Source organism: Balearica regulorum, chromosome 9, assembly GCF_011004875.1.
Source record: "Balearica regulorum gibbericeps isolate bBalReg1 chromosome 9, bBalReg1.pri, whole genome shotgun sequence".
In the NCBI taxonomy this organism is placed as follows: Eukaryota; Metazoa; Chordata; class Aves; order Gruiformes; family Gruidae; genus Balearica; species Balearica regulorum.
Window position 1 is genome coordinate 19574982 of NC_046192.1, and position 144179 is coordinate 19719160.

Below are 144179 nucleotides of genomic sequence, written 5' to 3' on the forward strand. Positions count from 1 at the left end.
TCCCTTCATATATTTTCCCTATAGAATCATGTGTTTCTATCTGAAAAATAATTTCTTTGTGACCAAATGCTGACCAAGTCAAAATATTTTAAACTGAAAATGAGATATGCCAAAACCAAGAGCTTCCCACAAGAGGTATCAGTTTTTCATTAATATTTTTGAACTAGGAAAGTGCTTAATTGGAAAATTCCTATACAAATCTCCTTCTGCACACTGCTTAGCAAGGGCTCGATGGAGAAATGATGGGGTTGGCAATGATATTATGGCAGTCTGTGCTAGACTTAGCTGTGATCTGGAACTCACACTTGCAAGGAAACTGGACAAATCTGTTTGAATTTGGCATGCATTTTGAAAAAAACTTTGGAGAAGTCCATTTCCTTTCTTCTCATTTGTGCTACTGACAGGCCAAAAGAAACATCTCATCTGAAGCCCTCAAGTGAGTCTTTCAGAAATACTAATAACCTGCAAGTGTCAAGGGAAGTATATGGGAGCGCTGGGCGTCCAGGATCTCTAGGTACAGGCTGGGCACCTCCAGAAAGCAGGGAGGATTGCATGGGAATGTTCCAACCCAATCCTCTCCCACTGTGAGTCAGCCTTTTTTTTTTTTTTTTTTTTTTTTTTGGTAACCACAGCCCATAAGAAGCTTACAGCCCAGTTCATGTTTAAACATGGCCATGGTTTTCAGACATTGCCTTTAATTCCAACTAGAAACCAAGTGTCTAGCCACATTTAAATATGGGATGTGGCTATGGCTCCGAGCACTCTCATAAAATACAGTTTTGAGGAACATTTCTGTATGATACTGTTCACAATTGTATGGGAAGATCTTCTTTTCCCTGTTATTTGGGCTATTGGGCATTTCCCTCCTTGGTTCTGAAATAAAGAACTAGCTAAATTAAAGTCGAAATTTTATTTTCTGAAGCCCTCTTCCTCATCTGCCCTCATCAGATCCTCCACCCTTCAAACCCTAAGGTGCCCAACCTTGGCTAATGTTAATGAAGCATAGCATCAAGTCTCTGAGATGCAAACCCACCTTTCCACACTATTTCCAACATACTCTGGTCCCTACTACAGCCAAAAGAGTGTCCACATACCCCAACCAAAGCAAGGTCTTCCTCATGCTTCCTGCTGAGCATTGGGCTCTCTCTTCATTTCTAATTGCTCATATTGTAGCTCACGGGTCTTCCAGATATTTGCAGATACCAGGAGATAAATGAGGTTGAGCCCTACTAATCATTGCTGGGAACATTTTGTTCACCAGAAGTAACAACGGAGCAAGAGGCAAGCCTTACTTCAAACCTCTTGTGACAAGAACACAGGAGATAGGAGGGCAAAAGAGGTACAGGGATGCTCTGAGGATTTCTACCCCTGAGCCGGGAGGCTGCAGCAGAACTGAGGTGCGTGTGGACCTCCTGCCGACCACGCTACCGCTGCTGTTTGTGCGATCCGCCACTGGCCCATGTTTCAGACACTGCCTTTTTTGAAATCCACACAGCATAATTGATAATTGTGCAAAAAGCCTTGGGGGTTGGACAAGATAATAGCAGTTTTACAAGAGCCTAGAAGACACTGAAAACTTTTATGGTGTTTTTGATGTAAAATTATTATTTTTCCCTGCTGTTCAACGCACACAGTAGCTGCTGGCACAGTTTCAATGGTTAGGTGGATGACAAGTTATTTTTACATTTTTGAAGTGTTTTTTGGGCCCAGCTCCCACATACATTACAGGGAGAGAAAGAGGAACGGGGGCTGCGTTAAGAACCAGCGAAGCCCCTAATTTGTCTTGCAGTATGGACAGAACAAAATGGATGTAGCCCCATATTGAACTACAGCTCTACTCTCTGCAAGCTTTTGACTGTGTCACTCTTCCAAAATTATTTCTACCGTATGGGAAAATGCCCAGAAGGCATTGAGGTTAAGGGCCTGGGTTTAAGAAGACATGGAGCAAAGCACAGCAGGAGCTTCTCCTACCAATGTTCCTCAGTCTCAAATCAGAACACATCATGGATTTCAGCCCCAGTTGGGGCTCTCCTTACTCATGAGTGCTACAGACAGAAAATATTTCAAACTATGTGACAGCTTTGTGAGGCAAAGCAGGAAAAAAAAAAAAAAAGAAAAAAGGAAGTAGTTCTCCAGAGAGTTGAGTCTAACAAACTCATTGCATTGATGAAACCATCCAGATTTGAGACTGCACCTTCAAAGGCAAAGGACAGGATCTAGTTTGTTTAATTTCGAATATTTGCATATCTTTTTCTCTCGCTGCATTGATATCAGATCTGCAACAATCTATTAAAGCTTTCATTTGAATAGCCATTATATGCCTGAGAATGGAGACTGGGCTCCTTGGGGGCACTTAGGAATAAACAAATCATTTGTGGCACATGTGTTGTTCAAGCTCCAAGCAAGGTAAATGGAAAATACAGATTATGGTGCCTCAAGTCCTCTCCATTTTCCCCTCTTGTCAAACATTCCCAGATTCTTCAAAAGGAGAATCTAGCCATATTATTAGCAATAAAATGGCTTATAGCTGAAATTTTGAAAAGATTTAACAATGTTCTTTGCAGGAATTGTGTTTCTCATTACATAAATCTCCAGGCTCTCAGGCAAACCACCACCACAGCAAGCCATTATGTCCTGCTGTGGCGGTGTCTCACTTTAAAAAGGTAAAGATTCAGGGCTTTTTGACTTTCTTGTTTTCCATCCTTATTCCTTTTAAAGAAGAAAAACCCACCACAAACCCACAACAAACCAAACAATATATGCACAGAAAGGTCCCCGCAGATTTGTCTGCACTGGGGCAGATTCAATCCCCATTTACACCAGTGACCCATGAATGGCCAGAGCTGGAGAGACAACGTCAATGGATGGTGGGAGGGAGATGGGGGCGGATGCAGGCTCCACAAAAACCAATACACTGTCCAACGGCAAAGCCAGGAGCAACCTCCTTGCCCTCCACTGTGCTCCCTGTACAGGCCCTTGAGAGCAACACAAAAGCTGAAATTGCCACTTAGCTTAAGCCAGAGTGTTTTTGTGAATGCTCGTGGCCTTTCCCAGCCTGCCACCTGAGAAGGATGTGTCCCCCAGGCTTTATCCCTGCTACTGATGTCTGCTGCATTTTGACCTGGCGCCTAACTTCTCCACATTTACTGCTGAACCTGAGATGCACCTAGTCAAAGGCAGGGTGGGGATCCTTGGTCATCTGCTAATGTGGCTTGGAAAGCAAATACCAAGCAAATACCAGGAGTAAAATAAAATGAGATAAAGTGAGATCCCAGCAACCAGATGCTGGAGCTGATGCAACTGAATTTTTAAATCTTCTGTTGAAAAATATGCTGTCAATTGCCAGGCAAATTTCTCAGGTTGATATGGCAACTGGAAACACTGGAAATCAAAAAAGCTGAGCAAATGTTCTTAAAGGAGAAAAATAGTCTCGCTCCTGATCAGCAGGGATTTCCACGCTCCGTTCCTCAGCCTGCTGCCTTTAAATTCACAACCTACAGGAACAGCAGTGTCATGAGATGACGCTGATTTTCTTTCCATCATCAGAGGCTGTTTCTTGGAGGCGGCAGCAACACCTTTGGGCTTTTGTGTGATGGATCTCTAAGCACAGCGTAGCTCTTAGCCTCTGTTCAGCATTGGCATCCACCTGCTAGCGTGGCCCAATGCCCCCACCAAAGTAATAATATTACTCTTTCCTTTAACACTGCCAATATGCGGAGGGTAGGGTGGGAAAAGAGGTAGAGGTCCTAGTTATCTGTATTATGACTATGTCACTTATATCACTTCTAGTCTCAGCATAACGCTAGTAACATCCCAAGAGTCCTGATCCCTCCTGAACATGTCCTGTAGCGTGGCTCAGTGGGAACGGGTCAGCAGCCCACACGAAGGGAACGGCTCAAACCGGGCAGGAGAGCCGCCAGCTGGCAGGTTGGCTGGGAACAAAGGAATTAATGACCCGTAGGTGTCCAAAGAGCAGCTACAGGAAGAACATAAACAGTATTTGCTTAGTTTATGCACTGCCTCTCCTCCATGCCCAGCCAATTTAGTACGAAACAGGAGAAGGAAATGGTCATTAAGCACCCAAGGCTGCCACTTGGGAAGAAGAACTAAACAGGACATTCACATTCATATGCTAGCTTCTTACTCCAAAAAGATTGAGAGGAGAATGAGGATGAGAGGAAAGAAGGCATAGGTTGAAGACAACATTTCTGCAGAACTTGAATGCTGAACTTACAGCTCTAACAGCTGGAACAAAAATAAGGGACCCCAAGATAAAAACAGATGAGATGACTAGGGAGTACTTGACTAGTAATTTTTTTCATTTCTAATCTTTTACTTTCAACCTCAATTGCTTAATAAATAATCTTTAATTTACCAATAATGGTAAAACTGACCTCTTCTGGATATTCTAAGAAAAGCGATGGGCACAGCTGCCAGAAATGCGGGGCTAAGGATGATGGTACTTGCCATAAAATGCTACGGTTTGTGATGGGCACTCCTACTGCCTTGCTAAACTTTGGGGAAGGTAGATGGAGGCACCTGCCTTGCAAGGTGTCCTCTACAGCTCTGGACAAAGCCAGAAGACTTTAATGAGTACTCTGATCACCATGGGGTTTGACTGGAGCACACAGTCCCACACAGCCTAGGATGCAGGGACAGGAGGAGACCGGAGGTGCTTGGGGCAGTTTTAAGCTTGGAGTCTCTCTGCCAAACCTCGGAGAGCCCCGTGCTGCTTCCCACCGCAGCCTCCCTGCTGGGTAATTAGTGTCCTAGGACAGGGGGCTGCCCACTGTGACCATGCCAGCCAGGACAGCGGTGGTGCCGAACACCTGGCAGGAGCCTGCTTTCTGGGAGAATGCCTACTCAAGCAGACAAACCCTCCTTCCCCTTTTGCTCTTTCCCTTCACAAATGCTGAAAGCATTTGATAATCATGCTCAAGCCTCTTTGATCCAACTGACCATATCTTCTCAAGCCAGAGTCCCGCAAATCAAACAGAGTCAATTAATATTTATCCCATGAAAGGGGACAAGAGAACATTAAAATAACCCACCTCAGAAAACCAGGGGGGGCAATCAGCTCTTATTTTATATTTATTTTATCTTATCTTTTCTTTAAACAAAGGGTTGCTATTCTTTTCTCTCCCCACAATGTAGTTAATAGATTTATTCATCAAGTTTTCCAAATTTAGACATCAAACTGATGTTTTTCTCCCACTGGTAATTTTATTCTTAGCAGCACTTACATAAAGGCAAGTATTGCAATATGACAAAAATACAAACCTCCTCTGACCTGGAATGTACCAGCAGGTAAAGTACAGGGGAAAGTACAGGCAACTTCTCAACCAGTCTCTCCAAAACAGCAAGTCTTTAAATAGAACTTAGGTTTTTTTAATGCTGTTTTCTCTCAAGATCTACATCTGACCTATCTGCCTTTATAGTCTGGCCCTGGACTACCAGGTTGTACCCTTGCATTAACACAGTGTCTCTGGATGATGCTGTGTTTTGCAGGAAGGCCGGGGTTCCTGGCCTCAGCTCAGCAAGCGTCATCTCATGCCCATGTGGGGTACACGCCTGTTCACAGAGGCTGTGTCCATGCTCTGAGTTTGTTAGGTGTCAGCCTCTTCCTAACTCCTGATTTTCCTCCCAACCTGTTTCCCTGCAAGCACAGTCAGGCTCAGACTTAGGCTGAGCTCCAAAGCACATACCTTAAATTTGTGTTCTTGCATCTGGCCCAGTTTGGATGGAGAAGATCAAAAGAGGATCCAGCCCTGCATACTCCTCCAGCTCCTCCCAAGCCAGCAATGCCCTGGAGGGTGAGTACACAGCTGAGAAGCCATGCCTCTGACAGCTCTTCTTCTTGCAGAATAGGCAACCTGTAAGCAGCACTCACTGCAGGGTCTCTGCTTTTTCCCGCCTTTCCCATTTCCCACACTGATGCTGTTTAATGCGAAAAGGACGCTGCCTGCCTTAGCTGCCCGTGGGCTGTCTGCTGAAGGGCCAAAAATATACCCGTACATATGCCCCAGAGAAGGAACCATAGGGCCAACTTCAGGATCCAGTGTAGAAAGACACTGAGCAAGAGCCAAGACCATACCTAGTTTTAAACCCTGCTTGAGCACACAAGACACTCCCACATGTAATTACCACTAGAAGACAGCAATTTGAGGTGCTGTCATCAGTGATGGTGAACCCTGTCCGCACTGTTCATCTCTACAACAGCACCCGTTACTGTGCACCCCATCTTGTGGCATCCTGCGTCTTTGCCTGGCAAAGCAAAACCCAGCCCCCAGTAAAAGCTGCAGGTTTCCACCGGCTTTTGTGAAGCCTGAGTCCCACACATTCCCATTGGCCTGCTCGTGCCTCATTAGTTTGGCTTAATCAAGTGACGAGCATCGCTCAAGGCCCGGGAACTGCTGTAGTCAATGGGGTCTATTCTCCGCTGGATAGACACATGTCACACCCATTAGCATCAATGGGAGTTACAAATGCACAGCGGAGAAAGGCCCCAATGTGTCTAACACACATTAGGAAGGAACAGAGGGGCCAGTTCAGCCCTGGGGTAAGAGCCTGTGGCTCCGTCATGCCTTGCAGCAGAGCTGAAATTCAACTCAGCTTCAATCCAGCCCAATGGGATAATCACCAAGACAAAACAAAAAAAACCAAAACAAAAACCCAGTATCACCTGGTAGGTGGCTGAGTCCTATGTGAAACCCCCAAACAAGCAGACTGAGGCCACAGCATGTGCAGCAGACAGGTGTCCACGCACCAGCACGCTCCTGCCGCGGGCACCCACGCTGAATGGCGTCCACTGGGGCTGTAGCCTTTTGGCAAGGCAGCCTCAGGAAAATTTCCACTTCTGTGTTACTTCTGTGGCAGATAAAAAGCCCTCAGCCTTTAAGGTTGTCAAAGTGGTATTTCTCAACAGACCTAAAACTAAATAAATAAATGAAGGGGGACAGGATGGAGGCCCTGAGGACAGCCTCAGGGATGGCAAAAATGAGCAGGCTGTGTGACAACAGCAAGTGTGAGAGCGGGGCCACCACGTCCTCTGCACGTGTGTTCAGGCCCCATCCTTAGCTGACAAAAGAGGGATTCTTCATCACAATCAGCTTTCCCCTGCCAAGGATCTGGCCTTGTATGAATTACGTCTGAGCCGAAACAGTCGACTGGGTCTTTGAGTTTCCCTGTTTTGGGAAGGCTTTTTACTTTCCTTTTTCTTCTTTCTTTTTCCATTCAAGATGCTACTCATTATCCTTGAGATTTAAAAGAAAATTTTAACAGATATTTTGAAAAGGCATTTCTTTCAATGCCATCCCAACTTGGGAGTTCTCATCTATGTTTCCACTGTAAGGGGTGAGCCTGGAGAGTGTCATGGCACATATTTCAGTGGTGTGAATCTCAGAAATTTCAGGTAGTTACATCAAATGGGTTTTACACGTTTGTTTTTCAGCTTGTGCTTAAATGAACACAACCCCATAAATATTATCGTTGGACACTTGAGTCCTACTTATCTCTTATGACATTGTTTCACGTGTTGGTGTATTAACTAGGCATGGGGCACGGTCCTCCATGCATCTGCACCCTTCCCATGAAAATTTCCTCTAGAACTTTGGTGATGTTGGGCTTGATTCACATTTTGTGAAACAAAAATCTAGTCCAAAATATGTAGGTCTGTATCAGACCATAGGTATTGCACTGGTACTCCTAGAGTTAATAGCCATAACATATATCCCAACAAATTGTCTTTAGCTTTCTCCATATGTTAATTCCCTCTAATCCCGTTATCAGTACAGGTAGTTGGACAAACAGTATGATAATAAAGCACTATTTATAATACATGTCCTTGAGTCCTAGATTAACCACAAGATTTCCCAAGCACCTAGGGATTTGATTTACCTACTGTGTGCAAATCGTCAGTAAAAAGAAAGTATACAGGAAAAGATATTTGCTCCTGCACTGTATTGTTTACCATCTGCTTCCCCCTTGATCTGCACGTGTATCTGATCTACACAATTTATTTATTCTAGCCCTTGATGATAGTTTAATGCAGGGTCTAAAGATCTGGGACATTATCAACACGCTGAAGGAGTTTTCTATGAGCATCAGACGTGCTCCTTCATGTCTCCCAAATGCTTCCCCTTTCACCACAATCAAGAATTTTAAAAGCCAAAAAAAGAAAAAATGAAGAAGCTCTTTTCGCCATGACTGCTACAGGTGCTTATTTAGTTCTGAATAAATACAGCCAGCCCCCTTTCCCCCCAACCCACCACCATTTTTTTTTAATTCCTCTCAACATGTAGTAGCTTTATATGAGGCTAATGGAGCAAGGCAATGCTCAAACGTCAAATTAAACTGCACAGCTCTGTAATCACTCAGACTGACATGGCATAAAAGGATAATTAGTAGTTCATTACATGGAACATTGTTTGTTCAGCTAAATTGATTTCTCTCAGCTGCCCATGTTTTCTGTTTACTTAGTGAGTGCTCCACTGCACATTCTTATTTGTGAACTAGGAAATCCCTTCCCCTGAACTTTTTTTTTTTCCTCTAATCAGCACTGAGTTTTTAAATATAGTTTGCTGGAGGTAGATGAACCTCCAAAAATTACAGACAGGTGCATGGCAACAATGGCCTGCGTGAAGCGATACACAGTGCAAAACAAGCTGTGGTTAAGGAGACCTGCCCAAGTATCCCAAAAAGGGCCATGTGCACCCATCTGCTTTGTACATAGAAATTCCTAGCCTGGTTGTTTGCTTTTCAACTTACAGTGAACTTGCCTTTCTCTCATAGTGGAAAGACAAAAAAAAAAAAAAAAAAAAAAAAAGAGAGAAAAAGTGGGGCTATAATCCTTCGGTGCCAGGAGTGGAAATTCTGCAACAAAGTCTTCTTCAAAGCCTCCTTTTTGCACACTGAGACCTAGAGAAAAAGAGGAGATTGTTGTCTTAAACACCCTTTTCCTTCTACTTGCAATTAGGGCCGAGGCACAACTACCCAACTTCAAATGTTTCTAAACTAGCTGCCTCATGAAACCTCTCGACTCAACTGAATTTCAAAATCCTGACAGTAGTTACAAGTAAATGTGTTGGAGTTACTAACTCCCACACTTCCAGTGTCAGTCTCAATACATTTCTATTTTGCTTAAAGCTCTATCTTCTGGAGTCATTTTGATTACATTTTAAAAAGCATTCTTGTTTAGGTAGAAAATGTGATCCCTAATGAGTCAGAACATGGGAGAAAAACAGACAAATTACTTATTTTTTGAAGCCTATTTGAAAACTTTTGCTTTGGTGCTGCCTACAGCACCCCAGCTACCACCGAAAGACACCCACCGCACCCCTTTCCCACGGGCCCTGCAGACACTGCATTTTCAGTGCTGGCACACTTGAGTTGGAAGCCACAATTGTTTTAACCTGATTTCTGAAACAAGTTTACACTGTTTCTTGCGGTGACCCTGTAAGAAAAGAGGTGCTCACTTTCTCTAAATTTCAGTGACATTTAAGGGCAGGCTCCTACCTTTGATGGCAATATCAAACTAAAATATTCCCACACCCTGCTGCTCGTTCCGGCCTCCACCCCCCATGCCCCCCCCTTGGATGTGTTGCCACAACAGTGTGAAGTGGATCGCAGAGCTGATGCAGCCAGAAAAAAAAATTTCCATTCATGCCAGGTTATTTTCCAGGAAGATGAGATGCCTCAGCCAGCTCACAACATGGCCCCACAGACGAGCGGCTGTTTTGCCACTTGGGAAGGGGACATGGGGACAAGAGGGAGCAGCCAGAATGAGCCGGTGGGTGGGAACTGTTTGGGCTCACAGCATCGTGAGAAAACAAACTCAGAGCTGTGGGTAGATCAACCCCTCGTAACACTTCCACCCCAGCTTTACTCATCGCCTCCGTGGAGCTTCAGGCGGTGCCATGATCTGCAGCACATCCTAGCCAGTCATGTGAAAAAGCAGTTTCAGTGCCATTTAAATCTCTCCAGATTTTTCCCCCTTTCCTGTCTCGTCTCAGTCACATGGCAGGGATCCGTTCCACTATGTCCTCAAGAACAAACTGTTTTCTTTTTCCTTTAATCACTATCTTTTTCTACCCATTGATAGCTACCCTCAGCACCCTTTGATTTATCCCCATCACCTAAACACAGATCATCTTTAAACTTACAGTTTTCCCACTGTGACCAGTTCCAAGCACCTGTTATGAAGATATCAGGGCCTCCCCCTTCGGCAATCCCTTATCGGCTCCGGAGGCCATTTCAGTGACAGCACACCCATTCCTTCAGCAGCAAAACTACCATGTCTAACAACTCAGAGTGGTAGGAAACCCCCATCTCCTTTGGACAGATATATTCCCCTGAGCAACTATTTCTTTGCTCACTTGGTTAGGGCAGGTTTGCAATTAGTCTCCCAACGAACCAGTCTGCACAGGGCCACACCACTGGCACGCACGTGCTCGGGCCTGCCTGGCCCCACGGGAGGGGAGCACCACGCTTGCTCCAGCCCCCCGGCAACATCCCTCTCCATGTATGCAAGTCTGGAGAGCCATGGGATGGAGACATGTTTTCTCCTGGCTAGGGCTGGGCAAGCATTAACCACTTTGGCTGCTGAACCAAAACCTGCTTAGAAAAGGGCAGAACAAAACCAGCATATCCCTTCTTTCTTGACAAAATGGGGAAAAAAAAGGAAAAAAAAAAGGGAAAAAGACACTTGCACTTTATGTAGAGAGATATGATCAATTTAGCTCCTTCTGCCCTGAAATGAAATAAAAATAAAATTCTGTTTGAGTAGTTGTAAGAAAAACAAAGGATGAAGGATAAGCCTTGACATACCTTGTCAATGGTCTCTTCCTTCAATTACTGGCTCAGTGACAGAGCCTGTACCAAAGGCATCAGCGTCTTCACTCCAATTCCTTCCTCTGCTGAAACTATTTGAAAAAATGACTTGAAAAATTTGATTTCCACCTGCGATTACCTTCAGTGTGATAGAAACCTCATTTTTGGAATGAGAAAACTATTTACTAAAAGAAAATAGGTCTGGAGCGCATCCTGACCACAAATACAAGTATCATCAACAACACTCCTGTGAGTGACACTGCTCAGGGACCACGTCCAGCAGCACCTCCTCAGCAGTGGTCTAATTCCTGTAAAGGAAATGGAGGCTTTTCTGCAGTCAGGCATCACCCTTTCAAGACATTGTATAATATTTGTGCCTTCTCCAGTAGCACTGAGAAGCATTTTACTATAGGGCTGATTTCTCTGATGTTATTTTTGTTTTGGGTCCTGCTCTGCCCCTGCTCCAGGCTGCCCAGAGCAGATCCAGCAGCTGCTTACTCACACTATCACAGCTTGAACTAATTCACTTTGCTCTCCACCATGGCTTCCTACTTTCTGCCACACTAATGAAGTTTCTCGCCTGGATCTGGCTGGCGCACAGCGTGGGTGAATCACTGCTGCAGCCACGCTGCAGGCTTCCCCAGATGATTTTGCCACTTTACAGTGATAGGTACAGCTCTGCAGCAGATCCTTCTGATGGAAACCCTGGCAATTCACCATCTCTTCCACCTTTACTGGTATTTCCTGGATTCTCTGGTTCACTCATGCTACTGCAGGGCTCCTCTCTGCTACTGGCTGCTTGTCAGAAACGTGGATTGGGAAAATGGACAGGTCCTGTTTCTGCTGCAGACCAACATGAGCTTGCACAGCTAAAAACCCCAGCAAAGCACTCAATCTTTAAGCAGGTTTCAGTCATTCTTTCCCCCCCCCCCCCCCCCCCCCCTTCTCTGAAAAACTCCTGCAGCATGGAGCTGGTATTACACTATCTGTCCCTGGACAGTTTGTTCACAGCAAATTAATTGCCTGCAAATCATTTGTTTGATCCAAGACACATCTTTAAAGGGAGTTTCCACAGACTGTTCCTGGCATTCAAAGAAAGTTACCACTCATAATGAAATCCAAACCAATCATTAGGTCATCTGCTATCTCAGCTATCCAGACTGTTTTTTTGCTCCAAGGGTCCAAATTTCCAAGTATTTGGACAATTGCACCTTCCTCCATAACTGTCTCCATTTGAGGGCAATTAGGTCATTTGGGTTTGGACACCTCATTGCATAGACTTCTGAGTGCGTCTGGTCTGGTAACAGCTCTGCTGGAGCCGGCATCCACCGTCCCCACGCATTTCCCAGATCCTACTGCCCTTTCAGCAACCAAACTTCTCCTGCGGTTCTTTAACCTCCCAAAATGGAACAAGCAGTTCTGCAAGCTAACGAAGGCTGGTTTCCTACACATTTACCTCTCATCATTGCCTTTGGTGTCTGAGGATGAAGTTCCAGTAGAAGTATTTGACATAATTAGTCATTTATATGTGGGGGTTTTTTCTCTCCTATATTGATTTTCTACAGTTTGGGCCCCTGCCTCAGGACTAATTGGAAACCTCTTGAAACCTGTAGGAACTTATTGATCTATGAGACCTTTATGTTCTTGTCAAGTTCAGATGAAATCAGCAAATAAGTTCAGAAGTTATTAGCAGGGGACAAACAGATGGATGCAGACAGCACACCTTTGTAAGCTTTTGGTCCCGCAGGAAAACACACGAGCAGAGACTGTGGTGCTGAGCACTGCAGCTCACCCTGGCAGAAACCGTCTGCCAGACTGGGAGAGGGACGGTCGTAGACACTGGTGACAGTCCTCCCTGACCCACCTCTAACAGTCCTGTACGCGGCATCTTTCACAGTGCTGGTAGGCAAGTGAACTACTCCCACTAGGTATTGCACTATTACAAATTGCTTTCATTTGACTAAATTAACTTACATTTTTCACCATTGTTTTAAAATACCTGAAAGCAGACTAGAATCCCCTTTTCCTTCTCGCATACTGAACATAGATTAACTTGCTGCATTCTTGGTCATCGTCTTCCACAGTGGCTGATTCCTCTAAACTCTTGTACTGGAGATTGAATGATGTTAAAGGCAGTTTATCGGGTTTGCCTTTCTTTTCAGCTACTGGATAATTTTTGCAACCCAAAGATTAACATTACCCTTTCCAAATTATTCCAGACCCTTAAACAGACATCTATTTAAAAAAAACCCCACGCATTCAAAACACATTAGTATGTACTGAGTAGACTGGAGCAAGCTTTTAAGGGTAATTCACTGCTATCACAAAAAACATCGACTGATCCACAACGTTTTGCTTGCAGACAGGTGTTGAAAGGAAAGCAAAAGTTCAAACACTGGCAAGAAACTGCCCTGGCATCAGCAGAGCCAAGGACCAGAAGACTTACAAGATGGAGTAAACCAACTCTAAGCTGTTCCAGTAAACAGTTAATTTTTAACTGGAACTTTTGAAGAACTTTAGCCTTAGCTGAAGAGATTTATAAACCATACGTAAAGTTCACTAGTGTATTAAACACCACCAACCACTAAAAGTCCCCTCTCTACGTGATATCCAGCTCCCTCCTTTCTCTTGGAGTATTCTGCACAGAACAGTAATGCTGCAATGAATAATTTTTCTCATGGTGATGAATACATAAGCAGATAATAAATGTATCTCTGAATCTTTGAGAGTAGAGTTGCCATCCACTCTGTATAATGAAGGCTGGAAAGGAGCTAATTCACCTGTTCACTGACTACATTCTCGCTTACTTAAATTTGTTTAAAAAAACCAAACAAAAGCAGCCAGAAATCCAGCAATCTCTTAGGATGATGCCCATGCCACTTGCTCCAATGAAAGGACTGCCCATCCTTTCCCACTCCTCATCCAACTTACTGTTTACTGACATGAGAGAATATATTTTCTGCCATTGCACCACAACTAATGAAGTGTTAAAGCGACTGCTAGCACTTGTGCATCTGCTGTGGAGGCTGCACAGAGAGAAAACAAGTCCCGCGGCAGACCCAAACCCACGACCGCCAAAAGCCTTCCAGGACTGGGTAGTGGAAACTCAGGTCAGACTCTGAGGCTTGTTAGTTTTCCTGGTTTTAGACCCTGATCATACAAAAACTCTTACAGGCATAAAGTCATGAATACAAATGGTGTCTGTGAAGCCAAGGGAGCTTTTCACATGAATAGATTTTAAAAGAAAATGCAAGGATTTACAGGATTAGGGCCTGAAATTCTTGGCTTTATGTCTTTCAATGGAGTTGTACAGTGCCAGTTACACTCAAGAAATACTATAATTTTAAGAGATCAAATGTTGTCAAATGCCAAGAACTTCACTGGAGATGAGATTTGGGGTCTTCTTACTTGGCGAACCTGATGAAACAGGATTAAGCTCCAAATGTGCCAGATTGCAAATTGAGGCTATAAAGGTCAGCGATCCTTATTTTTTGGCTGATGAAAATAGGGGTTTGCTCCTCTGACTTTAGCTTCTGACCACAGTAATTTTTAACCATTATCGATACTTTGGCCAGACCCAATATCTAAAAAATGTTTACTTCTATATTCAGTTTGTAGTACAAAACTTTCATCCCTGATTTTAGAAATAGCTTTCCAGGAGAGCAGCAGTGGCTAATTGCTCCTGAGTGTACTGTGTTTAGCCAGATACTAATTCAAGGTTACATCTCCGGAAACTTGGATAATGAGATATCAAAAATGCTCCAACAGACACAAAAATCAATAATGGATTGAATAAATACACCTTATTTCCCCTCACCAACAGGCCTACTTTGGAAATAGCCCAAGGAATAACTCTTTGAGCTCCCAACTTGAATTCATAGTGTTACATCTAGATCTTTTCCTCATCAATTACCAACATGCTACCAGTCAATGGATTTTGCATCCAGCCCAGGTATGTGATTCAGTAAACTGCAGTGGGGTCATCTCTAAAGCTTTCTTGTTTCTTGCTACATGAAAGTGATTGCAACCATTTCATCAATAATTAATCTGTTCATTTAGGTTTGGATTAATAAAACTAAAATCCTGTAAAATTTAAGTAGAAAGGAAAGGCCAGTATAAATCAACACACACTTGCAGAATTGCTTATTTTGGTCAGGGATAGAAAGATTAATGTTCTCTCCCTTTCTTACTTTGTAATAGAAGTGGTTTTTTGGGCCTCCAATTTCTGGCGAGCAGATCTGAGGTGGGGGGAGAGAGGGACACGTGAGAGTGTAGAAGGCACACAGGGTGCAGACTCCAGGAGTTAGGAAATGGGAGTTACAGAGCAAGATGGCCTATTTTTTATACTCTTTAATGTGAGGCCTGTTTTTTTTAAACCTCTCAGCAGGAATAGCAAAGTTTTCCAAGTCATCACCTAGCAACAAAACCCAGAAAAACATTTGCAAAGCAGTTTTGCATCACTGCCATCCCTGGAAGAACTAACTTGTTGAAGGCTGAATTTGCTATGGAGAGGGATTGAATGCTCTGTTCTTATTCAGAGTGCTGAGACGTGCAGTCCTCTTTCACTGAGAACAGAAATTCATTAATGCACATACACACACATTAAGTGTTGCTTTGGAGGTGTTCTCAGTTTTTGGACCGCAGAGGTATGGTTTCAACTGAAAACTGTATGAAACCAAATTAAAACAATTTCTTCTTTTACAGTATATCTGTGTTACAGATTATGTTTACACACACTTTCTGCATGGTGGATAACAGGATCAATATTTAATCTCTAAATCTATTCCTAAGGGCATTTAATTTCAAATTAAGAAAATTTTGATGAAAAACCCCCACCTCTTTAGCAGAGCAGATCACGTTTGCTAAATCTGTTTGAAGTCACAGTGAACAGCCCAGATTAATATACCATATATTTTCATGAAACTAAATAATTTTCTTCAGTACACTTACAAAAAAGAAAAAAAAAAGAGAGAGAGAGAGATTTGCTGAAAGATCATCTTTTTCTTGTAAGATTCCTTCTCCCTCCCCGCTGAACCCACAGAATGGTTTGGGTTGGAAAGGACCTTAAAGATCATCTAGTTCCAACCCCTCCACTACAGGCACAAGGCATTTTTGATGACCACTGAGGTCTTTAACTGTCATGACCGATAAGAGCAAGACCCTACAAAATCTGCACAAAGGGTCTGCCCACACAGTGCAAACCTGTGCTTTCTTAGACATCCTCCAGTTTGCTCAGAGCACCATCAACAGCCATTTCCTCTAAGCATGCAGAGACACCAGTTCAGAGCCCAGAAACAATATGAACATGTCAGTGCAGCATTATATTATGTGAATGAGCCCAGGCTCTTGGTAAAGGCTAATCAGTCCAGTGGCATCACTGTGCTGACTTGTGCTTCTGGTTTTCATTAGCACCACCTCTAAAGTTTCTGCACCATGCTGCACTGCACAATGTAAGCAAATAATGAATTTATTTTTCCATATTTAGTGGGCAGAAAGGCTACAGATACTATTGGGCCAGGAAAAAAAATAATCCAGCTAATAGTGAAGTTACTTAGTGATAATATTACTTATATTTACACATTCATCTTCCCTTACTGCTGTAATGGTTGGAATACTAATGGGCCAGCTCCATGGCTAATATGTACATGGAGTGCAGAGCTGAGCAGAATAGTCACATTAAATTCAGTATGGCATTTAACCTCAAAATCTTCCCAGTCCAAGTTTTTTGAGAGGCATTAGTTGTTGTCCATAATCACTTTAAACCAGGGTCTGTAGAAAGACAAAGAATTTACTGGAGAATATGGATTTAATCCCACATTAGTTATATGTAACCACTACACAGCGTTGCGTACAGTCTTCCTGCAGAATTGGTCACATCCCTTATCGCTCTGGGAGTTTTGCACAACTTCCAAGTATTTCCTGGGATATTTTTGGCTATTACGGCTTTGCTGCTTTTCTTAGCTTTCAAATAGCAAAAAACTTTTGGAGCTCCACAGGGCTTGTAGTAAACAAAAATCACTCATGAGCATTCCCATTTGTCATGGTTTAACCCCAGCCAGTAACCAAGCACCATGCAGCCACTCGCTCACCCCTTATCCCTCAGTGGGATGGGCAGGAGAATGCGAAAAAAAACCACCTCAACTCATGGGTTGAGATAAAGACAGTTTAATAGGATAACAAAGGGAAATAATAATAATAATAATAATAATAATTATATCTATTTATATACTAAGAAAAAGATGCATAAACACAATTGCTCACCACATGCGAAAAATCCCAATGCCCAGTCTGTTTCTGAGCAGTGATCCCACCTCCCGGCTAGCTTCCCCAGTTATATCCAGGCCATTATGTTCTGTGGTCAGGAATATCCCTTGAGCCAGCCTGGGTCAGCTGTCCTGGCTGTGCTCTCCCAGCTTCTTGTGCACCTGGCAGGGTGTGAAAAGCTGGAAAGTCCTTGACTTAGTGTAGACACTACAACTACCTAGCAACAACTAAAAACATCAGTGTGCTATCAACATTATTCTCACACTAAATCCAAAACACAGCACTATACCAGCTACTAGAAAGAAAATTAACTCTATCCCAGAGGAAATGAGGACACTATTTTATTGGGAAAAATTTGCAAAGATAGAACCTTTTCCTTTTTTTCTTTGCAGCTAAATAAACAGTTAAATGGTAAGCTCTTAAAATCTTCCCAAAGTGTTCCTTGGCCTTGGGGAGCATTAATGTAATCACAGGTTTGTGACCCACCCAGTAGGGGTTAAGTACTCCTACACAGTTTCTTCAGAGGACTTGCTGCTCCTTTGCTCCCAGCTTTATGCACTGAAGTCACTGGGGGTATCACGCACGCAAAGCCGGTGTAAGAGAGTGAAGAATCAGGCCCTTTATCCCTATGTCGTTCAGCAGATCCTGCTTTGTCAACTGTGGTTCCTTGCACAGCCAACACCTGAACTTGCAAGCATAAGAGGGAGGACTGACCCTTCGAGTCCTCATTTCTCTCATTTGATCTCAGCAAACCTTTCATCCTGTCACTGCCTCCTCTCGTGTTGCATCTCATCTTTTTAACATCTCTGTGTAACCTTGACTTAGTCACCATTCACAAGGCTAGCAAGGGCAAATGCAATCTATGGAGGGGTTGCTTTCCCCTCCCGAATCATCTTCAGCCTTACCCCTTCTCTGCTCCTCTTGCTCCGATTTATTACATTCATTTTTCTTCCAAACTGTCACCAGGTGGACAGCGGTTGTTAGGCTGAGGTGGGAAGATGGGTCTCTCTCAAAAATCGAGATTTCTGTGGAACATGTACTCCTGTCATTCATGGACTACAAATTTGTGGCTGATTGAGTTACACTATTGATAGTCTCTCACCACTACGAGGCTGTAGAAAACACAATGAATATACAACAAACATCGTGCATACATCTAATTTCTGTACTTTCTACCTGATACCAACTTCAGATCACAGGTCAGCATTTATAGTAATGCAGTACACATTATAAGAATGGAATACACTGGCCTTCAGACATAGACATATCTGCAGCGGGATGCTACACTCAAAAGAGCACATTTTGGAGAGGCCAAAGTTGTCTAGCAATTACAATAAGGGCCTGGAAGTCAAGATGCTTGGCTACTACTACTTTGTTTTAATCTCTTCTTGCAAAATGGGGCTAGTATTTTCCTGTGATATTCTTTAGACTACTATGCAGTTTTAGTGACTTTTACAAAAGACACATATCTTCAGGAAGATCATGACAAAGCAGATTTTGATGAGTAGGTGCCATGGTGTAGACAACTGTACATTCCAGACAAAATACGTATACTCAATCTCCATCCAAATCACAATGGAAAACACTTCATGAAACAAGTGTAAGAGTACGTGAGCTGCTACTCTGTGCAAGCTACTGCCCAGGTCAGCTGCAGATCTAGGCCCGTTTGCCTGGTTTAGTCTCTATGTATTGCTTCACATCAAGAACTTCTCATTTTCTTGTATATTAATATATTCAGAATGACAATTGACATAGCTTCCAGCTGCTTCATACTGAAGCAGAAGAACAAGCAACAGCATTTTAGGGCCATATTAACAGTTTATTATAATAAAGATGCTATCTTAGAGCCCTCATTAATACTGCAGCTGTACATACTGCAAGTAGATGAGTAATCAGTGATATAAAGCTTGTATACAATGGATGGAAACAAGATAAGGTAAAAGAAAAGCTATAAGCTAAAATATGTACTGAATTGACTACTTAGTGAAGCCAACAGAATTCCTGAAGTATCTGTGGTCTAAAGAGCTGAATACAAGCCTTTTAAGAAAAGCTTATTAGGAACACACAAACTATAGGTCATGCATACGATCATTACTAGCCTGAGACAGAGAAGTGATAAATAGATACATAGAAAAAGGCAGGAACTGTCTGCAGCCACATCTGTTCTGTGTGTGGAGCACAGGAGGAAGATGCCACCTTCTTAATAGGATGCTGGCATTGGACTAGAAATAATGATAGGACGCAGTACCTACCAAAAATAGAGGTTTTTTTGCAACAAGTTGTACGCAGCACACTGCAGTATACTACAGGAACCAGTTGACAAGTGGTATATTAAACTTAGTCTAACATTAAACAACAGTGTGGACAATGAGACAAGCAACCCACTGAGATATTCTTACATCGGTGCCATGACACTAAACTTACGGAGCCAGCGTTCCCAAGGTCTTCTCTTAGATGAAATCTCTGGGATCCAGTAGGCTTGGCTGAGCAGTGGGCATTACTTTGAGCCTCCTTCTTCCACTCTTTTTGTTGGAACTTGTTTACAAAAGTCGCTAATAATTAGCATCTCTGGAACATTACTCTCGCCAGGAAATTTAGTTCAAATTGGCTAATAGCTTCAATTGTTACTGGAGAGGAATGAGCAATGTCCAGATTGGACTAAATAAAATTTCCTTAGGAAACCAGACTTTAAATTATACACAGCATTCTACAGAGGCTAGCTCAAGAGCAATCCCAGAAAAATAATGGAACAGTTTGTTTGGTATTTTAATAACAGATAATTAGTGCCAAGGACATAACTCATACCAGTGTATGTATTAGTATATTTTTGCCACAGGTTAGGAATTAGTAAACCTGTCTGTGAGATATTTTTGGGGGTGGGAGGGGAGGGTAGAAGGATTACAGGGCAGGCTTACAAATACAGTTTGTTAACATAGGATTCTTGAACTTTTCTACCATAAGTGAAACTTTGTGTTAAAACTTCTGTTACAAGGAATCACACGGTGTATACTTTCTATATTTTGAAACTTTGTGATGGGTGCAATTTTTAAGGGAGAAATACTACTTAGCAGGATATCATTAGAGAGGTGCATGGAAAAAAAATGAGAACGTATTCCCCTATGGTCTGGCAGTATTTAAAGATTTTTACCAAAAACCTGGGTGATGATATACAATTGTTGCTGATAAAGTTTCAGCAGACATCACCAAGATTAGTTACTATTACAGAGTGAGCCAAACCTCCTGGTCAAATGATTGTGATTCAGTTTGGCTGCATTTAATACAGCCAAATGCAAGATGATACATCTGGGAACCCAGAGGGCAGATTACAGCTATAAGATGGAAGATTCTGTCTTGGAAAAAAAGTGACCCTGAGCGAGACTGAAAAAGTCAGTGGAGATAACAGTTTCAACATGAGCTCTCAATGCAAAGATACAGCTAAATGGGCAAGTGTGTCTTCTTATTGTATGAAAAGGGAGGTATCAAGTTAGAACTGGGGAAGTGATCCTGCCTCAGTAGGGAGCTACATTGAGATCATGACAGCAAAACTATGTCTAGTTCCGGGGTCCACTTGTCTATCTGGAAACAGTAGAAAGAGTTCAGACAGGAACCACCCAAATAATAAAAGAGCTGGAGAACTAGACTTATGGGGAAGATCTAAGGAGCTCAGTACATTCAGGTGTTTGAGGAGGAGTTTGGGAGGAGGTCTGGTCATTACAAGTGTTGAATGAAGAAGTTCTCAGAGGCAACAGGCAATTTCTGCTCCCAGAATTCATTTTGGCAATATCTGTTGCCATACGAGCACAGCAGAGCCTTCTGGGTTTCCAGGGAAGACAGTGCTACCAGCACCTCCTGGGAAGGCATTACACTTGATAAAAACAGACACTGGCACATGCTACCAGTTTTACCTTGGCTCCATGTAACAGCAGAATTGTTTTATTTCGCTGCAGAGAAAGATTGTCAAAAGAGACTACCACACTGCCATACCCAAACTTTTATCATCTAGCCTTGTACTGACTGCTAAGGAGGCCAGGTCTGCAAAATACTGAATGCTACCAGTTCTAGAGGAATGAAGGTCTTTTAGTATTATCATTAATTTTATATTTCAGTTTATTTTAGTATTATCATACAGTTTATCCCTACTGTTCCAGTCTGTCCTTACTTATATGTGTATATATAACTACAGGTAAATACAGTAACATATATCAGCTAAAGGGAATTTTGTCTGGGAACTTATTTTAATGGTGCAAATCTCTTTGTAAGAGTCCTAGACCTGCACATATGGTGGTGTGGGGAGATATTCCATTCGTGTTCCACCATGAAAATATGCTGTGAAGACCATGTTGCTATTAGTTTCCTCCCCCTCTCAACTCTCAGTGAACAGAAATCCTAAGCTTTAAATTCAGAAATTACCCTATTTTACAATGAGATACTGAGTTAACTCTATTTTCTAAATTTCTACTTTTATTTCTAGAGAAGTCAGAGTGGTTCAGGGGAAGTTTGGGGTAGTTTGCATGACTGCTTTAAAAAAAGCCACAGAAGCATGTACTGCACATAGCAGTAACTATTTTGAGGTTTTGCTAAGTGATGCTCCCCATTTTGCTGAATGATTTGCAGCTAATCCCCAAATACTTGCACTGGTGTGGATAACCCCACCCACTAATTACCTGGAAAAAAAAATATTTCCCAGGTCAGGTGTTCCTCCTGCAGTAATACCTGGCAGCAAACATAACCCAGACATTGTTTCCTGACAAGCCATACATGACACATCATGTTGCAATGTGAGGGAAGAGACATTTTTCCATGTTTACCACCCACTGTTAAACTTGTGTAAAGAAACACTGTCTCTTGAGTTTCTCAGCAGGGAGAAGCTGTTCAGACCTCTCAGGCTGTCCAAACATTTTTGGAAAGCTGGTGACTTAGAAAAACAGGTCAGAAGCTTTTAAAATAAACCTTCCACCTGAAAATGTTTTCCCCTCAAGTTGTAGGAGTTAAAGGGATCCCTTCCTGCCCACTCTTTAAGGATTATTTTCATAGCCTGCACAAGGTGCAGCACTGATGGCTCAGAGCAAATCCCCTAATGGCAAGTCCTTCCAAGCTCCCCAGCTCACAGGTTTTGCTAGTCTAGACTTGAGGTCCAAGCCCACTCTCACTGCTCTGACAGAATTCAGCAGATCACTCTCTACACTTCCATTTCCAAGATTGTGGCATTTTGGATACCTGAAAATTATGTCAATTGAAGGCAGCGAGCTGTGTTCAGCCCGGTGACTGTGTGCCACGCTGCTGCCTCTGCAAATTGCTGCAATTTTACAGGCTGGCTCATTCAGCAAGGGTTACCCAGCTTTTTGTGAAAACACTGCAAGGGTGTCAGAGAATATGTTCATAAATTGCTGTTGAATTCTCTTCTTCAGATTAAGGAAAGTGAATATTTCACATGCTTGGGTTTGGAAACTGAAATGCTTTTCTATGTTTTAACTCTCAATGGCAAAGGCAGAATGAAGACAGCTTAAATGCTGAAGCTTTGGTGAGCATAGCCTTGATTTTTGTTTAGCTGAAATCAAGAACAAAGGCAGAATAATTTTGACTGCTCAGAGGAGAATTGGTGATTGTATATTTCAAGCACATCTTTGAACAGTATGTTCAAAGTTCTGTTATTATGGCATTAAGAGACAGCTCTGGGGGATACATACATTTATACCTACCTGCTTTCCTGGGAAGAGAAACTGTGGGACAGGGGAGGTAATCAGGGGAAGAAAAGGCCCAACAAGAGATTACATATGAAGAAAAGAGAATGTTATGAAGGAAATGTCTTCAATTTTTTTTTTTCCTTTTTTTTGTTCCCCTCTGTCTGTTGCCAAGGAACCTCGGACCTAGCCTACACAGGAACCTTCCTTGGATCTATTTCTTTTAATAATCCTAATTGCAGCTCAGTTGGTGTGTGCAAAAATCCTTCTCCCCATTTAGCAAAATGAAAGGTTCCATCAGAGCGAGCACATCTGCATGTGCTAAAAATGGAAATGCAAGAGCAATGCAAAATCTATTAAACAAATATTTCTTTTTTGGGGGAGGGGCAGGAACCTAGAAGCACCAGGGCTGAACCACATAAAAATGAAGCAAGATAAAAGCCTGCATCAGAAGTTTTCCTTTCCAAAGAGGTGTGAACAATAGTTGAAAGTACATATTATGCTGCACTGTTGTACTGTAGATCTGGCATTATAAAAAGTCTCCTTTAACTATTTGGTCCAAAAGAAGATGCATGTGGTTCAGGTTTGTGCTAATATGGAAATGTCAAAATACCCACACACATAGACCAAAGGCTAGGGGGCAGGGGAAGAAAAAAAAAAAAAAAAAGAGGACAAAAAAAAAAGAATACTGAAAGCCATGTTTCACTCACTCCATTTCCTATCAGTCACTGGGAGCTGTCAATCACTCTCAGCTGCCCTCTTCCTAAAAGGCCCAATCAATTCCTCCAGCTATATATGACTGAGGTGTGCAATGGGTAGGGCTTTCAGAGAAGTAATTCCAGAAGTCCCCCAAACCATCCAGCCTTCCAAGCATTAAGTAAATTCTGCAAGAGAAAAGCCTGGGTACAAGTGAGGCAGCTTGAGCTGCACCTTGACACCAAGAGCCATCCCTCTCCGAGCTCACAGGCTGCTATTTCATCTTCACATGTTGCCAGATACAGGGGAAATCCTCTTGCTGTCGCATCACTTCCAGTTTTGTTAGTGGTGATATTATCCTCAGAATGAATTAGTAAGATTTCTGCAGTTCCAAACTGATCTGCACTGGAAAAATAATTTATCTTTAAAACGCACAGAAAGTCCTGTTTCTGCAGAGAGAGAAAACCCTTAGAAAACAGAGAAAAAGAGACTGAAAATTTCAAAATTCCAGTACCTTGATTCCTGATGAGTTTAAATACTTAGAAAACAGAGAAATAAACACTCTCATCCCCTTAATCACACTTATAGCAATGCTCATCCTAAAATTCTCAGGGTTTCTCTTATTACTTCTCTTCATGTGCAAACCGCCTGAACCTGCTGAACTCTTTAAGGACCAGTTTGTTATCCTCAAGGCTCTGCTTTGTCTTTCACAGTCCTCACCTGCCTGGCCGTACCAAGTACTCTGTCCCATATCAGCAAGAATCAGACTTGTGCCTGATGTAAGTCAGGTTCTGTAAGAGCTCAAGATACCATTTAGCCTTAAATGTTTTAAGAGCTGAACTGCTACATGCATGTACTTAGTATATCAGAGGCACATCGTGTTGGTTGAACTGTCACGTATTTTGGATACCTTCATTTACTCTGCAGTTCATTCAAAAAGTATGGTTGCCTTAGAAACCACAAAAGTGCAGAATAATTCTAAGATAAACCCAACTGACAGAATCACTCAGCAGTGGCTCAGATATACACAGCATTTCAATAAATCCAAAAATATATATTGCAGTAAGAGCAAGGGAGGAAGATCATTTCCTCATTAAAAAAATGGGAGTAGAGAAAGGTGCCTGATTGCCCCATAGAAGATGACAGATGACTGCTCTGTGTTACATGTTCAGGTAGCCTTAGCCTGGGAAATGCCTGGTTTGGGCACATTAAGCCTGTGGGAAAGGAGGAGGCTGTAGATGATGGGGAGAGCTCAGAGTCAGAGCAGGCAGTGGTCTTCTGGGCCAGAATTTCCCTGCAGCTCTGGAAGGATGAAGAAAAGCAATATGTATGCCTATTTCCAGATGTTCCTTATAGAACAGGCTCCCTTTGCCTGCTTCTGCTGGAGGCATTTCCCCATCCATGTAAAGCACTTTATTTTAGGAAGTATAAATCTGCTGCCCTCCCCTGCCCTATCCCCCTTTTCTCAATGCTGAAATGCTGAAACTTGTCTGTACCAAGGTGATGATTTCCTATCTGAAGAACATAAAGCGAGCTCCCAAATGGAATGTGATCTCCTCCAGCTAGTAAAAGTTTTATAACCAAGGACAAAAAAACCCAATAAAAATAAAAAAAATAAAATCAGTCACATCAGCTGGTGTAAATCAGCACTGCCTAACTCCAGAGGAGCTTGCCTCAGGCAGGGGGGGAAATTTTGAGGTATTTCCAGTACATGGATGGCAGGTTTATTGGAAGTCATTAAAACACAAGTTTTATTCTAAAAAAAAAAAAAAAAAAAAAAGTAAATATTCCAGACTTCTCCCAGGACCATCCCCCATCAAGATCTCTTCAGTGAATCACTGTAAATGCTTAGATAGGGACTGCTGGCACTGTCAGTTTATTTGGGTTCATTAACAAAGTAATTTACACCCACCACGGCTAATCCTTGGTTTAGCATGTATAAAAGTGATCCCCTTTCTGCATTGCTCCTTCCCATTTGTCCTACATGCTTGCTTGTGGCTGCCAGAACATACTGCTTGCAGGTATGATTAAGTACATCATACTTGGGGCAAGAAATGAAAAATTGTCCCTGGGAGGGGGTGAGGGTCCCCAACTTTTCTCAACTTTATAGCTTGGGAACCGCATGGTTTTGATCTGGTGCTCCAAATGCAGCCACACCACCTGAATAGCCAGCAGAGGCACTGCTGCATGCTGAATCATACCCATGGCATCTCCAGTAGTTTCAGCAGGGAACAAAACTGTTGCTAACTTACTGACACACTCAGCTGGCTTGGAAAAAGAATTGGTTTTGTTTAGAGCAATGTCTGCCTCATTCCTGAATTGCAGCAGATTGCTGCATCTGGCATTGAGAGCAAGAGAGCATGGCCTGAAGCAGGAGTGGGGAGAGATTGGGAACAGGGCACTGTAGCCATAAGATATTAAAAATCTGATTAATTTCTTTAACACTTTCTGCATTGGGTCCTGCTTAACCAGCCAGAGAAGAAATCTAATACCATCTATGGTAGCAAAACAGCAGCTCATCCATGGCTTGAAGCCTGTACATCAAGAAGAGATGCCTGTCCTCAGGAATGCGCTAGCTGAGGTAGGTTTGTTGAGTGCAGCAGTCCCACAGTCCAGGTTATGCTGGAAGCCAGAGCAGAGATCCCAATGATGCCTTCTGAATTTAACAGCCAAAGAACCTCTGTAAATGTCCAGCTCTATTTGACTACTAGTAACTTGCTTGGCTATCATGAACATTAAGCCTTGAATAAGTACAGAAAAGTCAAAGCTATATATATAAGCAAAGAACCACTTGTAAAAAAGGTTGAGACAATTCAAATAGTGCTTCATTTAGAATAAACAAAAGAGGTTATCCTTCCCTTTGATCTCACCCACCCTTCCCTCCCCCAGAAAATAGAGAAACAAAATACAAAGACTCAACCATGCCAAGTAAGGGAGGAGAAGGAAAAAAAAAAAAGTCAGATCACCAAGGTAAATAATTGACTATGAGCTATTCACTTCACAGGACAATGATGCTAAGTTTTGTGTATAGATCCTCCCCATTTGTAGACAGCCTCTTCACCAAAGATCCCAAAGCCTCCAGCACTCATTTCACATCCCCTGACCTGCTGCTGATACTGAGGAAAGAGCCATGCAGCTTCACACTCAGTCTGAGGAAAACAACCTTCCTGAAGTATGACCAGAAACAGAAAGGCTGAAATAACAATCATTAGGAAAGGTCTGGAGAGCAAGAAATACTCCCCACAAGGGAGATGGCTTGGTGGCATATAAGATGTCATGGATCCACTTATATATGAGGTCCTTCTGCCAATCAGATAGTGTCTAAAGGTGCAGTTTGCCCCTCTGGGGGAATCTGATTTCAGACACGAGATCACTGGATTTCCTTTTTCCTCAGTGCATACTGTATCTGCAGATCAAAGCCCTGCCGGGAGCTGGTAAATAGTATATTCTCACTTTGACGGATATGTAACTCCTGTGAACACAAACATGGCAAGAGGAAAATACATCCTTTACGTGACACTTCCCGTGTTTTTCTGACCACTCATATTGCTGGCCAGAAGAAACAGAGTTAAAGGGCAGATTTAGTGAAATTTTCCTCTTTGTGCTTTTCCTCTGCTATTACGGTGCTTTATTAAGGGTGATGAGGGATCTATTCCTTTGCTCTCCCCCTCCTTCTACTCCATTCAGTCATCCTCCAGACCAGGTAATATATAACTCCATTCATTGTGATGCTAACGAGTTCTATTTAGCTGTATTTAACTGGATATCATGACTCCACACGATGACCTTTCACTCCTGGGAAGTAGTTTTAAATTTGATCCACAGCAAAGGAAAATCCCTCCAATTCATTGGCTGTGAAAGGTCACAAATGAAATGTGTTCTGATAGTATCTGCTCGTGGTTTAGTTCTCAGTATACCTGAGCATCAAGCGGGTCTGAATCAGCTTTTGTCCTGACAGTCTGAGTACCAAGCACCCTAAGAAAGCACCATGAAAAAGGCAGCCAAGCATCTGGCAGTGCCAACTGGTGTAGGCAGCACTTGGAGAGGAGATGCCCCATTGAGCCCGAAGCACGTGCTACCCACGATGAAGATATTAAAAATGCAACTAAAATTCAGCATTAGGTAGAAACACACAAAGATCTAATGTACACATTGGACAGTGATGCCACAGAAGACACTTGTAAATATGACTTCTAGGACAGAAATGGATAGAGAGAGAAAAAGAAAAGGACTAAAACTGTTTACACTGTGATGTTAAAACTTCACTAGCATTTTTTCTCCCCTTTGATAGAGAGTTAGTGCAATTCACTCAACTTGGGATTTCAAAATAAAACACTGCCAAAAATGTTAGTCTTGTCCTTCCTTCCTCCCTCCTTTGTGGCCATTCTCCATGCAGAAGCATAGGAGCTTGTTTATCTCTTCTCATCAAAAATACTCAGCACTGTGATATGGTGTACCCTATACAGGGTAGAAAGAAGTGTTGTCTCACTCATTTCTCATTACTTAATGTTGGCATTATAGCAAAACCTAGTGATATCAGTCAAAAACCCCAAATAAACAAGAAAGCCACCCCACCAAAGCAGTAGGAAGGGCATTCTTCTAAGTGCTTTCAATTAAATGGGGTGGGGTGAAGTACTGTCAGTCCACCTTTACAGCAAGAAAAAGGGAGACACAGGTGGCTGAAGGCACTTCCTCTATCACACCAGCGCATGGCAAAGCTCAGATCCCAACTGGGACCCCTCCAGCCTGAGTCACCCTTCCAAATCATAACAGGTGTACCAAATGTAACAGAAACCAGAACTTAAAAACAATAAAAACCAACCTTACAATGGGAAAGCTTAGTCACAAGGTTGTGTCAGAAAAGCTACCAGATTTGTGGTTGCTCTGGTCAGAGTTGAACAGCCATGAGCCTACTCCTAAGGTATTAAATGAGGTCTCTGTGTATTTCAAACATTGAGGTGTGCCCTGATGGCAGTCTAAAAAGACTTTCCCTTCCCCAAAACCTTAGTACACTTACAAAACCCTGCTCAGACTAGGATATTTGAAGTCACATTAGCCAACATGAGGGAAAAGAACAGCCTTTTACACCTGCTTAGACATGTCCTGGCTATATAGCTAAAATAAAACATGCTCAGAGAGTGAATATTGTCAGTAACTGAACCCCCTGCTGATTTCTGACTATGAAAGTACAGAAAAAACACCCAAGTGCATGCCAAGCCTGCTAGAGACACTGAGCAGCCTCAGGGTTCAGAATAAGAGGTGTTGCTGCCTCCAGGGTGTTGTAGGTAGCAGATAAGCCTGTAGTCTCAGAATGGTGAGCAACCAACCTCTGTTGCTAACAACATGTGGATGTCTCCTTACTAAGGGAGCAAATGACAGCTACAGGGAAAGGATATGGCACAGCAGGGTAAAGAGTGTTTGAAGTACAGTAGCTTACAGGCAGAAACAATCGTGTGACTAAACAACTCTTATTTCTCTCACCTAGTGCCAAATCCATCCATTCACAGCATGCTCAAGGCTTCCCCAAAATACACTCAATTCCATGAGCTCTCTGAGTTCATTGCAAGGACATAGCGCAGCTGGGAGATACCACAGAAGAGAGCCCTACAACAAGATCCACCAGAGTCCTGTATTCAGCCACATATAAAAGCCAAGCTCAGAGCACAACACAGTGAATTCTTACTTTGCTACTATTATTGACTGATGGCCAGAGGGTGACTTGCACCCAGCACAGAACAGGGACAAGCAAAAATCAGGATGCTATGTGTCTTCTCAGTCCTGCTCTAAGGTAGATCAAATTCAGGATGACTCTAACCTACAGCTTTGGTACAGCCCTGGAACAAGGAAGTACAGCCTAGATTCCTACCTTGGTACCTCTGTGAGAGAAGAGGAAGGAGCAGTGTACAGCAAAACAACTTCAGCTGAGAGCTCTCAAGAATGTCAAGTTCAGCCAAGTTTCAGTTTTTTATGCTGTAAAAAACCCAACAAACAAAACCCCAAAGAAAACAACAGCACAACAAGATCTAGCCCAAATGTGACCCTACCTTTGTACTGCAGTCAGAGTAAAACAACATGAGTAGACCAGAGAAACCCAGTCCTTGACCTAAAATGCAGAAGAAATACACAGGGAGGTGAGTTAATAAAACACACCTGCAGTAACTTCTTTTGGAAACATGCCTCAGCTGAGGTACCTGGCTTCCCTCCCAACACTTACAAACAATCCCCAAATGTCAGGGACTGCTGTTTAACAGACAGCACCCTTTCCAGGGGGTCCTAAGAAAACCTAAACTTGACAGATTTCTTTTTTGAAATGCTATAATAACTTATAAAGCTGTCAAAGTGGGTTTTTATTATTATTATTTAAAACATACTCCTATATAAGTCCTTGTATGACAAATTTTAGCCAGCAGCTAATTTTTAAAGTGATAAACTCCAGAAAGCTGAGAATAGAAGAGAACAGAGAAGCACCAGCACAGCTCTAATTAGAGGGTTGTAACCAGGTACAGGTAAATTACTAAAATGTGTGGGTTAGAGGCTCTTCACTGTTAAACCACCACTAATATCTCTGCTAGGTTGTTGATAAAATGCTTTTCTGCTGCTGAACAATACATCTTTCCTAATACAGAGTTCAAAAGCAAAAACATCCTAATGAGTCCTTATTTGGCTTTCGTGCCTCCATTCCCCTTTGCTCTTAAATAGTAATGTAAGTTAATTAAGCTTGATTAAACTGTAGTTCTTCCTTCCGAGGGGAAAGCCAAAACACAAAATACAGTTGTGACTTTCCTCACAAAACTACTTCTCGACCAGTCCAATGCCAGAATGGTCTGTGGATCCAACTAAACTGCAAGCTGCCTTTGCCATGGGGCCTCACCTTGAGTTTTCCCCTCTGAATAAATAAAATTATGTACTCTGCAATTAGAAGCTGCTGCTGAGGTTCCCGTTTCAAATGTTCCTGTCATTGCTGGTTTTGCACAGCTTTTTAATTCCTCACTGCTCCATCTCAGCTGTTTGTAGAGACCTGCACAAACCTTTCTGATTGATCTCACCTTTCCCCTGGAATAGCTTTTCATTTAATTCTTTCATAGTAAATTCCAAATCTTGCCTTACTTCTCACCTATAACCATCAGAAAGGCCTAATCTGTCTTGGGTTATAGATTAAGAAATAGTCAGATGTAGGTAAAACTAAAGAAAAAAAAAGATGCTTTCCTTGTTTATGGAAGCTTTCATAATCCCTAAAGATGTCTTTTGTTTTCACTTCTGTCAAGTACTTTAATTTCCCCATTTTATTTAAAACCCAAAAGCCTAAATAGAGTAACTGATAGAGGAGTGCTGAATTCTTAGCATATATCTGACCTGTAATGTAGTGTAGAGATATCAGAGCCAGCATTAAATAATCCAGCCTGGGTACCACAAATGATGTAGACACCAGAGCCGCTGGCACCTGAGCTACCTCTAGGATCACACACGCATCGTCTCTGAATTTTCATCTCCATCCTTCACGCCTTCACCTTGTCCAACAATAGACACTGGGATCTGCAGGTTCAAACCAGGACTGTAGTCATCCTGAGCTATGGCCTCATCCCTGCAAGGTGCTGAGCACCACAACACTGAGCAACTTCAAGAGGAATTGAAGGGGCTCAGCACGCTGCTGGGTTGAGCTCAGGCTGAGTGATGTTGTAGGCGGATGCTTCCTGAAGCATGGTTAAATTCATGGAGGCTTGGGTTTTCTGCCAAATAAATGCCAGCTGAGGAAGTTATGGCTGCCCGGGGGCTTTCTTCACTGTACACATTCTACTTTAAAAAAAATCTACTGTAAGTTTTGCATTCATAAACTGATATTCCACTTTGCCTTCCTCTTTTGCCCTCTCTGACTTCTGCCCTCCCTCCTCAGCTGCCAAGAAAGTGCCCCTTTGTGTGTGGAAATGCCCAACAGTTCACAGAAGTTAACTAGAAAAGACACATTCAGCCACTTTCTGTCAAAATGCCTTGACACTCTCCTTTCTGTCCAAAGAATCTTTTGCTTTGGAAAGGCCCCTATTGAACACCTCCCCCCTTGCACATCCCTCTTGAACGTACCCTGCCACAACAACGCAAAATAAATAAGTAAAAAAGGCATCCCTCTCCTCTGCCCTGAGCCTTTGCTGCAGGGTTTTTTTTTTTTGTCATTGTTGCAATCTTCACTATTAATTTTATTCACTATTAATTTTATGCAAGACACTTGCAAAGTCCAGTCCACTTGGTATTATATTCACAGAATATATATATTCTATTCCTCTTTCATGACTTTTCACTTTTGCCTTGATGATGGTTTTTTCTATGGCTTGGTTTCTTTGGCTGTGGGAAGGGATCCTACCGTGCACGAGACCCTCCGGTCTGTGTGCGTTAGAGGGAGGGGACCATGTCACACATGGGTGTGAGAACAGGGTAATGCACGCTGCTCTCCGGCCGTCCTTTGCCCAGCACACCGCGAGCTCCAGGGGCACAGTCAGTGCAGTTCAGAGCAGAAACGCAAGGTTGCTCTTTAGGTTTGAAAACGAATAAGTAGTGCATGAATTATCTCAAAATCAAAACAGACAGCATTGAAAGTACAGACTGTACCATTTTGATCAAGATTTCAAAGACATTTGGATGCCTATCTCTACTCAAAAAGATACTGAACATCTGGTGTGACTCCTGTTAAGCTGTGGTATGTTAAGACAAGCAGTAAGACAACTGTTTAACTAAACCTTAGCTTTTCTGTGGTATAAAACTTTCCGAGACAGGCTGGGGAACCGGTCCTGCTATGGGTAAAACAAACAGATGTTAAATGAAATCCAGTGTTAATGGGCGAATTTATTTCTGGATTCCCTTTTGCCAGAAATTGAGGGGCTCTGCCCCATGTATATAATCTGGCTAGAAATTACTGGAGGTTTTACACAAGGATGGGCTCTTTGGAATTTGTAGCTATGTATTTTTAATACTGTCAATAAACTACTTCCTTGAAACACAGAAGGGCAATAATGGGAGCTGTTAACAAAGTGTGAAAAGAAACGGGCAAGCAAAGGTTAATCACATGGCTGTCCACTAATGACCTCTCCAGCCCTGAGTTTAAACCCTCCGCTACTTGTAAAGACCAATCACGTGAATAATTTCCTGTCTGAGGTAGTCTTTATGGTTAAGAATAAAAGCTGAGCTTATTGTGAAAAGAAAGTACTCAGCAGGGGAGAAGGTTATTATTTTTAAGCTGATCTAAACACCTGGGTTTCTCAGTAGACCCTATTAAACTTCCTCCATTATGTCTAAATATTCCAATCATTCCTACCACAGTAGTAAATTAGTGTATTACTGCTTAAAGCACATAAGCCGTAGCGATGGGGACATCCTAAGCTGATGCTGCTCACCCACCCTGAAGAGAGTCCTATGCAGCCTGTTTCTTCCCCATAACTAAGGCAACAAGGCCTGATGCCATCCCAGAATATCATCTCCTTTTAGTGTGCTGAGGTGTGAGAGGAACATTGACTCCTGCTGCTAACGGGGCCATGGCACAGACCGAGCCTGGGGCATGGGAATGTGCCTGTAAGCAGGATGCTCTTGGAGCAAGGTTGGCCCTGAAGCTGTACGGTGCAGGGAAGCAGATGGAAAAGCTTGCTGCCCTCTCTTCTAGATACCTCTAACGACAGCCAGGCAGAAAGCAGAGAATACAGAGATATGAGATATTCCTGGTTAAAGGTTTAGCTTTTGTAGCAAAAGGAGTTCTGTGTGAGTGAGAAAAATAATGCTGCCCTCACTCCTTCTTCCTTCTCCTCTGACCCCCACGTTATTCATGAAGTTGTTTTTTTTCTCCTCATGGAGTTATGATCCTGGAAAACGCCTGGAGATCAGACTGTGCACAGAGGGAGTATACAGTCTCCCTTCCTCCCACCACAGCTCGCTGCTGCTGAGATCCCCACAGCTCATGAGCACATCACCACCCAGTGCAGCCCAGGCTGGAGTGCTTTCCCTGTCCACCCAACACTCCTAGGGCTCTTTAGTGAGGGCAGCAGAGCCCAACCCCTGGCAAAGCAACCTTCTGAGGCCTCAACACGACGTGTATGCTGTCCTGATTGTGGTTTGTTTATGGGCTCATATATAAAGAGTGCCAGATCCTCAGCCAAGTCCAGTTTATCTCAGGGTAAACTGCACTTATGCCATTTATTTCAGCCCTGATTTACACACATCAAACAAAATACCTGCAGATCTTTTCCCTTCTCAACTTTGCCAAAAGGATCTCGTCTGGCACATTTAAACCAAGACAGCCTGCAAGAGTTGTAAAATGAGTGTGAAATTTTAACTTAGGTCAACACAAAGTGCCCACCTTACAGTCTCCGGAGGGAAAGATATTATACCTTATTAACCTGTTTAAAATGCTGCCTAGAAACTGTTTGATATTGCACGGGTGGTGGCATTGCTTTTTCTACTTAATAAATGGAGTCCTTGAGTTTTCCAAGCGAGCGCGAGAAAGAAACTCTTCTGTTCTGTAAACAACTGTGTGTCCAGTTTCCATGCACGGATACCCAATTTGTGCATGCAACTGTAGTTATTGTGCATTCAAATGGGGCACACCACTAGTCACGGGCCTGGGCTTCTTGCCAGTTTAAAAGTCAGTCCTTCTGTATGTGGAAAGAGAAAGCAGTATCCAATAGAAACAGTACTCTGCATGCACTCACAGCTCTTATTCAAGGCTCTCAGAACAATGTCTAACTGTTAATCTTCCCAACACTGCCGTGAGGCAGAGAATATTTTATCTACATTTTACAGTCAGAGGAAACTGAGGTTAAGTGACTTGCCCAAGGTCAAAAGACGGATTTAATGACAGGCTCAGGATCTAGCCATGAGAATATGCTGCCCTGACACTGGGCTGCTACACCTCGGGGTGGATGAGGAGTAAACGTGTCCTTCCTGTAACATCCGAGCTGTACCGTTTGTTAAAGGTCTAATCCAAGGAAGCTCAAACAAAAATCTGCAGTAGTGCCAAGATTAGGGAAATATCTCCTCTGTGGTTGGGCTCTTTTTGTGTTGTAAATGCAGAGGCTGAAATTTCCAGAGATGTGGATGCCCAATTTCCGCTAACATTAATAAGCTGATGTGTCCAAATCCTGTAGGCAGCTTTGAAAGCCTGTTTGTGCTTTCCCTCTTCCTACTATTCAAGCATAGAGTAAGGTCAGGGCTTTCCCATACCCTCTCCCTTCTCTGCCGGTGGAAAAATTCTGGCCATACCTTCACTTACTCTGCAGTGAATGGATAATGTCACTGGGGATTGATTGATCTAATACCCACAAAAGGCCAGAGGAGAGATTCCCTTGGTTGCCACAGATACTGGATCAGGACCTTATCTTTTTATGGCATCCATATCACTCCCACTATTTTAATATCTGAACATCTCATGGTTTATAATATATTCCACTTCCTAACTCACCCATGAGATACAGGGGTAGCATTAATCACTTAATCCCATTTTACAGATGATGAACTGAGGCACATCAGACTCCATACTCATTTCAGTCTGAGCTACTCGGAGACACTCTTGGCATAGGCAAGAGGACGAGATAAGCACCTGCAGCCAGAGATTTAGATATTGTCTTGGGAGGGGATACTACAGCAAGAACAAACGGCCCTTTGGAAAGTGCCTTTTTTACGCTGACTGCAAAGGGAGCCCGGATGATGAGGTGGTTAAAATCTTTCCTTCGAGACAGCTACTGCTAGGTGAGATGAATCCCCTCCTAAATGATTTGCCCAATGCCATGGAGAAAGGCTGTAGCAAAGGAAGAAATTGAGTCCCAGACACAATAACTAGGCTATTTTCCTTACTGAGCTTTGATTTCAGGTAAAGGATTTTTTTCTTAAGTCAGGAAAAGGACTAATAAGTTTAAAACTACCAGCTTTGCTGGATTAGTCACTGGGAATCTCAGCAGCAGGGCTCTTGAGCTCTGGCCTCTTTGACTTTAGTATGTTTAGATGTTCAGGCCCTAATGAGTTGATCTCGTTGATCTTTAGGTACCTATTCATATGCAAATCCTGGCATTCTACTTTTGCTAAATAGTCTTTGTATTAACACATGAAATAAATTTTTAAAAAAGAAAGTCAGTCTGTGGTAAATCCTCATACTTAGGTTTGTTTGCATTTGGATAAATGATCATGGTCCCTCTTTATATGATCTCCTTGCTGTATCCCTGTTAGGAAAAGGCGGGGGGGGGGGGGGGGGGGGAATCCAACTTTTAATCTCTTCCACATCATTGTAAATGTTTTGTCAAAGCAAAAATTGTCCAAGAACCAAGAGATAAAGATTCAAAAATATGTTAATGCCACAGCTTCCTCTTTGGTCATATTTTTACAATTAACACAGAAGCGTCCTCATTCTAGTGTCACTAGATGGTTAGTCTACCAAAAAGACCAGATCTGTTTTCTAAGGCTCCAAAATCATGGCCTGCTGCAGAGAGTATGCCTTTTCACGGGGAGATTTTGCAGGTTCACAGTGCATGTGCGTGTGTGTGAGAGACGTGTACATCACTGTGCCATGCCAGAGCACACTCGAGAGAATTTGAGTGTGAATCCTGACCCCAGTAGTCAATGAAAAGCACTCAATGACTTCAAAGGGTCCGGGATTTCACCCATCGTTTTTCAGACTCTGAAGCTTGCAATCATTAGTGGTTTGCTCTAAAAGTGGTGGCTGCAATGCAGTAAAATCATATGGGAATTTCATTCAACTATGTAACAAACTTCTACTATCTCTGAACCCTGTGTATGGTACAATTATGTATACAATGGCTACAGTACAGATATATATATATATATATAAAACTAGGTTAGCCACAAAGAGTAATCTGAACCATAGAAACACAGGAAAACTGTTGCGGGTCCTTGAAATGTATCCTGGACACTGCGTATCTGTGTATATATTTATGGATGTGCGTATACACTTAAAGCTTTCAAAAAAAATCTCGGCCTTAATTTGAACAACTTGCTTGAAATTGTAGCTGAGTTTCATTTGCTAAAGAAAAGCTGTTTAGGAGCAAATGCAGGTTGCAACAAAATGTTAAGAACAAACTGTCCAGGATCTTCTTTCACAACAATCCCACGCGCTTACAAATCTCCCTTTAAGAATAAAGTGGTAGTGCAAACACCTAATTAAAAAAACGGCTTGTATTCGGAGTTACTAATTAAAAATCCTCATGTTCCCCCGACTTTTTCCCCCCTCTGTGGAAATCTGCAAGTTATTTAATTGAAGTCCCATTTTGTCGGTGCAGATGCACGAAGTGTCTGAATCATCAAACAGATTTAGGGTGTTTTGATTGTTGTGTGTGCCTCATTGCTATTCCCAGAATGTCGAGCTGAGCTTATGCTGATCGGCAGGACTTAGAAGCATGAAACAGTAAAAGAGTCCTTTCTTCTCATCCCAGCCCCATCCCCCTTGCCCCCCTGGATTTACATTGAAACTTTGCCAATCTCAGATCGCACTCTGTCTGCTGCCTCTGCATTAAAATGGAGCCGGCTTGCCTGTTTCTTTGGCCCCACACTCCATCTTCAGATTACCCTTCGCTGCCATAAGACGCCTCTCATGTTGCTTCAGTCAAACTTCTTTAAGAAGACAATTTCATTTTCTCTCTCTCTCTTTTTTTTTTTTAAATAAAAATCCTTCTCTGTTTTTACATTTGTGCACTGTGTGAAAAGAAACGAGACAGAGGAAGAGAGAGAGAGAAGCCTGTTTTCGTCTAGAGGTGAAAACAGCCTGGTGAGCAGCAGGTGCAAAGCCCCAAAGCAGCTGCTTACTGCTCTCAAGTTGAAGCGCCTTGGTCCCCCACCCTCCACGCCAAGAGCACTTCATATAATCCTCTCATGCAATTCACACTGTAATTGCAGATATCCAGACTGCTAGGGCTCATTTTATTATTATTTTTACTGATAACGAGATCTGCAAACAGGGGACCAGTCATAGTAATTAGTTGTGTGTCTCTAGGCAGCTTCTGCAGAAGCAAGTTGGATTCTTTTCCTTTCTTTTTCATTCTTTTTTGGGCAGGGGGGGCACAACTGCTTTGCCCCCTCCTACCTCTCCTCCTTTTGCCCCTTGAAGGCCACTCAAAGTAGCACATGGGGAACTTTCCTGCTGGCTCTGTAGGTCCTTTTATCATCTCGCCTGCCTCATTCACTCCTCGAGATGAAGCCTGTTGGATGGGTGCTAGGCAATGAAGATTATTGTCTTGAGGACCAGCTTGTTTTCTCGAGGCTCTGCTTGTTACATTGCTAATTATGGGTCTATGGGATCCTTTTCCGATACTTTGCTAAGTGGCATGGATTACTGTGTAATCATTTCCCACTGGGGAGGGGGATCTTTTTTATTATTATTATTATATACCTCTGGACAACTTTTCAGTGGCTTCTATTTAGGTAATTGCTATTCCCTGTAATCCAGGAATTCTTATTTTTTAAATCACATTATGGATTTCACCAAACACTAGTTAAAATGTTAATTACTGGTAAATACACTTCTTTTTCCCTTCTGTTCAGGGTAAATACAGATCCTATGAACGTGTTGTTTGTCATCTGTACCCCTTATGTGTTATCTCTGTCTAATAGGACACTGTTGTTTACAGAATGAAAAGACTGAACATGGACATTTGGCTCCAAACTTTTGTTTTAGATTAAGGCTTAATGAGTTTATGCTTTTTTTCTCAGTTTGATTTTTCAAGCCAAAATATAAAGGAATAAAAGTCAGTTTGATGACATTATTATTTTTAATAATCTAAACAGATTTTGCAGTGCTGAAAGACACTGTGCAAAAGCCTGGAAAATGGGATCCTTTCTTTAGTTGCAGAAAGCCTGATCTAGCTGCCATGAAGTCAAGGCAAATTTCCCACTGAGTCAGAGAAAATCCCATCAGTGTAGACAGAAGACCAAATGAGGTTTTTCCAGAGCATCCTGGTAACACACCTCAGGTTCAAATGGATGAGTGTGGCTCTAGGCAGATGGGAGTGAAGGGGAGATTCCAGTACTGATTCAATCTCTAGAAATGTTTTCCATTTGCCTTAAAAATGGATTATTTTCCTGTTTTATGACAACTCTGTGACTTTTGCAAAAATGTAAGTTACTGAGATCTTTCTTTTATGCTGCAGTCCTAGGTTTTGATAAATAAAACTATTGCTACACTGACCATTGCAAAATAATGATTTGAAAGACTCCACAGCTCCAATAACCTTCCTGTAAGAGTGCTGCTAGAAAAATAGTTTTGGGCTTTAAAGAACGTCAAGCCAGACTGACACAGAACTAGAAAGGTTGAAGAATAGCCTGTTTTGAGGAATGGGTAAGTGAATTATGACTGAGGTGTAAATGAGAGCAATCTAACGCTGATTTAATCTGTCATGCTATCTAGGATGTCAAAGGCTCATTCTGGCAATAAGGATCACCCAAAGTGTTGGGGACACCTGCTTCTCATAGGCCACAGCCTGTATGTCAGAACATTGAGTTTCACACCTTTTTATGGCTTTTTCAATCACTCCAAAATTGATACGGCATAAACTTTCAGCTGAAATTTCCAGGCCAACTGCAGCATTAAGAGTTTTGTCAGAACCCAATGGCACCATGGACAATAATCCATCCAAAACAAACTGTGCTGGTGCAAACCATCCTTATTAATACATTGTCCCATAAACAATTGCCTGAATGAACGTAACAGCTCTGAGCTCTGCAGCCTCTGCTATGCTGCCTAGGAAGTCGCATGGCTTAAGTCCCATTTGTTTTTAAAAATACCTTGGTAGCCTCTTCTCAAGTTTCAGCCCAGAGAGCTGCTGTTCTTAGAACAAAGTAAACACTCTCCAATACCAATCCTTAGGAGTCAGTCAAAAAGTGCTTTTCCCTGGGGGGTGCTAACAGGGATGTCCACAAGCTTTCAAAATAAACATAATTCAAGGTGACACTGGCACACTAGGACTTGCATTAAGGATATGTCAGAAGAAGTAAATTGCAGGCCAGCAGAGTGGGAGAGAGCAGGTCAAATGATATGGTGAAAAAACACACGTTGGTTCCTATAAAACTTTCAAGCAGTTCAATTGGTTCAGTGTAAGTACTGTTAGCTGTACAACTACCATGAATTTAATCTGTAATGTCAAAAGAGTTTGTATTCTTTGCCATTAGAAATGTGAACATCTTAGAGACACTCCTGAAGATGAGATTTATTAGGCTAAAGAGTGACAATGCCTGAATATTTCCTTGAGAAACATATTATTCCATCTCAACTAAAATTAAAACAGGTCAAGTAAACAGCTCTGAAAGCTGGAAAACTCAATTTCTTGCCCATCCAATTATGCCTATCTAGACCAGCCCATACAATTTTTGATTATGGCTGTTATGAACTGTGGGTGGTCCTCCTGACTGTACCATACGAGCTGGAGCACTGGAGCACAATAAGGCATGTTAGGGGCTGTCAGCGCGTTTTAGGATCTCCTAATTCTTGTTCACTGTAATCATACTGCTGTGTACAATATAGCATTTGAGATGACCATTTGAGCAAAAATCCTGCTTTCAGACATTCTCAGAACTTTGGAAAAGTTCCGTTTGAGAGATAAATAATGTTATTTAACTTTTTTTATTAGATACAATCAAAACTTTGGGTTCCAATAGAAGTGCTTTCTTATTGGACCCTGACTGTGGCCTTAGTTGTGCTTTCAGACTCCTCTTGTTCATCCATGTTTATTTACATATGGATTTTGTATTTTTTTTATCCTGACCTGCTTTGTGCCGTGATCACCTATCCTGCATTCTGGTTACTTTGCTGTAATTCATTCGTTTACTGTTTCAGTGCTGCTTGGGTAGAACATCGTAAAACCTTCTAAAGTACCAAAGAACCTCCAGCTCTTATAGAGGAATCTCTTTTTTATTTAAATCAAAGCAATAAAACCTGAACAGCTTTTCTTTCTCTCCCCCCTCCCAATGCACACATACCTTCCAGTAGTTACAGAACTATATAACCACCCTACAGAAAAGAGCTCATATTTTCATCTCACCACTTACCAGCTTTTTAAACAGTGCAGATGGGCTGAGAGAGCAATCCTTCCACAGCAAATCAGGAAGTTACAGCACCGAGTTGGGAAACTAGTGAAACGAAGCAGCAGCACAAGCAGGATTTTCAGAAGGTGAGAAATCCCTCATGACCTACAGGGGTGCGGAAAATATTTCAGAAAGACTGGCAATAAAGGAGGAGTAAATGTCTAGTTTGGCACAGTCCCAGCTTGCTACTGAGGGTCTGCGAGAGGTAGTGTGCTCCACCTGGGAGCAGGGTGGGATGGACTAACTACTGGGAGATGTCTGCAGTGGTGGGGAGGCTGTAGAGGTCCTTGGGCACAGGGGCACGCCCTGTCTCATTTTGGGACACCGCTGCATAGAAGGACAGTGCTTCTAGTGGAGAGCCAAGGTGGCACGAGTTCTGGAAGGCAGGGACAGCATCTATAATCACATTAATTACAGTCATGGCAACATAATTTGGGAATAAGAAAGGCTGTGTATTCCAATGTGTTGCCATCAGCCCTTTCCCTGCAGGTTACCAGGAATATGGTTTGTGTGTCTATGTGGACTATATGAGGGAGGAATTTCTCCCTTCTCCCCTCCTTTAAGTCCTACCCTGGGGAGCCAGGATCAGTCCCCCAAAGAAGTTTCCTCACATGTCAGTTGTGCTTTCAGTGCCTCCTCCATAGCTGGTCCCTTGTCCCCATATCATTCTCTCATGAAGTATCAAATGGCCAACCCAGCTCCAGGTCAAGTCTGAGACTTGTGGTCTAGTTACAATGATTTCAAACAAAAATACCTTGGTGGATATCTGCAAAAACTCTCCTACCAAACAACCCAAAAGAGTGGGCAATAACTAGGTCACCAGTGTGCTGACCCCAACCTCAACCTGCTGCCCACAGGACTGCAAGCAGGAGAGCTCTGGTGTTCCCACATCTGCCTGCATCTCTCTGCTCTCTCCTGCTATTACTGTAGCATGGGGAAAACTGGTGCTTGCACGAGTCCTGCTCTGTGCCTAGTGCTCTTAGATGCTATAATAATGCTACAAGACATAACATAAACTTAAAAAAAGCAGTATGTAGGCAGGCAAACATCACCCAGGGATTTGCATGTGCAAATACAGGTACCACATTTAAAATCTGCTTGTGAAACTAAGACTGTAAGTATTGCTGAGGTTTGAAAGCAGTAAAAAAACACCATTAAAGCAGTCCATTAAAGCACAATTACATACAACAGTAACACACTGACCTGCGGTGGGCCCAATATGGCACAGGCATTCCCGAATTCTTCTGAGAGATTTCAGATTTTGTGCAATTCTGCTATACCATTTTTATCTCTGCTTGTACTAGAGCTGCATCAGAAAACCCCAGGTAAAGCTGGGGCCCTATCCTGGTAGAGAACATAAAAAGCCATAGGAAGAGGTAGTTATCTTCATTTCAACAAATATTTAAATAGACACATTGGGGCAAAAAGTGGGAGAGGGAACAAAAATGGGTGACGGGACTTGCCAGAGGTTATAAATGAGGTCACTGCCAAGGGCTTTAGACCACCAGTCCAGTGACACATTCACTGCACAGCCCTGCCTCACGCTGACCCAAACTTTGAGAGTTTGGTTTCCTCCCCTGTCTACACACACACTTATGACACCTACTAATTTTCTGTTCTCACTAGCAAGGAGGACAAAGGGCAGATGACTGGATTTTGTTCCTCTGCGGCTGCCAGCTTTTCACAGCCCTTCTGCAAGCTTGAATAACACATGTTGCGTCTGGAGTGCTGAGGGCCATGTTTTAAAGTGCTTAGCACCCAGCAGTGCCTACAGGAACGCTGACTGGAAGTAACATACAGCCAGATGTTCAAAATAGCGTAGTACCTACTTGCTGAGATCTTTGGTCATTTATGCTGGGGGCTGAGTGAGAACAGAACAATTTTGAAAGACTATGAAATGGAGCCTGCTGGGTATTTTTAATATAAATAATATAAATGTGTTTCAAGATCTAATACTTGTAAGCCCAATATTTTAAGAAGCATTCATAGCTGAGCTTTGGGGTATCTGGTTATAAAACCTAGCTATCTATTGGGGGAAAAATAACTGGTTTTCTTTCAAGTAGAAGTGCACAAAGTTTGTGCCATAAGGAAAATGCTTTTTAAAAAATTGTAAATAGCAACAATTTTTAGATCCAAGTAAAACACCTATTATTAAGTACCATTACCCCATATTTTTGTGATGGGATCCCGTTCTCTTTACACCCATCTCATCCATGTATCAAACAGAAGGGTGGCCCCCAACGTTAGCAGTGCCCACACACACTTCCCCCCAGCCCAAAGCCAAACTCTTTGGCTTGTAAGGGCTTTTATTCATTTTTATAAGCCAAGAGGGACTTGTTTATCAGAGTTCATCACGGCTCTATTTTCCCCCCCCTCCATTTAATTTTAAACATGGGCCAGCCCCAATATTTGAAACTCCTCCTGCTCTGTTTCTTTTCATTCTCTCTTTCTTCCTTCCTTCCTTCCCCCTCGCCCCCTCCCTCTGTCTCCTGCTCTGTCCCCTTCAGAAGCCCCCAGGATGACACTGCTCATTGATGCTTCTCCTTCATTAGCATTTCAGCAACTTGGCTCGGTAGTTTCAGAGACAATCCGTCATGAGAAAACTGAAGAATGTGCCCCATTTGCATGATTCTGTGCCAGAATGCAACTTTTTCTCAGCTGTTCATTGTGTAATTTTCCCTTGAGCCTTCGACTTTCCCATGAAGTCCCAGAAATCATATTATAGAATTCCAGACCAGCCGAAATGCTCCAAAGATTAGTTTTATGGACGTTTTTAACCAACCTTACAGATCTACAAAGAGAATCACGTACATAAGAAACACGGTTTTGCTTTCTGTTGTTATGAAAGGCAATGTGCCTTAGATGAATAAAGTCCTTTGAAACTACAAGAAGGAATTTATGCCCCATGATGAGAATGATCCAATAACTGTTGTGAATCCTTAGGCATATTTTTAACTTCCACTTGTCCTTCCTTAATTATTTTATTCCTCTTACAATTAAATGTTTGTAATCCATTTTGAGAGTCTTTCCAAAATGAATGGATATGCAAACAACTTGATTGAAATGCTCAGTGCATATGACTAAAAGTTACTGGCTCTCACACATCAGCAGAACAAATCAAGCTTTTGCTTAGTTGGTTTTAGAAATCAAAAAGTGGTTTATAAAAAAAAAGACAGGCAGATAAAACCTGCTTCTAATTACTTTCTTGAGGGCATCTGAGTTTGTAGAAATAAAGAGTTTATTATATTAAAAGTAAGCAAGAAACTGAAAATTGGTGTAAAGCAATCAAACTACTTTGTCAATTAAAATGTATCCCATTAGGAAAATTAGGCACCTGTTCCACAAAAGTTACACAATAGAGCATGGGAGGAGAACACTGCATTTTAACAATCTGGTTGCTAATTAAATTCTTTACTTTTTCCTATGTACGCCAATAACTATCATTTTTCCCATGTCATTTTTAACCTACCAAAACAATTGTTTTTAATTATCCTGCTCCTGAAAAACACCATATTTCTTCTATGCTTTCACAGCCATAGCATAGAAAATACAACTCAGAAAAAAAAATTTTTTAAATACAATGTAGATACTTTTTAATGTAGATTTATTCACCCCCCCATTCCCCCTCCCAGTGGGACTGGCTGTGTAAAAAGCACCCGTGCTATCTCAGGTAAATATATTGAACAAACACATAGACACACTCACACTATGTAAGCATAACTTATATACATACTTGTATTTTTATATATATATATATGTTGCTAAAATCCCATGGAATTAAAGCTTGCCGAGATTAGAACTTCATAAACAGATAAATTAGGGTCCTTCTGATGCAAAAGATAGGGTTTTTGGTGAGAAGCTCACACGGTGATTAGAGTGAGGTTGTGGAAGATTTCATTAATTATAGGTGACTGGTTTTCCTCTCAGAGGACAGCTCAGGTCCCCCAGCTCCCCCTCGGCAGCTCATCTTAAATTGTTGTCTAACCTTTCCCTTAATTCAGCTCATCTTGAGCTGATGGGAACTGCTTTCATTCCACCTCTTGTGGAGGTAATGAAACAATCTTCTTATTCACTTGGTTCCTCTGAGCCGGTGACACACAACAAAAAACCCAGGGCCCTGATTAATGGCCACTAATTAGCAATGTTAATGACCAGGTGTCCAAGAGCATGGCCAGCTCCTCTCAGCATGGAGTGATCCCTCAATGAGGGCCCTGCAAATCCAGCCCCAGTGACCCTTCCCCTCAGCTGCCAGTAATGAAGCTGAGCTCTCTCATTACACCCAGGAGAGGCTCAGGGGGAGGCCCGGGCCTTGAGAGCCAAACCTTTTCCTTCGGGTCTAGTGGGCCTTCCATTAATTAAGGTCAGCATTTTTGCTTTCCCCCCCTTCCCGCCTTTTTACCCTTAAAAAAAACCACAACAAAAACAGCCCTCAAAGGTAAGAGATTTGGACGAAGGGAGGCTTAGCTCTTTCGGTGTTCTCTGCTTCCCAGTGATAAAGATGCTTTTTCCCAGTGTGTTCGGGCTGCCCGCAACCCCTTCCTCCTCCCCCCCAGGTTCCGAGTCATCCCGTTCCAGCTATGCACTGAGGGAAAACCTCCGCGGCTGCAGCGGTCGCTCCTGGCAAACCCTACCTGCCGCCTCCCATGGAAGAAAGAGAGAAACAGAAGAGCATAAAGGTGGGAGTGATGCTTCTACTGGCAAAGCATGAAAAAGTCACATATATCAATTAAAAAGCCAAATGCACATCTCCACAGGTCAGACTGGCCACACAGAAATGTATTTATATATTATTCCTCATCAATACTTTAGTAATATTTATTATTCTTTACTTTAAACTTGTAAAAAGTGACCTTTGGCATAAACACCAAGTATAATATGCCGCTTTGGGCAGTTTATTTGGCTGCAGTTTGTAACTCCTTTCATCCAGCAGCATGAAACAGAGGTGATCTCTGCTTTCTGCCCCCAGGTCTGGGACAGCAGGAAGGGGAGTTCGTCCTGTCCCGCTGTGGCCCCGGCACAGGCAGAGCTGCCCGGGGTGCCAGCTGCTGCCTCAGCCTCTGATCAGTGTGACCCGGGCCCGGCTGTCAGTACAGGCTGTGGGCGACGACAATAGTTTGTAAGTTTTAGAAATCGATCTTGTTTTTTGGCAGGAGGGGGCTTTTTAAGGACAAGGGGATGTTATATCAGCATGCATGCAGCACACGGGTACAAAAATGAGCCAAATGTATAAAGAAACAGGATGGTTTTATTTTTGCTTTGTTAACTTAGCAAATTAGTGACTAGTTTAAATGCTTACAGCTATACAAGAGAGAAAAAACTGTGCAGTGCACCTGCCTGCAACTTGTGTGGTAAGGCTGTGTGTTCCTTAATATCCGAAGTTTCTGGAAACTCTAAGTTGGCTTTCTTAGCTTTAACTTTGGCAACAGAAATGTTTTCTTTCAATTGGGAGAATATTACTACAAGTCCATCATTTTTTCTCAGTTGTGCACTGAAAAACGAAGGCACAAAATTAACATGCGTGTTGAGAGGGAGTAGTTAAAGGAGCTGATGGGGAGATAGGAAGCCTTTTACTCTGGGTCACATCTTGAGCTGGAAGTGACAGAAAGTTAATACTGCAAGAATGCCATTCGGTGGCTGTTCTAAGATAAGGGGGAGCCTGGCTCAAACCTTAATGTGTTAGTGCCTTCACAAATGCATTACCAGTAGTTGGGGAAGTAGCTGGACACCATACTGCACCAATTGTTTTCCTATAAATCCTTAAAGGGGTGATTTCTATCTGACTGTGTAATACTGTCTCGCCCCAAATGACAATTACTCCCTGCTCTCTCGACCATCTGGGCATTACCGCAGTGGCTAACATGGCAAATTATTATCAGAATGATAATGTGTTTGGATTTGCATAGTGAAATTTAATGAGTTATAAAAAGGAAAAGGTGCTGCCTTTTGAGATGACTGGGAGTCCAGGTACAGGAGGTGACATTCCACCACCAAGCCTGCACTCCAGCTACTGGACTTCTCTGCATAAATAAATCACTAAATTTTTCAATTTTGCCTCTTCAAACTATTTTACTGGCACCCAACTTGCCTAGGGAAAAAAAAAAAAAAAAAATCTTGCAAGATGTACTGGTCCATTCCCAGCAGATTAGCCGCTCTCTGTGGGATCATTGGGCTTTCTAAGGGTACGCAGCCTTGAAATTGTGCTGCTTTTACCTTGCACACAGCAGGTTATTCAGTAAGGACCTGCTCTGGCTCTGGCTTGCTTCACCTGAAACTGTAATCCTGCAGTAGGTCAGCTGTCTTTTAAAAGGTGTTTTTGAACCTGACATGGATTTTGGATGAAGGTTTATATCTGTTCCCTATCTAGATGCGTGCATTGACTGTCATTATAGATAAGAAATGTTCTCCTAGTGACCTCAGAGATTTTGGGCCAGTTACTTACAGACAATGAGGATTGCTGATGGAAAGATGACGTAGTGATGGTTAAAGCATCAAAAATAGAAATTAATATAAAAAGCTTATTGAAAATTTGGCCAGGTATAAAAAAAACCACCAACAACCAACCAACAAAAAAACCCCCCACCACCGAAACAAAACCCAAACCAGAATAAAAATAAGCCACCTCTCTGTGCCTCAGCTCCCCATGTATAAAACAAGCAGAACACCATTGCCTTTATCTTCCCCCATCGAGGCAGACTGAAGCAAGGACTGGCCCTTCATGTGCATTTGTACAGTATCAAAATCCTACAGGAAACCAGTGGCAACTGAGGACTTTAGCTACATGACATAAAGAACCACAACTCAGTTTTCAAAATATCATTCACTCTTTGTAACATCATTTCTAGCACTGTGCTGTTCATAAAGCCACGAACAGCAAAGCAATTCCTGCAAACTGCAAGAGCTTTTGTAACTCCATCCTACGCATCTAATTGATCAGCTATGCCAAAAAGAACAAAAGTCTTTCTATAGCTATAGTTATTCTATTACAGGTTATGCAGATAAGGTTACAGCTAGAGCTAGACACATTTTTTCCAGATAAATCTTTTTCACTGAGAAATACACATCACGATCACAAACTTTTCATGAATGGGTATTGAGTTGATTTTTTTTTTTTTTTTAAACTAAGAGCCTGAAAACGTTTTCATTCTAAATTTACTTGCAGTTAATTAGAAATGTCTAGGAAGCTTGAAACTGCTTTTCAATGAAATATGAAATATTTTTTCAGTGTTTTGGTTGACCAAAATTTAGTCCAAAATTTCACTTCAGGCCTTCACCTCTGTTATTGCATACACACCTCTGTTATTCATAGAATAGAATAATAGAATTGTTTTGGTTGGAAAAGACATTTAAGATCATCAAGTCCAAGGTTATTGAACAACCAGTTACCAGAATAGCTTCACTAGCCACCTTTCTGCCTCCTGTAAACGTCTCATTTCAGGCAGTGGCTGTAATGCCTTTTAAATACATCTTCAAAGATATTTTCTCCCCTTCTCTACAGCATTGCTGAACTCATTGCTTAAATAAAACAACTGGTACTCTAGTTGCTTATTACATATTGGTAGTTCATTTATTAAGAGACTAGGGATCAAAAGCAAATCTTTGAATGATTCCGAACCTTCCCAGGCATTTGGACGCAGCCTCTGCTCAGTGCACCACAGGGAAGGAAAAAAGAAGAAACACATGAGGGCAGTGACCACCATGTGGGCCCAATCCCAGTCGCTGATGCCAAGCAAGTTCTCACACTGACTTCTGTAGCAGTAAGAGCTACGAGTTTTGGAAGTAAGAGACCTTCATGGAGTTGTGAAGTCAGTTGACAGTAAAAGATGCTCATCCTCCTTCATCCTATAAGGTCCATGTTACATGCAGTATGCTATTTAGTAAACTCTTCAGCAACAGCAAAAATCAGTTTCCAAAACTTCTGAAATCCTCTTGACACAGGCAACACTTTGCTTTTATGCCGTCTAGGTTTATGTCGATTATAAATTCCCAAAAAAGGACAATGCTGAGGAGTACACAGCAAGTATAGAGTTTGGGTTCAATGTTTTGATTGCTGGGTTCAATTCTTGGCTTATCCAGCAATTTACTTTGCAACTGCAGTTTATCAGGATTTTATGGGTGGTTTTCCAGTTGCTTTTTCTAATCACTTTCCGTTACATCCTCTGCCTCAGTTTTCCCCACTGAAAAATGGACACGTCACTACCTTTTCAACCAGATAAGGTGAAACTTCATTTGTTAATGTTTGCAAAGCAATTTGCAAGGATTGGTTTGTAGCTGTGCTAAGTACAATGCGTTATTAATAAAGTAATTAGACAAAAATAAATAAGGAAGGAATTATGTGGATTCTGATAAAAGGCAACTGGTAACAAGACAAGAATTTTGCCCATTATTTGAGCACATAGCTCCATAGGCAAATTAAAACAAGGGCTCTGTCCTCAGAGTTTTGGGCAATCCAGGCTACATAATTGATTTGAGAAGAGCTACTCCAGGCTACTGTGTAATTACAGAAGTATTCACTCTTCTGGCTCCCACTCTCCTTGTCATGTTCTACCTCATTGCCCTTTATGCTAAAGCCTTTGTTGATGAGGGGACGGAAGCAGTAAGGAGAAATAAAGCAATTAGCAGGTAGGGGGAATGCTACCACTGTTTAAGGATAACACACAGCCTTTATCGGGACGTTTACTAAGTAGAAGTCCAGAGCCTGCAGGTCAGAAGGAAAATACAGGTAATCTAGAAAAACAAACAAATTAAAAAAAAAAGAGACCCTTTCTCAGAGACATGCAGTATTCAAGAAGTCTTGGCAGGAGGAAAACATTTTCAAATAGTCTATATCGAAAATGTGATGATTATACTTTAAATAACTATATTTTTAGTGAGACTAGCTTCCAACTTTCTAATTTTTTATTTTTTTTTAAACCAGAGTCTCATCACTAGAGTGCTCTTGTCTCTTGTTTCAAGTGTGCATTGGCAGTAAGCAAGCACTAATTTTTGAAGGACTAAAATCTCATTTTAAGTTGCTGCAAAGCCAGCCAGGAGAGGGAGCCAAGACCTCGAACAAACCCTTTTTCCTGGCTCTCTGACACCCTGGGAAGGAAGCTGAGCCATTTTGGCCGGGGCTCCACTGTGATCACAGGGCTTGTGTGAATGCATTGCATGAGGAAGGGACAAAAGTGACTGAGAGACAAAATAACACATGGTGTCCGCAAGCATCAAATGTTGGATGACTCATGGTGTAAGGGCGAGGACGCAGAAAGATAAGTGAGGACTAGTAAAAATGAGCAGTACTGTAGATTCTCACTTTTGATGTTTCCGTGGCTCATCAGGAGACTAGTTTAAGAGATTGTTATATTCAGTGGACTCTGGTTCTCTTCATAACTCGCTATCAGTTGAATTTGAGACAGGTATGAAGAAAATCATAGATTTTCTGCAGTGTGGCAGATCCAAGCCTGGATCAGAACTGCAACGCCAGGCCCTGAAATGCATGGAGGTGCTGCTGCTCCTCCGAAGACACCCCAGTGCTTGGGTGGAGTTTGAGTTCTGATCTCCAGAAAAGAAGTCTGAGCTACCCTTTATTTCCATAACAAGCCAAACCAAGGTGTGGTTCACACCAGCCATGGCTGAACATTGAGTTAGAATGTAAAACACTGCAGGATTTTTATAAGTAAATGTTCTTTACCTCATATGTTCAGTCCAAAAACATAGCAGGAATGCTGAGGTTTACCTCACTCCTCCTTGTCAAGAATGTTAAAGTAAACCTTCTGATGTAAAAGTCAACTTTGTTTTCTAACTGCTAAAAGTGAGTGTTGTGGTTAGTAGATATCAAGGATACTTATGTCCATATGGACTGTGACCGTGTATGTTAAATAGCTGAACCACTGTCATTCTTAACTAGAAATTAATATTTTACCAGAGCTTGGTTGTAGAGTAAAAACAAATTACTAAGAAAAGAAAAAGGAAAGAAAACCAAGAACATGAGGGGAAAACCAATCATATTTTAAATGTTTAAGTGGAGAAATGTTAAAAATTAAGAGGACAGTTTCATTCAGGGCCATTGGTCATATTTTTCTAGCTGGAAAATTAGAAGGGAGGAGAATATGTTGATTCCAATTTTACATTCTCAATTTTTTCCATTTCTAAGCTTTCAATGTTTATATAAATCATCTCTCTTCCTTCACCTCTAGTGGGAGGAAAACAAATAAAAGATATTGAGACTAATCTATAATGGAGAGAGCAATCACCAGGAAAATTTTAAAAGTCTTTTTGCTAACTAACACTAGTTGTGTTTTAAACTACACTTAAACAAAAATGGCTTAATTTTGACTCTTTTATCTTGAAATTTTGACTTTTTTATCTTGAAATAAAAAAGGTCAAACTTGAAGTGTATACTTTTAGTTTTTCTAAAAATCTATAGGTCTATAGGAAATTTTTTTCTTCAAACATTTTAACCAATTTTAATTATTGTGATCTGTTACAATCATTTATTTGTAGACTCAGATAACAAATTAGTTAGACTTCATTTTTTCTATATTGTTTTGAATTCTTTTTCCCCATTGTGCATGTAGCAACTTCTGAGAAGTGCATCCAAAACAAACTAACGATGAATAGTGATGAACTGAATTGAAAACAAAAACTACTTTTTCTGAATTCTTATCTTAAAGATCAAAGTATTTGGATTGGAGACAAACACACTACATTTTATTTGCCAATATATTTTCTCTTTGTAGAAGCGTGGCAGTGTTTCTTCAGGTACTTTACCCAAGCTATGAGATGGTGAGTCTCTCCAGCCTCCTCTAACTGGGAGTGAGGGATCAGCTTGGAGATGTTTCAGAACAGCAGCCCCAAAGCTAGAAATCACTGGAGAAGCTTCTCACTGCTCTCTTTTCAGGCAGCTCAAGGGAAGCAACTTAATATAAGTGCCTAAAGTTAGATGCCAGGAGCATCCTTGTGGTCTCTGCAGAGCAAGATCTTCCTCAAACAACACTAATATAAATTTACAGAAGAGAAAACTGAGGCACACGGGGAAGGAACCCTTCACGGAACTGGCTGGCTGGAGATCTGAACCAAATCTCCGAAATCCCTCTCTGGTGCACTCTCATTGAACCACGCTGCTATGGTGTAGGGAAACCTAAATCTTGCCACGGTTGCTTTGTAGGTAAACACCAAAGTTAATTTCCCAGACTTTACAACCTGGCCACGTGCTGCAGAACTCTATCAATTATTGCGTTTCCAACAAGTGGGAATAAGAGGCAGAGCTTGCTAGATGAATGACCACAGAGCGTACCTTGTCAGTGGCTGCATGGCAGCATCAGAAGCATTAGCATCAATCCCCACAGCTATCCTGTAGATCTTGATTAAAGTCAGGGGGAGTTTCACGTCTGTTATTAAATGTTCAATTACACTCTGCAAGCAACAATAGAAGCAAATTGATAAAAATATGGTAGGAGACAATAGGTTTTGAGCAAAGGAGACCACTAAAATACGTTTGTGAAGAAAGCCTGGAATGATTTGAATAATAAACAAATTTGTAAAAATCAAAGTCTGTTTGCAGGTGAATAACAAACAGAGGAAAGGGCAGAACTGGTTGAATGAATTATACATTAGGAATCATTTAACAAGCACTGATATCTATAAAGATAATGATTCTAATGTAAATAACAAGCCTTTAATATTTCCACAGCATTAATAGTCTGGAGAATCTGAAATGATATGTAAAAATTAAAACGTCTCCTTGGTGTCTTTCAGTGGAAAACAGATTTATCACAATGTCACAAAACCAAAGCAGTATCACTTCACACTAGGTTTGATACACCTTTACTCCACCGGGACCCTGTCTGCCCTAACGCTGAGGTCTGGACAGAACGAACACCTCTAATTCACAGTGATGCCATGAAAGTAAGATCAGTGCCTGCTGAACTCCTCAGATATTACAGAGCACTCAAACAGTGACAAAACTGGAGATTACACTTTCCTCTCTGCTTTGAGATAAGGATCTCTGTACCGACTTAGTGCAATCACAGCAGCGAGCAGAGAAAGGAAATGAAAAGCCCCTTCCCCTCCCCTACGTGCATGTAGTATGTGTGGGAAAAAGAGAGAGAGGCTATAGAAAGGCCAGTGCAATCACAGCTGGGCTGTTAATTGCTTTGCCCTGTGCACAGAGTCACACCTTGTTGCTCCTCTGCAATAAGAAACGGCCACCCAGCCCAGCAGTCTCAAGGCAAGGGCAAAAAGATTTTCGTATTCACCTGTGTTATTTTCCTATCACCGAAATGCCCGTGTGTTATCACAGGCACGACACTGTCTAGGCTCCCCTGGATGACAGCAGTACTGAAAGTCAGGGAGTGATCGTGTGACTGAGAAAGGATTTGGTTTCTCAAACCCCTTTTTGTTAAATCGAGGTTATAGCAAGGAAAAAACATTGGTTCACAGGAGCAAATTAAACCGAATGCACTGCCACACACCCAGCTGCTGCTTATGGCAGCAGAAGGCCCAGCCGTTAGGGAAAACCAGACTTTCCCAACAAATCTGTCTCTTTTGTAGCTAGTACTCTGATTCCTAAGGAGTTTTCACATGTACCTTTGGGAGACAAGGTTGCCACGTCCATTTTCCTTCTGTGTGGCCATGGATTTCTGCAAAACCTACTTAGTTGGAGGTCTGATCTGGTACAATTCCCTGGCTCTTAATTCAGACGCAAAACTGGCATGTACTAAGTGTGACACTATATTGAATTGCATAGAGCCTGCAAAATATGTTGGTTTTTTACAAAAAATAATTAACTTGACCTGCAGGATATTAATATAGTGGCAACTACCCCTGCAGGATATAAAACTGGCACCACCTATAAGAGCTTCCATTAGTGCTATAGTTTTCTAGTCCCAGTAACGGTCATTTCATCCGAACATGTGGAAATAAAAACAAACCATAATAGGACTTAAAAAGCATTCAATGCATATTTGTCCATAAACACGTCGTATAAATAAAAGCTCTTTTCAAAAAAATGTGTCAAATGAATCAATGTGTATTCTATTATGGAATAATAATATCCCATACCACATGTGTTGCTGAAGCAAATAACTTTAGCTGGTATAACAGTATTTTCCATTTTGTGGTACAGCTTATATTTTGATCTGTTGATTAAGGATCTGCCCCTGAGGAAGTCAACGACAAGAATTCCCCAGGCTTAAAAGGAGAAGGAAAAATGTGTAAACGATTTGGCCGCAAATAAGGAAACAAATGTATTTTTTTCCCTTTCTCCTAGTGTGAGTAAATGCTGAATACAAAGCCAGTTGAAGACAGCGGAAAGATTTGCTCTTTGCTTCAGCAGCTTTGGATCTGGCCCTAAGTATGTATGTGTGAGATAAATTTTGGCACTACTGGAAACCCCACCTCATACCTCCCACTGCGAATATGTCATCTTTCTATGTGCTCATGCATGCCAAAGCTTTATCTCTTTTGAAATATTGCCCAGAATCAAGCTATGTTTACTTAAGTAATAGGGAGATTCACTTAGATGCAATAATTTCTTCAATGGAGAGGCTGTCTTTCCGCAGTTGTACTTTGGACTTTGTTCCTAGTTTAGCTTCTATTTTTCTAACTTGATGGTTTTATCCAGGTTTGACAACAGGGTTGGATTTTTGTTGGAGTTTTTTTTTGAAGTTACACACCTGGAATTAGCTTTTCCTGCCAAGAATTACAATGCACCTGGAAGTACTAAATCATTTTTATCTGCTTTTTAGTGGTTTTGCACAATGGAATTGCATCTCTTTAAATCTTTCTTGCCTTTTACAAAACTAAAATGTAGCTCTAGACAGAGCATTTTAGGAGTATGTAGATACTGATATCATGAGATAGTTGTGCCCTAGTAGTGTCTGCCTCTACCAATCCTAGAAGTAGTTAGCTGAGAACTACCTCTCGGTTTCTTTCCTCTTCGGTGGCTCTGCTTACCTACATAACATATGGAAATGTGAGCATACACTTACAGCAGATTGTTTGCTATGTTTACACCAGTTCTAACACTAATCCCCATTAATGTTTGATATTGCTCCCAAAGAGTTTAAATAGATGTCAGGCCCCAGATCCATTGCATACGTGTTAGGCATCGTATAAACTTCAAATAGAAAGATACTGGAACACTGTGGGGTGTCTTTTTTTTAACATCACGTTTACTGACTGGATTAACCGCATCAAGTATATGCAAAGCTGTGCTACTTTCATGATTTCTGTCATCACATTTAAGAGTCCTATTTTCAAGGAAAACATAAACCAGTTTCACATCACCTTAGGAGTCCACCTTCTTTCTTGTCCTCTCAGTTCTTCCATTTATCAAACATGGCTGTAAGTGCAAAGTGAAAGAACAGCTATATGCATGCAAACAAACATAAAACTTTCTTCCTATTGAAGGATATCATACACAGGCCAAGAACAATAACTACCAGGGTCATAGCAAAGTTTACTCCAGGCTCTGCAGCCCATCCAGCAGCAGCCTGGGTGCCCCAACTCATTGGAAAACATTTAGCTGCTGTGCAGAGACATGGCTGTTTCTGCACGGGCAAATGAGAACTGCCTGAGGTCCACCAAAATGCCAAGTGCTAGGAACATCCCCAGCTCAAGCCGCTCCCAAGATCAGCTTTCCCCAGTACAAGCTATATGTAGTTACTGGGATTTTATGTTACAGTAGAGAGAAGTCTTGAGACCTTCATTCTTTGCCCACCACATGGAGAAGGAAGCTGGTCAGGCCTCCTCCATGCCAGGTGTTCCCTTTCCCTCTCACCTCCTTTCCCCAATTACTTTGATTATGTTACATGAGGCTGTTTCTCAGGCTGATTATTTTAAAAATTACTGTCTTAGGGGCTCAGGTCTGAGGCTTCAAAGCTTTCCTCTCCACCAAACCACCTCTGTCTGAGGCACTTGGGATGCAACCACTTTGCATTTAGAGGACTGTTTCTTATTATACATTTATATAGTGCCCAGCTCAACAGGACACTGATTTTAGCTGGACCGTTTCTGAAACTCTTGTATTGTCATACAAGCAATAGCAAGAACGTTCAGCTAGAAAAATCACCAGCACAAACGAGCAGCACTGTGTGAGAGCGCTTGGGGACTGCAGACAGTGAAGAGCAGAAAGTGGCGATGGAGACACGCTTGTAATTGAGCAGAGCTGATCTGCTCCTTTAGGCTACAAACAACGAATTCTCACTTCAGCCAACCACAGAAAAAGTAAATAAAAGCTGCAGACACAGCCATATCTATTAAAATATAATGTTGTTTAGTAACAAAAATAATTGGACTTCACAAGTTAATATATTCTGCGGTGGGGGATAATTTATATTAAATGACTAAGCTGTGTCTCAACCTTTGCTAGGCTCATTATATCCTTTAAGTAGTTCAAGTTTCCAGATAACCAGCAGCAGAACCAGGTAAGCAGGCAAAATTAGTATGGCTGGGAAAATTTGTATCTGTCACGCAGGTCTGGTTCCCACACACTCTGGTTACATCATTACTTAGTCTGTTAACTAGGAAACCAATTAGGCCAGAGAGTTACTGTCAGGTGACCAAAACACGAAAATGCACAAGAAACCCTACCCGAAAGATGGGATTTCAGCAGAGGCCCTCAGATAGCTGACTCCTCTTCTGCTGCACTGCAATTTTCGTATTTCGTTTCACCTTTGCTTTCAGGCTAAGCTCTGAGGTCCCACAGATTGATGGTTGAAGCAGCCTTGTTTCTCCCCCCAACAGGTGCACTGAGAAAATTGTTTCCTGCATCAAAAATTACACAAAATTATGTAATAACTTCTCTCATTTACTCTGCAAAATTTCCTTCTCCTTCACACCTTTTAATTTACAGCGCGAGAACAGGGCAACAAGGCAGTAGCTACAGAACTGAATGCTGCACTGTGGGCAACAGTACGTTCATCTTAAAGGAAAAGGGTGTGTAAGACTAGGACACAGCTAAAGGTTTAGGGCACAAGCAGCTTCAATAACTATTATTTGTTTTCTGCAAACGTTGAAGGCATTTCTCTATGCATGGAAGAAGCACAAAGGTAGCTGGGCTCACCCTCAGGAGAAAAGCATGCACGGGCAGAAGAGGCCAGCGTGCGGCACCATGAGGACAGATGAGAGCCAGCTCCCTGTAAAGCATGTGCAAGAAAGGAGTATGAATATATGTATAAAGAAATATATCTAATGTAATCACTATACTACATCATTGCTGTAGCTGTAGTATTATTATACATATGAAAAATATAGCTTACATGGCTACAATATATTGTTATAGGCATATACACATTCTATAGAAATATATATGTATCGCATACTACAAATGTTGTAGATATTTTCTAGCTTGCACGTTTTTCCTGATTCTGGCATCACCTGAAGAGCTCAGTGACTTGCTGAGTCCTTAACTCATATCTGCAGAAACCTCCAATACCTTAGCTCCAGGCCAAGAGCATTAACAAGCCGTGCGCTCTTTCTCTATATTCTCGTTCAGATTTGTTTTCTGTTAGGACAATGAGAAAGGGGGAAAGACTTGATTCAAACCTCACCTCAAAAACCTCAAGAAGAGACTTCAGGTACAAGGTGAGGGCAGGCTGAGGACATGAGGGGTCCTCACCTGTTTGAGGAGCATACTCAGACACCAGCACTACTACTGCTTGACCAGTAATACAATGCCATTGGTTTAAAGATATTTTTTTTTTTCCCCCAGTGTGGCCCCCTTCATTTCTGATGGCCCGTCATCTTCCTTGTTTTTGGAAAATGGTCATCAGAGGAAGTAAACTAATCAGAAATACTTTCCCTTCCGATGATTTTGTTGAGCAGCTGATTTGATCACTGTGTAGAGAAGAGCAAACTAGTCTCTGCCGGACGTCTGCCAACTCGGGGAACCAGGCTCTCACATGTTTTCCAGCACAAGCACCTCATTATTAATTCATGCTCCAGGTCCTCTGTACATGCTGTTACTAATATTAGGTTTCAACAGAGTAATCAGCAACAGCAATAGACTGACTATCTTAATATATTTTAAATAATGTTTGAAATACTAATTTTGAGTTTGGATGTTTAATTAGGGCTGAGCAGGGTATTGACAATCTTCCTACTGTTGTGCAGCCAGCAACCAAATAAAATAGGGATTGTTCTGATCTGAACACTGAAAGCCAGTCTGATTTAGGGGATGGATCTGAAATATAACACCAAACTTTAAAGCATGAGGAAAGTTTGGCTCTGGGTTCTGCAGCCAGACTTTGACCCATCCCCATAAAGGGACTTTTGATATGGGACTACAGGAAAAGTAAATAGTTGTGAGACTAACTCTTGTGGATGTGTTTTGTACCATACTGGCAGTGAGCTCCCCAGGGACAGTTTGACTCTCAAGGATACCGCTGCTGTTAAATAAAGGGGACATGGGTAGCTAAGCATAGAGAAAAGGGGTTGTTGTGGTACAAATCTATACTATAAGGATATATACAGTAGGGGGAAAAAAAAAAAGGCAGGCAAGCTGTGGGTCTGAAAACCCTACAGGGTTTCAAAGTCCTTCCCACTGCTGTGCTTCAGACAGGAGCATAGGTCAGCATCTCTTCCTTGGTTGGATATACATATATTAAAGGACTCATTTAAAATTTGAGCTGGGCAAAGGGCTAGAGCCATTTTTCTGTGAGCATGCTGTGCACATTTCTGAATGCACTCTCTTTGAGAGGCAGTTCGCAATGAAGATTTCCCCGTTCTGGAACTCACTCCTCCCACTTGGTCTGTTGGAGCCTGAATACATTGACCTATGGGGCACATTGCAAAGCCTAACTATTTTCCCAGGATTTTTCTGAATGAATGACTTGAGTAGGTAGAGAGAAGAACGTTTCGTTTGTACAGTACGTGGAGGCTTTTAATTAATAATGTTCCCATTTGAATGCCTATTGTATTTTTAAACGTGCTTTGTACATAGGCCTAGAGCATCGGATAACTGCAGGGTTGTGGGTTTTTTTCCAATTAAAAACCAAAAAAACCCCACAACAATGTGGCATTGCTGCAATGTGGCACCAATCTCCTTTCCATGATAGCTTTACAAAGTGTCTAGCACAGTGGCCCCTGATCTGGACCATGACTTCTAGATACCAGCACCTAGCTAGCACCATCCAAATGATGGCAGGTCTCAAGGAGATGAAGATTCACATTAGTTGGAGCGTTTGGCACTGCTGATCATCACTATAGAGTTTAGCATGTTCTATGTACAGTTAGTAACATTAGAGAAGCGCCTTCTGCCTTTCTGGATTTGGAGCTCTTGAGAGATTGGGTCCTTCCTTGGATATGTTGGGAACTTCCTAATTTTTAGAACAAAAGAATCAGCCTGGTGAGTCTTCTCAAGGCAGAAGGGTTTTGTTTGTTGAAAAGAAAGGTCTTAGTAGGAAGTGAAGTTGGTACTGGTTCCTACAGTTTGAGTAAGCTTTTTTTTTTTAATAAACACAAAACCTTTCTTGCTAAAAAGACAGCGAATTGTGATACCACACAGCTGCGATTTTCTGTCTGCTAAACGCTCTGGAATAGCCTGAAAACAAACCTTTTGATTTTTCATTTTAAAATGTCTCAGAATTTCAAAATTTCCTACAGAGATGTTTATTTAGCTGTTTGGTCCAGCTGCTGGTCTGTGGGTCAAATCTGACTCAGGGAAATGCTTCTATATGGTCCAGTTCTTTTTCCCTGTGGGAGGTGTAGGCAGCTTTACTATAATACATGCTTCTGAAACCGTCAGTACATCCTTTTGTGCTTGGTCACCACACCTGGCCTGGATACGTCAATGCAGAAGACGTCACCTTCTCTTGTGGGTTTGTGTGTGTGGAGCAGGCACAGAGCAGATAGCCACACCCTATCAGCACAACCGTGGGAGACATTTTTCTAATTTCAGTTTGCTGATTATTTCTTTTTTTTTTTTTTTTTAATTTACAACTGGACCAGTGACAAATATTTTGAGAAGACAGATGAGGGCGCTGCCAGCAAACTGGAGTACTACTGCACAACTCATTGTATTTAAGCTGTTTTCTTGATGAAGAGAGTTGTTGTGCAAAGACAAGTATCCAACAGGCTTTTTCCACACACTGTATTTGTCCTTGTTGTTTTAGTTCTCTTTTTGTTTTGCTGCTGTTTCTTTGAATTACAGGAGAAAACCACCACCCTTCCTGAAAGCCTTAAAAAACCCCTCCTGCCACCTCCGCTTTTTCATTCCTTTTCACTGAGTAGGCTGCCAAAATTGATTTTTGATTAGTTACTGCAACATACAGTCCCTTTCTTAATTGCCATGTGGCCTTCCCTCCCATGATCAGGCAAGCAAGGGGCAAAGGACCAGGTGAACTCAAACCTGTCTCCAGAATCTTAATGCAGAGCTCCTTTGAGAAACACCGTGGACAGCCACACTGTTTTTCTTCCTCTCTGAAAACCCTATAAGAATCTTACACTTAAATCAGGTATTGTACAAGCTTCCTTATGTAGCTCTGTCAATGCACCACAACCCTGACCTACAGTACCCTTCTATCTCTATCTCCCTCAGGAAAGACAGCATGGTTTGTACTGAACTGTGAGAAGAGCTCAGATTTGTACAAATTCTGCCCTTACATGAGGATGCACAAAGGTCAGTTACAAGGAGAGGGCTGGATTTAGCTTTAAGCCAAGCTAAAATGCCACTTTCCAGAAGAAAAGTGCTGATGAGATGCATTATTCCACTGAGTAATCTATTGCAGGTACAATAACCAGCATCTTATTCTATTTCTGTATTATTATTTAGATGATGCATGTTCTTCAGAATTAAAGGCCCTTCATTTTCCATTGCTTTTGCAGTCCATGGAATCACAAGAATATTTTGACTGGAAAAAAAACCTACTTTGCAGCATGAATGATGGCAAGTGCAAAAATTATATGAGAGAAATAAACATTTTTAGATCTAAAAGCCCTTTCTATATAAAAATTAAAATGTGTTTAAAAAAATGATTCACAACAAACTGCTCTCAGGCAGTTAAGATTTGTATCCAAAGGAATGAGGTGCAATCACATATTTGAAATATCCAACACTTTGTATAGTTGTTCAGCTATGCTTGCTGCTTCTGGCAATGAGGTGCCACCAAGCAAAAGAATAGTTTATTGCAATTGTCTTTCCCTTAAGGATCCCTCTTTCAAACCACTTATCTAAATACATGTTATGGCGGCGAGTGTTATGACTGAATCTATTTTGCAATTAGAGATTTGTACAGTCTGAGAGATGTGATGGGCCACTCCTGCTCTTCTCTGATTATGTTGAGTGTGAAGAGCTCTGGGAGACAGCCTTACAACACCACTAAGAAAGAACTGAAGGAATTGCTGACTCTAGAGTCTACAGCATGCAGACAACACCATGTAGAGTCCTCTCTGCAAAATTAGCCACACAGCTGGTGATAACCTAGTACAGACAGATACCAAACTCCCAACACTAGAAAAATACAAGTGATAATGGTGGGAAATGTTTACAATAGCTTACCACGGGTGTTTGTCACAATGAACTGCAGATCATTTTTCTCCAGCTAAGTTGGACTGTAGTTTTAGTGTTCTTAGTTCCACAGTACCCATGGCTATTCAGATAGCAGCCGTGGCTTGATGTGTCCATTTCCATCTCATCTGGCTGTGAGGTGGCTAGATCTGTATCATATTGCTATGAGCTGCACAAATGCTGCTTCCAGATTCAGCTGCTGCAAAACATTTTACATGAGTCTGAACAAAGAGATTCCAGCTGGTCCAGGCTGAAGCAACATGTTTGCTTCCTTCTCCCTTTCATCTCTAAGCTCATTCATGCTGAGAGCGGATATAATTGCTCTCCATAAATACATTCAGGTTAGGCACTAAAGCGAGAGAAAAGATACTTAAGCAAATGGACAATGATGACACAAGGACAAATGATTACTAATGAGCAATGAATAAATTCAACCCATAAATTAAAGTTTCTGATTATCAGAAAACCGAAGTACTGAAACACCTTTCCACTAAAAGTAGGAAGAAAAAAAATAGAATTTTCATGTGAAGCTTAATAAATATATAGACTCTGAGATATAGTTGCTTACAACGGCAGAGAAATGGATTTGTAATTTAGGAGATCCACTCCTATGCAAACAGTGAACACAAAATCTAAATCACTGCCTGGACTTTATATTAGTCTTCTGTTTTATTTTTATTCCAGGCCCTTTGGAATCTGACTTTTGTACTTTCAACCAAAGTACACATATCACAGTCATCATTCTATTCCAAACTACCTCCATTTGTCTTCAGTCTTTGCAAAATGGACAACTAGCTACTGCCTCACATGGTAAATACTAGGCATGGTACATAAGAGCACTAAAGCCTATTTTGGGAATTGGTTATGGTATTAACAACCAGTTTTTTTGAACTAGGCTGAACCCTCTCTGATGCAGTCTTCTTCCTACTTGTCACCCATGCTTATGAGTTGGATGTAATTTCTGACCCAAGCCTCTCATTAGGTCCTCATACTTCAGCTCTGTTTAAACTTTACCAGTTCTCTCCCATTCCACAAAGCTAAAGCTCCTGTACTCATTATATGGTGTGCTAAATGCTGAAATGTCCTTTTTTTGCTGTTTTGATGAGTGTGGTTTTAACCTATTGCCATCCATCCATCATGCTGCTGCAGGAAACATCTTCTTAGCCAATTGCCTGACCACATCACTCTTCTTAGGAATCCCTCAACTGCATTTCCCTTTTTTATCAGCCGATACAAGATTTTGCTTTTACTTTCAAACATACTTATAAACTGGTTTTACCCACCTACTGCATCTTATTCAGCCCCTAGACACGACCTCCTCCTTGCATCCACCCATGCAGTGAGCCCCTACACTCACCTACTTGATTTGTAGTTCCGTTTATGTTCTGTTCCAGCCATCATCTCCTGGTAACAACTCTCTGGTAACATCAAGTAATCTCATTATTCTCTTTCAAAATGCTGATGTAAACTCTTCTGTCATGATACCTACAAAAAAATTGGACCACAATTGCTAAGTTGTAGTTCTATGATTATTGTTTATTATGATGAACAATAGGATTCGACTGTTTCTTGTACCTCCTCCTATTTTGTCGCATACATACTTTGTAAGTGGTCCAGGGAAATGACTGGCCTCTTAATCTCTATTTATACAGGAGTTAGTTCAGTGGTATTCTGGCTCTTGACAAAGGCCTATACTGATGCTGAACAATAACAACAGAAAAAAGAACACTGTTACATCAGAAACACCGTTCTTTTGTTCTACCTACTGACATTCCCTCTCCAACAGTGCATCCAGTTCAGAGGCTTCTGGTCTTTATTTTTTATACTGTTAGTGAAACTGGACCTTTGGGAATACCTCTGCTTTGCTGACACTCCTCATAATGTTTTTTTTTCCTCTGGAAGAAGATAACTATCAATATATTGGCTGAAGAACTAGGATATTTTTATTGTGAAGACCATGGTGGTGACATCAGGTCATCCATAGAGCAAACTGAAGGTGTCCTACTGTGTTAGTAGTGAATGTAAAACAGAAAGGGAACCAGTGGAGCCATGGTCTCTCTTGTCCTTCTTTTGGGGCTACTTTGCTGGTGAGGGCAAACCTCTTCACTCTTTTTTGAGTCCATTTCCATTTGTGTTTTGATTGTCTTCCAGACTTCAGCTAAAAGCTTCCTAGGGAACGGGCAGTCTCTAACACTGTGTTTTGAAGTCCCCAGCACAAACACTTTTAAGTGCTACTGAGACCTCTTGCACCACATCTTTGATATAACCCAACTAACATAATTAGACCCAGAAAAGTAACCACTCAAAAACTCCCTCTTGCTAAGGGGGAAACTGTGCCTGCATTTGGGAAAGGCAGATATATCACAGAGCTAGGAGTCAGCAGCTCCCATGGAGATGGTGGGAAAGGGCAGACAGCAGTCAGCAGGGCCTTAGAGGGGACAGAAAGAAGGATCTTCTGGGGCCTGGACAGAATTAACTGCAACTCGAAGTCCCCAAGTCAACTGTAACGGGGCATAGAAGCAAGGACCTGCCTGCAAGGATTTTGTAGGCAGGTATAGAGCTGTATACAACTCATTTTTATTTCAGTTCTAACCTAGCTACTTTGTGTTTCCTCTCTTCAAAAGGTTACACTTCTCATTTGTGCTCTACACAACCTAGCTTTCTGAATTTAAAGCCTCCCAGTCTTCTCCCGGGAGCTTACTCTAAGAGAAGGTCTAGAAGGCAGCTCCACCTCAAAGCTCTGGCCAAACCAGAGTCATGTCACACCTCCACAGTACAAAATCCTTAATCTAACATTTTTCTTGCTTTCCATATGGCATAGTAAGAAGGAAGAAGTGGAAAACATATTAAATATAACAGGGTCTTGGTAATACTGTACGCCACAGACCAAAAGCACTTTAGTGCCGTAATGACTACATTCACAGAGAACAAGTTCAATGAGAAACTGCAGGCACATGCCAACCAATTCACCAGAAGAAGTTTGCCAGTCTGCCAACACGGTTCAGAGACTCCTCCTGAGCTCTTTTCCTTCCCCGCGATAGCCCTTAGGTAAATGTTTGCAGGAAATTCAAATACTTGTGAGCTGGCGGAGTTGCTGCTTCACAAGCCCTAACAAACATAAACACTTCTGTTTCAGCACATCTGCCATTGCAATACCTACAGCTTTTCCAGAACCAAAGGATTAACTTTATTGTGCATTTGCTCAGCAGATCTGGTAACACAATATTGTACTTCTAAGCAGACAGATTACTCACAAGTTTCTGGATGCTACATCTTTAGAAACTCACTCTACTTAAAGATAAGTGTTGAATCTTGTAATCCCAGAAACATCTAACTGATGTAAAAAACAGTTATACCAAGGGCCAGATGGATGCTATTTTTCCTCAGGTTATTTGGATATTCCAAAAGTAATGGTTTTATTATTTTTTGCACTTTAATATTAAACAGATGCAGCTTGTTTGTAAGGACTGCTGTGAGCCATTTTTTCCTTAGTTTATAAAATAAAACAATAAAGGATTTAAGGAGTTAGAAATTTGTTTTGTATTACTTTATCATAAAAGGAAAAGAGAGACATTATATCAATATAGATAATTACATGATTTTTAGATTATAAATGTATTAAAGAGCATTTTATGAACCTGTATAGAGAATGTCATTCAACACTTCCAGAAACCAGGAGTCATGCCATGGACAACAAGTTATTTTATTTTTGGTAAGAGTAGACTCAAATCTAGAAAAAGCATATTTGTGTACGTGTGTCTGTGTGTGCAGCTGAGCGCATCAGACACACTTCATTAAATACTAAGACACTTACAGAAGCATTTTCCTGGAAAGTCAGGTGCCATCTTATTTTCTGGTTTATTTTTCAGGATGGCTATCATCCTCTCCCAGTCTAGAGACTAATCATGACAAGTGCTGAGTTCTCACAATTTCCACCTGACCCCATGGCAGCTGAGAGCTCAGTGCTGCTGTACATTGGCCCTGCTGCCTAGTACTAGCAAGGCCTAAAGAGACTAAAAATAAACATGCATTTATATTGAAGGAAGCAAAATGTGATTGACAACCCTCAGAGCAATTTGCTTGCTAATCATTTAGGAAGCTTCTCCCATAACCCCGGTCTCCACATTCGGTTGACCTCTTCTGTGGAGTGTTTCACCCTTTGACCTAAGGAGAACCTGAGCCTCCAAGTGATTTTATTTAAACAAAATGTGTACCGTATATGAGTGATTTCTTTGCGCTTTATAGACCTGAGACAGTCTAATTGCAAAAGCTTGGAAAGGAACTGTCTCCCCGAAGCAGATGTACAATGAGGATGTCCACTCGGCCAAATGTGTTCCTCTCACCACCACCAGGAGAAATTGGCCAAACTGATGAGCTATTTTAGTGTTTTGTGAATAGGCATCCTTGAAATGTGAAATATTTAATTAAAAGGAGTATTGTTATTGCTGCTGACTATTAATTTCACTCTGCCTCCAGTTACTTTCTTTTATTAGAATGTGAGGATCTCTTCTCAATCAGATTATAAAGCATCTTGCATTATAAAACCTTAGGTTTAGATGGTGATAATTTTTTGAAACATTCATTTTGTCTGGGTTGATAATTGCTATGCTGAGTTCTCATTCAAAAGCAATACTATTATAATTGCTGTGAAAATTCAAACATGAAGATTTCAGACACTATCAAGTGAATGACAAAAGTACAGTTTCCAAACTATAAAAACACATTTTGACCTTAGTTCTTACAAGAACTCTGCAGCCAACATGGAACAGATCCATTCCATTTTAGTGCGGAAATAATCTTAACTGAGGAAGTAGCACTTAGTCTTGCTGTGGAGGAAACTGGTTTTATTTGACTGAGTTCTGAGAGTTTAAAAATCCAACCTCTAAGCCTGTTAGGTACACACTTTAAATGCACTTTAGAGTCAATGTTACCAACGTGCTGAGCATCCTCCCTTCCCAGAGGCTTTAAGAGGATTGAGGCTGCTGAGTACTTCTCAGAAGTTTCCACTGCCTTGCAGAATTGCGCCCACAGAAGCAGTGGACTACAGGTGTGGGTAGACCTTGCTTCGCCATGCCATCACTGACTAGTCCTAACAGTGGTTGGCCTGAACTTCCAAGTCTAGGAATAAAAAGAGGTTCTGTATTCAGGTGTTGCCGTGTGATTTTTAGAACAGTACCATAACACCACCCCTCACTATTTTTTATAGAACAGAGTGTCTCTGTCTCCACGTTCCTCAGACAATTTGAAATTCCTTTATCATTTCTCTCTTCTACCTTTTCAAAATGTTTCCCTGTGATGAAAACCTAATCAAAGCAAAAATCTGCAGTTCTGGATGCAGACACTTCATTGACTCAGTAGGGATTAATAGTTAGACATCCTTCTAAACTAATTGAAGATACAGTCAAGCTGAGCGGTCCAGATCTGAGCTTTTCTAGACCAACCTCAACATTAACACCTCTATAATGAGTATGTAGACAGTTCATAATCTGCATCTATGTGATCATATATAATCTAGTTTGACAGGAGTTTGCTTCAGGCAGTATGACAAAACCCCAGTTACATATATACAAAATAGGAATCAGTCAAGATGACTCTAGGCGTCACGATTGCCTGATGACATGGCTTTGGGCAGGGGACCAAAGCAGACTTTGTGGATAATCACCAGCGTCACTCTGGAAGTACCAACACTGTGCTACTATCCGCAAAATGATCACCTCCTGTCCTGCCAGGGGACTGCTGAAGATACCAGCCTCATTCACTGCAAGGAAGAACACAGTAAAGAACAGCCAGTTGCGTACAATACAGGAGTCTTGGGTTGGGGTATAATTCTTGCTTTTTCAAAAATGTCATCTGTGAACTTAAATAAGACACTCAGTCCACCTACATTCTGCATGCAACAAGGGAACAATAGCCCTTCCTACTCTTCAGGTGTTGGGGAAGATAACCACACACACAGGGGTGGCATTTGGGGGTGTATTCATCACGTGACTGTTGAAGCCTAAAGTCAAGAGCACGAGTGAGTGTGCTGTCTGCTGGACCCTTGTTCCCCATGCAGTCAGACAAGAGGATTTATCCTTGCTGCATCAGAAGAACTGACCAGCCAACATAAGTGCACTCCCAACATTAGTGTCTCAATGGGTCTTTAAAGTTAATTGAGAAGAAGCTAGGCCATCTGCCAGGCATCATGACGAAACCTCTCCATCAACTCTGCAGGGAACCAAGGTCCCGTACTTCTCCATAGGAAATACTTCAAGAGGTCTCTTTAAGTTTGGTAGATAACACTAAAGGTGACCCTTACAGACTTTGGTGAGGTAGGCACTATGAATACTGCAGAGAGAGTTGTTCTCAACTGCTCTAAAAAATGCCAAGCACTTTATTTTACTTCAATGTTCCATCATTTTGCACTTTTCCTGTGGCTATATTTGGCAGAGCTTTTCTACTGATTCTCTGGACCACTTGTCCTCTCCCTTTGGCAAAATTATTAGTCAGACTACAGACCCAGTTCTGCATTATTATTTCAGTTTTGCATGTAATAATCATACTAATAAATATTTTCTATTCCAGTGGCATTTAACCACAACCAAGATGGAAACTTAATGTGCCCAGCTGGGACCACAGTGACTTACCATTAGTTTTATAAAAGTACCCAATAAAGATCCGAATCTTTTTTGCACAGTTGGGTTTTTCCTTTTGGGGGAAAAAAAATAAATCAGTCTTTGTGTCAAAAAATGTGGACAATGAAAACAGATGTCAGCATTTACTTTTCTGGCCATGCAGTTGGGAAAAGTGTTCCAAGAAACAGTGCTCTTCAAGAAAAAAATTAAAATTATAATAAACTCCTGTTGAAAAACTCTGTTCATCTAGTTCATATTTTGAATGATTATTACGTCTTTTTTTCCCCCCACTATCTTGAACTCCAAACAGACTCAGGCTAAGGCACTAGGGTTTTCCATGGCACAACAAAATCTGTAGTGATAACTGACACCAAAGATAGTGTCCACAGAATGCCCACAGAAGCAGAATAAAAATCCAAACTACTGCTGAGAAATACAAATACTGCAACAGCCAAAGCTTTATGCTGGCTTGAAGGATCTACCTGGTGAAAAGCATCTGCTTTAGGTACTTCTGTGGCCTCTTTACCATAATATCTCAAAACCTCACACCTTCTAAATGATCACATCCTCAGAGAGGCACTATTATCTCAATTTTACACAAGGGGAGTTGAGGCAAACACTAATATTAAAGACTTTATCACCAAGGTATTTAGATACTTATATCCCCATTGCTTTCAATGGGAAGTTAGGAAACAGTGCCTTCAGATTTTCTAGGTCTGTGTGACTCTGGAGGCCACAAGGCAATTATGTAGCAAAACAGGGCAGAATTTCAGCAGGAAATTTTATCCAAATTTAGTTTTAACTCTAGTCTTCCAACTACTGGTTAATACACAATAAACTAGATCATCTTTCTTTGGTTTCATGTCATCCTTATTTCCTAACCCTACCCTACCTCTCTACCCAGGTATGAATGGTGCTATAGCAAAAATGCTCTTCATATCTCTTTGCAAGCTATGGGCACCTGTGACATCAATGCCGTCGCATGCGTTGTTGCTCTCTAAAAGAGTTCAACATAAATTGCTAAGTCTGTTCATCATTTTTCATATTAACCAAAGAGCTTGTTGGACACAACAATTGGTAAGAACACAGAGCACGCTGAATTTTATTAGAGAAAGTAGTTGCCATTCTGTAACATTTTAAAGGTTTACAATAGATACATGAATTCACACTAACTTCTGTGTCATGATATCACTTGGGAAGAATGTCCATAGTGTATTTTCCATCTTCTCCAACTCAGTGTTGAATCTATTTGTATTCTGCTTTTGTTCTGTATAACATATGCAATAAAGAGATTTATGCAGCCAACGTTTAAATGATTATAATAACTATTGTAACAGTAAAATTAGTACGTGTAATAATGACAAGTTGAATGAATGTACAGTTTGCATACAGTACTTTAATTCCATAATCTCACATGCTTAAGCTTTTGGATGGACAAGGAGGCGGATTACTTATATTAACAGTCTTTACCCTTTTTTGATATGCCGCTCTTCTAAGTTTACCAGTAGAATACTGAATTTCAAAGGCTTACTCTTCCTCCTTACCTCTGTTGGTCCTCTTAGGAGACCATGAACTTCCAGGTGTCTGTAGACCCCAGACTGAAAACTATTAATTTATACTTAAAATTAAGCAGTGTTTGGAGGTTTGTTGAATCAGCAAATACAGACATATGTTAGTTATTTGATGAAATTCATAATAATTTTTTAATAACTTCTTTGATGAGTGTAAATTTATTATTTGGCTCTATTTCAGTTCAGTACTCTTTGCTTGGGTAATGTGTGCTTTGAGATTATTTTCATTTTACCACACTGGTAATGTGCACTAATCATGTTTTATCTTGTTGTAAGTAAATAGCTAGGGTATTGCACAGAACTGTTTGATCAGTATAGCATGATTTAAGAGAATGGTTATGCCTTTATTTGTCTCATAATCCTACTTAAGGTCTGTATGAATCATTATAGTAAGGTGCATGTTAATAATAGTTTCCACATATACATTTATATATATGAAACCTAAAATATTTGCTGCCTTTTATTTCAGTAGATTTAAAGTGTTACTGTATTTTCCATCAAAGCAAAACCCTTTGAAAATATTTCACACATCATATGTGTTTTCTCCCTCCATTCACTTCTATCTTGCTTTATGAGTGATATCTACCTCTATCACATGACTTGAAAATCATGAGCCTTCTGGTCTTTAAACCCTCACGTGATAGGCCACATTTTTAAGCTTCCTCCTAACATTATCAGTAAGGAAAGCCCTGGAGTATAGGAAGACATCTCAAAAAACAGCTAATCATCAGGCCCATTACAAATCTCATGAGGCAACAGACCAAGCAGTCTCTTTGCACACATAATGAATGTATGGGCTGTCTACCAGTGGATTTCCGGCATCCTGGCTGTGTCCGTTTTAAAACTGGGGGGCACTGGGGGAGGGAGGCGGTCGTGCCTTAAGAGAACATTGCATAATCCCATCTAAATGAGCTTCCATAATCTTTTCTTTCCTTCATCATTTCTCTATCTTTGATCTTCCATAGATTCCCCAGACAAACTTGACCCTCATGTTGATATAGCTGCTCCTTCCTTATGGCTTGCTGAAATGCAAACTTTTATTTTGCAACAGGCCAGTCAGAATTTGGTTTACCAGGCTTTACATGGAAATAGGCACTAAAACCCGATGATTTCTTTCTTCCTCTCTTTGCTGTGTCATGAGTTAAAAAATGTAAAGCTCTATCAAGGCAGTAATACTGTGTCTTCACCTGATGGCCTCTATTTATGGCTTCTTTGCTGGCTTTTTGCCATAGCAGATTGCACAGATTGGCACTTCTCAGCAGACCATGTAGGAATTATACACTATTACACAACCCTTCCACAACCCTGCTGCTCCAGATTGTAAACTTCTCTCCATCATTTCAGTCCCCTTCTCACTCTCTTTTTATTTGGCTTGAATGTGCTAATCTTGAGTTTGAAAGCTTTCAAGAATTAATTTGACATTGTTGCAACCTTGAATATGAAGGTGCAAAAGAGAGAGTCATGACTAAAAAAGAGGTGTATAATGTAGGTGTGTGTCCATAAACATGATGTGAACACACATGTACCTTGTATTTGAACTGTCTGCTATGCCTGCCTGCCTACAAAAAAATCTCACCCCAGCATTACTGCACAGAGACTAATAGATGTCTCATACGTTATTTCTAGTCAAGAGCCACCAGACAGAGTAGCAGAAGAATTCAATTACAAGTCCTGGAGCACCCTGTTTGGACAAAACATGCCATCCACCACAGTGATTTGGATTGCTCTTTGGGAAATCCAGCATTTCACCCCTGAAAATCATTCAGCAACATCTCTGGGGCCCCTCCCTCCTGACTTTGATACAGACCTACTGAAAAAAGAGGCCATGTTTTAAAAGATCTCAGTTCTTAGTTAAGTCCATAGAGGTACATTTCAGTCCAAAATCCTGACCATAGAAGCTAAAAGAATTTTATCTATTGAGTTATGTGGGATAGGATTTTATCTTAGATAATTTAGTGCTGAGAAACTCTCTCAAAATCTGGGGCATTGCATCTGCCCGCTGGAGTTTACTTTGCAATCTTGCCCACTACTAACAGCAGAGATTGAAATTTTTGCTAGTCATAGTAGAAATCACATATTCCTCACCCATTGTATTAGAACTTATTAGTGAATAACTGATAGGAACATTAGATAACTGATAGGAACATTAGATAACTGACAATATCAGCTGGTGCTTGCATAGTAAAAAGCTTTTCATCCACTCAAAGAGGCTTCAAGAAAGACGTAGGCCATGATCAAAGAACCTGGCCAGAGCAATCCACTCAAAGAAATATGTCCAAGCCACTACCAGAAAAGGTACTCCCTTGTAAAAGCAACTTATTTTAATTCCCATACCTACTTACCAAATTTAAAATATTTCATAACAGGTCAGGGAAAGGCGTTAACAAATCCAACCTCTTGTGTATTTCAATTTCTAAAATAACCCCAACAACAAAAAGAAAATAGCTTTAAAATACTAACCTTCCCATGAAACAGGATTTGGTTCAAATTTCAACATGTAAGTTCAGACTTTCACTATTACTCCTTGCGCATATAATGTGTTTATAACATAATCTTTTATGATGAAGCTCATATGTGCAGTTAGCACACATAATAAGTACATGCATTGGGATAAACCTGAATGTAAATCATTAAATGGTCAGTAGTACTGTTGATGATCTTAAATAATAAAGATTACTGTGTAGTTTACCATTGAAATACCCCAGTCTTGTCAGCCTAAACCTGATCTCAGCTATATTGGGAGCAGAGTAAAAAAATTTCTACTTTAATGACATAAAAAGCCAGCCCTCTTAATTTCCAGACATTTGAAAAGAGATGTCAAGCCATGCATCAGATAACAAAGAGTTTCTCTTTCACAGCTGAAGGCCAAAAGTTTCAAGCTCTTGAGAACATCTTAGATTAATAGATCTAACTCCTAGGTGATGTACAAGCCACATTTCCACCACAAATATTACTGTAAAAATTGTATCAGAAACTAAAGATAGTTTGACTACAGACTGGAATTTACCTACATGAAGGCATCTGAAAAGGTCAATTTATATCCATGATAGCAGGTGATATCTATACCCTGTAATGCAGTGGGGTCATTCCTGAACAGCATTCCTTATCCGCTTTCCCAGAGAAACTCCCAAGATACTGGTCACATTTTCTTCCTCTGTGTACTTCTCACATTTTAAAGCACACCTTCCTCAGTTCCATTATTATTTACAGTTCAGCTCAGTTGAACATAACTGGTTTTCTCCTATTTAATGATGCACTGAGTGGAAAGCAATATTCACGATCCTTTTCAATCACATCAGGAATATTACTATTTTCTGAGTTTTATTAATTTTAATAGAACCTTTTATTAATTTTAATTGAACCTTTAGAATAATTTTAGTTTAATTTTTTTTTCCTGTTTAATCAAGGCACTATTTACAATGAAGTGAACCAAATAAGAACCAAATTATTTTTTCAGGTCTGCATACAGTACCACAGTGACATCAAATCATCTGTGAAAAACTTCCACTAGCTCTATCCAGATGTTCAGCATCTATACAACAGATGATTTTGTGGGAGTTGGTGAGTGAAATCCTGACTCTATTGACCTCAACAACAAAGAATTTTACTCAATACTACTAAATGAGAAGGGTGAATATTAAAAACTTATTTACTGATATGTATTTAAAACTTTCAAATAAATGGATATATTGCACCTTTTCTCTGTTTAAATGACCCAGTCAATATGGATTGCAACCGTTAAATAAGCATCACATGTTGAAAAATATTATGAAAGCCATGTCTTAAATATTTTAAAATAAATATTTTAATATCTTGAAAAAGACATTCAAAAAAGCAGAAAAGAAATTAAGAGGTTTTTTTATCACATTGATAACTAGGTGATTGTTTACTGGTACATCCTATTTCTCCCATAGTCTGTGCCAATTCAGAATAGTTAGCAGCATTATTTTTTCCTATGCAGATGATGCTGTTTTTCAACAAACTAAATGAAAACTCCTTTATCTGCATTGACATAGCAAGCAATTGCTAAGAGAATAGCTTTCTTGTTTGGCTCATACCGCCCTGGGACTGGGGAGATGACACTTGTGATCTTTCTCATTTACTGATTATAAAGCCTGATAAGAAAAGAGAAAAACCTTTTAATGAGGTGAAACCACAATCCCTTCTTGAGCTACTGGGTAATTTAACTTACATTGCTCGCAGATAGATCTATATGTTTTTTTCCTTTAGGATGGGAATCCCATATAAACACCAACTACACTAAATAGACAGAATTGCAAGCTGATTACATGATTTGAAAAGAGTTTCTAAGCAGTATTTACAGGATAACCTTGCTGTCTAACAAACAGCTGTCTAACAAACAGAAGAAAAAGCGGTGTAGGGAATAGACAGACATGCAGATTAGAGATAATCATTAAGTTCGTAAAAGATATCACTTAGGAAAAGAGTATCAAACACAGAGATCAGTTTGAAGAACAATGGTAAAAAACAAACAAACAAGAAAAGACTCAAGATACGAGGAGAGTTTTGTCCAGGAAGGTGTTTTTTGATAATGAGGTAGATCAGCAAAGGAGTGAACAAAGGGGTTCCAAGATGACACGAGAAGAGAGGAACTCTGCTAATGACAGCAGAGGACACAGTCAAGGACTGTGAAGGGAAGAAAGAGATGTTGCAGTGCTGGAGTTAGGTAAAACTAAGGGACAGCTCTCTGAGGACAGCTGAGACCAAAAATGTCTGCATTTTTAGGAGAAAGAGCCAGAAAAGAAGGCTAATTAAAACGGTGGTAAGATGAGAACAGGGGCAAGAAAACAGAGACATGAAAGAAGAGTAAATACTTCAAGAATATCTGAGGTATCTACCAAATGAAAGAAGTCAACAAGCCACAATGATGGTCACAAAGAAGGAAAGATATCAAGAGGGAATCAGAAAAGATGGACATCAGCGGATATTGTTTTCTTTGAAGAGGATGGCAAAATTCTCCTTGGAGATCAAAGGAAGTACAAAGGAAGTGAAAAGATTTATTGACTGAGTGTCATCCTTAGCTCACATACACACTTGTCTAGAAAATAACTAGAAAATAAGTGAGTTTCTTAGTCTTACATAATACCTCAGATAAGTACAAGCAGAATGTCAGCTCAGAGAACAGCCTGTAGACGGCAAGAATATCTAACAATATATTTCTTAAAACTCCTATACAACAACAAAAGAAACTTCCTTAGGATACCAAAGAAGGTCATTTTGCACACATTTTGGGAAATAATTACATGAAGTGTTATTTGAGAAGAACTTTTACATTGGATCAAAGTTGAAAAGAAAGAAGATTAACTGTTTATATGAGTAAGTTTGAGACTCTCTGTGCTGACTTTACAGATATCTGAGATCAAATAAGGGGTTTCACTTTTGTAAAGGTTTTATCTGGATTTTTAATGAAGCCACAATTCTGTGTCTTGCTGCTAATTCATTTTCACACAATTTATTGCAACAGCATAAATGTATGATTTCATCAAAAGGACAATCTATACCTGGAAAAAAGTCATCTTTATGTTTAAAAGGTCTCTGGCAGATTTAGGTCATTCCTGAACTAAGAAATCATTATTATGATAACCTATATTGCAACAACTACACGCATGTTCTTTCTCTGCATGGAAATATAACTGAACGATCATAGGGAGAGTGTTGCTATATGAGGTCTACGTACAAGCATGCTTTCTGCAAGAAGAATGTCTGTAACAGGATTATCTGTGCTACATTTACACCGGAGCCCTGGTAAGACTGAGGATTCATTATGCTGTCATAGACATAAAATGCAAAGGTAGAGCTTCTGCCCCAGAGGGCTCAGTGACATTTGGTAACACAGCAAAGGAAAGAGACAGAAAATAGAGATGAAATGAAATTTTCAAGGACCTGCAGTGAATCAGAGTCTCCAGGAAGACAGTGGGGATGTGGCAACTTTGGTGCCATTTTTTAATAGGGTGCCAGTGTCTAGGCTGACAAAATTAAAGGAGGATCCCCCAGGGTTTCACACAAGTATGCTTTCCTCACAGTGCTTTCCTTTAGCCAGATCTTTCCTCTGTTTCTCTCTTTCTCGTGTTCAAGTCTCTCCTTTCTCCTTCCTTCTCTCCATCATTGCTGTACTTCCTGTCTTGTACCCTTCATCACTTGGTCCTTGGGCAGGGAAGCAGGAGAGAAAGAGAGAGATATTCTCTTCTTGGAACACGCTTATGCCTAGTGAGACAATGACTCCAGGACACAGGACAGTACTAAACTCCTGGTCACAAGAACATGTAACGGCATAAACAAACATGGACAATTACACATCTAATTTGCCATTTGCACAGGCAATTTATTCCCTCATAATGAGAGTGATTATTTGTATGAAGTAGGTGCTCTATTATAGGAATGTAATTTAGAAAATCAGAACTGCAGTGATTTGTTTATTTAGTCTCCTTTAAAAAAATTGTGTCAGCTTTCGTATACATTCATGACACTTTTCTTACATTGCCAACCATCAGTAAAGTTAGTGATTGTCATTAGCAAAAGAATCAAACATTGACTGACAGTAAAAGCCAGTAAAATATTCACTTGTCAGTAAAAATGGCAAGATAATTTAGAACTTTTCATTGCTTTGGCATAAGTTCCTGGACTATTTGAGTACTTTTAATATCAAAGGGCTTTATTTATCATAGCCGAAATGATGGGTTCTATAAAAATTGACACATATGACCATAAACAGAAGTAGTAAGATTCCCAAATTGCCTTGAAAAATGTACTCCAAATTGCACAAGTTAAATAAAAATTAAAAATCTTCATATGTGTGGAAAGACAAAATGCAATTGGATGATGTGGTAGCATAAGTTGTTTGAAAAATGTCATTGTTTAAATTGAGTCACTATTTTGAAGAGTGTATTTTTCTCCTCTGTCCTAAATCCGAATGTACTCTCTAACATTAAAGCATGGGTTGCACAGGCTCAGCTACAGTGGTGATTGCTTCTAGGCATCAGTGCCTGTATTCCCCGTGACCACCACACAAATTAACAAGGCAAAGTTCATTTTCAACATCACTGTTTGACTCATTACCGCAGCCCTCCTAGTAAGTCAGGTGCTTCGCAGGGGACCTGTAAAACAGCTGCCCTCTGGGTGTCTTGTTTTGGCGGCCTTTCCCATCTGTTTTACCTGTCTCCTCTTCTGAATAATTTATTTCACCATCTTCCTAAGTAGAGCACCTGGCCTAGGGCTAACTCTTTCACCTAAATTATTCAGAGCTGAAAACTCTTTGGTTTATACTGAGATAATGTAATGACTCAACAGGACAAAACCCTTAACTTTGGAGCAACTGTGAACGTTTCTAGGCTCTGTAGTTTAAAAGGTTGGCTGTGTAAACTATGTACAAAAGCACCACAGAAATCCTTCATCCTCAAACATCTCCTCCAAAGCCTCTTTCAGCAGGTAAAACTTTCCAAAGCAGGGCTGTTATACCTTGCTGCCTCTCTGCCACATCTCAGTCCCGCGGGAAGCCACAGGACGCCTTCGTGTATGTGCGCTGCAGCTGGCTCGTCCCTAGTCTTTATGCAAGAAAAGCTCCTGTTAAAGCCACTGAAAATTGGCTGCAGGGCTGGACTTTATGCACATCTGTTCTCTTCACAAGTAGGTTTTTGTTCAGAAACACCAAAAGCCACCTCTGTGCAGAGCTCCCGTCCATACTGCACTATCTTTATCTCATGAACTCAACAGTTAAAATAATTCTTCCCAGACCCTGCTCATAATAGCGTGGAGAGCTGCCATATCCCAGCAGAAAGGGGCTGTACAAGGTCTCTGCTTTGGATGCCACAAAGCAAGCAATCTGCTCTCAGACTGAAAACTCAGTGGTAATTTTGGGTGAAACTTTGACTACCCCTTGTCTGTATTGACTGTGACTGAGCCAAAGTATCAGCTTTTTTTTAAGCACTGCTTCCATTTGTTTTCCCACAATGGCACCACTGGTTTTATCCTTTTAATTAAGCTCAAAAAGCCTATGATCTGCAGTTTTCTCATTTCTTTTGAAAATCTTCTGAAGCTGTTTAGAAGACAATCAATACAAGGAGATGATCTCCTGTCTTACAAGATATTGGCTTCAGCAAGTATCTTTATCACTGGAAGAAGTATTGCTTTAAAAAAATCATAGTATCAAGGGCATAATGTGAGATTCCAGACCAAGGGATATCTTGAGACCTTCCTCACTTCAGGTTCTTTGGGTGAGAATGAATAGAATCTTCATAAATGAAGGGACAGTTTTTAAGGAGGCTGTTTCCATATGGCCTTGCAGAAAAAAATGAAAAAGGTTAATTAGTGCAATCTCTGGGTTACTCTGGATTTACCTCTGTCACAAAGACAAGCATGGAAAAAAAGAAAAAATTATTAAAGTGAAATCAGTTTTGAAAAATCGGTGTCTTGACGTTTCTTCTGCAGTCAAGAAAGCCCAAATATTTTGCACATTCATTTACATGGACCAGCATAGATTGTTCATAGAATAACAAGAAAATACAGTAATCTTTATCAGATCATACCCAGACAAAGCTACAATTAATTTCAGTCGGATTTTTGTCTGCATAAATACCAAAGAAATTGGCACATTTTGCAGTAACTAGCATTGTCTGTTTACTGTAGGGATATCCGTAATGCCCATCACTGTAGCTCTTCTAGGCACTACATGAACTGTTTCATTTTCCTCTGAGAAGTTTATCAAGTATCAGGTATTTGCTTTTTGCTCCAGCTTCGGGAAATCAGGGTCATGGATTTCAAATGAAGTGCTTTGTACTCTCCAAGGGCAGTGAGAAAACACAATAGTACAGACAAAATCTAATCAAAGTATTTTGGCTTTCTGCCTCCTTTTTATTTTACAATGGGAAAAAAAAATTCAAGGTGCGACTTGAATCCCTTCAGGAGTTCCCTTCCTGTGTATGCTGTCTCTCGCCAGAAACGCGAGACTGACAGAATGATAAAATGCGATGCCAGGTCCTCTTGCCCATTCACAGACCCTCCCTCAGGTATCAGGTGCCTCGCCTGAGCTTTGAGGTCAACCAGACACCTCCCCTGAGGCTTACCTGGGCTGAAGAATACATCTACCCGAAAATCCGCTCAGGTAGAGCAGCTGTTATCTGAGCTAGGATCAAAGTGCCCCTCTGCACTCCAGAAAAACATCTTCCAAGCTGGTCTTCTTTCTCCATGATTCAAATGAATGTTGAATGAGTCTCTGGGGACAACAGTTGTTGTGCTGAGCAGCTAGCTGTCAGAAATACTTTATCATGAAAGTTCAGTTCCTTTCAAGGCCTTTTATTATTAATAGCCATCGCTGTAGGGGAGCATTAAACACAGACCCTATTTACTGTACAAATTGCCATATTATAAACCACAAAAGCCATCCTGGTGCTTTGCTACTTTACCTTGCCTTTCAGCACACTAACTCTAGGGAATCCTTTAACCTTTGTGTTGCTAGAATACAGAAAGTGAATTTTGGTTTAGCGTGGCCAGGCTGGGCTGCTCAGAGCAGCTAATTTTTTGAGGGTCATTGTCTTGGGGAGCAGGTGGAGAACATTATGCTCCGTAGTGACACTGGGTTCATCTATACGAAAAACCCCAAAGGCATTTATCCCTCTGTGAACAGGCCACGGGATATCTCCTACAGTAACTCATGTTTTTGCACCAGATTTCCAGTAGCTCCCACAGTTTTCTGCTTCCTGCTGAGGGTATTGCACCTCATGCAAAAGATGGGCATGTTTTCTGAAGGTAGCAGCCTGATTTCTTCAGCAATAGCAACTGAGAGAGGTGAGGAAGTAGGAAGTAGCTTCTTATGTGGCATAAGAAAACACGGCGAAATTTCCCAGCTGTGGGAAGAACCCAGTCCTGCTTCAGCCCACCATGGCTGTGGTACCATAGGCAGATGAGACTTTACAAGGCCAGTTTTCAGTGCAATATTGGATTTTAGCAGCCTGGCAGAAAACTCTCAGAAACAAACTCTACTAGGACCAGTAGAAACAAAACCCAGCAAGACAGCAACAGCCCAGAGACAGGGCAAGTGATAACCAAAAAATACCAGGTTAAAAAAAAGACGGTCTATTGCACTTGGTAGCAGACAGGCCCTTGACTTTGTATTTTCTGTCCTCTGCACTTTGGCATCAATCTGAAAATACATCCAGGCTTCTTGACAAAGCCTTAAATTCATGCTGAGGAGAGACAGCGCTCTCCCACAGGCTAGTGCACAGGCCACTGCAAGCAGCCAGACACGCTGCAAGGGGTGGGTTGGTGGATGTGTCACAAAGTCACAGCAAGTTGCAAAGTCATTGCTCTGCAAGTGGCACCTGAACAAACTGCAACTTAGCAAGTCATGAAGCATCGAGTCATGGTGTCGCCACACAGCGAGCTGCAAGGCACGCAGAGGTGACACAGCAGGTCCGGATGTGGTGAGTCAGCAAGGCACAAAGTACTTCCTCAGCACGGCATGAAGTCAGCAAGTCACAAGGGTGACTCCATAAGTCTAAAGCAGCTAAAAGCAGTTCTAGATACCAGTATGAATGCAATGCAATCGTGCCAAAGAGATAGCCCCGTATGGCAGACATCGTGTGGCCTCTGTGGCATCAAAGTGTTCACAGCCCAGTTACCAACAGGGAGAGTGTATCTCTAAAGTTGTTGTCACAAAATAATAGTGTCAGAAGAGACGTGGGGAATCTGAGGCATGTGACAATTTGGTTGTTCCTACACTCCCTAAAGTGGTGTCCTCAGAGCAGGCTTGAAGCACAAGTCCGGGGAGGGTGGACAGGCGAACCATTGAGCAGCTGCTCTGCGCAGAGAGGGTGGTGTTCTCCGAGGCTGTTGATCTGGTCTCTCTCATGAATACTGTATATTCAGTGTAAAAAGCCAGACAGCAAGGGGGTGGAATCAGCTGCTTTTTAAAGTACAGAACATGTACTCAGAAAGAGTGTTCAGAAGTGGTTCTTCCAACCCACACTATGCTAAAGATTGGTGCTTGGTACATTTAAAGTATGAGAAAAAAAATTACACCACTCAAGTACAGAACATAGCCGTGACTTTTTTCAATTAAAGAGTTTCTGACATCCAAAAATGTTAAGTGCTCTTCTGACTAAAGTCCTTAATAGCAACTGAAACTGTTGCAAACTTGAGCCTTTTCTTAGATAGAGAGCATATTGGGGCTCTTCTTGTTACAATTAAAAAAAAAAAAAAAAAAAAAAAAGCTGTAATTTTGTAACCAGACTTGGACAAACTTCTGAGAAGGACCAGATTAGATTATTTAGATTTGTTGTGAGGATAGTCAACATGTGTTCCTTTCCCATTCTCTGTCCAATCTTTGTTGTAAAAGTGGACTCATGTTGTGCCAGTTCAGATTAATATTATAACATGAAAGGGCTAGGATTGTATCATTTTCCATGCTCGTTACATTCACTGTTGTGGGAATAGAGTTATATTCTACCTGAGCCAGTTTTTGTTTTATGGCCAGGATTAATAACACACAAATACTTCACAGTCTTCGGTGGATATAGCACCTGCCCCTTGGCATCAAATAGCGTGAGTGCCAAAGTTTCTAAAACTTTCTTTCAGGCTGTGAAATAACCTTCAGGTTACTCCAGGAGATCTTGGCATGTTCTTTACACTGACACCTCTTTTGCTCTTTCCTTAACAGGACATGGCCCGTGAGTTCTTGCTCTGCTAAAAATTCCCCTACGAATGTGTTATGTTTCTTCTATTCAAGCCTATATTCAACTCAATATATTTCCATGACCATCATTGTCATTGGAATATAGATATTGTTATGAAGTTTCTCTACACTTTTAATGAACTTACATGGTATTCCCTTCTACTTACAGCTACTCATTGAGCACACCACCTTATTAACATGAAATAATGCTCCATCCCACAACCATAATTTCCAACATTCCCATAGTTTTCAGGTAGGTGATACTATTTGTAAAATCAATTCTAGATTTTCATTATTATCACATGCTACTTTTTAAATCTAATTCTTTGCAAGTGCTAGTACAGTGCAGTCTATTCATTAAAATCAAGACTATTGTTTTATGTATTTTAGATGTAACTTGAACTCAGAAAATGCCTAACTATTTACATTTATATAAGCCCTTGGAAAGCATTTCAAAATAATTTCACAGGAAAACAGTTGATACAATGGTTAGATAACATCAAAGAGTGGGTTGGGAACACAAACCATGATCCTTGTGAAAACTGATTCCTGAAGAACTGGCCAAGTGCATTCTGAGTGCATTTCTTCCTTTTTGCTGAAATATAATGTTTGTTCTCATTCTTCAGGTAGAACCTGGTGAGTCTGTGTTTGCACTTGTTGATCTTTCCCAACATAAATCTCTCCATTGTAGTCATATCAACAATATGTTTTCTTTACTTTAGTAATAAAATTTCTTGTAACGTATGCCCTTTTAAACTCTGCGTGCAGTATTTATCAAGTTATTGAGGTTACAGTTACAGAACATTTCAGTATAATATGGCAAAGGACAATGAAACCTTGCACAGGTGCAAGATCTCTCTGATCTTCTTTTGCCATCAATTAAAAATAGCCTACAGGTGTAAGATCTCTCTGATCTTCTTTTGCCATCTACTAAAAAGAACCTGAAGATTATTGGAATATATCCTACTATGTATGATAATACATCCTAAACCAGAAGACATAGACTGCTCTTATAGCCTCTTTGATGTAATCAACCATTTTGCTGGAATTATGCCTGGATACATAACCACTCCTATCCTGTGATGGATACTGTAATCTCTTCACCAAACTGTCAGCAAAGCTTGGGACATTAATCTTTATACATGTACCTTTTGATTTAATAACACATTAGGCAAGTTCCTAGGGGAAGGATTCAATACGAGTTCCCCATTTTTAGGAAAAAAGAAATTATCTGAAAAGCTTGCTCCAAAGTTACACGTTGGTCTGTGTTTCATTTAACCTTTTCATAGCATGATAATTACTTTGGAAAAGTGTATGTGGGGAAATCACCTCTTACCCAGGCCTACTTAGGCCTGAACTCCCTGTCATGGGTCTGCCTTCCCATGTGTTTTTTTGGAGGATGATGGAAAACCATCATTATCTTTCAGATACATTTTGTTCCTAAATTCCATTGTAAATGTATACAAGCACAGACACGATCCTATCCAAAAGAGGAGAGCCTACCTATATATATGCATATATACAAGTGAAATACACTGACCAAGAAACACCGAGATGATCCTTACTGACATAGCATAAATCAAGACTGTGTCTAACCCATGTAACCTCAGCTAAAATTCAAGAGTTTACTATACTCATCACCATTTGGGATGAAATCACCTGGGATGTATTTGAACAGATGAAGCTTTATTAAGGATCTCACAGATTTAGCCTGATCCCACTAGGTATGAGAAGTTGACTGGGGTTTGCTTCATAACCAAACAGGAGAGGAAATAACAAACTTCAATAATTCCTATTTGAGTCACATACCCAAGAATCAAAATGCACCTCCAGGCATGAGCAGGAAGTGCTTCTGGTAAAAATATTGACCAGTCTATATCAGGAATTTAGAATCTCTTATGCAAATAATGAAAATTCTTCCAGTTGGGTGGAGAGGTACCTTTCCAAGTCAAAACATGCAAGTACCACAACAAAGTAATTACTCATATTTTGATAGTGCCAACAATGCAGTTGGCATTGCAAAAAAAGACATAGGTCCTACATGAAGATCTTGCCATCTAAGAAGATAATCAAGTTGTGAGGGAGATGAATTTACTATCTAGTGCTTCACAAGTAACCAATAAAGACCAAATATACCACAGTCAAAAGCTGATTGTGTACCCAGTAACACAGTAATAGATATTTATCTCAACCCATTTAATTATTTAGTCTTTTTAATCTCGACAGAAAGTGTATGTCCATGCACATTTCATAAAATATGCAGAATGCACTAATGGTCTAAAAATATGTTTAAAATAATCATCCACTTATGCTTTTTGAAAATTAAATATGAAACTTGGAATGTGAAACAAACAAACAAGACAATTTAGGAAAGATTAAAAGTAATTGTTCCGTTACCTTGGCAACACAATCTAGGTGCAGCCAATCAGCAAAGTTGATGTATTGTTTTGACATACACGCACATATTTCTAACATAAATAGCAACAGAGACTTAATAACAATAGGTTTTAAAACTAGGAACTGATGTCATTTTAAATGTGTCAGTCAAAGAGAACCTATGAAAGTGTTTCTTCTATCAAACTGACATTAAGCATATGCTGGAATGGCTTTATAAGAGATAGCAGACTTCTGACAGGTCATACAGGAGATGCAAAATCTGTAATTACATTCTAGTTTCTTGGATTGTGTCCTTTATTATGTCTAAAAAACTTTTAGAAGAAAATAAAACTTGAAGGCTATGATATATCATTCATTTCCATAAACAGGCAAAAAAATTATGCAGCATTTCTGAGAATGGAGATGAAATATCAGACTGAAAGAATCTGCCTAGCCCTCAAAATAGATGCACTTAAACTTCTTACATCTTATTTTATGATCAACTGGTGCCAGTGAAGTTCTGCAGTGTGAGTTTTCAAGGATACTAAAAATTAACAATAGAAGAAACATACAGAGGAAGATTGCTAATGGTATACAGAGCCTTTTACCTCTTGGTCATTGGTTTGAATCTGGCCTGTGTCGGCAGTAACAGAAAACCATTATTTTTTGACAGGTGTCACAAGTCTGTATGGAAGAAGTGCATCAGCCATCCTACTCCAGACCCTGATGGATGGTTGCCCAAAAGTGACCCTCAAAAGCAGAATTCTTCTTGACAGCCTCAAAAGAAAGCTGGCATCTCCTCCTTTTCCCAGAAAGCACTGTCCCAGCCAACTCTTAAAAGCGTTCAGCCAGTCAGTCAAAGACAATACTAACCATGGACTGTCCTTTGAACCAACATTGTGGTTAAAGAACTTCAGTTCTAATTAAGCAACATTTTCAAATCTCATTAACAACTAAAATACATTTGAACACACTTGTACATTTCTTCATGGGACCAGCTTTTTTTAGGAAAGCTAGGGTTGCACCAGCCTCAGATTTCCCCAATTCCAAAATCCCAACTTAAAAAAAAAATTTAAAAAAAATGTCAGCACTGACAAATGATATACACATTCATAAAACTCACAGATACAGAGACAAGCATCTTATTTTGTTATTGGGTAGGATTAAGTTACCTATTCTGGCACATCATCTTTTTTTCTTTTTCCAGATTTATATGACTCTCATCATAGCAAATGCTCAGAGTGTGGAATTTCCAACTGGAACACATTGAAAATAAAAAGGAAATAACCCACTATAAACAGCACTGAGGAGAAACAAGTGAACATGCAGGGTACAGTATGCTGCTTTGTCAGAATGTGAGTGGTGTACTTTTATCTAGCAGCTATTATCTTTCCTTAAGAAATACTGACTTTTACTTGGAATTTTAATCTACATTTTGATTGATTTCTTTTTCAGGATGTAAGAAGAGTGATGGAAAGGACTGGGGATAAGGACAAGGAAGAATACAAAAAGCTAAAAAGTTTCCAGCCATGCTGCTAGGTTTGGTGAAAACATCCTGATCATTAACTGTTTCAGTGCTGTGGAACCTGCATACTAATGGAGGCAAAAAGAGACTGAAAGTTTCCTTGTGCATCAAATTCATGAGCTTTAAGCTGCCAGTCTTCTGGCAGAATCTCCCTACCCAAAACACTGCTGAAGTGGGGACACTGACAACCACAGTCAAGACTTGACAGCAAACAAAGACTACACATACGTAGTCCTTAAAACAAGCGTTTATCCATAAATCACCACTTCCCATTGGTGATACTTGACTCTCTGCAACATGTCTTATGGAGCATAAGGTAAGGCAATACCAATCTATGACACAAAGTGAATGTATTGCATCAAAAGGTCTTTTTCAAAGGGACTACTTGTTAGAATTTGTTTGGCAGGTCAGCTTGGACCTCCGCCTTATATACTGTGCAGTATGTGTTTCTCCACAGTCAGCATGCTCCCTATGCAGCTACATACATTATCTAGAGAAGTCCAGTCTCTTGTGATCAGGATTTGAATCCTCTCCCTGGTCTTGCTGCTTGAAAGTCATCAAGTCACCTCCTTCCTTCTGATTAAATATTTTCATAGCCCCTTTGCACACTTCTTCTGTCACATATTTGTTCTAAATATGGATCAGAGCATATGGACACAGAGGTTTCCGTAGATAACTGAGTCCTGGGACTGATGGAGGTAAACAATATCATTTTCTAACTAGAAACAAAAAAGTAAATTCTCTTAGCTAGACATGTGGAAGAGTACTGTCCCTGACAGCCTGATCGCCTTTATCTTAGAAGCCAATAATCTCACATTGTAACTACTGTCTTTTGTGCTATAACATTCGAAAAAGGTATCAAGACTTGATTTAAGAAGTTGCCATGGCAGAGAATCCACTGTGTCTCCAGGTATCACAAGTTAATTATCCTTCTTAAAATATACAATTTGTTTCTATTCTGAATTTCTTTGCTTTCCATTTTCAAGCCACATAACTTTATATCTTTTCCTGTAAGATTAAAAAGTTCACTAATATAAAAAAAATATCTCTTCAGTGCGTAGATGCCTACAGTTACCTCTTAAGTCAGAGAGGGATGTGATGTACAGCAGGCCCAGTGAGCAGGAGGTGAAGCACGTGTCTGTCAGTGTACGTGAGGGAGCGGGAATTCAACAATTGGACCAGAACATTAACATTTTTCATAACCTATAAAAAGATGGATTTTTGTACTGAGCTGTGGTACATGTATTTTCTTGTTTTATCAAACATTTTAAAAATCTAAATGACTGCTGACCTATATTTCTATAAATCTAGTTAGAATGTACATCTTCTACAGTCTCCTCCCCTACATTTAAATCTCTATCCCACGCTTTAAAATCTTCTATTTCCTGCTTTTTTTCCTTTTACCCATTATTTTCATATTAAGAAATAACAACCGATCTAACAGAACTCTCTGTGACTCAACTGATAAGTCTTTTTCCTCTGGAAAACGGCTCCTGCAATTGCTGTAAAAGCAAAGCCTCCAGAAGCGGTGACTCAATGCAGGAGGTAAGACCAAACAGCACTACTGAGCAGCCGCTGTAAAAGATGGATCGAGGGGTCTAACAACAACTCTCAGTGCCAGCAGAATCAAATTGGCTGATTAAGAGTATACATGAGCTACAATAAGCACGGGGGTGCCAAGTCCAGCGTCACCGTCTCTGTCCCTAGCTTCATCTGCAGCAAAGGATGCTGAACTGCTGAGCTGAATATTCTGCAGGTATTACCTCATGCTACTGAGCAAAAAATCCCTTCCCTTAAGCTCCTCCATTCCCCAGTATCAATAGCTTAAGCTTTGCTAGCCTGTGCATATGAGTTCATGGGAATCCACTGCTGTGCTGCTTACTAGTTATTTCCATTACAAAATCGCTCGAGAGGTTCCAGCAAGGAATGAAGGCTCCTTGGGCTGATTAAACTACCTGGAAACTCCCAAAGATGAAAGAGGTAGTTCTAGTCCCATTAGGTTCAAGGTAAATTTTCAACTTGAACATCAAGGAGGTCAGGCCTTTGTTGCTATTTAAATATAACTGAACGGAAAATGAAATCTTGCTGAAAAAGTGAGCGTAAAGGTGCCCAGAAAGAAGAGAAAGCTTTAATACCGTACTTAAAAAGGGATTTGGTGCACACTGGCTGCTATTCTGTTAGTAGTTTTTTGTAATCCAATCAGAGCCAGAACAAAATGCCACATCTCTTTCTTTTATGAAGGGGTTGTTAAAGGAAATAGAATAAAGAAATCTGAAGAAAAACCAACCTGGACAACAATGAACTAAAGTCCTTAAACCACATAAATGCCTATGAAATTTGCACAGGATTGTATCTTGTACACATTCCTAAGCTAAACACAAAGAAAAGGAGTAAGGACGTACGTATGCCACCATGCTGGGGGTCTCCCCTGTCCTTTACAAGCCAAAAAAGCCCGTCCACAAACTTTAACTTCTGGATCTTTCATTGAATTATTGCAGAAGTACAAAGACAACACAATGCCTCAGTCATTTGTCAGTACCAATGTTCATCAGCACGAAAACTGCATTTTCTTTCTATCTGAGACTCTTAAATACTTTGCAAATGCTGACTAAGCCTTGAACCCCTTTACAAAGAGCACTGTTAGACCCATTACTCAGCAGACTAGGACAGACAGATAAGACATATCTAAAGGAGGTAAGTAAGGAAACTAAAATTCAGGAGATCTGCTACAGATTTCCACCTTCCTGTCAAACAGATCAGTGAATCTCTTTGGCCCCAAAAGTCAGAGTCATTACACTAAGAGGAAACTAGATAAATTTGAAGATATATGCCTGAATTCCTGCCTGTTAATGGGAAGAATAAATGAGCATGCTGAGAATATATTGCCAAAACACAACAGTGACTGTAGACCTAGAAATATCCAGAGTCATTATCTACACTAAGATTCCTGTTAGTTAGACCCACTCTTTAAACCATCAAATCTTATAATTTATGATATTACTGTAAAATAGTCAGTTAATTTCCTAAGCAGAAACATATCTTAATATTATGAACATAAGGTTTTTACTGATGTAATTTATTTGTCTTTTCTATGAATCAAAATGTAACAGTGTATAATAGTTGTAATTATCTCATAAAAAAAGAAAAAAACTAAAAGAACAATAGATCTCTGAAAGTGTTATCTACCCCTAATTGTAATCTCACCTAAGCTAAGGAACAAGGCATTCTACATTCAATGGTGAGCAAGTGCCTGTTATATTTTTGACTGCATATTCTTTACACTTTTCCTTCTCAAACTAATTTGCAACATACCGCAAAGCCACATCTTTCCATAAAGTTGAGCACTGTGTAACCTGAGACATAGACCAACAGAAATGTAGGTCAGTTTTTAACTGTATTTCCTTGAAATGGAATGGACTTGCATTTTACGTGCAAAAGGCCACAGAGAAAAAAAAAGTAATTTGTGTCTAGTAGTCTTTGCAAGTCTGCTAGGCCTGTTAGCTTAAAAAGCTTCCAATATCGAAATAATGGGACATACTAAAACATGTAAAACAGAACAGAAATGATGAGATAAAATGAATCTGAGAAGTGTGACAGGTCAGAGGAGCCAATGAAGGATTATCCTGGTTTCAGCTGAGAGGATTGATTTTTCTTCATAGTACCTAGTGTGGGGATATGTTTTGGATTTGTGCTGGAGACAGCATTGATAATATAGAGATGTCTTTGTTCTATGGACTTATTGTTGAGCAGTGTTTACGCGGGGCCAAGACCTTTTCTGCTTCTCGCACCGCCCTGCCAGCGGGATGGCTGGGGGTGCACAAGGAGTTGGGAGGGGACATAGACAGGACAGGTGACCCAAACTAGCCAAAGGGGGTATTCCATACCATGTGACATCATGCTCAGCATAAAAGGGGGCTAGCCAGGGAGGGGCGGTAGCAGCTCCAGGACGCGTGGCTTGGGGACAGTCCGGTTTCGGGACAGGTCTGAGCATGTGGTCTGAGCTGTACAGTCCTCGGGTGAGAAACTGCATTCTGTATCACCAGTTTCGTATACTCAACAGAGTACTGTTTTGTTTTGTCTTCCCCTCTCCCTTTGCTATCCTAGTAAACTGTCCTTATACCAACCCACCAGGTCTTGTCTTTTCCTTCCCGTTCTCCTCCCCATCCCACTGGGGGGGGGGGGGGGAAGTGAACGAGCAGCTGCGTGGTGCTCAGCTGCTGGCTGGGGTAAAACCACAACAAGGATGCAGAAAAAAAGACCTTTCAGGTTGGGGGGAAAAGAAGAAGGTATTGTGGAAAATTAAAAAGATTTCCCATAACTGGGCTACAAAGGGAATTACATAAATAAATAAGCTCCTTGTAGTAAGCAGTCCCCTTAGCCCAGGGTGCCTGACCCACCACTTGGTCTCTCCTTCCTTTTATAGGCCCTGTTGATGGAGTAATTCACTCCAGCAGAGCCCTCCCATGCCTGGGCACTCTTGTAATCCCTGAATAAGGGCAAACACCTGTGGTAGCTCAGGGACAAAATATTAACCTGCTCCTTCCCAGACTCTGGAGGATTTGTACTTCAAAAGAGGCATGAATGCTCAGTCATATTCTTGTTTTTAACAGTAGAAGTCAAAAAGCTGGAGAAGAGGAATTGGCTTTTGTTCTACTGCTCTAAGACTGACCCACGGAAAAAAATCCTAGCATAGGTATAACTGCATAATCAGTATTTTGGCTACTGAAGAACTTCAGCAAATTTGAATACCAAAGAATTATCCTCATTAACTGTAAGTTATCTGCCAAAACTGAAAAACCTCCAGTGCAAAGCAAAAACAAGATCTCCACCAAATGAACAAACATAATTATTGAAACAAATTTTGGGGGAAATACTCGATCCAATTGACACAGAGTCCAAAGGTTAATAAAATCCTCTCTTGGTTCCAGGAGTGTAGCAAGGAAGAGAACATTTCTTTTGCTGCAAATTCCTGACATTGACAACGTATGGTGCAGAACTGGCCATTAATTCTTTCTAGATGGTCAAAATCCCTCCATCCCATGAAAGCACACAACCGTCCCCCCAAATTTCTCATATCTATTTAATTTAACCAAAATAAAATACAAGGCAAAACAATTGTCAGGAAGTGCTGTCTCTGCCTTACGAGCGGTACTGCATTAGGAAGCTGACAGTAAGAGTGGCGAGCCAAGCTGTGCTTCTGCAGGTCTGAAACCCTAAAGTGTGTCAGGTACCTGGGGGATTCTCTGACAAAGGCGAGAGGGGCGAAAGCGGCCGTTCAGGTTGCACAACTGGGTGGGGAGCTCCCTGCCCTTAAATACGATGCTGTGAGAACTCAAACTTGGCTACAGCACTAGAACAGGGTTCCCAAATCAGCTGTCTTCAGTGACAGCAAAAGCACCACTCTGTCCCCTTCAGCAAGGTGCTCTGCCTCAGCTGGGAAACTGGAAGACCGGTCAAGGCCCTGGTGCTTTTTGAGGAGAGCTCAAATGTGCAGGCATCCATATGCAGGGACTTCTTCAGCAGCTGAAGGGCCTTACAAGAGTTGTTTTCCCTTTTTCTTGAGGGAAGTTACATTAGGCTATGTAAGCGTGGCGGACAAGGGTTTGGCCATAGCGCTCAGCCCATGGGTCTCCTTGCCAGGGACAGTCTCCTTGTACCCACATGACTGGCAGCAGGTTAAGTAATTTCTGGTAACCAAGACCCCTTCACAGGATATGACTTTCAGAAAGTGCAGAGGATCCAACGCACTGAAAATCAGGTCACTTAAAGATAACTCTGATCTGCCAAATCACCAGCTCTTCCTGCAAGCTGAAATCCCAGTCCCTTGTTTACACTTTCTGTCTCATTGTTCCTGTGGCAACTTTCAACACCTTCACCTGAAACAAAGCCCTGGCTCTAAAAACCACCCAGACTCTGTGAGATAGGTATATTAAACCTTTGGGGATGAATCAAATAAAATAAAGAACAATTGCTTCTTCCAGGACTTCAGGGTGTTTGGAATCCGTGCCCCAGTGTATTTATTCAGTCTTTTCAAAATGAAACCCATATTCTTTTCATTTGTGGGAGGGGTTGCTGCAGCCGGGAAAGAAGCCTCCCTTTTATTGTTGCATAAAATCTAAAGAAATAATACAAATTAATAACACTAAAGGACTGAAAGGAAACTGTTTCATCTGAACCCATAGGGTGGATGACTCTCTTTAGCTGCAGGGTCACGTTTAGGTCACCTTTAGAGGTGGCATCGGGGCAGGTCTGCAGTGTTGCACCTGGTCTGCCCCGCTTTGGTGTAGGGGCATAGGCAGCAAATGAAGCCATGAGAGCACCTTGATACAAGCCATCTTCTCTGAACAGCCCCTTTCACTACTGCTCTTATTTCATCTCCTTCAAACCTTGTGACTAATACCACAAAGCAGGTTAGGGACAGAGCTGGGCTTGATGCCTCAGTGCTGTGCTTCCATCCCATAGCCCTCCACTCCACTGCATCTCTCAAGGTGTTGCAACAGGAACTCCATGTTGAGTAGCTGTGGGTGTGCAAGTTTTCCCACTGTGCCCAAGATGCTACAAACTGGAAGAATGAGAGTCTTGCTTCTAATTTCTCTAAACAGCTAGCAAATTGGAATTTGGAGGCCAGCTTCAAAGGGAGAGTTTAATGTCATAATTTTTTTAATTCTGGGTGCCCTGTTTTATCAATTAAAGCTTAGACTCTTTTAAGAAGAGGCCCACATTCAAAGATGAGAAATTCCAGCACTTGACATCTAAATCAAGTCACTGACTTACATGCATGTATTTGTATTTAGGTGCTAACCCCTTATATACATAAGACCCAGCTGAAAAGAGCAGCCCAGTTGTTTAAAAGTTTCCTGTTTTGCTGGTAGCTTTTGACTAGAAGCGACACCAGTGTATGCTTCATTTCCTGATATGAAGCTCCTGAAATCACCTCTTCAGTTTAATGTTCCCCCTCTTCCTTCAAATCTCTCTTCCCTCACTTCTTCCAGGCACCTTCAAAGGTGGTCCCCTGCCAGCTAAATGCAGCTTTGAACTCTCAAAAACTTACAAAAGTCACTGGAAAGACTCAACTTTCAGGTGCTCTGCATTAGTGCTGTATGAATTGCTGTCCATCATTGTTAGCTTTATTTTTTAATTATTTTTAAAAAGCATGCTCTCTTTCAAGAGTTTCTCTCTTTAAACCATTGACACAATGGGAGGCAGATGAACTTTATAGGAGGAGATCTGGAGGATATTCTACCTTAAAGAAACTCCTTTCTCAGTAACTGCTAACCAATGCTAAAGGGCATCAGACTCAACACTGCATTTCCTCTTTGCCCTGCTCCCCTTTCTACTACAAAGAAAGTAAATACGCAATGACTTTTGAGATCCTCCATAGCAAGGACCATTGCATTCTTACCAAACTCAAATTGCTTTGCTAATTCCAGGAGATATATTTTGATATCTTTAGTTTCAACCTCACAACAGGCACAACAAATATCAGCAACTTCTCTGTGAACTTCTCATGACTGTCATCCCCCATCACAGCCATTAGAGTGCTTACAGCTCAACCATAACATAAACTTTTTGACCAAAATATACTATGCTATTTTTTAGGACAAGACCTACGATTTGTGGACATAGACATAAGATACTCTCCTGTAAAGAATAAGCAATGAAAATCAAGTTCAAAGTGTTTTCCAGAATACTCAGACTCTACCCTAAAACAGTAACATTGTTAACTTTATTTCGGGTACCTTAGGAAAAGCAACTGGTAACTAGCTCATTGGGTTCTCATCTAGAAATCTTCCTGTAAATGCCCAAGTTCATGCAGTACTCCCTTTGGGCTGTATTTTGTGTTCTGTTTACTTAATTGTCTGTGAAAGGATTAAGAATGGATAGATTTGGATCATCCTCACTTTGTTTCAAAGTACCAAATCATATTGGAGTTCTCATGTTCATTCCCACATAAGAGACAGATCTTGGCCTGAAAGGTCTTTAAGTGTACAGAAGAAGGAGCAAGAGAGAACAGGTATTATTGTCTCCATTTTACAGTAGGATCACAGAACTTTTAAGTGACTTTCCCAAGATTATATACAGTAAGTGTAAAACCAGAAAACAAACATCAGATCTTCTAAGACTCAGCCCAGTGCCTTAATTGCATGAAGATCTAAAGTAGTTTGAAATAATAGGGCCTTTCTTCTAGTATCAGTTGCCACATATGCTCGGTAGATTATTTTGCTAGCTATTAAACTGAAAGACTTATTTTTTCATTATTTTTTTCCTATTTTTCAGAGACCACAATATATCTCAAAAAAATGATGGAAACCTGTAAAAAGAGCTATACTTTGGAGGACCCAGGGAATGCCTGAATCTCTCTAGGTTTAAGCTTGGTGGTTAAAGTCAGTCCTTCAAACTTTATACTCGTTCCAAATTTTCAGAACTGCACAGCATGCAACTGAAAGAATGATTTGACCCCAAAGATCAGGATGTTGTAAGTATTGTTCAAGAAAAATCCAGTTTAAAAAGATTCTAAAAAAGTATCAGGGGCACTTTTAAAGTCTTTCTTTAAAAATAAAAATCATAAAACTACCTTTGTTGACTCCTGCTGTTAAATGTGCTTTTATTCAGGCGTTTGGAAACAATATTACTTTGCAGAGTAGACAGCCACTGTCAAGGGCAGTTTTCTCATCCGTGGTCACTTATTATGTACTGTGAGTTTGCGAACTAATAATGTGCCTGCTACAAGATGGTAGAGAAAACATGCTCCTGACTGAACATAGAGGGAGAATAATTCCGCAACGTAGTTGGTAACTTTGATGCTTTTGAAAATTTTAGTGAGGTAACTTTTAATTAAAGCTTGAAATAAACGTTTAACTTGTCTTACCACCTGAAGTTACTTCACAGACATTTATCAGTGCACATATATTTAGCAGCTGCCATTCAGTATAACATCTATGTCTATCATTGTCTTCTCAAAGCTCTTCTCATGCACTTCAAGTGCATTATGGAAGAGCAATTTCCTTATTAACGAGCAAATTCTGATTAAGTTACTTAAGTAATAGGCCCACTAAGTATTGAAGTCAGAGGATGGACTGGGCAAGGACCCCTGCTCAAAAGCACAACTGAGAAGGACAAGTGAAATTGCTAGGCTGGACAGAGAAAGCTGGTACTCGGTCCCCCTTCCATCAGCAAAGATCCAGTTCACCCTTCTTGCCTACCTGCCATGGATGCCTATAGCTTCAGCCCGATGTTATCCCCAGAAATACACACGTGAATAAGGATGAGCCCTCTGAAAAGATTTACTAACTGGGCTTACTCTTAAAATGCACCAAAAATTATGATACTAATTAAGCTTTCTGAAAAAAAAATTTTCAGGGATGGCTGCAGTTTCTAGCAGTAGAAAAAAGTACTGTACAACATAGTCTCCAATTCAACATAGAGAATTACAATTGCTTTTCTGTTTCCACTTGTGGAAGAAATCCAATAGTACATCATTAGCATTATTCCATATATGTCATGGATGTTTTTAAAGGTCAATTTGTTTATAGAAATACTTCCATTGAGGATGAATGATGACACTATTTTGACCCCTCTGACCTTGGTGAGCAGGAATGCACTTTTCAAGCATCCAGAGCCCCTCTTCACAATTTGTCTAATCCTACATCTCCCCTGCCCTTGCAGGCTATTTGCTGTTAGCGGCCACAATAGACAAGCAATAGTACCATTATAGGCTTCTCTAACAAAAGACTTTCATGATCATTTTCTAGCGACTTGAAGATTGACAAGATCCCCTCCTGTTACCCAGATGCATTTTCCCCTCCTTCCCGGTGATTTCTTTTCTTGTTTCCAAGGAGGAAAGTGCCTCCCCGAGTAGCGACCTCTCTCTCTGCAGAGAGACCTGCTAGAAACAACAAACATTGCATGTTAAACCTCCTCCTAGAGGGCATTATGAACAAATGGAGTGCTAGCTCTTCTTTGATAAGGTGTACACCCGTGGCACAACTTAAGAATCAATTCAATTATAAAGACACAAAAATGCCTTTTGAAGAATGTTCCTGAGTGACTCCGAGGTAGAGAGCACAGCATATATATGAGTCTGACTTTACCAAAGTTATTTAAAGGGAAGAAGTTGCACAGAATTGCTCTGGCAGCCTGATTAACTAACCAGGCACTCATCTGTTGGTGAAAACCTGAGTGTGAAAATTAAAGCTATCCCACTGGTTTTATCACATCAGCTGTCCTTCAGTGCAGTCAGAATTTCTCTTTTCTGGAGATTTTGCTTACTTGCTACACAAAAATATAGCTATCTGAATAGTGTGTTATTTTTCAGAGATGCAGAACATTTGTACCTCTCACTGGTATGTGAGAGCACGTCTGATAATAAAGCCCTGTACCACTCAGGCTGGATACCCAGAAACCGAGATGCCCCTTCTCTGCCCCAGCCAGTAGTTACTTCGGAAAAATTTCAGCTGTGCCGTCTTTGTGTCTCATTTGTAACATGAGCGGGTAATAATACCGGCCTACGCTAGAAAATTTTCTGAGGGTTACAAGTATTTTGAGAACCCTCATAAATAATGGTGCAGATTAAAATAGTAATGCAAATGTTAAGTCTTATTTGTTGTCTATGATTCATATGTAGAAAAAAAGACAGAAGACCAGTGCTGACCTTTTCATATGCGGCACTTGACAAGGTAATATGCTTTTTAAGTGTTTGATATACTTTAATGTACTCTGTACACTTTATAGAAAAATGTCTAAATGACACTTTAATGTTTGCTTTTCATTTACTAAGAATAAACATTCCTCTGTATTGTCATTAGTGGAAGAGGAAGAACAAGCCACAAACAACATTATTTCAAATCCTTGGATCTCAGTCCCTTCTCTCGCTGCAGTCGCTGATGTCAGAGGGTGGGGTTGCTCGGTGCCCGCGGGGTGAGGATTGCTTGATTCATCTTCTGTTACAGCTGGAAAGGGAATCAGCAAAGGATTTCACTGAAGACAGGATGAGTAAAGAAGATTTTGTTTAGATTTGAATTAGGCTTAGTGTGAGATTTTATGAGATGCACAGGAGGTCTGCACTCAAATTTGGGGTTCATGGCTAAGATTTGCATGAATTTTTTTCACTAAATTCTGAAAATGTTTGAGGACTGTTGTTGTCACAGGATTTCCATGACACGGGTTCAAATACTTTCGTTGTACATAAGACAATAAAGAGTTGGGGTGCCACCAAGAATCCATAACACAAAGTTACATCTAAGGATGAGGATCCAGCTTCTGGTGAAATTGAAAAACATCCAGATTTGAGGTTGACTCAAGGCCACCATTTTCCTTCTTTACTTTCCTTCATTCGAGCAATTGAATTTATTGAATGGGTCAAGAGACTCGTTCTCAATGAAAAGCTCAGCATACGCTAATATCTAGTAACTACGTAAATAGAATCTACACAATGCTGAAGAACAGAACAAATTGAACTGTCCCTAACCTGCATCTTTTTCCTTCTTGCTTTTCATATTGGGACTGCAGTCACAAACTGTGACCATTCCCTGGCTTCTCTGTCTCCTCTAACTTACAGAATTGTCCATGGGACCTCCTGCAAGAAAACATTCAAGATATCTCAACAGGAGTGATGCTGCATGGGCACGAATTCAAATTCCACTGGGAAAAAAAAAACAAAAGATCAGCCACTCCTTGGAGTCTCCTTTCAACTGGAGACCCAGTCCTGATTTAGTACTTAGCCCATAATTAGTAGTTTCCCGCAGCTGCCTAAATGAGTTCTGTTCAGTGGCTTTCATATGGCTGCCCTGACATTTGCTACCTCTCAGTTTCTGAGAGACACAGAGCCAGGACTGAGGTATATGGTACATTTGCTCTTGGTGTGTTACGCATTAAAGTCTCTGTAGGGCAGGCCCCTAATAGGCAGATTCAGCAATTTTTAACAGAGAAGCACAAGCCTTATCCTGAAAATTTCTAGAGTTCTTCAACTAAAGCATTAAGAACTTCTGATTCCAGAAGAAAAGATTCATAAGAATGCATCCATCCCTGTAAAGTTTTGGTTCACAATACTGTTATGTATCTGAAGATATAACAGGACACTTGGAGTATTGCATAACTGCATCCTTTGGGTCCAAATGTATCCGTGAGTTTGTGACTGCGTATTGTGATACATACAGTGTTTGTAAATATTTCACATTTCCAATAAGATGGTTTTTGCTGGTCAGAAGGGCGAGTGTGCGTGTCTCAGAGCAGGTATGTTATTTTCTTTGCTTAGTATTTCCAGGCAAAGCAGAGCATTTTGAGGTCCCAGTGGTTTTACATACACTTTGTGACACCATTCCTAGAAACAGATAGTTTTTGATAAATGTTCAGGAACTGCTGAGGTCAACAGTATTGTTATTATTTGCTTTTATGCTCTCCAAGGTATGTTGTTCATTGGAAAGTTCTGTTTCCAAATTAAACTGATGGTCTTTCAATTAAAAAAATGGTAGAGCGCTGACCTCTACCTCTAATGTTACGTGGGAAGAAAAGAGTCACAGCATATCAATGCCAATCTAAAAATAATCAAAGTGGTACTGGATTCATTTGTTCTCACTTCTTTGCAAAGCTTGTTTGTACAAGAAGAGTTAGAATAAGGGCAAGACAACAAAATCTGTCACTAATTTTTTTTTTCTTTTTTCTTTACTCTGCTGATCTCCTCCACTTAAGTGCAATTAGCATTATCCCAATCGTCTGTTTATCCATGGCTGCTCATCTTACTGGTTGTTCATATGATCCTTTCAACCAAAAGGACATCACTGCACTCAGCAAACTTATTAACCAGCTATAGCCCATACTATGCTGTCTTATGGGGAGGGAACCAAACTGCAAAGAAAAACATGAGTCACTGTAAGCTGTGGGACACCAAGACTTTGATGCTGTAGGCAAAACAAGCTGCTTCATGCCACAGTTTGTAAAATGTTTGCACGGGAGCAAAAATCTGCCAAAAAGCATACAGGAAAGTTTATATAGTGCAGCATACAAGCTAAAGAGCATCCTATAATATGTGAAATTTATGGATGTATAACAGCTATAAGCTTTCATTCATCAGCAATGATTTCTATACCTCCCTGTTAGATTATGATCTTCCTTGGATCCTTTTCTAACACGTTGACTGCAAAGTATTGCCAGGGACAGCCTCAGCTTCTATTCTTCTTTGAGTACTAAGTTCAGAAGAAACATCCTGGTCTAGTGGAGGGTGTCCCTGTCCATGGAAGGGAGGTTGGAACTAGATGACCTTTAAGGTCCCTTCCTACCCAAACCATTCTATGATTCTATCAGAAGGAATAAATTGGTCTCTCCAGCAAACCCATGCATTGCTCCTACCCTCTTGACCAGTTCCTCTGTGCCATTTTTCCCACACCAAGTTGGCTTTTTCTGCCCAGTGTGAAATGCCAGCGGAAGGAGCCATACTGGCTCCTGCAGCACTGGCCTGTTGGCAGCATTGTTCCCAGATGGGAGAGCAGAGCTCTAAGCACTGGGAAAGCCTCTCGCCGACCTCAGATTCCCCTGGGCTGAGGCTCTTCTTTAGTTGTCTAACTGCATGCAGCTACACTGCACCAGTGTGGAAATTTAAGGAGAATACAAGTAAAGTGCCACTGAAATCTTGAAAGGAGGTAGAAAATAACAAATACTCCAGCTGAAATTTGGCCTGAACACAAGTTATCGGGTCTAAGTGCATGTTTACATTTCTTTGAAATGATCCTAAACACTGCCTCTGTCTGAAAGGAAAATTTCAAAACCATGATGAAAAAAATCTGGTTCAGATCATGTGTATTGGTTTTAAAACCAGGCATAACATTGCAGCCGGTTCTTTTATCCAGAAAAGGTGCAACTGTCATATCAATTTAGAACTTCAGTCATGTTATTTTAAATCTGCATTAGTAAAACCTGTAACAAAACATGTCTCTGTTGTCCACATCTTGCATCTGGAGCAAAGTTATGCTAAAGTCTGATCTCTAAACCCAGTATGGAAATTATATCTGGTATGTTCTGCACTTTGTAACATGGTGCATGTGGACTTTTTTACTGTAGTGATAACACAGCTCTACAGCCCACCTGGTAAAACCATTATACGTTAAAAATGACAGTCAAAAGAAGCCGCTGCAAATATACCAGAATTACATACAAAAAGGTTGCAACGTGAGGCTAAAAACAAACACATTTATAGGCATTACCTTACTTTTAAACAAAGGTCTGTAGCTTATAGTGTCATTTTAAAGGCTTAGTACTGGGTTTTCAAGCTGGGAAACAGTATAAGACCAGTGTATTAAGGAGCTGAAATTCTGCTGACATTATGGAAGGTCTTACTAGTTGGTCTCCTACCACTTGATAATATTCTACAGATGCTGTGGAAAAACATTATCAAAAGGCAATTCTTATATATATAACTTCTCAAATCATAGCCAAACATGACTTCATGCAAGTAATAAATTCAGGAACTTATGCTACATATGGCAGAAGTATTTATAAGCCAGGATTACAATACAGAGAGATATCCAGATGAGACTCTCATCTCACTTTGCCCCTTTGCACCAAGAAAAAGGAGTAAAACGTCTCACAGTGCTGGCACAGTAGATGCACTTATGATGCCTTACAAGCGTGTCACACCAGAGATCAGACTCTGTGTCAGGGTAGGGCAACAGCAGCACTGAACCTCATCATTTTTATCCTTCCCCACTTTATCCTAGGAGACGAGGACACAAGGGGTTCAGCCCACACTCTGAGGCCTGTAAAACAGGGAGCCAAACTGGTCTCATGGTGTGACACTGCAAACAGCATCTTCTTTTCTAGAAGAATGTGTTTCCTCCGTAATTTTATCCCTTTTTTCAAAGCAGAGTGAAAGTTCTCGTGACTGAAATACTAGCTAAAACCACACTGTATAATGAGCATTTGCATGATAGGGTGTAAGGCTTCCAAGCAGATACTTCTTGGCATTATGCTTCTTCAAATAATTTCTGTCATCCTTGGAGCTGGCAGCCCTCTTGGGAGACTCCGGGCACCGGGGCTTGCCACGGCTGATCTGCCACCGTGCACAATGATGCAGCACCCAGACGAGACTGATAAATCCGAACCTCCTCACTCCCCTCCTATCAAGCCCCACAGGGTCTCCCTTTAAACATTTACTCTAGTGCTGTAATTGCTGCTCTATTTAAAAATACTTAAACCAATTTTCTTCTGCAACTCAGAGGTGAATGCTCTATTTGACCAATAAAAACCTCATTTTTGCTCATTTTAGAAAGTGACCCCCCAAAAAAATGTGAGAAAATTTTAAAAGTGGACAGTACTGCCTTCAATAACACTGATCCATGTCTGTCTCTTCATCTGAAGGAGTAATTGGTATTGGTAGAGGTTTGCAATAAATCTACACATTTATTATATTACATACACACAGAAAATATCAACTGAAGTACTTAAAAATACTAAAATCACCCGACAGATATTGTGACCACTAAAGTAAAAGGGATATTTTATATTTTGCTAACAAACAAATTCAGCGTTGCCAGGTACAAGTCATCAGTAAATTCCATACAAGGATTTTTTTTTTTTTTTTTGGGGGGGGGGGGGAGGGTGTGTGTGTGGGTGTGTGTGTGTGTAGCCCCTGTTTTCATAACTTTAAAACTTTAAGTAGTTGACATGGTGCCAACTTCTGGGGGTAAAGAAATCATCCGTCTTATTTCCAAGCTGACACAACACGTTTTAAGCAGATGAAGGCTCGGTTTCATTACATTAACAGCATCTCTAGATGCTCTTTGATGCATCACTCCAGTGCTTAGTAATTTAGTAACAGGTTGGAAATGAGCAAAGGGGTAAAACGAGACTCTGTTGCCAGAGCAACTACTGCACACCTCTAATTTTTGAATCAACCAACAGCGGAAGTTGATACTTTGCCACAGAGTATGAAGAAATATCTTCCAAAATATCCTATGAATGCAAGCTTATTTTGCTTGAGGAGTGGTTTTTCTAAGAAAACACTTTTCTAAAGATAGGCCAGATCTGCTATTATTGAGCTAAAATGCTTATAGACAATGTTTATCTTTATTTTGACCAAAGGTCTAGCCACCTGCTAAGTGCAAAGCCCTTGGAAATAATTCTCTGAGCTGCTTTATCTCTTAAAATTCTTGTGGAAATGCTTATTTTAAAAGGAAACACTTTCTAATAACATGGCAGCTAAAACTTTATAGCCGTGTGTGACAGGGAAACTAATTAAGACTAACAACAACAAAACAAACACACACCAAAAAAAAAAAAAAAAACCCCGAACCTGCCTTTATCATCCAAGTGAGTACAAAACGTAGAAAAAAAATGAGAGACAAATAAGATTTCTGACTTCTGAGTATTACAGATACTAGGAGCAGGTAGGGCCAGGCTGCCTCAAGACACACATCCAACCTACTGTTTTCCGGATGGCTGGAGACTTTGTGCTTCACATTTCCTTTGAGCAGTTACGTTACTGGGAGAGTATGTTTTTATTGACCAGCGGGAAAGCTAAAGGCTTCGCCCTCAATTTATCGGTGAGGTTCTAACAAAATGAGCACAGATATGGAATGAGCTGAGGCTGGGCCTAACTGTGGTCTCGTTTCATGACTTCTCAGTCTTTCTGTTCCTTGACCACCATATCAGCATGTAAAACCCTCCTACCTCATGAAAGACTTGGAAGCTTCGGGTGGAAGTGTGAAGCCATTGCAGTGGAATTGCAAAGCCATCAGAGCACGAACATTGTGTTACCTGTAAGACAGCCTCTTCCAAACAGCTTCTGTCTCAGCACAGTGATGGAGCCCACCTCAGTAATTGCATTATATTGGATTTGCTCCACAGTATATTGGGATGCAGATTTTAAAATCACAGGAAGCGGTGTTTTAGTACTCTTTTGCCTCACTTTAAGTGCTGTTATGTAGTGACTTCTACCAAAATCCTTTCATTGTACAGAAAGTACCATATTTTAAGGGGTCAGAACTCTTGCAATGTATTTAAACCACATTTTTGCATGTTTCATGTTCACTTAAAAGTGCATTATCATCAGTTCAGCTTCACAAACCAGTTAGTTAGAAGCAAAATAAAGCGTTCCTGACAACCTACTGAATTACAGATGATTTTAAAGTGTGGGTTTCTTTTTTCTCTCAGCCCTCATCTCCCCATCAGATGCAACAGTTCCCAGGACCTATAGCTGCTTCCACCAAAGACAGCCGGAGTTTTGTCATTGCCTACCCAGCTATTTAAAGCTGTTTAGTATAGGTATAAAATCTGTCATCCTGAGTCAGAGGCTCTTTGCTGCCACTGTGACCGCCTATGCATGGAGCCACCTTTCCTCTTATCAGCCATTTGGTCTGAGCTACTCCGCTGCCTTTATAATCTGTGGTCATACAGAGAAAACCTCGGAAAGGGCAGTTCATCACAGCTAGACATGTATCTTAGGATGCGATGCAGTTCCCTAGGGAGGTATCTGTTTCTCTTCATCAATAAAAAACAACTTCACTGACTAGTTGAGACTCCGTAGCCAGCTTTCAGGTGCTGGGGGTCAATAGGAGGATTCCCACTCAAAAACCTGATGCAAGGGGAATCAAGGCCCTGCAGGATCAATGGGAGCAGGCCCCAGTCCCCAGCAGAGCACCCAGAACATGGCAGGCAACAAGGAAATGAACGACCTCTGTTGGTGGAGAACTATGTAGCTTTGTACAGCTTATTTCCATAGGCTAAATCTGTTTCCCTCCTCCAAGGAAAATAACATGTCAGTAGGTATTTGACTAAAGGGGGCTGGGGAGAGTGGACCAAATAAACTCTTTAAACCCTGTTATTTCATCCAGGGCATGCTTACAGAAGAGTCCTTGCAAACTTGCATCTCTCTGTACACACTTTGATGCTCACAGTAAAAATGGCAGCACACAGGCACATTTAATGACAACCTGAACCAGGAGGTACCAGGCAGTGATGACTCGCATCCTATGCAGTCCCAGTGACTAAACTGGACTCTCCCAAGATCTACTGAGCAGGATCAGTGCCACAGATGGTCAAAGGAGACAAGACTTTCAATGTAAAATCTGACAGCTGATGTCATTTTTTAAAATATCAACAGAACATATGGGAATGCAACTCCATTCCCCTGCTCCCCTGCACTCTCCCAGTTTAAAGCTGGATTACTGTACTGAACCAAATGCAGCTCTCCTGGCATAAGACTAGAGCGAGTAAAATAGAATCCAGCCCCTGAGATTTAAAGTATTTGTGAAGAATTTTCAGTTATTGCTAGTATCAGTCTGAGTGCTGTAACAACCTGTACATATCACAGAAAGGAAAACAAAAAACTACTCATATAGATGATCCTCTTGCCAAGCTGAGTATGTGAATGCGTCTGAAAATCTGCTTGTATACCTTTAATACATGGACTTAATATCTTAAGAATATAACTCCTTCAAATTCCTTAAATTTCAAGAAGGTTTTACTTTCCATGTTGTCTTTTAAGAATGGGATGCATTTATAACAATGTAGGCAGACAAATGCTTCTTTAAATGTTAAACTGTGCTCCAAAGAGGAATTAAAACATGAGATTTACAGACTCTATTTCCTAATATGTCAACAGAGCAAGAAAGGAAAAAAAAGATCAGTACTGGTATTCTCAAATACTTCTACTAATGTGTTTTTATGAACAGAGCAGCCACACTTGCTGCCTCAATAACCTCAAGAAGCAGATGCAATTGCACTGGATGCAAACATATAGAAGCTAGACAAAAAGGACTCAACCATGCAAAATACTCATTGAAACTTGTGTCTACAGCACAGATAAGCAAATCCTAGAACTGTTTTTCTCATCCATATTTAAGAGCAACGATAGTATTTAAAAGTCTATCAAAGGCAGGCATAACCACTGGGCAGGGAGTTCGCAATACTCAAAACTGCTCTTTACTGAAATCAGGATTATAGACACCAAGCTTGTCAGGGAGTATATGTAAAATGATTTATAAAGCCAGCCACATTCCTAATTTGTGATGTGTTAATCACACTGATTTCTAATATATTTTATGTGTGTAACGTAGTTGTTTATTTGTATTTTCCTTGATTATATTTTTTTAAGGCTCCAACAACTAACTCCGTATCAATGACTGCATCATATACATACTCTGACCTGCATCTATGCACTCAAAGATGTAGTATAGAACTGTGTAAATACCCACTGGCCTATTCCCTATCCATTTGCCTTTATGGGAATCCAGACACGCAAGAGGATACCTCACAATCTTCCAGAAGAGCAAACACGCATTCTATGTACAGCACCAGGCTTTGCCAAGGACGCCACGTCCCCTTACCAGTCTCCTGGAGGGTTTTAATAGTTCAGGTGGGTGATCTCAGTTGTTGGAAAGGCATCATTGACAATGACATTGCTACACCATCACACAGCTGTGTTTTCTAGGTAACACCCAGTGCATTTATGCTCTACTCTTTCACCTACATGCACAGTGCTGATGACTTCAGTGATGAGCCGATGTGGTGGCAGGCATGAGAAGAATTTGCCTTCCTACTCTTTGACACAGACCCCAACACCAAGAAAATCCTCTGAGGGGAAAAAAAATCCTTCCCTCTCTACAGGATTTACCTCAGTAACAGCTTCAGAATTAATAATATACTGCAGCCCTGGGTCAGTGCATTGGAGTGATGTTGGGAGGTAGTTATAGACCCTCAGGTGAGTGACAAAGCATCACAGGCAGCACCCTGTTCCTCACCAGGTTGCTTTTGGTACTACTGCTCAAACTCAGTGATACCTCTGTAAAAACTGTCACCTTTTCAATTAAAAAAATCTGTTGCTTACTCCTAATGCAGTACAGGCTCAGACAACAAATTCCTTTCTTTACTTTTTAGACCTGTAAGACCAGAGACCCATCAAAGCCAAGAGAGAAGGAGATCCAGTCTGTCCCCTCTTGCACAGAGAGGACTGTTTATTTGACTGCATTCAGCCACACCTGGGTAGTGTCTCTGAAAGCAATGGGTGGCACAGATGTCACTGCGGGTCTAATTTGACCTGCAAAACCTTAAATACTGGTGATAATGTGCAAGAAGGAAAGAAGCCAGCTGGAGCTAGAAGCAGTGGCAATTAGAAACATCTTTGCACCAGCAAAATGAACACATTTGATGTGAGAAATCAGTGAGAGACAAACATTGAAGCCCCTGATGTTACCCTGACAGTCCTTTTCTCAAGGGAGAATCGTATTTGAATTAAAAAAAAAAATATATTGCTTACAGATTTTCTTGCATGGGAATAAAATAAGTTTGAAACCTAAGGGGTTGCTGTAACCCCTGAACGGCCACAGCCAGAAGACAGAAACCAGGCTGAACTGAACAGCAGAGCCTGTAGGACAGAGGGAAGAAAAGTGGCGAAGGATTTCAGTTTTCATCAGAATTGAGTTTGGCAAAAATTCTCATCCAATTCTGTTAAATCGTATGCTTGAATAAGTTATTCACCCAGGCCAGTAACATCTGTTCAGGAAAGAGGCCAACTCTAAAATGTGTTTTTTCATCCCACAAAACAGAGCATAATCTAGGCTATAAATACACATGTTTTTACTATGCTGGATAAAGTATCTTATAAAGAAAAAAAAAAATCTTTATTTTAGGACTTTTTTGTTTCTAGAGACATTACTCATCTGATCCTGGATCCTTTACATATTCAGGAGTCCCACTACTTTCAGTGGGATACTTAGGACTGCAGGGACTTTTCCCTCAGTAAGCATGATCAGACTCAGAAATTTTCTTGCCCCTTTACGAATTCAGAACTGCTCTGGTCCACTATCCACTGACGTATTTTTCACGTCGTGTATAGTAAGAGCCGTCTAGTCTCTCTGACACATGATCACAGACAAAAATCACTCAAATGCCCCATTGTCATGTGAAACTAGTGACAAACTTTGAAATAATTCAAAGCAAACAGAAAATAAGACATTTTCCACTATGGATTTTGTTTGAGGTGCTCGACAAGGTCAGTATATTTTAATGAGACACTTTCAAGCAGACACATACACACACTTAAGACAAAGACAACTGTACCTCTAAAAAACCATTTTTAAGTGATAGATGACTGTCGGCTTTGCAAAAGCTGAGCATGCAGTGGCTTGATAGCACAGAATGAAAGCAATCTACAAGTGCAAGTCTGTTTCTTTTGGCAGCAGCAGGACTTGCTAATGGATTCATCATTTTCTGTTAAGCATGAGTGTCAAACAAAAAAACATTTAGGGCTCTATTCATCTGAGTTTCCGGCCCTACACTTGCCAGGCATGGAGGCTCTGTGGCTTAGTGCTCCAGAGCTCAATTCTGATTCATGCCTCCCAAGTTCAGAAACAAAGGCCCCACAAGACCTGGAAATTGGTGTGGCAGTCCTTGTCCTCCCCGATAGTGCCCTCGGTCTGCAATGGTGCGGAGGTTTGAGGTCCTGCTTCCCAAGTACTGACCCAGCCATTAATGTAGCCACTCTTCATCTTTTCCTCGTTGACCCATCCTGTAGCTAATTCTTATATGGCAGCTGACTGATGGCAACCAGATCTTGAAGCTAGTCAGCCACGAAGAGCCACAGAAATGCATCCGCCAGATAAGAATAAAACTGCTAGAAAATTAATTCAATGAGCAACAGAGAACTGAAAGAACACTTAAAGCAGGAGAGTTCCAGCAGGTGGGAAATAGAGTACCAGAAAAAAAGGAAGAGAAAAAGGAAGGGAAAAAAGGCTTATTAAAAAGATATTTGGCCTCCTGGGAAAAGGCTGATTAGTGCAGAGGCAGTTAAATGTGTTTGCACATTACCGTGCACACATCCAGGAACAAGGTAAAAACACTGACACCAATAAACAGATCATGCATTTGGTACACTTCATCCACTTCAAGGCAAGAAGCACCTTCATCTTCTGCCTTTTCAAAAACATCTGAAGATAAACAAGGTGAAACTATGACAGCTCATCTTTACTATTTACTATTTGTAGGGCACTCAGATGGTGTCTAATGTGCTTCAGATGAGTATTTTCTTTTTCATACGTTGGAATTGGCAAGATGGGAATTTTGCCGATGGAAGGATGGAATAAAGGGAAAGGGCCTTACTGGAAATCACTTCACCGTTTACTAGAAAAATACTTTACTGTACAACAGCAATAGTTCATGGCAGGGGCTAAAATTACAGCATTACACAGAAATATGTCATTAGGGTTGGCTTGTTGCTGTCATTTTTTCTTTTAAAAAACTGACTGTCTACAGAACAATTTATAAGAGATTTCAGACACCCAAAATATTACCTTAACTCTACAGAATCATATTTTAGATGTCTTGTTTCACTGATAGTTTCAACAAGGAATGCACAGAATGATCAAACCACATATAGGTAGCAGCAATTATTGGTACATTTCAGATGAGCACAGCGTGAAGGATAAGTCTAAAGAAAGATTAAGACCCAAATACTAAGGGAGAAAAAAAATGAAAAGATGGAGCAAAAAGGCCTGAAAAGCAGGAAAGGACTAGCTGTCTGCAGGAAGCTTGTATTCTTATGTGAGGTGTGAGTGACCCAGTGTAGGCTGGAATGTTATCTCTATGTGATCTACAGAATTTCTCTTAACTGTAGCAACTGAAGAAGAGTGAATTAAAGTCTTAAAGAGAAAAATCAATAAAAGAAAAAAAAGGGGAAATATGGCAGAAGAGCCTTTCGATGGCTGTAAAAAATGTCATTCGAATGCTCATGGGGAGTAACCCAAAATTTCCACGATTGCAACAGAAATATCATGTAAAAACAAACAAAATCAAAAAAGAGGATCTTTTCCCATTTGTTTTGAATTCTATTTGTCAGTGACTCTCCCTTTGGCATCACCAGAGCTGACTTATTAGGTCACAGTGGGCTTTTCACTGATGCTTATTGCCTCAAAGTAAACTTCTGCTTGTTCTTCCTTTAGGATCTTGAGTTTTACCCCACTTTCTGTGTTGGGATAGACGATATTTAGCCCCAAAGTCCAGTGAAAATGTCCAAAGGGTAATATCTGGTTTCTTGCAGCTTTGTCAAACAATAAAGGTCAGTGAAAAGGTTTGCTCCAACCACCCTTTCCTGCATTCAGTTTCATCTTTAATAGACAAGTCCTGCTCTCTGTGTGTCTCTCAGTCACCCTCTAATAAACCTTTGTAGGTTCCTTTAGTTTGAGCTCCACTGAACCCCGCTGTTCAGGCTCTCGCTATAGGTCTGTAGCCCCTAAATAGAGCACCTCTCCTCTGAAAGACAAGGCTTTGTACACCTGCTGTCTGTAGGCAGCTGGAGTATTTCCCTTTTCCCTCCAGATTTGTCTTAACCTTTTCCCCACCAGCTGGGTGAAATATGATATATCTTTCATTACAACATGGAGAATCATTTTTTCTTAATCAGTAGGAATTTGCCATTTGTTTTCTACTGGGCAGTCAAGGTCCTTTTCCAAGCTCAAGGCATATGAGAAAAACCTAGGTCTGAGGTTCACCGCAGCAGTTACTACCACAAAAATCAAAATAAACAGACCAGCATGTCTACATGTTCCCAGATCTCATCCCTGCTTGCAACTTCAGGAAAGGCAAACCTTTCTAAGACTGATCATTTTTCAAGCCCTCAACTGAAAAATTGATGATTGTTGCAGTGTACAGTCATAAAAATTACCTTCCACTTCCTCCTGCCTGCCAAAATACTGGTGAAGACCAAGAAACCCAAGCCCAGCAGGATGACTAACTTTAGAAAAGCTAAACACATACATGAGCATTTGAGAATGACTGCCAAAACAAGAGCATGTTTTCTTAAAATCTAGAGAACAGATTTTGAACTCTATTTTCCAGGATTGAGAATTACTTAATATGATGAAGGAAATGATTCATTGAGAGAAGGAATTGGTACCTCTGGACAAAGACCTGAACTTTTCGTTGGGGGCCATAAAATCCAAGTAACTGGCTCAACAGCGGAGGGGAAAAAGTATTTTTTTCAGAAATGAGATGGATTCTGTTTGATGCTTTCATTTACAAAGTAGTTTATCAAACTGTAATAGAAACTTTAAGAAAATAATCATGAGTGGTAGAGATTGGTTCTGAGTAATGAGTTTAAAAAAATTTAGACACAAGCTACTCAAAAACATAAGATCTGGAACTACCTCTGCTTGTCATTTGGGGGGGGGGGGGGGGGGGGCGGAAGGAAGCCTCTGAGAAGCTTTAACTGAAGAAAGGCTTTGTTTTTAAACAGAGCAAAAGAATTCATAATGTTGCTTCTCAACAATAATCTACCGCCTACCACTGTACCTGTTCATGAGGAACTTACAAAATAAGCAGATTTACAATAAGGTCTATTGTGTATCAATGGAATAATTCCCATTTATTCGATAACACCAGAATAACACCACAGATCCACAAACCCTCGCTTAAGCCTACAGGCAATTACTTCATCACACAGCCTCCATGCTGGGACTTACCTCACTTCTATGCCCATTTCTAACATAGGTGAAGTAACTTTTCACTTACAGCCCAAGGTCATACATCTGGTAAATGATTCAAGAATAGAATATGACTCTTGGTGCCGCTCAATAACCCCTCAATGTGTGATAATAGAAATGTGCCCAAACAAAAAAAAAGAAATGCATGAGCAAGAAATAGAAAAAAGAAAGCTGATTTTTTTAAAAAGGCGGTGCTAAGTGCATCTCTTGGCTTTTCAAAACCAACTGTTTAAATACGCAAATACTGCTGTTCAAATTTCATCACTTTACAAAGTTCAGGGGTCAAAAGCAGGCCAAATATGAATCACAGGTCCCTGAGTTTTTATCAGATGCCTGCATTACCAGGTGCTGAAAAACACTGGGTGTTGGTTTTTTTCTTAATTCTTTCTTTTGGAATCTCTAGGAAATCAGTATAATAAACTGAGTCAGTTGTCATTTTAAATGACATTTTAAATGAAAGATAGAAACGTTTATTTGTACATTAAAAATGGGTGGATTATTTAATAGTGCTACCCGCATTCTTTTAAGGTTTGGCTTGGAAATAGAGACTTGTTCCCTAAATGCAGCCAGGGTTTACAAATAATGTACATCCACATTGGTCATGGGTAAAACTCATCTATATTCCAAAACTGACATTAAGGTATTTGAAGGTCACTAAAAAAAAAAAAAAAAAATTATTATTGGGATATGACTGTTCCTTGGACCTCAGCTCCAGGTTGGAGTCATTTCATGTCATGAATTACCAAAGTAAAGGTAAGCAAAAAAAATTTTTTCATTAATCCAACAACTTCACTGACCAAGAGCCTCTAAAGAAAAATGTTAAGATTTCATAGAGAGTTGTGAATAAAGGAAGTCTAAAACATTGTCAGTGAAAAAGATGTTTCAAGATGTTTTCATTAGTATTTGCCATGCCCTGCAGATGGGAATGCTGCCAGCACCTGGTTTGGGAAGCAAAGATCTATAAGTAAAAGAGGAGACAGTATGTGGACAAACTGTGCCAACAGGTACACTAGGGTATTTCTCAGAGCTGGGTGTAGGACAAAAGACAACTGATGGATGCACCAGGTAGATTGAGGCAACGTCTTAATTACTCATTTTGTTTCAGACATCAGGAATATTAGTTCACTGGGGAAAAAAAAGTGTTAATTAGGAACCATCTCATGACTGTTTGCCATAATTACATGCCTAATGGCTGATTGACTGGGTGACAGCATCTCGCCCCAGGAGTGTGTGTCACACAACCAAGCTGAAGGCTTTGTGGGATTGCTGACAAGCCCTTTCTCCTTCTCTCAAATGCTCTGTTAAACACTTAAGGAATAAGCTCCCCAAGTTAAAACCAAGTCAAGTGGCACACATGAAGCATATCTAGTACAAAGATTTCTCTGGTATCCACATTTCTCCCATGTGAGAGCTAACAAAGGCAAGGAGTGCAAGTTATTGCTGGTAAAGAACACGTTTACCATATATAATATTCAAACAAGTTAAGCAGGTTTTAGTGTGATCATTTCATATGTCATGATAAGAGCAAAACAGTCACCACAGCAACTGTTACATCAGAGAGTTGAGGCGGCTGCTGGATACTGGGCACGAAAGAGCTGTCGCACAGAGAAACACAGCTACTAATGATCTGATGTCAGGTATCAGGCCGAGCTGGTATCAAGCTATAAATAAATAAAAATGACAAGATTTTTTAAGCCAGCCACTTTTTCATTTTTTCACAAAATTTTAAAAATTTTGTGTTGGAATGTACATATATTACATTTATCAGGTACAAAGCAGATAAAATATTAATAACTCTAGACTGGAAATCAGGAAGCTTCTCAAGGCAGTATGATTTTGAGATAGCTTCCCAGTGCAAATACTGGAAAGAATGAGCTCAAGTAGTTTAAAATTGAAATAGATACATTTACTAGTTTTCCACCTAAAATCAAATTACTTTTTAGTGGAAATTTCTTTTTCTATGACAATTTTTTGTTTCTGGTTTTCACAGTGAAACGCGGCAGCTGACTGCCCTCTTTGGTGGTGCCCAGGACAGCCCAACAAGCCCCTGTGAGCCAAGGGAGAGGTCTGTCACCCAGTGACGAGACCAGAAACCAAGAGAGAACAGTTGCAGCAGAGGGAGCAAGACCAGTCCTGAAAGTTCCAGCTCCAGCACAGGCTGTCAGAGCTGGCACCTACTGCCGGCTGGCTACTGGGGACCCACACCAGTTTGTACTGGATCTCGGTCTGGTTTGCAAACATGTCATTGGAACTGGGACTTCCCCATGTTTTGACAAATATGTGTGTCCTACTCAAACTCCTATCAAAATATTCCCTCCCACCTCCAAGAAAGGCTCTCTGAAAATTTGAAGAGATTTTGGGGCGGAGGCAAAACGGGAGGGTGGGCGAGCAGATGTGAGGGGCTGACCAGTGAGGCACTTCAGGACAGGAGAAAGCTCGAAAAGTGCAAGTATGGAAAGGGAGAGAAAGGAAAACCAGTTGAGATATGAGAAGATAGTAGGAGAGCTACACGGGGAAACAGTTTGCCAGCTGAGGCAATGGGAATCAGGGAGGAAAGGTTGTTTCACTTTTCTTACGTGGTGCTTTGATTCTTGAGTGCTCTGTCTAGCAGGATGGAAGGCTGCAGTGTGATGGCTTTGCATTTGCTGTACACATAAGGAGTGGAAGATCTGTACCGAACTGAATGTACAGTCCATAGCAGCCCCTATAGTCGTGCCCAAATAAAATCTCTCCTCTCAAGGGCTGGATTTAACTGGGAGCTCAAGAGCAGCACCACTTCACAGTCCCAGCACTAGTTCCCTGTCTCAGCTCAGCATCCTCAAGGTATCTTTCCAGACAATTGCCCTTCCTAGATCCCATCACTTGGACAGAAGCAGGAATACTACTTAAATTAAAAGAGTAGTAATGCATTCTAGCAAGATCTGCTAAGACTCAATGACGGTCTCCTCCTGTCCCCTGGTAAGAGAAATACGCTAGCTGTGAAAGAAAGAACTAATAGAGATAAACGACTGGTGTCACACGCAGCCTGCTCAGTTGTGTTTTGAATGGTGAAGCATGAACGCAAACATTGCACTGTCAATTGGTTGAACCACAGCCGGAGCCCAACTCTGCTGTGCCCGAGCAAAGCAAGGTGGACACAGCTCACTAAGTAGCCCAGCCACTCAACATTAGTGAAGCCCTTGGTTTCTAAACACTGAGCTGCACTGAATTTGAATGCCCCACTGATGACTGAATTGGTTAGGAATACAACTGAACAGCAGGCTGAATACCCAGCGAGGTATTGTGGGTAATTAGAGATTAATTACAATCCCATAGTTTGTATCATGGTTCAGGGTCAGCATGGGGTCAGTGCACATGGCAAACTTAGAGAGCTGTGACTAGATGGATGACGCCAGCTCGGAGTGGCTCAGCAAAGTGAAGCGTATAGAAATGAGGAGCCAGTGAGGCTGGAGAGTGGACTCACAGCCAGGGCGCTGGCGACAGCAGTGACACTGAGTTGTGGGGCCTTGAGGCACTGAGAAAATGTTAACAAGCAGCAGAGAGAATACAGCTGCACTAACTATCCAACTGCAACCCTGACTTTCCCAATTAACCTTTTCCAGGCTTTCTAAGATTTGGGAAATCTGGGGCACTGTCCTGTTGTCAAAGAAAGCTCTTAAAGAAAGAAAAGTGGTGAGGAAAATTGCCAAAAAAAAAAAGGGGGGGTTGGGGGGGGGAAAGGAAAAGGAAGAGAAACCTCTGCTATTTAATATGGCTATTAAATTTTTATTTAAGGCTAAATCCAGAAAAATGTTTTGTCAGACTGCAACGAGCTTTTCAGGAGATGGCATTCATAGGAAGTGTGGAATATACGCTTGCACTGCAAAGCCCATTTATCATTAAAACCCTTCCCCTCCCATTGCCAAGAACAATTTGTCATATTTTTATCAACAATCAAGATACACAAATAGCCTAAGACAGCTGAAAAGGCAAATTCATAACCCCAATATGCAAAATAGACAAGTGATAATGTAGTAAGTGGAAGATACAGAACAGAAGCGTTTGGTGGAGAGAGGAATAAATCAATATAAAACTCCCAAGTGGTCATTTTTGGCAGTTAATTATTTGCAGGAAGTTTTTCTCTTTTAAATAAACCTTTTTTTTTTTTTAAAGATCATTAAACTAAAAAGCTAGCTTGTGGCATTCAGAGGAGGGTGAAGAGGAGACTGGTTCTTGCAAGGGACAGCTGGTATGTAGAGGATATACCCGTTCTCTTGTGTGCCCCCAGCCGTATCCGCAGGTGGCTACTGCCGCTGTGCCTTACTGAATGAGGATCTGTGTGAATTCCCAAACATATGAACATCAGTTCCTTTCTGTACAACAAGGGAGTATTTTCCCTTCTGCCTGGATTTCATTTCCAGAGGCATCTGTGCATTTGCCCAATTCCTGCCCAGTGCTAGGAAGCATTTCCAATTATTCTTTATAATTTTGAGGATGGTAATAATATTTATACTATTTCAATAATACATAAAAACATTCTTCATTTCCTTTTTCAGCACTGCCTCTCTGGATATGAGGTGCTTCAGAAGTGTAAAGTTCCTGATTGCATTGACAAAATCACACTGTTTTTTTTATAACTTGCATCCATACGCATCAAAGCTTTTAATACAAAAGCAGGTCTCTAGAATTACCTCTGTTGGCAACTGAAAACAATGGAGAAACGAAGTGAATTGACCTAAGTGATGCAAAAGGCAGTAGCAGAGATGAGATCATTACCAGTCCTGACTCCTAGACCACTATCCTTGCCACCAAACCACACTGATAACAATCCATAAGAAGCATCATCATCTTTACCTTCCAAAATGCTCAGGATAATCTTAATTTTGTGGTTCCTTTCTCAAATATCTAAATCAGAGAAATGAGCCTGTAAAGACCTCTGACTCCTGAACTGGGAGAGGTGGGAATGACCAGAGCAGCTGACTGCAGGAGCACAAATGCAGAACAGAGAATAAAGAGAGGTTTGCTTGCCCAGAGGGTTGGGAAAGCCCAAACTCCCAAGGTAGAGTTTGGCCAGTTGTGAGGTAGCAGCACAGCTATTGCAGACACAGAAATCTTGAAACACAGCAGTTTGAAGACCAGAAGTAGTAGCAATAGCAACCTGTCTAGCACTTTCCCACTTACTTCTGAGTCAGCTATCACCTGAGCATCCATAGGTCTTCTCACCTTTCAAGTCCAAAAGTCCAAACAGTGTTTTCTCCAGACTGTACCCTGCATGAATGCTATACAGTTCCCACAAAGGGATTTCACACCATAAAATAACTATCATTTGAATTTCATAGCTAAAAATACCAGTCCATCCTGTCTGTTTTATCAGACCAGAATCACAGCTATTCTGTTTTATTTATGAGGCTTTCTCTTATGCTTTCCCCAATGACAGATGATTTTGCCTTCTTTCATCCCTGGGTTACCTAGCCCCACAGGGCCATTACAGTGCAAAATCAAAGACCTATTCTTCTGTGTTTATCATTCTAAAAATGAATAAAAAGTACGTGAAGTGCAATTTGAAATCCTTCCTTTAAAAAATGCCTGTTTTCCAGTAATGTATAAATATATTCGCACACCTAAACATGCTATCCATGGCTCCGGGAATCGGGGGATTTCCTGACACTAAGCACTAACGCTAAGTGCATTAGTACTTAGCACAGTGGGAGTGCCTGGCCTGCCTGTGCCAAGGGATTAAACCAAATGCCACATTTCTGCTTACGTATGGCTCCGAGCTGGAATGTGAGGGGTGGTGGGTTGAAGGGACAGCTGGAGGGACACAGCTCTCCAAGTCTCTCCCAGTATATCAGAAATTAATATACAGTTAAATGGAACTGCATGCCTGAAATGGTGATGCTCCCACTCCAAAGATCAGTACAGGCTGTCCTTTTTGGATTTCATTACCACATCTTTGCATTCAAAACTCAAACTAAACAATGTCAGTCAGAGAGCCAAACCACCTTGGGCATACACAGACACAAATGGCACACACAAACAGTATTGGATATTGGAGTTTATCTGACAAGACTGTAACAGATTAAAAGCAGGGACTGATGAGGTCTATAGGTTCAAAGCTCCTAGACTTGAAAGGAACACGTCCATACTAAAGCCTAATAACTTGGCATTGCACCGAAGTGCAAAATGCTGTCTTATTTGCTTAAAAAAACCCAGAATACAGCATTTCCCTGTGAACCTCTCAACTCCACAGGATACCAAGAAAATCTGACTTGTAACTCTTACCAACTTTTATAGAAAGTAATTATTGTCTGTGAATAACAATTACTTCATACGAAATATGTTACTTGTTGTCTCCAATCTCCCTCTAATGTAGCCAGTGACCTACTTTACCTGTGCAGAAATCCAGCCCTGATTCATTCTGTCTCTCCTGAAGCCGCCATGGGAAAGGTGTATTTTTGGCCTGATCCCAATACACAGTTGGAGCTGAATGCCATAGTGGATTTAAACATATTCATTGCATACAAACATGAATTCTTTTGACTAATCCATTTCCTTGATTTCAGGGATGGTGAGCCAATTTGTTCATTAAAAAAAAAAAAAGCAATTCTTGCAAGGGTCTGCCTTTACCTATAGTCTGTGATTCCCAAGGGGCCCAGGAGAACAAAGGTTGCAGAGCATCCACGGGGATCTGCCATTTCTTCTAGGGCCCTTTCTTCTTTTCATGCAAACCTCTTCAGCTATAGTACAACATGGAAAAACATGGGCCAAAATTTTTGTTCCACTGAAGTAAGTTGAAAAATTCCACTGATGCCAGGATTCCTCCCTTGATTTCCAAGAAGAATTGAGAATGTCCTCACGCAAAGATTTATCCTGCAGTAGAGGCTGACAATTAATTACCAGAATTACTTTAAGCTACAGCAAGAGAATGGTGACTTGGAACCAGACATTTAATGCAGTTCAAGTACGTAAAGTGTATTTGTAAAGCAATGGATAACTGTGTGTAACTTTCCACTGATTTTCCATAATTTTCCATAGAGCGGTGCAGTTAAAAGCAGTTTACTGAGAGATTGTGAAGGGACACAGCCTTTTGCAACCTCAATCTGCTGATACCACTGCTGGCCATGCAGCCCTACTTGTGGCCAAAACATGTAACATTCCAGATCAGCACCTAAATCTAACACCCAACAGAAGAACATGACAAAACTGGCCATATGTAATGATCACTGATTTATACCTCCGTAGAAGCGTTTAAAGGCAGAGCAGGCTCCTGTAGAGCACAGAACCGTAAGGCTGTGCTCAGAGACGGAAATCTGCAGAGGGAAAACAAAGCCCAAACTCAGAGCAGACTGGCTGTACAGCTAACATGGCAGAGTAAAAGTCAAGGAAAGAAGGCACTTTCTACTCTAAGTTCCCAGATGCAAGCACAAGGAAAAGATTTCATCAACAAAGGAATCATAAGAATGATTTCATTAAAATGCAAAGAGGATTAGCACTGCCACACCTCGGGAGCTGGAGACAACCAACCGAGCCAGCACGGCACTACAGAGCACCCTGCCATTGAGTCCTGACAACCCGGCTGAGTCTCGCACGTGGAGGCAACAGCACGAACAGATCTCCAGGGACAGGTTGCCTGGGCTGTTCCCCTTCCACAGACCTCAGAAGGAGACTCTTTTCTACCTTTGCAACTTTTATAAAGACTATCATCCCAATACAGCCTCCTCAGATCAGAACAGAAATTAATTGTTTTGAAATGTGACCTTTTTGATATAATTTGAAATTTCTTAGAGAAGGGAAATTCTGAATTTCTTTAGGTTCTATAGGACACTGGCAAAAGGCAGAAGTGTAAAAAGCAAGAAAAGGCAGGCACAGCTGAGAATTGGGTAATATAAATATAAAACTTACCAAAATGTATATCTTAGACCCTTTTCTTAAAGGAAAGCTCATTGTACCAAGAAAAGTTGCTTCAATCATGAAATACACACTTTAAAGAACGTGTGGTTGTAAAATTCTCTGAGCCCTATTTAGTGTCTTTTGCTACAGAGTTGTTTGTTTTCAATTCCTACTCCCATGCAAAGTGAACCAGTATATTTTTTTGGTGTATACATGATCACATTGATATATTATTAAAACAAGCTAATCACTACTGTGGAAAGAAGTAATATAAAATAATTAATAAATAATTTGAAAGTAAGGAGCATATCCATATTTTACCATCCCTCATTCAACTACAACTAATAAACTTTATTAATCATCACTGTTGACCAGCCAGTGGCTAACCACTGTGTTACTTGAGACTTCCCAGACCATATTTCAGAAATTTAAGAAAGACAACTCATGTTTCATGGAAGTAATTAGACAGGCCCAGTGGCTAATTATCTGGGAACATTGGAAGGATGATTGACTGTCATTTACTTACTACTATGAGATAGGGTGTATTTTTTCCAGAAATATATCTTGATGGTACATTTATGCAAAAAATCCGCAGCCATATTAACAGAGAGGTGAGAGCAACGGTGATCAGCAAAGTAATCCTGAGCGAATGGAAGCTCTGGTGGTAGCACCCAAATCTGAGTCTACCAAACACTACTAGTAACATTCGTGATCCCATCATAGCAACCTTATCATTCAAATGTCCTCACATCCTTGCACCATCCCAAGCTTGCTCATTGGCAATTGTGCCACTAATTTCAACAGGGATGGGTTTCTAACATGGCAATGCTAAAAGAGGAAAAGATAATGATGGAGAGACATTCTTCCGTCTTCCAGGAGAAGTCAAAGAGGATAAAACTGGTGGATTCTCCATCCTCATCAGTGGGTTAATACCAAAGTGAAGGTGCATCATGGTAGTCAAGTCTTCTGGAATGGGACCTCAGCATACATACATTTGGCTTTATACTAAAATTTGCCTCAATATATTTTGGAATTGCAACCATTTCTTCATTCATTCATATAATTTCATCTAAATGCCTTTCTCAATTGAGAGTCAACAAAGACTTAAATACCTGAAGGAGTTTTTGGCCAACACTAAAACAGTCACTTACTTTTCTTAATCAGGTGTGTATTTATTACTAACTCTTGAAACTCAATTTAGTAATTTCAGATCCAAACCAATTCCCTTTGGAATTTTTTTTACTAATTTCAATGTAACTTGGTTAGAAGCACTGGAGAACAGCTTGTTGTCCGATATTACTTTCTACTTCATTTTTGCAGCAGGCACACCAGAAAAAAAAAAGAAATTCAGACCAAATCACTCCTCCATCTGCTTCGCTCTTTTGTAGGCATACAAGCAGAACTTACTTATTTTAATCTTTCTATTTGATTGACATTTTCTGAGTGGGAGAATGACATACAGTACCAGTTCACAATTCTTTAATGGCCAATTGAGAAATTAAAGAAAAAACATGATCTCTGAAAGAATTCCTGCCCCAATAACATTAATACTGCAAATGCTAATTACTTCCTTATTATCATTTCTGTATGACAGAAGCATCTAGTGACATTACTTTGCAGGCAAAAATCACTGACAGCTGCCATCCTTAATCCCAGTTCAGGCCTGCTCTAGGCAAATCTTACATCCTTATTATTGGGAATTTGATTGAATAAAGGCAAGGTCAGCACTTCCAGCATAGTCCCCAGATAACTAATTTTTCACTTATTTTATGTTTGTATATGAATTACCTACATTATTAACAGATGAAAAAAATTATGAAGAACACACACTTGAATGGAACTCTATGGATACGATACTGCTATTTGCCATGGGTAATTTTATTTACTGTTCTTATTGACAGACTGTTACGTTAATGGACAAATCAGAGAAAGAGATTTGTTTCATCTGCCACATCTAATACTTCAACAACCCTACAGTGCATTCAGAGGTATCTCAATAACAAGGTATCTCTCTCTATGGGTGAAATATTCCTGCTCTCAGAGATGGGAACGTTTGCAGCTCACCAGTGAGCTACCCCCACCCACGTGGGGACTGCCCGGACCTTTGCCCAGATATGACCCCAAACTTCTCAGAATCGCATGTAAAAAAACCCTGCTTCTGCTCTCAGGATGCAGCAAAAGTGAGTAATTTCAATTATATGAATTTATGATTTTCAGCTTACAATCCAAAGAGAGAAGGGAAGAGTACAGGGGAAGAGGAGGTGACACAGAAACTTACAGATGAAGCAGAAACAGAAACCCATCAGTAGTAGTGATCAATTCTCACCGTGGTGAATTTGCATCCCAAAGTGATTAGAAGCCTGTGCTGCTGCTGAAATTCATACTCTGAAAATGGAGGTGATGAACACCTTCATGTAAGATTTTACTAAAAAACATAAATAAAATTATGTATTTTACTTTTGCAAGTACAGTTTCTGTGTAACTGCATGGACAGAGAAGCACAATTGTCAAAGGCATTTTTATTCTATGCTGATCAAATAGGGTATTGTTAATGAACAAAAAATAGAAAAGGGATTTTTAAAAAAAAAAAAAAAAGAAATATGCACAACTGGTTTCCTAAACAATTTTTTCTTGTAAAAAAATGAGTAAATTACTTTAAGCTTGCAAAATTGACCTGTTCAATTACCAGGATTTTCCTTGGTGGTCAAATAAATCACTTTTTTCTTCAACCTCTCATAATTGTCATGCCAGTGCAAGTACAAAATCTACTTACCTACTGGCAAATAGTCATGACAGTTTTGTAAGGCTGAGTGATTCATTTGCACTGCGGTATTCATATACCATAGATAGGCTTCATAAAACCTTCAATGATTATAGTTAATAAAAGTGAGCTCCAGTGACAGCAAAATACACTGAAGATGCAATTAGAGACTATGTATCGGGTGAGTAATGAATATGAAGCTAATTAAAATTCTACTACTCCCCACAAAAAATGGCTGCTGAAGTGTGATTCAGCTCTCCTAATCATTCTTTAAAATACTATACACTGTATGCATAAATAAATCCTTAGGCAGTTCATTACCTACTTTATATAATGGGATAAATTTCAGTCTTTCCAAACTTATAGACATTTTACCCTGTTTCTAAGAGCCAGCCGTAATTTGGCAGGAAGGACAGTAAATAGGACTCTAAATATCTATTTCTGAATATTTGCTAACCATTTCTCCTTCTTATATATGTCAATAAGACTGAATGAACTGAGCTTGGCAAAAAGAAAAAAAAAAAGTGATTGGGCAAGTAATTTTAAGCCAACAATTTATTGGCTAGACTTTTGCATCATTTTCTCTTTGAAAGTCTTGATGGCTGTTAAACCTGGACATACAGGTCATATCATGTAACTCTGACAAATTTCCCAGACCGGTATGAAAATAGAGGTGAAGGTACCTCCTTGCATGGTGCACTCTGCTACAAATATCCTTTGTGAACCTGGAAGGATGATACGCTCTATTCTTCTATTCCCTATCTGTACTTCATACACAGATATTGAAGGGGTAAATCATAAAAGGATGGGAAGTGCCGCAATGCTCTAGCAACCCATTTTTTTAGGCTTGGATGCTCATACTTTTATTTTCTATTTCAAAAATAATTTCTGTATATGATTTTCAACACTCACTTAAATGTTTTCATAAGTATCCCTGCCACAGTTAAAGGGGTGTCTGCACAGCGTAAGCAACTTCTCTAAAAAAGCTAAGAGAAATTTATAGAAAATCAGCTGCGCCATTTGCCCAGATCTAATTATTCAGAATTAGTCTTATTTGCTGTTCAGGTAGAGCAAGCAACAGATGAATGCCTGCTTCCATCTTCGGGTAAGTTGGACAGACTGGCATCAAGCTGCAAGGGTTTTGCCTTGGAAACCGTGCTTATAAATAAAAGTATTCCAAGCAACAAGAACATTTCTTACACTCTTCATGGCAACAGACTAAGATGCTTAATTGTGACTCAGAAAAGTGCACAGAATGTGCACAATTCCTGGCTTAATAAACTACAAAATATTCATTTGCAAATTGTTTCACTTAATCCTCTCATGCTGGTCACATGATTAAGGTTAAATGCAAGTGTTATGAGCTTCATGTGCCCACCATATTAAGCTCTAGATTTAATAGTTATTTTAAAGTTATAAGTCACATTCTCTGCCCAACTATTAACAGCATGTGTGTCAGAAAAGGAAAGAATAAATAGCTGCCTAGAAATTTAGAAAAGGATGCTGTCAACAACACCCTGACTCTAGAAAGGTGACAGAAGAGAAAAACACAGAATCATAGAATATCTCAAGTTGGAAGTGACCCATAGGATCATCGAGTCCAACTCGCAAGAGTTGAGACAGAGTTAAGAAAACTGCAGAAACTGACTGGGACATTGGTGTTTGTTGACATTTCTTTAATCCTGTGGCCTCAGGGAGGCTTTACCATCTGACAGCCACTGAGGAGTAGGTAGGCATAGGATGAATTCAAGCAGATTCCTGTGCTTGCTGCACACCAAGTGGTTGCAACTTTGTCTCTGTTACCAAAATCTGTTTGGTCACAAGCCCAGTAATCTCCCCTGGACTGCTCTGGAGAGGCCTGTTTTAAGTTAAAAAAAGGTTGCTCATCTTGGGGCATGAGTGCCATTATGAACAGACTTGCCATATCTTATGCTCACGTTGACACTGACCTCCATTTCACAGCAGCCAGGGTATGGCAAGACAGCCACTGTCTCTGTAGGGCCCTGGATGTCAGGGCAGTTTCTCCCCACCATGCCAAGCTGCATCTCAGATATGGCCTCCTAAAGAAGCACCACAGAGAATGGAGCCTCTCGGGAAGTACCTCCCTTGCTCCAGCCCCAGACCTCCTCCTCTGGAGTGACCGGCAGGTAATCCGCACACACCCCAGCACACAACCCAGCACTTTGACACACCTTCTACCGCAACTGCTCAAGGGCAGGGTTTAACAAATCAGGAGTTTAGAAAACTGAGATGCCCATTTGCACCTAAACACTCTTGACTTCTCAAACTGTTAGACACGGTACCTATCTACTGCAGGGCGGGTCTGATTCACAGAGTCTGCTCCCACACAGCATGTATCTTAGGACACAAGATGCACAAGAGTTACAGGACGAAGCAGAACAAGGAAGATCAAGTGGAGCAATCGCATGAGAGCCCTCATTTTGGAAAATTTAATTCAGGTCCCGTTTGACTCAGGCATATACCCCGGGGCTGGACATTTCATTAAGGCAGAAAGGCTGCCGTAGACCCGTATGCACTGCTACAGCAGGAGTATGGAAGTCACATCAGGCACAGCTGTGCCTTTCTAATCCTCTCCTAACTAATAATTAGTGCTCTACCTGGGGTAGGCCCTGGATTGCTTCCGAAAACATGAAATAATGCGAGAAGCATTACCCAGGCAAGTCCAGATGTTACCCACAGTATCTGGAGGGCATACATGCATGACAGACATTTTCACAAAATTGTTTCCCACACACACCAGAGCAACTGAAAGAATCTAACCGATTATAATACTCTCCCACTTACAGGAATGGACAGGCTGAACATGTGTCCACCCTGCTCCTAACGAGCATGACCCAGCAGTCATTCGTGATCCATTTCAGTGATGTCTCTACAAGGGTAGCGGTCAATTGACCATCATCCTCCTCCAATGCCAGCACAGTCTTGTCACTGGTGATGTTATTTAGTCAGTTGTTTGGAGCTCTGATACTGGACAGAAAATGAGACAGGAATTAATGCTGAATCACCTATGGATAATATGCTTTCTTTCCTATAGCTAACAGATGTCACTGAAATGAGACTGGACTGTGGCAATGGTCACAGTGACATCAGATATCCTTTCAATGTTTTTCCCATACTTTAGACTGTGTACATTACATTATATTACAATGGAAACTCTTAAGGCAGTTGACATTTTATTGAAGGCTGAATAGTTACTTTTAATAAATGAGGACCAATCCTTTGCTTTGAGACATGTGGACCAGACATATTTTTGTTATGGGCACTGGTATACTGGGGCTAGGATGAGGGAGTTCCTAGTTGGAAGATGTGGCTGTGGCCACGTGCAGAAATGTGGCTGCACCACGGCTGTGGGTATACCTTTGACTGGTACCCATGCAGATATGTAAATGACTTTCCTTTTTCTTCCTATGCCATGCATAAAGGTGTATTACACTAAATGTGTTTTCTGTACTAGCATCCTATTATCACATTTTCTTTCATGCACATCCACATTACAACTTTTCCTTCTGGGACTCCCCATGCCTCTTAGCAGCACCACTTGAGCAACGATCAGAGCTCACATTGAAGGGGACCTCCAAGTTCCTTCCTAGTCCCCCAGAAGCAGTGTCAATCTGGGTTTAAATATCTGTAAAGCCTGATGAAAAGAAAAAAAAAACAAAACCAAACCCCATAATGCTGGGCCAAAAGCTAAGACAGAGCCTGTTCTAAATCACACCCATAACGATTGCTCAAGGATAGGAAACTAGCATCTCTGGACCATTGTCAATAGTCACACAATGTCTACAGCAGATTTAAAGGAAAAGTAGGAAACAGGGTCTGGACCTGTCAAAGGACAATTGTCCCTGAAAAGGGAAAATATAAGAAGCGAAACTTTATTGCAGATTGGCTTTCTCTGTAGCCCTCCTTACTCCAAACAAGGAGCATGAACAGGACACTTCTTTCCTATGAATCATTGGAATTGCTCACCAGTCAGTTACTGCTCTGAAAAGCTCCAGTAGTCAATAAAGCTGCAAAGATGTCAGCAAAGGGCATTTGTTAAAGAAGCCAGTCGCCTGTGTTAGCTTTCTTTGCCAATGATAATGTGCAAGGAAGACAAAAATCAGCCCACCACAGTTCGAATCTCAGAGCATTGGCTGAATAGCTTTGCCTTTGCTTGGTCTCTGCCTTTGGCTTCTTATTCAGAGGTATAAAGGCAATCCTGGACTGTCTGAGGTCAAAGGAAACCCTAAAGCCTGGACCCACCTTTGCCCTGTAACTTCTGAGGCTTCCAGGATTGTCTCCTCACACAGAACTGCCAAACATTATACCATGGATTCACAGGCAAATATTATGGTGTCAAAAGTGAAGCTCACCTCTGAAAAACTGCAGATGGCCATATTCTGAGCAGGAATTAGGCTAGAGTAGGTAATAAAGCAGCTACCAAGCTGCTTTCCTTCTGTTTGTATCATCTAAAAAAGGGACAAAAATAAAACTAAATGCTTTTCTTTCGCTGAGCTGGTTATTTTTACATACTGCAATACTTTGTAGTGTTTGCTGAGAAAAATAAAAGCAGAGAAGTTCAATTTCATAAGCAAGATTGGTTTAATTTTGCCAAACCTGCAAGAATTATATTCTTTGGCCATAGCCCTCAATTTCCTTCTGAATTTACCATCTCATAACAACTTAAATTTGCCAAGTACTATTTGGTGAAAACCAAACACTTCAATTTCTGCTCACCTTGCCAGTTGCCCTGCCCTTTGCCAATAACAAAAGGTTTTAAGACAGAAACTGGACTATTTAACCTTCATTAATCATTCATACTGTTCAAACACATCATCCAGTAACTGAAGAGGGGTTAATGGTAGCTAAGCTTGAGGCTGTTGTCAAAAGTAGGTTTAACTTTCTATGAACTCACTGGACACAAAGAATGCAGCCTGCTCACTATTCTGAATGTCACCAGCTCGCAGCAAACTGATGACTACTAATGGTAATTAAATACCTCTGCAGCTATTTGTACCAATAACAAAGAGTTACTGTCAGAACTTGAATGAGGTCCATCTGCCCATTTTTAAAGAATGTTAACATTCTGTAAGTGATAAAGCAGATGGCAACCCAAAAAGGGGAGACAAAAATCAAAGTTCTGTATTATAGCCCCTCTCTGGACCTGCTCTGGATTCCCTAATGTTTCTCCTCAGAGACAGAACTTTAAGAACAAGACTTCCATACAGATCTGTTGTTTCATGGCAGATTTTCCCACTATTTCTTTTTACCACAGGTTGTAAATCCTCAGTTCCAGTGAGTTGATAGGGAAGGGCCATTCTACCGCTGCTCTGTCCATCCTCACTTCACCATGGACATGTAACATGGTGTCAGTCAGATTTGAACAGAGAAAGAAGCTTCCCAGAATGAAGACGCAACTATTTGTCTATCTTTCATGGTAGGCTGCAAACTGTACAAGGGACGCTTCTGTACATTTGCAAAGGTTTCTCCAAATTAGTCCATTACAGTTGTATAAACATGCTTGCCTGTCATGACATTTGTGAGTACAGATGGAAAAGTTTTTCTCCTCTGCACTTTTTTATTTATGCTAGGTATTTTTCTAAAATCTACACCCTAGGATTTATGCTCAGTTCAGGAGAATTATTTAGACTGAATCCTTCTGGATTTGTCCAGTTAATTTCATTTGCAGATAAACGTTCAACCATTTAGTGACTCTCTATATTGATTCACTAGGCAGTCCCTACGGAGCATGCAAAACTTTGATGGGGCTGGACTGTTTCCCAGTGTAGAATAAACACTTTATCCAAGTGACTCCTTGGTGATAGCAGCTGGGGCACAATAGGGAGAGTCAAAACTTCCGCACTTATTTTCTGTCCTTATCAACACACTGTTATGCTAACAGACAAATTTATGTAATTCAGAGAAAGACGCTTTTTTCATCTGCCACATCTAATAACTCAACAATCCTACAGTGCATTCAGAGATCCCTTAAAAACCAGGTGTCTCTCTATGGGTGAAATATTCCCACTCTTGGTGCAACCATTACCACATCTCGCACCCGCAGTGCTGGCTATGGCCCACCATTGCCACTTCCTTCTATACATCTCAAATACATTGGTGATGACCAATCTGAAAAACACATTTTTTTTATTATCTCTGTAGGGTCACCTTGACAGACTTCTGTACAGATCTAGTATTGTCATGAAAATACATCCTTATTACTACCATTTTGCAAATACTGTGTATCATTCCTCAAGGGTTTTTTACTGTATTCCCCAAGCAAATAATACTACTGGCTGCAACTAATTTTCACCTTTGAGCCAGGATCAGAAACAAAATAACTTCCTTCTTTGCCTTTCAGCATCTTTACAGTATGTCCTTCCAATGTAGGGAACTAGTAAAAAAACAAACCTGTAAAATCACTGGTTTTGATTGCAAGATTTCCATTTTCAAAGGAAGGAGCAGCATTGCAATCATTACTTTAGATACTCTTCACATTTCTTAAACTCCTGCCTCATTTTTTAATAATTACTCATACTTTTCATTGGTATGTTTAGGGAATGGTTAAGAACTTTTTTTTTTTCTGAGTTAAAAAGAATAAATTAGAATAATAAATGAAATTATGCTCTGGAGCACGGAAAGCCAGGAACAACTTGAAGATAGAATTCTCATATTTTGTAGCATCATCTTCAACATTCCAACTTTTGTTCAAATGAAAAAAACTTATCTTAGGTCTTAGTTCAGGAAGGCTCTAAGCATGTATCATATAGTAGTCCTCCTTCCCTGGAGAAATGAATCTCTTTGAGATCAGTAGAACTATCACTGTACCCAGAGTCATCTAGTTAACTATATGTCTTGCTGAATCAGGAACTGATATTATGGTCTTAAATGCTATGTCTGCATTTGCATCTACTGCTGGTTTTAAATTATGTGCTCATGTGATGGCTGAGGCTATCACCAAGTTACACCTGTTGAACACTGTAGTACCGTGCAAGTGGTCAGACGGGATGTTTACAAGTACCAGTGTACAAATGTCCCTCTGTATCCATAGCTGCCTAAACTGATGCGTGCTTCCTTCCACCAGACTATACCAGAACACACATCTGAACTGGTGACATACTCAACCAATTTCTATCAGCCCATTTTGACCACTAGGAGTATAGGAATTTCCTGAAACTACTACTACAAGCACATATCTAATATTCCATCCATTTCGTACGGACCTGTATAATTTATTTCTGTAGAGACAGCAAAGTTTATTTTATAATCAGATCAGAAATTCCATGATCACATAGCGCAAATCCTTTTGCCAGATCAAATTTGTTCAAAAGTAGCTTGTGGGAACACCACTTGGATCTACGTTAATTCTGCCAAATTCGGTACTGTAGGTCCATTACACTCTAGCAGACTGGCAGAAGTCATGTAGCAAATGTTAAACTGGCACAAGACTGTATATCCACAAAAGCTGCATCGTTTTACCTAAACTGACTTGAAGTAAACTGGTGCAATTTCAAAGTGTTGACTGCTCTGATGGAGAGAAGGAATGTTCAAGGTGAGTGGCAGACGGGCCACTGACTTCATAGATCACTCATTTTACAGCAGACTTGTTTCACCACCATTTTTGTTTGACTTATCTTACTGACTATTTTGCAGCATATTTTTAATACAGGTGCAGAAATACAAAAAGTACTAAGGTTTTCAGCTGTTCTGGTGAAATAAGTGCCCATCCGTACAGTCACTCAGATTCTCAGGGAGGAAAGCAGCTGTGATCTGACTGGGTTCCACTGACCTTCAAGGGCTGACTGTGGATCTCATCCTCAGCTCTTTTCCAGAGGACAGCACCCCTCCTCAAACAGCTTGCTGTGGCAAAGGTGATGTCTCAGACAGGCTATAACAGACCTCTGAGCACTTCACAGCCCTCACTACACTGCACACTGAGACTACCCAGGATTTCGGAGACGTAAGCTGGTGAGAGCTCAGACCCTACTACTTCAAAAAGACCCCCAGGCACTAGAACTAAAGGAGAATCGCACTTCACATGCACTGAAGCGCAGCTGACTTTCCACCCAGGGAAGAGCAAAATAATTTTTTAAAAAGTTAACTGAACTTTTTGAACATCACCAAAGGTTCATTTTTGAGATCACACTGAGCTCCCTGTGAAGATCTGGGCAGCTTCATATCCAAGCTCACAGTAGTGCAGTGAGTCATTACCAAGCAGATAACAATCCAAAAGGGAAGAGCGCACCCGTCTCGCGCTGACGTCAGGTCAAACATATTGAGATGTCAAACCATAGGTGTTATACGTCAAGCCTGCCTGATTCTGCAAGTGATTGCTCCAGAGTTAGATCCACTATATGCTTATTAAGCCTGCAGTCACTCTGAAGGGAAAAACATTTTGTGATCCTGTGAACATCACAAACTGCTCACAGCCTTCCCTGCGTGGCCCAAGGGAGATACACGAAGGAGGCGCTGAGGGCACTCCTTGCCTGCTAAATGTCAAGTTGAAAGGAGGAAGCACAGCTCTGTAAAGTTCAGAGGACTCATCTCTCCCCAGCTCTGTAACCTTTCCATATGGGAGGGGGGAACCAAACCAACACTCCAGAAAACTAAAGCTGCAGAGTTATTCTATCACCTCTTCCTTGGAGAACCAATCATATAAAATTTTCACATTGATTTCCTTGATTAACCAACTCAAGCACTGTGTGGATAGCTGTGAAGCTTTAACAAAGGCGTGCACCAGCCAGACACAAGGCAGCCAAATGAAGTTACAGAACCACTTCTTTAGCGAATGATTTCTCCCTGTGATTAGACTGATTAATGTGCTGATAAGCATTTGTTTCATTAGGAACAAACTGTTGATTCTTCTGCAGGATCTGTATTCACAGTGTTCCTGAATGGCTTTTGAAGCTCATTTGCAAAGCTGTCAGGCTCAATGAAGATAAACATTGTGTTTGATATTGTTTTTGCTGAGAGAGATTTGTAAATTACATTGTTAATCCCTCCTTGAAGGAAAGAAGCATTTGTTGTCTGTTTAAGAAAAGTGAGCTTGTTAGGTGACATGGGTTTTGATAACAGAGAAGTGCAAGTGCACAGTATTTTTCTCTCTGGGATGCCAAGTAAATGATGAAACTTCTTCCTCTGGACTGGGAAAAATACGTAAACACTTCCCCTAAAGTGGCAATAAGAAACTCATTATAGTTCTTCACATAGTTTACAAGAGCCCTGTTCTTCACACTGCTTTCTGTCTCACTGCACTCCGGTGCTAGTTGTGCTTTAGTCTGTAAATTCTTCAGAGCATCAAGATACAATTCACTGCTGTTTAAACTGCACCTGATATTTCAAATAATGTCCCCATACTTAACTAGAGATTGACATATTAAAACCAAGTATCTAACTTGATCCTGTAATGAAACATCTAAAATTTATTTTAAATGTTCATGTTATTTCCTTTGCTTTTTCATGCACTTGTACTGACCTTCTTGGTGCTAAGGAGCTCCCTGTCAGCTTCCTTTCAGTTTGTCTAACTCTTCAGAATTTAAGGTATCATTATTTATGACCATTTATGTCGTTATTCTACTGATAGTGTATTTGAGACTGGAAAGTGACTTAAGGCAGTCATTTTGACCGTGTGCAGGTCCTGTGTACCTGGATTATCTCCCCTTTTCCCATCTACTTTACCTGGTCTGATCAAAGACCCTAAACACTTTGCTTCTTTGATAGCTTTAGACTAACAGCGCAACATAGATGCAACCCTACAGACAATTTCACTTTTAAAATATGTACTCAAATACCTAAGCTCCTAATGGTGTAATAGACTAGCTCATGCACATCTCCCCACAGAACATCATTAGAAGAACATCATTTGAAGAACATCTTTAAAACATTTGCAAAATAGTTCTGCTTCTTTTGAAAAATAAAAATACGCTTCTGGCATGTTTATTTTACTGACTTGCTTGTTGGAATTCTAACATTGCATTAACACAACACAACCTTCCAAAATTAGAGTTGTAAGGTTATACATCGCAAATAGCCTTCTGATACCAAGTGTCAAGCAATGAGCAGAAACAAACAAGAGAGACAGAACAAATAGGGAAGAAAACTATGTGGCTCAGGAGCAGGACAGGAAACCCAACTGGAAAAACAAACAGACAAAGAAAATCAGCAAAGAATTAAACAAAGGATACATGCAGCTGCCCTACCCAGCCTTTGAGAGCTCACCTGGCGCCCACCTGCCTGATCTCTGAACTAGGCTCAGAAGCGTCAGGCATCTCTTCAAAAAATCTGTGGGTCCACGCTGGGGTTCCCTGCCAGGTTGCATGCAGCTTCAGAAACACCTCACACAGAAGTATGAAATCAGACAACGGTAATGCACATGAAAAAAGCCAAATTAGGTGAAGGACATATTCTTGCAATGAAAGAAAAGGCTGGACTACAAGCATTTACCCTGGACATAAATGTAGGCGCTTTATTTCTGACTGGTGAGAAAACATACACGCAAGACCTATTAGCAAAGGAACATACTACATGGTGAATCATCTCCTGTCATAGTCCCACCACAAGCTACATGTACACGTTCTGCCCACGGGTGCAAAGTTGCTTATTGGTGCTACTACTGAGCTTACTCACTATGTTCATTTCTGAACAACTGCCCTGACAGCAAAATGGCAGTTCTTCCCCAAAAAATCCACGCAATCATGCAGAAATCAAAGCCAAAGAACAGGTAGCACCATATCGTTTTATCAGCTATGTATTTATTTCACACTCTGTTTGTAGAAAGAGCTGACCTTATACACAAAGCAAAATAATAGAGGTCATGCACATCACAGACAACAGCAATACAAGTTTTTTTCCTGGCTGTTGGTCCTCTCTGCCATTATTAGAGTGTGGACCTCAAGAGGTGGAGATGGGTAGTTCAGTCTCCATGGCCCACTTGCTCCTTTTTCCTTCTTCCTCTGGTTATGACACTAGACACTAAGTAAAAACAATGGCTATAAAGATAACAGGTATTTCAGCAAGAGATGAACAAGTGACCACAAGGCATGTCTCAAATCAGGTCTTCTGAGCTATCACATCATGAAAAAAGGCATTTCACAAGAAAGTTCAAAACCAGCACTTTGCAAATACCTGTGAAATTCTAGCACATTGAGTTACTTAATGAACTTGCAGAGACACTAGCAGTAGAGTCACATCACCTGACTTAAAGCCCATAATTCAGTGAGATAATCTCAGTTATTTTTTTATAATCACAGGCTTCTCCACAGAATATATCAAGGCATTGAAGTCCTGCTCCATAGGGTCAGTCAGAAACTTCTCTCCTCTGACTGCAGAGGAGATATAAAATGATTAACTTAGCCAGTGGAGAGAGATGCCTAAAAAGCTGGGGTATAAATACCTCCCCTAGGTCAGGTAGTCATAGAAATGGGTGGCTAGAACTATTAATTCTAAAAAATGACAGCTTCACAGTTCCTATTGTTACTTGCTATTTAGTACATAAGATGGCTCCCCTTTCACCACCAGGATTTAGTGGAGGTTGCTTTGTTTTTTCTGCGGACAAGAATTTTTCTCTTTCCTAAGTCTGCCCCAGCTTTTGCTACAAATTAAGATGAAGAGCTCTCTGGCTGCAGAAAGTCACGTTGGATAAAGATTGAAAGGACCTGGTACAGTTTGCAAAGAAAGAAATTTACATCTCCTCGCACCAGCAAGCACTGAAGAAAACCTTCTCAAAGAGAGACGCATCTCGAGTGATGCAGGCTTTGGAACAGAGATGTCTCTGTTGTAATGTACAGGTTCACTACTGACATACGCTGCAGCAGAGATATCTCAGAGAAAATCCATAAGAAAAGAGCGCTTTCTCCTCTGCCTGTTTCCAGTCAGGTCATTAGATTGCAGGGAACAGGACGTGGAAGGGAGGAAATGCTGTTATCTCACATTACAGACACAAAGCCAAGTGAAAAGTCCAGGGTTACACAAAAACTGCCGCAACGCATGCAGCACTACACATTGGAGACCAACAGCCATACTCTAAGCACTGGATGATTCTTCCTCTCCTGAATTCTCCTGGACCTCCATCTGCCCTTGCACAGTCACACTCAATGGCACACGCTAAAACAACCTCCATAGGGCAGGCTTCATAGCCTTTGCTTTCTCTGCAGAGCAAATTACGCTGAAAACAGCAAGAAGAAGAAACCACGTGTCAGGCCTGCCTCTAAGCTGGCTGAAACGAAATGGTAAATCAGGGAAATATTTCTACATACACCTTAAGGAGCCCAGGAGATTACCGTGCCTTCTAAACAACACTCTCTCCTGGCAATTTCTCAAGCACAGTGAGCATGACCACTACTCAGCGCTTTGTGCATAAGCTAACACCAAAAAAGTGTTAGTCATGTTACTGACATGACTAGTGCTTTGGAGGGATCCTTGAATACAGCTATGTCTCTTGTTGGTTAATGAGGGCTTTGAAAAATTGCTCATCTTGGCTGGTACAAAAACAAGCATTCATGGAATGGAAACCTTCCCCCTTTAGCTGAAAAGCTCTATGTAAGCAAAAGGTTGCTTCATGTTTGACACTGTTTAGCTAAGCGTGGCAATGAGTGAAGTTTTCTCCCCCTTTACAGAGCTTGGTATTTAGATGCGCTCTCTTTTGTACTAAAAATAACAAAGGGAGTATTTGGAAGAAATCAGAATAGATGAGCTGATACATTATTGATAGAAGTTTCAAGCAGCCTGCCACTCTGTTTTGTAATGTGGTTGAAGCTCAATTTTTAATGAAGCGACCTATGAAAATCTGATGGAGTGAAAAACATGACCTCTCAATGATACTGTACACAAAAGTTCCCATCACATAGCTGAGCTGCCCTCTTTCACATCCCATCAGAGTTTTACCTCAACTTGACCCTACAGTTTACAGGCAAAAGAGACAATACCCTGACTCAGACAGGAAAGGTGGCATTAGAGATGCACAACTCCAAAAGAGGACTAAACAAACTAGCCTTTTCTCCTATTGTGCGGAGTTTCCATCATGTGCCTACTGACTAATACTCCATCCTATTAGAAATACACCAGTTTGTTGAGAACATGTTTACTAAAACATTATTTGTAATAATGGAAAAATCCATGGAAATCATACCACAAAGTGCACCAAGTGCAGAATAGCATGACAAGGAGGTACACTGAGTACCCCGAAAAGGCTAGCAGAAACAGGTTTTAGAACACATGTGAATGGGATTAAGAGAAGCCAGTTATGGTGCATTTGTTCTCGATGATGCAACAGCGGAGAACTTTATGCAACTGTTTTTTGTATGGGGCTAAGTCTCTAAAATAACTATTTCATTTTGACTGTGATTCCTTATTCCCTATGCCTGTGATAACATCTTCAAACTGCAATGAGAGAAACTGCTCTTCCTTCTTCTATCTCCATTTTTCTCAAATCTAGAAAGAAAGCACATATAAATAACCCTCTTTCATTCAATTACCTTCTAGGCTCATAATGAACCAATACGTGCTTCTGTTTACCAAACTACTAACGCTTCCACTATGAAGAGTAGCTAATTTATAGCTGCTGCCCTGTACACCAAATGGCATTCACTGGCCTAGAGTAAAGTAACATTCATGATAAAAAGGTGACATTCATGGGGTTATATTCAAGAGTTCACTACCTAGAATAATGAAAGAATTAATGGAAAATGCTTTCATAAAAATTAATTATAAGATATGTTCATATGTCAGGGAGATAAGTATAAACGATTTAGCAACACAGTATGTCAAAAAAGAGCTTAACAGCACACTTAACAGAGAACATTAAGTCACGAATACAGACCTTTATATAGTAAAAGCCAATTTTTTCCCTGGCATTCATGAATCAACTCTAATGAAGGCAGTGGAGTCACACTTGCAGATTCCAAGAGGGAACCAGCTGTACGTGGCTCTCTACCTGCCCAGACAAACTGTCCTTATTCAGTTCATGTTCTCAGAGACATCATGGGTTGGTATCATAGTGCAAAATTGCTGATCTGACTCCAATGTAATTTTTAGCTCTTGAATCAGCATTTTTAAATTCTTTAACATATATTATTGCGTATCTGAATGGAACTATATGTTTCTATATTGTGCCAGTCTTTAGCGAAAAATTAGAAATAATATGGACCATTCACTAGCAATTCATAAGTGAAATTGTTAAGGTACAATGACAACATACTATAACCCTCCCATCTTATAATCCATGAGTGTGAAAAGGTATTCCTAACATATTACCCAAAGAGCACCACTTGTTATCAGCAATCACTTCACAACAGAGGATAATCACTTTCACAATGGAAGAACAAGGAAAAGGAGAAAAGATAGAAAGAAAAGGAGTGGAACAATACTTGTCACCAGAGAAAAAATAAGAAAGAAAATGTCAAAATTAGAGCCTTTTCTCCTCTGAGTTATACTATCGTAAATCCATGAAGAGCAGAGGGACTTTTGCTAAGTGTTGTGTTCAGAAATCACCTGGCTCTCCAAAGTGACCTACATTCAAAGTCATGCTTAATCACAAGATCCCTCTTCTTGCCAGACTTCTGAACTCAGCTCCAGCAGGATACCTTTTCTTTCTCCAATTTATTTTAACCAGTACACTTATTCACCTCTTTGGTTGGGATTCACAGCCATCTCTTTTTAAATATTAAGCACCAAATTAAAACTCTTGTTTTGCTATCTAGCAGAATGGAAGAATGACTTTGTGATTAAAAAGGCTGAACTAGGATTCAAAACTCGGAGTTTAATTCTTCAATACACGATCCTTGCATGACTTCAGACACACTTACCAAATCTCTCTCCACTTCAATTTCTTATTATAAAATGGGGATAAATTATTGTATTATCTGTGTGGACATGCCACAAAGCCTTGCACAGACGCTAGCTGCCCGGTGCAATGGTATCTCAAAGACAGTGGCAGGCTGCAATGATGACTTGGATTCCTTTCCTGGAAGTTGTCCCACATACCTTGCTAGAAAGCTTAGGCCTGCTACAAAATCAGTTTATATGCTTCCCTTCAAGCAGGAGGAGGTAACATTTACAAAAAGGGAGCTGGAATAAGCCCCTCAAACCCACTGGAGCAGGCAGAGCAAGATGTGCCATACACACCTGGGTATAACCACTGCTCTGCAGTGGCATCATCACTATCACAGTTCACAGTGATTGCACCCTACTACAAATGCTGTGTTTTTAGCAAGGGACCTCACCATTTGATATGGCCCATTAGCATTAGAGTGTTACAGCAGCAAGAGTTGGCTCAACCTTGAAATAAATCTCACCAGAAATGGCCCCAAAGGGAAAATCTGTATCCCCTACAAACTATGCTGCAAGCCCCTGGCTGCTCCTGCAGTCTGTGCCCTCCATGACTGACACAGGGCTGCATCCCAGGACAATTTGTGGTGGCATGGACAACTGAACATGAGCAAGGGCTGTGGGGTGAACAATGCTGCTCCAGAAGCCTGGGCTCTGGGATTTCCTCCCCCTCCCCTGATGCTTTTAGAGGGTTAACTTTCTCACAATCAGATATTGGGACAATCTAGAGTTTCAGGCCCACAGTCCGCCCAGCAGCTTGAAGCGAGGGAGTTAAGCATGATGCCCCTGATAATTTGTGTGTTTCTCATGCAGTTCTGTTTACCTCAGAGAATAGCTCAGATTCATGTGGTGGCTCATCTGTTTGTTTCCCAGGAGTGTCCTCCTCATCAGGTACAAATGACTTGTTGTTTCCCCGTCCTGTCTGCCTCCTTGGTGACGGATAGATGAGAACCGTTCCCTGTGCTCTGGGACTCTAATGTGATCTGGGTCGAGCTTGTGGCAGGCGGGGGTGGAGTAGGGGGGAGAGGAGTGCAGGGAAGGGGCAGTTAACACTATGAGAACTAAAACCTCTTTGTAGACGAACGTGTTTGTGTGCATTTCCAACCTAGCTGCAATTCGCTGCCAGCTGCTTCACCATCCCTGAGTCAGGGGAACAATGGCTCAGGAGCAACGCTGGCAGAGAAGAGAGATCTAAAAATAGATCTTTGGAGGACTAAAATGGGGGGGGGCGGGCAACATTTTGTTTGTTTTTAGTAACCGGCTTATTTTCTGCAAAGTGAAAGCCACCATGTTTATTGCCCTGGACTGTATGAGCACTCCTGAAGGTCTGATTCTACCCTCACTTAGAGGCAAATGGGGTCACCAATCCATTCCTTTTACTTATTTACATTTGCAGTTATGCAACATATTACCCGAGTCACAATCCACTGGTTTGCTGGATGCCTGCCTGATGACAGAAGATGCAATCATATTTATAAAGCTAGCCTACATTCCCTTTCACTTTTTCTTTAGAAACTCATTTTTATAGGAAGTCTTAATTTGGCAGTTACACTTCAGCAGGGATCACATGAGCATTTTTTCTTTTGATGCACATAGTTTCAGATGCCCTGAGCTCCATTCAAATTCAACTCCATGCACAGAGAAGCCAAGTTTCACCAGGACTATGACTGAAATCATACAATTCTGGGGACATCACAGTTTCTACAGAACACCTTAAAATGACCCCATTTCTGTCAAATCTGGCTAGAGAGTCATCAAAAAAGTTCACAAACTCCTTAACAAACCTGAGTAAAAGCTCAGTCTTGGCTCTTAATGATATCCACATGAGTCGTGTTGCTGACAGCAGAGGCAGCAGGATTGGGATCCCAGTTAATTAACCTCCACGTTTTACACTGTGTGCAGAAAACATTTCACACAATTCCACTTGTCTCAATCAACTGGCTCAATTAATAAAAACAGGTCTGGGAAGATGCTCCCACTGGATTTTTGGCAGCATCTTTGGCTTGCCTGTGTGCCTGGAAGGAAATCCTGTTGATTTCATTTTCATCTTTCTCTCTCAATTTGAAAATAGAATCTATGATTTTCCATCATTTCCACTTAGATAGAAATATGTTGTGAAAGGTAATTTTATTGCTGAGAAATAATCTTCCTAATGTCAGCCATTATTTCACTCTCAGTGTGACAACTAGGGTAAGTGTTGGAAATCACTGTATGTTTCAGCTAAAGTATCTTGACAACACAAACGAAGAAGAAAAAGGTAGTCTTTTTGTTAATGAAAACTGCACTGTTATTTTGGTCTATAATGGAGAGATTCATGTAAATGATTGCCTGTCGTCTATACTAAAGAAAAATAGGAAAAAAAATTCAGCAAGCAGGAGAAGCGGTTTCCTTCCTTCCTCCTTGAATTTGCTCTTATCATCTTTACTGTAATCAGCCCTTTCACAACATTTTGCCTCTGATATAATGCTCATAGGCTCCCTTAGTAAAAGAAATCAAAATCCATCACCAGACTGGGGCTACCAGCTTTGCAAAAACTCGGGAAACTACTGAAATTCTAGCCATTCGCTGTTATGAGTAAACATTATCCTATTTATAGATCTATAGGCATTTGGTATGTAATATTATACAGTAAAACCATCCCAGCCCATGCCTCTATCATTAGCACAACCACCTGTATGTCAGTTCAGAGTGGAGGATTCCTTCCTTTGGGAATGGAGGGACAGATGATATCTCCTACTGCTATCACCCCCTCGGGGGTCTTCTGCAATGCCACATTTCTCTCCTTCCTCCACTGCACCTGCAGACAAAAGAACTGTCCTACTATGTCAGGAGTGAAAATTCAAGTTTAGAGACAGGGAGAAAGAAACATGTTAATAAAGGTGCATTATTTGATGGGTTTTGCCCAACTTGAAAGTTGGATAAAGAAGAAAATTTTCAATCGTTTGGTAGCCTGCTCCCCCCCATACCTAGTGAACAAGGACATGTTTGCTGACTCCCTAAACTAGTTTTCAATTAGCTTTAGCAATCAGGTCTGCAAAGTCCAAGCAGCAGAGAAGGTTGAGAGAAAACTGAAATCCCAAGTGGACTGTCAGTGGGTAAAACAGAACCCTGCAGCATCTTCAGTAAAGCTGCTTCAGTATCTTGGAACTCTGCCTACTTTCTACATCAATTACTATTCTCAGTAATTTATTCATGTCTTAAAATTCTAGGTCATCAGATCTGCCCTTTGCAATCATATTACAATCTCTTAAATTTACACTCTGCACTTGACAGGGAATTTCTGATGAAATTTTTCAGCTTGATTTTCCAACTATCCAAAACCTCCAGATAGTGCTTCAGCAGATGGAATATGTGAAATTTTTGCTTCTCAAATTTATAGATTGAAATGATGAACACTGGTATTACATTTGGGCAAAGCTTACTCACACAAGTAGTCTTTTCTAATGGAAATAGCTTCATTTAAGAGGGAGTGAGCAAAGAATTTGCCGCATTGGATGAGAATTCCCCGAATCTATTCCTGGTACAGATTTAGCTTGCTTTTCGCTGCCTGATGAAGAAAAACAAGTAAAAACAAATTAAGGAATGCTTCTAGAATTTTAAGAGATTGAGGGGGACAGACGGATGGACAACAGTGACTCACTGCACTGCAGTTCTGCAGAACATCAAGAAGTCCCCAGGCCCTTGATTTCAGCAAAAGTGATCCTGAGTTGTCCATTGGGGAAAAGATAGAGCAAACCCATTCTGGCTTAACTCCCTATCTAATGATGCTACCAAATGTATATATTAGTTACCTATGAAAAGCTCAATGTAGGGCAATGAAAACACATTTAATTTTATATGAAAAGTTTGGACCAACTCTGCTGGTAGCTTGTTGATGAGGGTAAAGCTGTCAGGCACCTTGCTTTGCTTTCCAATCATTATTTTGTCACTGGGGCAGTGAAAGATACCTGGCAGATTCACCAGGTGAGGGAGGGAAACAAAGATTTGTGCACTGATTCTTCTTTAACTGTTTCCATACGGTTTTCTTTCTTACATGCAAAACAAAAGCACACCATCTGAAAAACCTTGGGCAACAACATGGAAGCATTTCGCCATCTCAGCTCCACAGGGAGAGGGTCCGCTGTGCCCTGTCAAGACAGTTTCTCCTTCTTATGTTTTACTGCAGCTGTATTAGGCAACAGGCAGGGATCATGTTACCCTTTACCAGCAGTAGTCTTTTACCTGTCAAAGTCTTGCATCAAATTCATTTGTCTATACTAATTTTAAAAGCAGAGATAACCCCTTCCTTCAAAGCACTACCCTTCCCAATTGAAGAACTCTGAAAAGCCTGGTAGGACTGAACACTACTCCTCTAACACAGAAACAAACATTAAGAGGTCTTCCATAAGCTGTCAGAGTCTGCTGATGTCCAGAAGATTTCCTAAGGCCCTGAAAATAAAAGTTTGAATCTCTACCTCTGCCCAAACATGCACATGGCTCCTGAGCTCAGGAGTGGCCTAACAGATAGGGAATTTCCCATAGAAATAAGAAGTTAGAACAGAGACAGGTAAAGATCCATGGTTTGCCTCCGGCTGTTTTCCAGCATCAACAGGCTGCATCTGTAGGGACATGTATCTAAACTGGGGGAGCCTTCATAACAGGAACGTAACAACAAGAAACCTCCACCAGAGCGGGACATTCACGGAGGGCTGAGGCACCCCAGGGGTGCACCGCCCCCCAGTCTATCGACCTGTCCATCCCCCACAGCCTGGCTGGAGCTGCCTGCCCAGGAACAGAGACTGACTGCTCGTTGCCTGCCTGCACGCACACAGCTGCCCACCTGAAATCTGAACGTAAGGAAACATAACTCATTTGCTCTTATGCAATTTAACCCAAGCATCCCAGCTTGAAGGAAATGAAATTTGGTATTTCCAGTCCCTTAGGCTTCCTCCTCTCCTTCTGCTGTAGGCAGCATCCCCATTCCCACACCAAAGGTGCTCCTTCCCTCTTTCCTCTCTGATCTGCAGCTTTTTGCTCTCACCAGTTCTTGCAGGCCAAGAAATCAGCCTCAGATGGGGAGGCAATTCAGTCTTCCCACTAACCCTTCAGCAGCAATAATTTTAGAGCACAAGTGCCTCTGAACAGACCCACAAACCAGAAATTATAGCTACAGACAGAGCAGCATTGACCTGTGTTTGTCAACACACCACAGCCCAATTCTCCTGCTGGGGGAGAGGGAAAAGGATGATCAGCCTGTGAAACAGTACTTGGATGCAACACACAGCAATCGGGTAGAAAGCTCTGAATTTGCACCAGAGGCCATTTACCAGCAGTTTCCAATTTAATTGTTGGGAAGGCAGAGAGCAGGTGGTGAGCGGGCAGCAGTCCGTGCATTGGGAACACGGGCAGCACGTGCCACACCACTGCTACCTTGTGCAGAGCAAGCATTCCCCTCGTAAAAACACTTGTGTTGTCCTCTTCGCCATCAGGTGTGTGGTAGGAAAATGGGCTGTGAAAAGACATTCTCATGGCCTCATTTGAGGAAAACGCAGACTGAAAGAAAAACATCTTTCCAGAGACCTACAGAAGCTGAGGTCTGGCCCTGCCGCCCAGTAACACATGACTAATGTTAACTGGTGCAAACAACCCCACTCGTAACAGTAGTGAAAAATGCAAAACAAGGATTAATGATTTTTCACGCACAATTATGGCAGAAATTTAAACATTCATTTGCTCTTACTTTCTATTTATAGCAAGCTACCAGGTTTAGGTGCTCCAGGCATCCTTGGGAGGTGAATTTAAAGCTCACGCTTGGGCACTTCTGTGTGGCAAATGTTAAACCAGCATGGACAAGGGCTGATGTATTCTGTACAGGAAAGTCCTTAAGTACTTAAGCCAGCAGTGGAAAAGGCTTTCCCAAAATATATTCACTGTTGAGATTAAGCCGTATTTCTTGAGGTTCACATTTTAGTCAGAACTATAGTACCAACAATCAGAACAAGCTTTTATTAGCTGAACAGACCTAGAAATATATGGGCAAATTTTAGCTTTCCTATAAAATTAAATAAGGACAAAGGACAAAGGGAGCAAAGGTCTCAGCTCCCTTTGAAATTCCATGGGAATTAGGCACCCAGGTCTGAAATGCCTGTCTGCACTTTTTTCCAGCTTCTTGGGATTATTATTTTTTTTAAAATTTACAAACCCTGCCAGGGGGTGTTGCTTCTTTCATATTAAGAATACAGCAAAACCCTCCAGCACCACTCTGCCTGAGATAAACTCTATTTCTGCTCAAGATCTTTGCACTCAGGAGAGGTTGCTCCGGAGCACGGGAGGCAGCAGAGCCCACTCTCCTGTGCAAGGGACTAATCCCAGCCTCTGACATCGCCAGCTCTTGCAACTCAAGACTGCTGGTTTTGGCAACGCTGCTGGCTGGTGCCGCTTGTCAGCAGGCACTCTACCAGGACTCACAAAAAAAAAAAAAAAACCAAAATATATCCTATATATGATGGACCTTTAAGGGGTTTGGGACCCTTTTCAGGGACAAAAAGGGGTTTAGGGATAAAGGATTACTGCTCACTACTTGTTTATATAAAATCCAAGCTCACGCAGTTCATACTCATCCATATACAATGGAACGTAATTGCAGGGAGCAACTGTCTGATTTTTTCATGAGGCATGTTTATGTGTAGGTGGATAATGGGAATAGCAATGGGTTGGTTGGGCTTGGTAATAGAATACTTTGCAGGTATGGCAAAAAAACTAAAACACAACAATTACCAAGGTCAGTCTACTGTTCCTCAGAACAAAGTCTTTATAAGCCACGCAGAGAATTAAGAAGTGACAAACAGTGTTTGGCACCTGTGTGAATATGTACTGGAGGGACTATTTCAGGAAGAGTATTTGTTCAGCATCTAACAAACAGGGCAGTGATTTGTGCTGGGGATGTCTGGGTGCTACTGCAGTCTTACTGGTTGAAAAAGTTGCAATTTGCTCATGGACTAGGTGTGACCAGGAAAATAAGCTAATTTTCACAGCAAATAATTTACTGTAAATTATTTGCTCAATGTCATACAGGGGCTTGCCTGTTCAAAACTTCCAGATTGTTTAAAAAGAAAAAAGAGAGGGAGAGGGTTTTTTCCCCTTTTTTTCAGAATCAACCATTTTCTTTGAAGGGAAAACAAAGCTAACAGATTTGAAGGAACGAGTTTTCACATGCTTTTTAGAAAGTCTATTTATGAGGAAGAAAACCCTACTTTTACTTTTCAAGCCTATACTTAAACTTGAAAAAGGGCTGTTGCCTAAAACTAGCCATTTGCCTACTTTCTCATGCTAATGTCCTGTTTATAATTGACACCTTTACTGCCTACCACTATATCAATTTCACTTCCCCAGAGAAAGAAAAACCAGATCCTGTGACTAGTGCACTGGATTGATAATCTAGCCTAATGCTGACAGATAAATGCACTAATTTTCTTCTGTGGTTGGCTCCACATTGCGGAGTAAATCTGCTTCTAACAACTGCCTCAATAGGCTCTGTAACCTGTCCAAAAGATGATGTCAAGTGCTACAAGGGCCTAGGGCTAGTATGGCAGGTAAGAGTTACCACTGGGATAAAGTTACAGGTGAGGTTTTGAATGAGAGGGTTATTTTAAATGAAAGCCTGGCTGGAAATACAGATTGCTTTTTAAAAAAGTTGAAAGAATAAAGGAATAAAAAGCAACTCATATAATTTTGGGGTTTATGTCTTCACTATGTTCTTACTATAAATTAGCTACCGTATTGCAACCCCCGGGAAACAGGAGGAGTTTGTATTTATTACACTGAGTAGTGGTGCACAAAAATGATGTGCCTTGTCCTGCCTTTGCTGGTTTTGGTGGTAGCACAGACTCTGGGTTCCCGTACAGCACCAGGACCATTCCTAACTCAGAAGCAGAGTACAAGCCTCAAGAGTGCTCCCTGTGTGCAGGAGGGTACTGGAGGATACTGGTGTCTGCTCCCGCCTCTTATGTTGCAGGAAGCCTCCAGCGCAGGCGGGTACCAGGGCTGGCCCTAGATGCTGTGCAATACATGTTGGTGATTGTGTCGACAGCTCACCAGAGATATAAACTGCAGATGTCGATAGAGAACCAGAGGACTTTTCATTTAGTTCCAATGAGGGGGGAAAAAAAGCAATGAAAAACAACTAACAACTTTTTTTTTTTTAATTCCATGCCAAATATTTGAGTCATTTCTGAGAATGTCAGCAGCAACTGCAGAGCCATATGATATCAGTGTTGCTTTGCTCTTATTGGTTTTCTTGCTGAATTCCAGGATCACTACACTGGTTGCTACCAATTTATAGTACTTCGATGTTCATTTATCATTTTGACCAAAAGAGCAACTTTGGTGGACATTTATTGATTCCCTCTTTGGAAAAGATCACAAGCAATAGCTTTTTAAATAAAAAGGGTCTCTGGGTTACATGGATAACCCTGGCACTGAGGGATATGTCTGTTACTCTGCTCTCATGTCTAAAATCTTCAAGCAGCTCCCACTCCCCTAACCTGAAACAAAAATAAAACCTCATTTTAATCACATCTTTTTCTCCTGATTTTCTCTCCCCACCTCCTGACCTTTCCATGTGAAGAGGATCACGCAGAACATTTCAGCTTTTCTTAGGCTAACTTTTGCTCACTTTGAATAGCACTTATATAGGTCAATAGCATCACTTCCCCTTTCGCCCCCCTCCCCATCACAGAAGAAATACAGGATCCGACCTCTTTAATGTGTCAGTTAACAGGATGCCTTTTTGTTTGTTTATGGTGCAGGAAGTTTGATATTTAAATAAAACAAAATATTCAGGAGAGAGACTGACTTCATAGTCTCTGCTTTCTTTTTCATATTTGTACAGCTCCAAGCACATCTGGCTCTGAGTAAGGCTCCTTAGTGCTATTTGAATATAAGTAACAGTAACAGCAGGACTACTCTAACCACAGACTACAGGATTAACAATGGCAGATTCACTCTCATTCCAGAATACATGGAAAAAATACGCCATATTAATAGTGTGTACTACAGCACGCACAAAAAACTCTGCATTGTAGATAAACTATAGTTCATTGATTTCATTGCTGCAGAAAAATGCCAAAAAGCAAGCCAATGTCTGAACGCAGTGGGTCATCAGTTTGGGCATATTCTAATATGTTGTTGTTGCTGTGGTCACAAGGAGAAAATAAAATGTGTGTAGGAGGGCACAGAGAGAAAATATTCTTTGACAGCAACAAAGGTGTACATATTTTGTGCACTTTCTGAAATTTTCTACAATTAACATACATTTATCTTTCTTTTCTCTTTTCTGGATATTTCTGAATGCTCCTCCCTCCTGAGCAGAGGAAGCTAAAAGTTTTGGTAACATTTCAGGCTGTTTATCTTTTAATTCCGTATGACTATTCAGTGAACCCAGTCCTGCTCCTGTGGAAGTCTAATGAGAGTTTGGGTACTGCATTCCCTGGGAACTGGAT